This window comes from Neoarius graeffei, chromosome 2 (assembly GCF_027579695.1).
Source record: "Neoarius graeffei isolate fNeoGra1 chromosome 2, fNeoGra1.pri, whole genome shotgun sequence".
NCBI lineage: Eukaryota > Metazoa > Chordata > Actinopteri > Siluriformes > Ariidae > Neoarius > Neoarius graeffei.
In genome coordinates, this window is record NC_083570.1 from 97,024,958 (window position 1) to 97,151,006 (window position 126,049).

Sequence of the window (126,049 nt, forward strand, 5' to 3'; positions counted from 1 at the left end):
TGATTGATTGATTGATTGATTGATTGATTGATTGATTGATTGATTGGATGACTGACTGACTGGTTGATTGATTGGATGACTGACTGACTGACTGACTGACTGACTGACTGACTGACTGACTGGTTGGTTGATTGGATGACTGACTCATTGGATGACTGATTGATTGATTGATTGATTGATTGATTGATTGATTGATTGATTGATTGATTGATTGACTGGATGTCTGACTGATTGGTTGATTGGATGACTGATTGATTGGTTGGATGACTGACTGACTGACTGACTGACTGACTGACTGACTGACTGGTTGATTGATTGACTGGATGACTGACTGACTGACTGGTTGGTTGATTGGATGACTGATTGATTGGTTGGATGACTGACTGACTGACTGACTGACTGATTGATTGATTGATTGATTGATTGATTGATTGGTTGACTGACTGACTGATTGGCTGATTGGATGACTGATTGATTGGTTGGATGACTGACTGACTGACTGACTGACTGACTGACTGACTGGTTGATTGATTGATTGATTGATTGATTGATTGGATGACTGACTGATTGATTGATTGATTGATTGATTGATTGATTGATTGATTGATTGATTGATCGGTCGATTGATTGGATGACTGACTGGTTGATTGATTTGATGACTGACTGACTGACTGACTGGTTGATTGATTGATTGATTGATTGATTGATTGATTGGATGACTGACTGACTGACTGACTGACTGGATGATTGATTGATTGATTGATTGATTGATTGATTGATTGATTGATTGATTGATTGATTGATTGATTGGATGACTGATGACTGACTGACTGGTTGATTGACTGGATGACTGACTGACTGATTGGATGATTGATTGGATGACTGACCAATTTTTATTTGAGGAGTTAGAGAAGGTAGTTGACTGATGTTGACCGCAGGGCTATCACTGGTGTCAAACTGAAGAAAATGATGAAAAGGTTAGCTGAGATGGGCTACTACTTTATATATAACTACATTATAATAATGAGGAGGTGGAAGAAGAAGAAGAATGTGACCTTAGCTGGCTATATGTCTTGGAAGAAGACTGTGTATTTTATAATTTTGTTTATAGAAACTTTTATACTGTACCAAGCAATTGTTGATTAATTATTTAAATATTTTATGCCTCAATCCTTCCCTTCTTATCCTAAAATTGATACAGGTATACGTGCACACACACACACACACACACACACATATATATATATATATATATATATATATATATATATATATATATATATATATATATATATATATATATATTTATTTATTAGTAGTAGTAATCCTCTTTAATTACCTAATTTTTTGGTAATCTGAAAATGGACTTTTCACAAAGGACACCAATATTATTTTATATTTTACTGAACTGACAATGATGTTCAAACAAGAAATGGTACATACATGGTGCTTTTTTTGAAATAAATCACAGAATTTTTCCATTTCTGCCACGATCAACTCATTATTACCTGATTATGAAGTAGTGTTGCTGCTGCAAAGCAAAAGCAAGTATCACATTATAACAGTTATCAATGTGACTTACTTACTAATAGTCTTATAGTGGAATTTACTTTCAAGCATGGATGATGTTCTGTTAAACACTGAGACAGATTCTTGCTAGTGGGAGCCATACTGAACGTAGAATCACACAAACGTGAGCTGTGGTGCAGTTTAGTCAGCATGAGTCAAAGTTATTGTGCATAGCGTTCATTATTCAATGAATAACGACAGCTTGAGAAATGATTTACAAATTACAGTATCAGTATCAGAACCTCATATGCTCAGTATTCTTTACAAAAAAAAAAAACTTGAACAAAAATTGTAATATTTCCTTTTTAAGGGACAGACATTTGGATGGACAGTACATCTGACATGATCTGACATTGGAATTGTTTTCACAGTTCACATTAAAAGACTGTAGGAGACATTGTAAAGATAAAAACAGCTTAGATTTTTCAAAAAGCACCAGTTTGTGTTCTGTTTAAGAAACAAAATATTCCATTTCTAGGTCTAAAAAACATTAATGAATGTAGTCATTATTACAGTACCTGATGAGAAAAAAAGAACACATTATACATTTTAAATAATACATAGTGTAGTCATTTTTCACTTGTCATGCCAGTTGATGGTAGGCTTGTAGTACTCGAGTCTAGGACTCGAGTCCGAGTCGTGCCATAATTTTAAGGACTCGTAACTTGACTTGGACTTGAGCACTGCTGACTCGGACTTAGACTCAGACTTGTGCATTAACTGAATTCGGACTTGTAAATTGGAGACGAGGACTCGGATTTTTTCTTTTTTTTTAACATGCCATAATAATTTGGCATAAGATATTTATATCTAGGGGTGGCACAGTGGTGTAGTGGTTAGTACTGTTGCCTCACAGCAAGAAGGTCCTGGGTTTGAGCCCAGCGGCTGATGAGGGCCTTTCTGTGTGGAGTTTGTATGTTTTCCCCATGTCTGTGTGGGTTTTCTCTGGGTGCTCTGGTTTCCCCCACAGTCCAAAGACATGCAGGTTAGGCTAATTTGTGGCTCTACGTTGACTGCAAGTGTGAATGGTTGTTTGTCTCTATGTGTCAGCCCTGCGATTACCTGATGGCTTGTCCAGGGTGTACCCCGCCTCTTGCTCATAGTCAGCTGGGATAGGCTCCAGCTTGCCCGCGACCCTGTACAGGATAAGTGGCTACAGATAATGGATGGATATTTATATCTACATTTTTATACAAATTTTGTGCAAGAGAATGCACATTCACCTGTTCATATGTCATGTTCAAGAACAAACTAAAATTAATGGCACTAAAATGCCTGGAGAGGATGTGTCATGGTCCTACCTGTGGGCTTCTCTCTTCAGGTAACATCTCCACTCAGCATTACCGGCCACACCCACACTCACTTCCTCTTATTTACTTTCAGTGACTGTCATTGGCTGTTGCCGATCACCTGCTTTCCCCCTGTGTGTATTTATACTGCAGTTCTCCCAAGCTTCTGTGTCAGATCGTCTGCAACTCTCAGCGTGATAACCTGCTCTGTGTTCCTACTACTCTGACTCCTGAAGATAATCTGTTCCGTCTGACTCTGTCTGCTCTCCAGCCCTGGTAACCTGATCTGCCTTCTGTCCTGTTGACTCTGCCTCTTGCCTGCCTCTCCTGTACCTTCGCCTGATCTCCAGCTAGCCCAGCCCTGCTGCTCGCCTGCCTCTCCATCTGCCTGGTGTGAGCAGCCCTGCCTGGAGCCCTACTCTTCTGCCCTGGTAACCTGACCCTGCATTTCTGTCCCCTTTCTTGCTACCTGATTTGTGACTCTGTGTTCCAGCCTGCTCTCTATCTCCTGCCTGCTGAAGGACTGCTTGCTGGGAGACTGCCTGAAACCCAAGAGCTGTCAGCCTACAGCCACACCTCTCTAACTACGCCTGATCCTGTCTGATCTCAGAAGCTAAGCAGGGTCGGGCCTGGCCAGTACTTGGATGGGACTGTCATTACCCGCTGCTGACGTGCCAGCTCTGGGAGGTGCTCCTGCTGCACTCGATGCCCTGGAACCCAAGGTCGGCAGTCTGGAGCCTTTTGACGGTGACCCCTCCCAAGTCTGTGCTTTCCTGACCAGCTGCCGGTTGCTGTTCGACCTGCAGCCCAGAACCTTCGCGTCGGAGGCAGCGAAGGTGGCCTTCGTCATCACTCGTCTGACTGGCCGAGCCCGCCTGTGGGGGACTGCTGAGTATGAACACCGGACACTGGCATGTGCCTCCTTCTCCCTGTTTGCAGCGGAGATTACTAAGGTCTTCGACCTGGGCTCATCGTCAGTAGAGGCATCCGGAGGACTGATGAGTATTCGCCAAGGCAGACGAACAGTGGCTGACTACTCGATCGATTTCCGGACCTTGGCCCGGTGCAGCAAGTGGAACATGCAGGCACTGGTGGATGCCTTTCTGCACAGCCTGGCCGACTACATGAAGGACGAATTGGTCTCGTACGAACAACCATCGACACTCGATGAGGCCATTGCCCTAGCCATCCGCATTGATCGCCGGGTCCAGACCCATCGACGAGAGAGGGCCCGCCAGACTCAGCCAGTCACCAGCGCACGGAGTAACCCAGCCCCTTCTACGTCTCCTGCTGTTTCTCCGCTGAGCCTTCTGGACCAGTCAGAGCTCATGGAGATTGGCCGTGCTTCCCTCAGCCCGGCAGAGCGCCAGCGTCGGATCATCTCCAATCTGTGCCTGTACTGTGGGGGTGACGGTCACCATGCTGCCTCTTGCCCAGTAAAAGCCTGAGCTCACCGGACATAGGAGGGGCCTGGCTGAGCTCAATGACCATCCATTCCTCCACCAGCCAGAAACCTATGCTCCAAGTTTGTCTTCGTCTGTTGGATTCCACCCACACCCTGGCCACCCTGGTTGACTCTGGCGCCGAGGCTAACATCATGGACACCGAGCTTGCACGCCAGTTGGGTCTGCAAAGCCATCACTTATCCTCTCCTGTTCCAGCCAGGGTGCTGGATGGCTATCTCCTTGGCACAGTCACCCGCCTCACTGCCCCTGTTCCTATGACTCTGTCAGGCAACCACCATGAAACCATCCAGTTTCACCTGCTCTGTTCCCCCCGCCAACCTCTCATCCTGGGCTATCCATCGCTCTGCCAGCACAGTCCTCACCTCAACTGGGCCACTGGAGCGATAAGAGAATGGGGCAAGGACTGCCACCGGACCTGCTTACAAGCCGCCACTCTACACCCCCGTACTCCACCTGCCAGCTCAGCCCCCGACCTCACTAATGTCCCAGTGTGTTATCACAGCCTTCGGGAGGTATTCAGCAAAGCCAAGGCCACTTCCTTGCCTCCTCACCAGCCCTACGACTGCGCCATTGATCTCCTCCCAGGCACTGCACCACCCAAGAGCTGTCTCTACTCTCTGTCCGCCCCGGAAAGGAAGGCAATGGAGGACTACATCAGGGACTCTCTGGCTGCCGGCCTCATCCGTCCATCCTCCTCTCCTGCCGGCGCTGGGTTCTTCTTCGTGGGAAAGAAGGATGGATCCCTGTGCCCCTGCATCGATTACAGGGGTCTCAACGACATCATCGTAAAGAACCAATACCCTCTCCCACTGCTCACCTCCACCTTCGAGCTGCTCCAGGGAGCCATGGTCTTCACCAAACTCGATCTCTGGAATGCCTACCACCTGGTTTGGATAAGGGAGGGAGATGAGTGGAAGACCGCGTTCAACACCCCCACCGGTCATTATGAATACCGGGTGATGCCGTTTGGCCTTACCAACGCGCCAGCGGTATTCCAGGCTCTGGTGAATGATGTCCTGCAAGATATGTTGAACAAGTTCATGTTCGTTTTCCTCGACAACATCCTGATCTTCTCCCAAACCCTGTCCGAACACACCCAGCATGTCCAGCAAGTGCTCCGTCGTCTCCTTGAAAACTCCCTCTTCATCAAGGCGGAGAAGTGTGAGTTTCATGCCAAGTCTGTGGGGCTCCTGGGGTACATCGTGGCAGAGGGGAGCATCCAGATGGACCCTGCCAAAGTCTCAGCAGTGACTTCATGGCCAGTACCAGAGAGCAGGAAGAAGCTTCAGCAGTTCCTGGGCTTCGCAAATTTCTACAGGAAATTCATTCGTAATTACAGCACCATTGCGTCACCCCTCACCGCCTTGACCAGCACCAAACAGCCCTTCGCCTGGACTCTGGCTGCCAACGAAGCCTTTGCCACCCTCAAGGCTCGGTTCACCACTGCTCCCGTCCTCCGGATGCCAGATGCGGAGCGGCAATTCATTGTAGAGGTGGACGCCTCGGCTGTGGGAGTCGGGGCAGTGCTCTCACAGAAGTCAGTGGATGACAACAAACTCCACCCCTGTGCGTTCTTCTCCCGCCAGCTATCGCCAGCCGAACGCAATTACGACATAGGCAACCGGGAACTGCTGGTGGTCAAGCTCGCCCTGGAGGAATGGCATCACTGGCTGGAGGGGTGTGTAGTCCCATTCCTGGTCTGGACAGACCATAAGAATCTGGAATACATCCGCACCGCCAAACGACTCAACCCCAGACAGGCCCGCTGGGCTCACTTTTTCACCAGATTCAATTTCACCCTTTCGTACCGGCCCGGATCTCGCAACACCAAGCCTGACGCACTCTCCCGCCAGTTCCAGAAGGATGATGCCCCCTCCAAGGATCCGGCTCCCATCCTACCTGACCCCTGTATCGTTGCTGCTCTGACCTGGGACATCGAAGAACGAGTGCGGGAAGCCCTCCGTGACCAACCCAGCCCCAGTGCATGCCCCGCTAGTCGCCTCTTTGTTCCTGAAGACCTGCAATCCCAGGTTATACAATGGGGACACGACTCCCGTCTAGCCTGCCACCCTGGTTCCACTCGCACCTACCACCTGCTCGCCCAATGGTTCTGGTGGCCTACTATGAGCAGGGATGTGTGAGACTTCATCCGAGCCTGCCCTACCTGTAATCAAAATAAGTCCTCCAGCCGGCCTCCTGCCGGTTTGCTCCAGCCTCTGCCCGTGCCAATGCAACCCTGGTCCAACATTTCCCTGGATTTTGTTACGGGTCTGCCCCCTTCTAATGGGATAATGGTCATACTCACCATCGTGGACCGCTTTAGCAAGATGGCACACTTTGTTCCCCTCCCAATACTACCGTCGGCCAAAGAGACCGCCCAGATCGTCCTGCAGCATGTCTTCCGCACCCATGGGCTGCCCAAGGACATCGTTTTGGACCAGGGGCCGCAATTCACCTCCTCTTTCTGGAAGGAGTTCTGTCACCTACTTGGGGCCACCGCCAGCCTCACCTCCGGATTCCGACCCCAGTCCAACGGCCAGTCAGAGTGGACTAACCAGGAGTTGGAGAAGGCACTTTGGTGCATGGCGTCACGCAACCCTAGGGCCTGGTGCGAGCACCTGCTGTGGGTGGAATACTCTCACAACTCCCTCACCAGCTCAGCCACTGGGCTGTCCCCATTCCACTGCGTGCATGGCTACCAACCCCCCCTGTTCCCCAGCCAGGAGGGAGAGGTCACCTGCCCGGCCGCCCTCACCTATGCACGCCGATGCCGCCACACCTGGTCTCAAGGCCGCGCTGCACTCCTCAAGTCAGTCACCAGCTACTCTACTGGAGCCAACCGGCAGAGGACGCCTGCTCCCACCTACCGGGTGGGCCAGAAGGTGTGGTTATCAGCCAAGGACCTGCCCCTCCAGGTGGAGTCTCGTAAGCTGGCACCTCAGTTCGTCGGACCATTCCCGATCCAGAGGATAATCAGCCAGTCTGCTGTCCGGCTCCAACTGCCCAAGTCAATGAGAGTGCACCCCACCTTCCACGTCTCTAAGATTAAGCCAGTGCACGAAAGCCCGCTGGTCCCAGCTGCACCTTCTCCTCCTCCTCCTCGTCTCATCGATGGTGGCCTGGTCTACTCCGTCCTGTGACTGCTGAAGTCACGGCACAGGGGCAGGGGCCTCCAATACCTGGTGGATTGGGAGGGCTATGGTCCTGAGGAGAGGATGTGGGTCCCTGCTGGGAGAATCGTAGACCATACCCTCATCAGCACCTTTCATCGCCTGCATCCGGACCAGCTGGCCAACCGGAGGGGTCGACCAAAGGGTCCTTATCGGAATGACGATGCGCCAACCGCTACTGTCCCCGAGTCTGATTCTGAAACAGATCCTGAGGCCTTGGACACTGACTGGTCAGAGGAGTTCTGACCCTCCACCGGTATTCCCCCTCCTCCCGCCCGTCTTTGTGGATCTGTGGCTAGGGACTTCTGGAGTCGTCCCTTGGGGGGGGGTTCTGTCATGGTCCTACCTGTGGGCTTCTCTCTTCAGGTAACATCTCCACTCAGCATTACCGGCCACACCCGCACTCACTTCCTCTTATTTACTTTCAGTGACTGTCATTGGCTGTTGCCGATCACCTGCTTTCCCCCTGTGTGTATTTATACTGCAGTTCTCCCAAGCTTCTGTGTCAGATCGTCTGCAAATCTCAGCATGATAACCTGCTCTGTGTTCCTACTACTCTGACTCCTGAAGATATTCTGTTCCGTCTGACTCTGTCTGCTCTCCAGCCCCAGTAACCTGATCTGCCTTCTGTCCTGTCGACTCTGCCTCTTGCCTGCCTCTCCTGTACCTTCGCCTGATCTCCAGCTCGCCCAGCCCTGCTGCTCGCCTGCCTCTCCATCTGCCTGGTGTGAGCAGCCCTGCCTGGAGCCCTACTCTTCTGCCCTGGTAACCTGACCCTGCATTTCTGTCCCCTTTCTTGCTACCTGATTTGTGACTCTGTGTTCCAGCCTGCTCTCTACCTCCTGCCTGCTGAGGGACTACTTGCTGGGAGACTGCCTGAAACCCAAGAGCTGTCAGCCTACAGCCACACCTCTCTGACTATGCCTGATCCTGTCTGATTTCAGAAGCTAAGCAGGGTCTGGCCTGGTCAGTACTTGGATGGGAGACCTCAGACGTCACCACCATGTTCCCACCAGCCATCCCTGCCTCTCAGTCCTCTTGCCACTGAACTTCACACACACATTCTCCCAACTCCCTTTTCCCCTGTTATTAATAAACTGTAGTTCGAGTGCATTTGATCTCTTCTCCTGTCTGGTCTTTGACAGGATGCCCCTAGGATTATTCACTTTGCTGAAACAGACTTCTCGTGCAGTGGGAAAAAATGCATTGCTATGTGTTCCATATGTAGGAGAACTATCGATGAGACGATGGGGACAACCTCGAACTTCAATTGTCATTTGGTAAGACTCCACCCAAGAAGGAAGTGACACATGTTCATTGCTCTGTTGATAGCTGGGCTTGCTTGCTGACCAACGAACAAGCTAGTGTTAACCCTCTCTCATGTTATTTGCCCTGTTGATAGTGGGTGGGGATTGCTGAGTGATGAACAAGCTTTTTATCTGTAGCCTATTAACTAAAATGGGGCAGTCGAGCAGTAACGTTAGTCCAACACAGTAGCAGAGATGGTTTCACATAAAGGCAGCATCAGCCACCATCAAATGGTGCGGTTGGGGTCTTGTTCTCGGACTCGACTCGGATCAATAGTGGACTCAACTCGAAATCTTCTTTAATGACTCAGACTTGAACACCAGGGACTCGAGACTGGACTCGAAGTTTAGTAACTCGACTACAATTCTGGTTATTGGCATCATGAATTATGTGAATTATTCCACCTTTGCTTTCTAATAGTTAACCACTGAATTGTGTTCACTAATGACACACTGGTACAGGACAGAATGATTAATGGCAAGTCAATCCATGGACTTTGAAAGGAGCGTATTCATGATGGAAAGCATGAAATCAATCCTACATTGTGTCAGAAAATGAAGGAGTGAGAAAAAATAAAAGATTTAGAAAAAGATGCCCTTTAAAATGCTGATAACATTTGACATTTTCAGAGTGATTGTAAAATGTCTGTATTACAAATATAGAAATATCATGCAAAACAATTTAAAGTTCAGACTTCAATAAAAATCTCATGTGCTAACCCAGTGCATGGTCTTTTCAGAATAGTATGAGAAATAGTTAAAATATTGTAAAGTTTTGAAGCTCTTTTATACAAGAACTGAAACTTTTTTCTCATTTTCTCACAACAAAAAAAACTGAACAAAAGAAAGCTTCAATGTCATCTTTCAGTGCCTGTTGTTGTTGTGGTATAATTGTTGGTGTCTGATCGCTTCTCCTGTTGTGGGAACCAAAAATTGGCCTGTCAGCTGTGCAAAACTATTATCTAGGACCTTCAATCGTGTGTTTTTTTGGGTTGTTTTTTTTTGTTGTTGTTGTTTTTTTAAAACACCAAGCACATAATGCCCCAGACTGCTTCTTTGAACAGCACAGGCCTATCTTATTGATGAACAATTACTCTCACCCTGCCATTACATATAAAGCAGGACAATTCCATTGGTATTTATAAAACTAAACACACCCATATGAGAGTAGCTAGAGCAGCAAACCCTCGGTATATAATTTATTGAGCCTGTTTATCCTGTTGCAGTAGCTATATCAATATATATCAAAAGTTCTGTTTCAAGGTGTCCAGCTATTGGCTGATTGAAGTGATTGATTCCATAAAGCCACTTCAACACTACACATTTGCTAATTTGGCTGACATTTTTATCCAAAGTGGCAACTTGGCAGTGCTAGGGGTTTGAATTCATGACCTTGCAAAGAATATTCCAAAGTCAAGTATAGTGTCTTGAAAAACTATTCATCCCCCTTGGTGTTTGTCCTGTTTTGTCGCATTACAAGCTGGAATTAAAATGGATTTTGAGGGGGGTTAGCACCATTTGATTTACGCAACATGCCTACCACTTTAAAGGTGATTTTTTTTTTAATTGTGACACAAACAATAACTAAGATGGAAAAACAGAAATCTGGAGTGTAACACCCCCCCCCCCCCCAAAAAAAAAGGCAATACTCTGTAGAGCCACCTTTTGCCACAATTACAGCTGCAAGTCTCTTGGGGTATGTCTCTATTAGCTTAGCACATCTAGCCACTGGGAATTTAGCCCATTCCTCAAGGCAAAACTGCTCCAACTCCTTCAAATTAGATGGGTTGCATTGGTGTATAGCAATCTTCAATTTATGCCATAGATTCTCAGTTGGATTGAGGTCTGGGCTTTGACGAGGCCATTCCAAGATATTTAAATGTTTCCCTTTAAACCACTCCAGTGTAGCTTTAGCAGTATGTTTAGGGTCATTGTCCTGCTGGAATGTGAACCTTTATGCCAGTCTCAAACCTCTGGCCGAATCAAACAGTTTTTTTCCTCCAGATTTGCCCTGGATTTGGTGCCATCCATCTTTCCTTCAATCCTGACCAGCTTTCCTGTCCCTGCAGATGAAAAACATCCCCACAGCATGATGCTGCCACCACCATGCTTCACTGTAGGAATGGTGCTCTTAGGGTGATGGGAAGTGTTGGGTTTGCACCACACATGGCATTTCCCATGATAGCCAAAACATTCAATTTTCGTCTCACCTGACCAGAGAATCTTCTTCCATGTGTTTGTGGAGTCTGCCACATGCTGTTGGGCAAACTCCAAATGTGTTTTCTATAGCAAGTACTTTTTTTCTGGCCACTCTTCCATGAAGCCCTCCTCTATAGAGTGTAAGGCTTAAAGTGGTCCGATGGACAGATACTCCCATCTCTGCTGTGGATCTTTGCAGCTCCTTCACTGTTATCTTTAGTATCTTTGTTGCATCTCTGATTAATGCCTTCCTTGCCCAGTCTGTGAGTTTTGGTGGGCGGCCTTCTCTTATCAGGTTTGTGGTGGTGACATATCTTTACATTTTGCTATAATGGATTTAATGGTGCTCCCCAGGATATTCAAAGTTTGGGATATTCTTTTATAACCCAACCCTGATCTATACTTCTCCAAAACTTTGTCTCTGACCTGTTTGGAGGCTCCTTGGTTTTCATGTTGCTTGCTTAGTAGTGTAGCAGAGTCAGGGTCCTTCCAGAACAGGTTGATTTATACAGACATCATGTGACAGATCATGTGATACTTTGATTGCACACAGATGGATCTTAATCAATGGATTATGTGACTTATGAAGTGAATTGGTTGGACCAACTCTTATTTAGGGGTGTAATACAAAAGGGTGTGAATACTTATGCACACTCCAGATTTCTGTTTTTCATCTTGTTGTTTGTGTCACAATAAAAAAAAAATTGCACCTTTTAAAGTGGTAGGCATGTTGTGTAAATCAAATAGTGCTCAGCCCCCCAAATAAATTTAATTCCAGCTTGTAATGAGATAAAACAGGACAAATACCAAGGGAGAGGAATCTGTTGCAAAGCTGAATGAACTTGGAACTTGTGAAAACTGTGTAATATAAGAGATGCCTTATTATGCCAATCGCCTTGTTCAGAATGGTTGAGTGACTTTATGATACCTGAGAAACACACCATGACTGTAGAGTATTATTAGGTATTACATTACATTGCATTACACTACAGGCATTTAGCAGATGCTGTTATTCAGAGTGATGTACGACGAGCACACACACACACACACACACACACCCAGTGCCTGGGGAGCAGTTGGGGGTTAGGTACCTTGTTCAAGGGCACTTCAGCCATGGATTTTTCCTGCCAGTCCAAGGAATTGAACCAGCAACCCTTTGGGCCCAAGGCTCCTTCTCTAACCTTTAGGCCATGGAATATTGTTTCTACAGTGGTGTGCTATTGCACCTCTCTAGCCCCTTTAGCTTGAATACTCGTGGCTGTGGAGGCGACTCATCCTGTAATGAATGTGCAGGGTTGTCGTATGATAGTTGAGCCTTTCTCTGAGATGCCACCGATTCTGGTTTAATGCTAGCAGTATCAGGAATGGTGGCAGTTTCAGGATCAAGACTGGCAGCGCTGGATTTGGTGGACTTGCGACAGAGAACTGTGGCTTTGGTAATGAGTTTGTCCATGGGTTTGAGTGAGTGCATCCATAGAGGCAGGAAGTCCCAGTTCCGAAGGCATCGGGGAAGGTGGGTGGGGCTATGTGACTGCAGAAGGTTTACCAGGATGATGAAGGTGGCGACCCCAGCAAATGGCGCTCCCACACCTAGCATAGCATGCCAGCCAGCCAGAGAGAGACCGAAGACAAGTGCAGGGAGTAGCAGGAAGCAGAGCAGGAGGTAGAGCACAGCGAACCACCGGTACTTAGCTGTGCGCTCACCCAATGCCCTCGCCATGCGAATGGGGAGACGGCTGAAGGGCAGCGGGTACCACAGAATGATTCCAAACACATTAAAGAAGAAATGGCACAGCGCAATCTGAGGGCAAAAAAAGGAAAATAGATAAATGTGAACCTCATTCAAAATATGTACAAATTTAACTTAACAAAGGTGATTGTATTTTGTTCACAGTTTTGGTCAGGGTCCAAGCACTAACCTTAACATTAACCCAAATATGTGTACATTTTCAAATAAATACTGTATAGTCATGTAAATGGTTATAAGTTTTGAAGTATAAGACCACATTGTTTAAAAAAAAAACATGCCACATCTCCTTGAAGTCAAGCAGGTGCTTTTTTTTCTTATTATTATTATTTGTGTCAGGTACTAAGAAATGGGAGACACAGGATAATGGCTTTTGCCCTGTATTGTTTGATAAACCATAGTAATGTTAACACATGGGCTATGAAAGTACACTTTCTACCACATTGTTTTTGAGGGCAGGAAAGGGAAAAAAACCTTGATTAATCATTTTGTATGTTTTACTCTCCTCTATCTCAGCTGCACGTCAACATGCTTCAGAGATCATAAGTACACTCACTATCTTTCATTCTGCCATCTCACTGTCATATAGAACTATGCATCTTTCACCTTTATTCAGCAATTTTTTCACCTATTTCTCTAAGCAGAGGTCACTTTTTCTTTTCAGCAGACCTTGTATTTCATTACTCCAGGCTCCGAATTTCTTTTTTCCCCCCATTTATTTTTAGACTTTTCAATCTTGTTACTCCACTGTTATCTACAGTATGTAGCTATAAATGATATAACAAGAAGTCTGGCATCAGTCCAAAAGACCTCCATATGACCTTGTGAGTTCTTGAGTCTTTTTGAGACTTTTGTGATGGGAATGCATTATTGAAACTAAAAAGAAAAGAAAGAAAGAAAGAAAGAAAGAAAGAAAGAAAGAAAGAAAGAAAGAACTGGCACATACTGTATATTACAGAGATCCTTCCAAATCCAGAACACAATGTTGGTTATAATTATGACCAGTGAGGTACTTCATATCAGGGGCGTGTTTAGCCTATTTTTGGGGGTGCTCAAGCACCCCCCAAAACGAGCTCAGCACCCCCTAGCTCAGCACCCTCAAAAACACTGCTTTTGGACGTAATTTTCAGAAATAAGTGCCCTTGCGCACTGCGCAATGAATGTGTGCACGGGCGTGTGTGTGTTCTTGAATTCACCTGTTACGTGATAGTTCTATGAGCAGTAAAATACCTCTCCTCCTTGCGTCCCCTCTGATTGGGTTGCCTGTCCGTGCGAGTGCTTGCTACGACATGGTGTTTTTTTTAACTGGATTCCACGCCGATGAGGAACTCGAAGTAGCACCTGAGTATTACTGGCATAGCGAGATGTGAAGGTACGGACTGGAGTTACAATTGTTAAACACAACACAATAATATGCATAATGCAATATTGATGTTCCCTGGTCTATGAACAGAATGATAAAAACGACATTTATCATCCATATCGAGATACTTTTGTGCAGAGCTGTACAAGTGCTACAGTGCTAGACCACCGTGTGTTAGTCAATTATATTTAATGTAACATAGCGTTTACGTTTGCTTATCATTCACAAATCCAAACCCTGGTCATTGTCTGGGGGGACACTGAAACGTACATGCACGAAGCAAACAATTAAACAAATGACTATCAAAAGAACACTACCAAAATATAACAAATATAACAACAAATGTAAACTAATGTAAACTAATGTAAAATCATAATAATACACACTATTATTACACAATTCACAATAACACATTAATTAACAATTACCACTGTTCAAAATGAATAGCTCCAACATTACAAATGCAGTAGTAGGTCTTGTTTAGTTAAAAATATAACGTAAATATTTGTGTCAGTGGTTGTAAATGTGTAGATATCATAGTTTATTGGGTCAGCTTCTGTTAAAACATTGCATAAGTCTAGTCTTGTCTAGTCTAGTCTTCTTGTCTAGTTAAGTCTAGTCTAAATGTGGAATAAACGTGGAAACACTGTCGTTCAAGCCAGGTGCCTCTGTCAGCTCTGGGGGCTAAGCACCCCCAAAGATCAGATGCTAGAATCGCCCCTGCTTCATATATATGTTGTCCTAATTTTCTTCTTCTTTTTTAAAATTTCTTAAACCCTATGGACCCAGTACCAGGTCCAATAGAACACTGCTATAATTGACTTCTGGTAAGAAAGTTTTTAAAAATGCTGTTTTGGTCAGTTCTATACTTGCCAAAACTTTTGTCGCATCTGTGTATTTTGTGGTATTTCTGTGTTTTTTGTCCAGTTGTAGTCAAGGAGATGTTGAATGAAAAAAGTGGCATCTTTGTGCATAGGACCATTGCTATCATGTTGTCATTCACTGGAATAGTGTTTAGGTCCTTCAGTAAATGTTTTGGTCATAAGGTTCCCTCTTTTCACTGTTTGATCTAGAATAAACTTTAGGCGAGGATTAAAAAAGGAAAATTTCTCCTTTCACAATTTACTCAGGCATAGTAACAGTTACAATGAAAGGTAAGATGTATAAGACAGTAGTGAGACCAGCTGTGATGTATGGATTGGAGACCGTACCCTTAACGAAGAGACAGGAGGCAAAGTTGGAGGTGGCAGAGTTGAGGATGTTAAGGTTTGCGATGGGAGTGACAAGGTTGGACAGGATAAGGAACGAGTACATCAGAGGGACAGCACAGAGAGCTTGGGAATTAAGCTAAGAGAGATGAGACTGAGATGGTATGGGCACATCCTGAGAAGAGATGCCGAGCATGATGGAAGGAGAATGTTGAGGATAGAGCTGCCAGGCACACAAAAACGAGGAAGGCCAGAGAGGAGATACATGGATGTGGTGAGAGAGGACATGAAAGTGGCAGGTGTGGTAGAGAAGGATGCAGAAGACAGGGAGCAATGGAGATGAAAGATCCGCTGTGGCAACCCCTAATCGGGAGCAGCCAAAAAAAGAAAAAGAAGAAGATAGTAACAGTTACGATGTTACTGACATTGGAAATATATGTTGAGGTCTTATATATCTGTCAGTAACAATGTTGAGAGCACCAGCTCGAAACAGCCTCCAAACATGGCCACTCTAAACTTGTACAACTCCCAAGAATCTCAGCGCCCCCTGTCTCCTGCATATTAATTACACCTGTTTCTCATTTCTTCCTCAATTAGCTACGTTACTTAAACCCCTCTCTCAGTCACTCCAGTTACAAAGTATTGTTCACTGTTCATCTCCTGTTGTACCAAGCCATTTACTTTCTGCCTGTCTTCTCGTTATCTCGACTTTGTTTACATTCTCTTCTCATCTACACTGCTCTGTTTGCCAATTGACTGACCCCTGCCCATTACTCTATGATTCTCGTCCTCTGATTTGGCTTTGTTTCCAGTTTGCTTCACCCGCTCTCCCCTGCTCCTGCATCCATAATTGCCTGCATTCTGACAATATCCATATAGACCATAATTATGGATATTGAAATGATAACTGTGGAACTATTTTCGATTAATTTTGAGTATGTCTGTCATGGCAAGCCACACCTCCCAGGACTCCAGACCTTAAGAGGTGAATAGAAGAGCCCAAATCAGGATGCACTTTTAAGTCCATCTTAGACCTGGTGACACTGAAGAGCCCTTGGTGTTTTTAAAGTTCACATTAATGGACCTAAGCTGAAAGCCCTAAAGCTTTCAGTGCCTATAATCTCATACCTGACAGGCAGCAGACAGCTTGTCTCCAGGGCTTGCCAGCGCAGCAAGAATAGCAGTAGTAGTTGTGCCAATATTGGAGCCCAGAGTCAAAGGGTATGCCCTCTCCAGACTGATCACTCCAAGCCCTGGATCAGTCAAAGGTCACAGGTGAAATGGAAAATTAATGAACTAACAACAAGCAATAACATTTCAACAAGGTTGCGATAGATAGATAGATAGATAGATAGATAGATAGATAGATAGATAGATAGATAGATAGATAGATAGATAGATAGATGTAAAATTACAAGAACTACTGCTCTTACTAACAAGCAAATGAATTGCTGCTGCTAACAAGCTAAAGAACCACTGCTGCTGCTAACAAGACAGAGACCTTCTCAAAATTCAACAATGGGAAAATATGATAACGCGACAGGTTTAATGCTGATTAAAAAGTAACTTGTGAAACTCCGCTTCAGAGAATTGGAAAGGATTTGTTGCTTCAGGTAAAGTGCTGTATTTGTTTTGTATCTGCTCATTTTAATTTGCATAGATGGCTTTAAAACTTGGACTTCCTTTATGGTGAACCACAAATCAGAAGCACTTCTATAATTTTTGCAACAAGTTGGGAGAGCAGGGATATGAAAACGAAGAGATGGTTATGCGGTAAACAGAGTTGATTATGGCTTTTCAACTCTCCGCGTTTTTTGCCATTTTACTTCTTTCTGGTTGTCATCGACAAGAGTTAAAATGTGGCTCCAGTCATATAAGCACTTATGGAAATGGTCTGGAGAGCTTTTCATTTCATGCATCATGGGCTGAAAATCAGCATTTTTTGGTTTTGGTCAGTGAAATATTGGCTTGTTCATCTACATTTCTCTAATGAGTTTATTGTTCCTGCCCTATTGTTTCTAAAATGTGGGTTTGTTCACAAAATAGCCGTAAAAAGAAAGTGTCACAAGTGCCCTTGTGCGTACTATGCTAATTCTGCTGCAACATTCCATGTTTTGTTGGAAGGTGATTTAGTCTTCAAACTCAACCCTGGTCCAACAAACTTTCAAATTGACACTATTGTTACTACAAATTTTCGATTACAAAGGTCGCATTCTTTGAACACACGTAACACCACTTGTCTCATAAATGTGAACATCAAGAAGACAACTCCTCACTTCTCTTCATTCATACGATTTGGGACATGGAATGCTCATTTGTTGAGTAAAAAATCTGCTGCAATTTGTGATCTTATAATATCTAAACGCTTAGACGTCCTAACCATCACAGAGTCCTGGCTGTCTGTTGATCACCATGGCAATAACACAATTGCTGAGATTCTCAATAGTTTAAAGTTCTATGATTTTCATCATGTTCCTCGTGTCAATTGAGCTGGAGGTGGTGTAGCCATTTTTCTGCATAAGGGGTTTATAGTATTCAAGAATGTGTGCCAGTCATTTTCATCAATGGAATATATGGACATAACTCGTCCATTGAAATCCGTCCGTTAGGCTTATTACCATCTACAGACCTCCTCAATCCAAAAAGAATTGTACTACACCTACTACCTTTGCTCATGAATTCTGTACGCTTCGAGAGAGTACACTACTGTTCAAAAGTTTGGGGTCACTTTGAAATTTCCTTATTTTTGAAAGAAAAGCACTGTTCTTTTCAATGAAGATCACTTTAAACTAATCAGAAATCCACTCTATACATTGCTAATGTGGTAAATGACTATTCTAGCTGCAAATGTCTGGTTTTTGGTGCAATATCTCCATAGGTGTATAGAGGCCCATTTCCAGCAACTCTCACTCCAGTGTTCTAATGGTACAATGTGTTTGCTCATTGCCTCAGAAGGCTAATGGATGATTAGAAAACCCTTGTACAATCATGTTAGCACAGCTGAAAACAGTTTAGCTCTTTAGAGAAGCTATAAAACTGACCTTCCTTTGAGCAGATTGAGTTTCTGTAGCGTCACATTTGTGGGGTCGATTAAATGCTCAAAATGGCCAGAAAAATGTCTTGACTATATTTTCTATTCATTTTACAAATTATGGTGGTAAATAAAAGTGTGACTTTTCATGAACAACACAAAATTATTGTCTGGGTGACCCCAAACTTTTGAACGGTAGTGTATATCACTGTCAAATGAGTACCTTTTGTCGAATGGAGATTTTAATTTTCATATGGAACTGCCTGATGATCGTAACGCAGCAATGTTCAAGGACATTTTAGAATCCTTTGGTTTGAAACATGTTACAATTCCTACTCATCGCTGTGGTCACACATGAGATCTTCTTATTGACCAACAAGATGATGATGTTCTATCTAACTGTGTCTGATTTACCATCTGATCATCACACTGTCCTCTGCTCTATTGCATTTGAGAGATCAAATGTATCAAAGGTACAATTCAGGTACAGAAAGCTCAAGACTATCGATATCGAGGCCTTAAAAGAAGATATCCATAAGTCAACAATATGTTCAAATACTACCTGTACTGATGTTAATAATCTCATGGATTTGTACAACAATGATTTACAAGAGCTTATTAACATCCACGTGCCAGAAATGGTCAGATCAGTAACTTTACGTCAAAATGCACCATGGTATAACAACTCTTTGACATCTCTTAAACACCTAAAACGTCAATGCAAATGGAAATGTCATTCTTCAGGTCTTGAGGTGCATCGCCTAATGTATAGGGACACTTGTCAAGAGTATACAGCTGCACTGAACTCTGCTAAAACAGATTATTATACTACCTTGATTAAGGATGCTGATCAAAATAAGCTGGTCAATGTTATTGATAATCTGTTTGAAGTCAAAAGAAAGAAAGCACAACTTTATTCATCACACACTTGTGAAATTTCCTCTCTGCATTTAACCCATCTGAAGCAGTGAACACACACATGCACGCATACCCAGAGCAGTGGGCAGCCACGCTAACAGTGCCCGGGGAGCAGTTGGGAGTTAGGTGCCTCACTCAAGGCCATCCCATATTAACCTAACCTGCATGTCTTTGGATTGTGGGGGAAACCAGAGCACCCAGAGGAAACCCACACAGACACGGGGAGAACATGCAAACTCCATACAGAAAGGCCCTTGCTGGCCGCTGGGTTCGAACCCAGAACCTTCTTGCTGTGAGGCAACCATGCTAACCACTACACCACCGTGCCGCCCAAGTCAAGTCAATTCCTCCATTACCAACCTATGAATCTCCACTGTTACTTGCCAATGATTTTAATGACTTCTTCTTGTTCAAGGTCCAAGTACTGAGGGAGGGCCTGCGGATGTCAGGTTTGAGTTCATTAAATATTACCACTGCTATAAGTTCATTACAGTGTCATTCCTCATTATCCAAATTTAACACTGTCTCAAACAACAATGTCATAGAGCTCATAACGAAGTCAAAACCTAAATCATCCTCTCTTGATCTGGTACCAACCAGTATCGTTAAAAGACTGGCTGATGTTATAGCTGACCCAGTTGCAAGAATTATCAATGCATCACTCTCATATAGTATATTCCTGAATGCTTTGAAGAAAGGGATTATCCATCCATCTATTAAGAAGCAAAACCTGGATTGTGAGGTATTTTCAAATTACCATCCCATCACTAACCTCGCTTGGCTCTCAAAGACATTAGAATGAGTAGTGTCCTCTCAGCTTCTTGATTATCTCCAGGAGTATAGTCTCCTTCCAAAGTTTCAATCAGCCTACAGATGTTTTTATAGTACATAAACTGCTCTTCTTTGAGTGTTTAAGGATACACTGACTGCAATTAACAATCACCAGGATGTGGTTCTAGTTTTGTTAGATCTCTCATCTGCATTTGACACTATAAATCATTTGCTACTTTTGGAAAGGCTTCACCATCATTCTGGAATTGGTGGGACAGTGCTCAAATGGTTCAGTTCCTATCTATGTGATCATACACAGTCAGTGAAGATCAACAATGTGTTATCCTCTGAAAAGAAGGTCATTTATGGCATACCTCAAGGTTCTGTATTGGGCCCACTGATGTTTACGCTGTTCTTTGCACCCTTAGAAGATGTTGTGGTCTCCCATGGTTTAAAATGTATGATGTATGCTGATGACACTCAACTATATGTTGCTGTTAATTCGAAAGGAGCTCGTCCTGCCATACTTTCAAAAATTGAGTCTTGTATTATGGACATTCTAATTTGGTGTACGAAGAATGGACTTGCTTGTAACCCAGAGAAAACAGAGATCCTTCACCTGTCATCAAGTCTTGCTAGACATCATGATAAAATCCTTGGTCTTAGTTTCAATGGCATTGATGTTGCAACTTCAACTTCTGCACGAGATCTAGGAGTCATCATTGACTCACATCTTCAGTTGACAAAGCACATTATTAATGTCTGTAAACAGGGATTTTTTGCTTTGAAGAACACTGGGAAGATCAGACAGTACATCAATCAAAGTGATTGTGAACGCATGATCCATGAATTTATAACATCTAAGCTGGACATGTGCAACAGCATATTGATTGGATTGCCATACAGAGAATTGGACAAATTACAGCGTTTGCAAAACACTGCAGCAAGACTTGTTGTTAAAGCTAAAAAGAAAGATCATATAACACCAATATTAAAATGTCTACACTGGCTCCTAGTCAAAGCAAGGATTGACTTTAAAGTCTTTCTTATTGCTTACAAAGCTCTCAGTGACCAAGCACCAGACTATATTAAAGAACTACTTGAAGAACACAAGCCTGGTCACAAACTGCATTCTTCTACACAGGATCTGCTGGTAGAGCCTCCCACAAGATCAAAGACTGGAGAGAGGGGCTTTAAAAATGCTGCACCAAGACTATGGAACAGAATTCCATATAACTTACATCAACCTAAAAGCTTAAGCAGCTTCAAGACCTCAGTAAAAACACATTTATTTCAGTTATATTTCACTTAATATAGTCATTTTATAGAAATTATTGTATATATTTCTGTAATTCAACAATGGGAAAATTTAACAATAGGAATTTTATTATAGTTATCTTATTATCTTTTAATATTAGTACATTATTTATAACTGTGGGTGGTAAAAGAGAACAACTGGACTTGCTTGAAGACATTTCACCTCTCATCTGAAAGGCTTCTTCAGTTCTGTCTGACTAGTAGGGAGTATCAGGTATTTATCCTCTCATGGATGAAAAGCTCATCTAAGGTGTCGTTGAGTCATCCTGTTGGTGTGGGTCACTGGGGGCTGGATGTGAACGGCCTCGAGAGTCGTTAGGGTGATCAATAATGGATTACCCGTTAAGGTGATCAATGGAATGCTGATTCTCTCTGTCGTCCTGTGAGTCACTGAAAACAGCTGGGTTTTGGTGTGCATTCAGGCTACATCCACACGACAATGGCAACGAGATGTTATTTAAAAAAAATATCGCGTCCACATGGGCAACGATCAGTAAAATATCAGGTCCATATGGCAACGCAACGCTTGCTGAAAACGATGCAATACACATGCCACACCTCTAGGGGCGCTGTAAGATGGTCCCTTCGGAGACACCAGAACAATAGAAGAAGTACGGACACATGCGCATAAACTATTATGCGCGAGACTTCATATTAGCCACAAAGTCAGAAAAATCTGTTCGTAAAATTACATTATAATGACCAAATACAATGAAAAGTATTTTTCCAGTCTCACCTGTGAAAAGTAATCCCATGTGATCTCATTTGGACGGTAAACCTGTTGGTACAGTTAAACGCAGCACATGAATGAGGCATCTTTATTCTCCACTTTGACCCATCCAATATGGCGGCGAGGATGACGTATGATTCTACGCGGAAGGCGGCGTCTTTAATGGTCCGGAATAAATTGAATGCTACACATTGATGGATTAATTTGTTCTTCTACACCCTTTTTGAGGAATGTATTGTAGGACTTAAACCAACATCTGAAGAGGTGAGATCGCTCCTTTTTTCCCTATTTTTGCTGGCGGGATTGACTCTGCCCTAAGAGCTATTCTCTCTCTCTCTCTCACTTTGCACCATTACACAATAAATATTCACAGTGAAAATATTTTGTAAGCGCGTTTCATGAACCAAGTTATAGGATTTGTTGACAACTCGCATCGAGTTCGTTACACTTCTACCCGGCGTGAAGCACTCACAGTCATGTGGTTGTGACGTCATCGTAAACAAATCCGTTCTACTCATCCAGATGACTTCGCAACGGCGCCGTTGCCAGATCTTTCCACTCTGGAACCCGTTCTCAAAAGATTGCGTTTTGGGGCACCCAAAACGCCGGTGCTGTGTGGACGCCAGGCCTAAACGATAAACAATTGTATCGGATTCACCTGAATCCGTTGCCGTGTGGACAGGGCCTCAGTTGTCTGGGAAGTGTGCCAAGGACTGCATTGTAGGTGGCTGATAAATGATGTCTTAGACCCCCACCTCTGTTCAGTGATGGCCGTTCCGGGTTGACAAAAATGGCTTCTTTAACTCCTCGCTCATACCAACGATCCTCTCTGGCTAAAATGCGTACGTTGCAATCCTGAAATGAGTGTCCTTTGTTGTTAAGATGAAGGTAGACAGCAGAGTCCTGGCCTGAGGAACTGGCTCTCCTGTGTTGAGCCATATGCCTGTGAAGTGGTTGTTTTGTTTCCCAATATATGAGTCCGTGCATTCCTCACTGCACTGAATTGCATACACTACATTGTCCTGTTTGTGTCTGGCTATTCTGTCCTTAGGGTGGACCAGTTTCTGCTTCAGGGTGTTACTGGGTCTGAAATGTACCGGAATGTTGTGTTTGTAGAAGATCCTCCTGAGTTTCTCAGATAGACCAGAAATGTAGGGAATGACAATGTTCTTGCATTTGTTCCTGTTATCCTCCTTATCCGTTATGTTCCTTTTTCCGCTCTTGAAGAAAGACCAGTTGGGATACCCGCAGTTCTGAAGTGCTTTCTTGATGTGATTCTGCTCCTTCTCTTTTCCCTCTACCATTGTAGGGATGTTCTGAGCCCTGTGTTGCAAGGTCCTAATGACCCCCAATTTGTGTTCCAGTGGGTGGTGAGAGTCGAAGAGTAGGTACTGGTCTGTGTGTGGGGGTTTCCGGTAGACCTCGATGCTAAGGCTTCTGTCTTGTCTAATGTGTACATCACAATCCAAGAAGGCTAGATTATTCCCACTGATGTCCTCCCATTTATCCATGAGAGGATAAATACCTGATACTCCCTACTAGTCAGACAGAACTGAAGAAGCCTTTCGGATGAAAGGTGAAACATCTTCAAGAATCTTCAAGCAAGTCCAGTTGCTCTCTTTTACCACCCACAGTTACTATGACCTGGATGACTGAGAATCTTCACAGACATACATTATTTATAGGTTATATTACATTATAGGTATAAAAAGGAGATATATATATAAAGATTTTAAGGTGTTTGAGGCAGTTGTATTCGGAGACCTAGGGTGCGGCATTTTTGGTTTGTTGTGCTTTGAGTTATTGACTGCAACTGCTTTTAAACACATATATTAACTTAAATACATATGTTTACTTTTTTTATCATTTTTATTGGTGTGGTAATGTTTTAATTTCCTTCTATTTTCTTTTTCTAAGAGCATAGAGACTTTGTTTATATGCTCCAAATACTTATTATAATAATAATAATAATAATTATTATTATTATTATTATTAGAAGTAGTAGTAGTAGTAAATTACATGCAAGTAGGACAATATAAAATGTATAATTGTACTAAATACATGAAACCAAAGATAGCACAATGAGGTGTAAAACACATTACCATTGTGGTCCGAAGAAAATTTTCAGGATGACGCTATGTTGACTGTTTAATAATGTAATTAACTATATTATCAAAACTAAATTTGTACAGATAGCACCAAGTTGAATGATAATAAACTTTAACGGCAAAAAAAAGGAACCCTAAATTGTTTAGTTCTGTTTCCAGTTGAGAGTATGCTGTGCGCATTCTGGCTGCCACTTCTCACTGGAGCTTTTTCATCTCATCTCATCTTATCTCATTATCTCTAGCCACTTTATCCTGTTCTACAGGGTCGCAGGCAAGCTGGAGCCTATCCCAGCTGACTACGGGCAAAAGGCAGGGTACACCCTGGACAAGTCACCAGGTCATCACAGGGCTGACACATAGACACAGACAACCATTCACACCTACAGTCAATTTAGAGTCACCAGTTAACCTAACCTGCATGTCTTTGGAGGAAACCGGAGCACCCGGAGGAAACCCACGCAGGCAACATGCAAACTCCGCACAGAAAGGCCCTCGTCGGCCACGGGACTTGAACCCGGCCCTTCTTGCTGTGAGGCAACAGCGCTAACCACTACACCACCGTGCTGCCACTGGAGCTTTTTATTTTCATCTCATCTCATCTCATTATCTCTAGCCGCTTTATCCTTCTACAGGGTCGCAGGCAAGCTGGAGCCTATCCCAGCTGACTACGGGCAAAAGGCGGGGTACACCCTGGACAAGTCGCCAGGTCATCACAGGGCTGACACATAGACACAGACAACCATTCACACTCACATTCACACCTATGGTCAATTTAGAGTCACCAGTCAACCTAACCTGCATGTCTTTGGACTGTGGGGGAAACCAGAGCACCCGGAGGAAACCCACGCGGACACGGGGAGAACATGCAAACTCCACACAGAAAGGCCCTCGCCGGCCCCGGGGCTCGAACCCAGGACCTTCTTGCTGTGAGGAGACAGCGCTAACCACTACACCACCGTGCCGCCCAGCTTTTTATTTTATTTTCCCTTTTGTTTTTTTTCTTTTTTTTGCTTGCATAGTTTTGTTTGAGTGTTTTGTCCGCCGGTTGTGGTGTAGCTCCAGACCCAGTTTTGGGTGTCAGTTCCCCCCAGGCCTTGGTTTGCCATGGGTGATGCCTGTGCTCCTGGCTGTGGACTGCAGTGAGCTCGTTGCTCTTTTAACATCAGGGTTGTCCAGCGCTCTGTGCAACGTTGATTCTGTACTTGCTTTGTGGATCCATGGCACAATGTTCCGAGTGATGTTGCCCAGCGGCATTGAAGCGGTTGTGCAGGCAGTGTGGGATTTATCTTCATGCACCTTTTGGTGGGACTGTGGCAACTACACCATTGGAATGACATCCTGACCTTCTTTTGGTGGACTTTTTTTTTTAATTGTAAAGCGACCTTGGGTATGAGAGGCACTATATAAATTCAACTTATTATTATTATTATTATTAAATTGCTAGCTGGATATAAAAGGCAAGATACAATAGTATTATAATGCACCCAAGAGTAGCATCATGTAGTTGAGCACTACAGAAAGATCACATCAAGAACCCTATGGCAGAACATGCAAAAGGCTAACCATCCACCCATTATCTGTAGCTGCTTATCCTGTACAGGGTTGCAGGCAAGCTGAAGCCTATCCCAGCTGACTATGGACGAGAGGCGGAGTACACCCTGGACAAGTCGCCAGGTCATCACAGGGCTAACACACAGATAAACAACCATTCACACCTACAGTCAATTTAGAGCCACAAATTAGCCTAACCTAATATCTTTGGACTGTGGGGGAAACTAGAGCACCCAGAGGAAACCCACACAGACACAGGGAGCACATGCAAACTACACATAGAAAGGCCCTTGTCAGCCGCTGGGCTCGAACCCAGGACCTTCTTGCTGTGAGGCGACAGTGCTAACCATTATGCCACCATGCCGCCAAAAGGCTAACCGCAGACCAGTTAAATTAAACTGACCAAAATAATCTAAAACTGCCCACTGAAGGCAGTTAAATAAATGCCTATTTACTTTGTGCTTAAAACTAGAGAGAGACTGGATTGACCAAAAGCTGTTTGGCAGATCATTTCACGACTTAATGACATTGAATACAAAAGTTTTGTGACCATGGCTGCCAGACTTGGGTATTGCCAGAGAGTATCGACTAAACCTAGTGTAATGAGTATGGATATCTGTCACTCTAGTTCTGTCATGCTGCAAGTACGGTATGAAGGTGAAAGGTGATTCAGGGCTTTAAACAGATGAGTTACACCAGTAGCGCTAGTGTTATATACAATACAGAGGCTAGCATATGAAAGCAACTTAATTGGCTGACTCACAGAACACAAGGCTAAAGAACCCTGTTAATTAATCTGTTGCATTTGATGGAAAGCTCTTGGTAACTCGGACACTCATAAGAAGCACACTAAATATCTTTACATCTTTTCTTTGCCATACTTCATCTAATTTCCAGCCTCATTAAAGACAAAAACAATAGATTTGTTTTCATGCTAATTGTGGTTGTGCCTGGTCCAGGGCCAGTCACGTGGTTCCACATACGGTAATGATTCTGTTCTTATGAAGCTGTGAAATGTGAGGTCAGTGGGTTTGACTCATTTGGCACAGCAGATCCTCTTGTTAACAATTAGACTTTGTGCACTTTCTCTGGAAAACACCAAAGCTGAGATGCAAATTAAAGTTTAACTAAGGGTTGCTGATGGATCTGTTCATTAATTTGTGCTTTTTCATCACTTTTATTATTAAATATTCACTCTTTGCTCACGGCTTCAGGCCGACATGTTCATGGCGTTCTGATCTTCGGACTCGGGCCATGCAAATGATTCTGAAGGTTTTTGTGACTGTAAATAATAATGATGTCCTAACCAATGATCCGTACATGACTATTATTATCCCTATATTTGCAATCCTTTGTTATAATTACCGTTATAACAAGAACAACTGGAAAAAAAAGATAAATTGAGCACCATGCCAGGCTTCGGATTGTTTTAATTAATTAAGCAATGGACTGAGCAAGCAATGCACCAAGGAACACTGAGTTTGTTTTTACGGTATAGATTTAATGTCTTGATTAAAATACAAGCCTAAAGTTCATTCATTTCACTGAAGTATATTGCTAAATGAGCAGCGTAGGATCCTGTACTGATCTCCTAATCCATTTAAATTATCTTATTTATTGGTACCTTTGATTGGAGCCATTTATATTAAAATTAACAGTGAGAAGTTCATTTGTAAGAATGCTCACCAATGAGTGGTGTCATGGCGGAGGTGAAGACTGAACTACTCTGGACCAGGAAAGTCATTCCTGCCCCGACAATCATGGCCACGTATCCTGCCAGCCAGCCAAATGGGTCTGGGAAATCTGCATATTAAAAATAAAAAATAAATTAATAGGGATGGTGTGTTTGATTTACAAATAGTTAAATTTCAAGACAGTCAAGTCACTATGATTTAGCCCTTTTATTCTCTTCAGCACTGGATGTCCTATTGAGCCTCTTTGGCTTTATTATATAGTCTCATTATTATTATTATCGCCAACTCTTGTTTGTTTGTCTGTCTTGTCCCAACATAACTCAAAGTACTGAATGGATTCTGATTAAATTTTGAAGAAAGGTGGGTCATGGGTCAAGGAACAACTGATTAGTTGTTGATGCAAATCCAATTACGTATGTGGCTTGGTGGAGGTATGCGCTCAACCAAATGGCTTTCTCGTTTTAAAATGATTTAGCATATACATTTCTTAATAGTTTCACTGTAGTTCCTGAATGATTTAGAACAGTAACTGAATAATTACTGAAAACTAAAAAGTTAATAGATCACTGTACAGTACACCTGACCATCACACCCATACGTGAACCTTCCCCAAACTTTCAAAAACACAATTGTGTAGAATGACTTTGAATGCTGTAGGATTACAATTTCCTTTCACTGGAACTAAGAAGCCCAAACCTGTTCTAGCATGACAATGCTCCTGTGCACAAAGAGAGCTCAATGAAGCCATGGTTTCTCAAGGTTGGAATGTAAGAACAAGCATCCTACAGAGAGCCCTGACCTCAACCCCACTGAACACCTTTGAATTGTATAAACTGGAACACTGACTACATCCAAGGCTTCCTCACCCAACATCAGTGCCTGATCTCACAAATGCTTTTGTGGCTAAATGCGCAAATTCTCATAACCACATTCCAAAATCTTGTGGACAGCCTTCCCAGAAGAGTGGAGTTTATCATAGCAAAGGGTGGAATGGGATGTTCAAAAAGTAAATATGGGTGTGATGGTCAGGTCTCCACATATTTTTGGCCATATAGGCACATGTTGGCATGCAGATGCCTTGAACTCTAATTCACTTTTCTCATTTGTTCAATAATCATTCACTTAGATACATAGCTGTTTATATTGATGTTGCTGGATGGGTTATGATCTGGAAGGTTCTGGAAGGTATACATCTCAGATTCCACTTTTATTTTTAAGAAAGCAATAAACCATGGCATGGCCTGCTGATCAAGGAAAATAATCAACAAATGGGTGGTGTGATGTGACCCAATCCAAAACAAAGTAACTGTTACCAGCCCAAAGTTAATTATTAGCTCATCTGGCTGGCAGGCAATTAATAATTAATTATATTATGGATTAATAAATAATTAATCCATACAAATCACTTTTTGTCCCTCAATTCTTCACTGATTTTGATTCTTTCTGGCATGAAGGTAGAGGTACCTAGGGTGCATATTAATGAAGTTATGGACTAATTAAGCCTTAATGAGCAGTTCAACAAAAATTGCTTCTTCTTGGTCAATTCCTTGCCATTTTGGATTCTTTCTGGTGAATAGGCCAGAAAATTCCTAGGGTGTCAGGATTCCTAGGGTGTATATAGCATATTTATAATGCTTGTATATAGTGTACAGTATATAGCTTGCAACATTTATTGTGCAAGATGGCCCACTTTAGATCATTCCTTCTGGAATAGACTGGGCTAGAATGAGCTACACCATCGTTCACCAAGTTTCTTACAAAAAAAAAAAACAGACCTGTGTTAATGACCATTTGAATGACTCGTGCCACTTGACCATTTAGGACTGAGTTGAGGACCTTGACAATGAAGATAAGGCAGGAACAGAGCACCACGAGAGATCCAGCCAGGAGAATCAGACCCACAGAAAGATCAGACAAGTCAGTCTTGGCAAACATGTGCCAACCTACAGCCAAAAACATGCAGGATAGAAGAGTGGAGGTTAATAAAACAAAGTGCTTGGACACACTACAGTAACTTCATTAAAAACAGAGGAGGAAGCATGCCCTGGTTTGGCATGATGAATAGTGGCTCGAATTAATGGTGATAAATGTGTTTGGAAAAGAGAATTTGGAAAAGGACCAAAGCCATTAGAGAAAAAGAATGCTAGTTAATGGCAAAGGTCTCTCTGAGATTGGCCTCACATCATAAAACTTTAATCACACCCTATCAGTTGATGACCTAATTAGAAATTCAGGACATGAAAAATGTAACATAATGGAATGAATTAAATACAAGAAGCAAGCAATGATGGTGTATTGACTGAATCCTTCAAAAGAATGTATTCCCATATTGTATTCCTATTCAGCTCACAGAGATTATACGTACACCTCTCGGCATTAACCTGTGCGATGAGATCACCATCCTTCCCACAGTGCAACACTGAGGAACAATTCTGAGGAGCACTCACTGTCACATTCACTGTTGGCTAGACAAAGAGACAGAATTAATTATAAAGTGTCATTTACATTTAAAATTAGATGCCTTCTCTGCATCCAATTCTCCTATAAGCAATCATTAAGATTTAAAAAAAAAAATCAATGTATAGGATAGAATTTTGTGTGACAAGATCAAGCAGTAAAACAGAACCAACAGTACATCAAGTATAAACATAACAAGTGATTAAGAAAAGGGGTGACAGCAGAAGGGAACCGTCAGGGCCTTCTAGGCCTTCAGAGAAGCCCAAACATATCAGCATCTCATCTCATTATCTCTAGCCGCTTTATCCTTCTACAGGGTCGCAGGCAAGCTGGAGCCTATCCCAGCTGACTACGGGCGAAAGGCGGGGTACACCCTGGACAAGTCGCCAGGTCATCACAGGGCTGACACATAGACACAGACAACCATTCACACTCACACCTATGGTCAATTTAGAGTCACCAGTTAACCTAACCTGCATGTCTTTGGACTGTGGGGGAAACCGGAGCACCCGGAGGAAACCCACGCGGACACGGGGACAACATGCAAACTCCACACAGAAAGGCCCTCGCCGGCCCCGGGGCTCGAACCCAGGACCTTCTTGCTGTGAGGCGACAGCGCTAACCACTACACCACCGTGCCGCCCCATATCAGCATTTCAAATGTTATATTTCATTTCATTCATTCTTTTATAATTTCATTATAATTATTCTCTTCTAATTCGGCCTGATTTTCTATCAAATTTGCTTCAGAAATGAAAGGGTTACTGTCCTGAAAACATTAGTTATCCAATGAGATTTTTTTTATTTGTTGTCTCTAGGCTGAGAAGAGTTTAGAGCTGGCTCACTCATTGGTTAGGACTTCATTGCCGGGACAGAAGGCCATGGCAGTGTATGTTTATATAGGAAGTGACAGATGAATTAACCAATCGGATTTTGATTTATAGTGGGAGGAACCAAAAATTTATCACCCTAGACCTTCTCAAAGGCCAACACGAGCTTAAGCGTGAGTCGGCGCTATCAGCGCAGCAGTGAAGTCACCTTCCAGCTGATGTAGTGTTCATCAGTAGTGTTAGCGAATGCTAATAAAGCAGTCAAGCCAGTGCTATCGAGAGCAAGTAGCACAGGCTAACAACCGAGAAACTAAGATTTCTGTCTCCAGACTCTTCTTTCACACACACTCACGACAGTATTTTTCACTCAGAGTTAAGTATTCATTTCCCTGTGTAATTTACTTAATTACTTTTAAAATCAACATCAATAACTACACACAACGGAGCGACCTGGCAGCCTGCCACTAATCCCTTGCAAAATCCTTTGCCTTGGTGCTTTTTGGCTGAGCACAAGTTTTGGCTGAGCTCAAATCCAAGCTCTAATAGTAACAGTTCGTCACTGGGTGACAGTCCTATTCAGATTATTAATGTCTTGACTACTGAAATACAACTAATTCAGCAGACATACTTTAATGAAAGTAAATATTTATTCAGGTCCAGTGGCAACCAATGTAACTCCTAAAGTTGCATTCATATTTACTCAGGGAAAGTTGATCGTCTGGGCTTCCTATACAAATTAGTAAAATCATCTGCATGAAGGTTACATCTCTGAGGTTGCCAGATGTTTCTGAAGTAAAAGTGTGTATGATGGTTAGTGCCTAGTCCTCTGCATTTACACATAAGCACTTGCCTTTAAACTTAAAAGCAATTTCTTCTAAAATGAAGGATTCTTCTTCAATTGGGGAACTGAAAATATGTACTGATGAAAGGGTTTTGTTGTTGTTTGCCATCGAATGAACTATGATCTAATATAAAAGGAAGAGATCAAATTGGAAAAAAAACCTGAAAAATAAAAAAATGCCAAATAGATGATACTGTATATGAATCAGAAGATTGCAAGCATTGAAATAACATCTAATAGGAGTCTAGCATATTGTCAATCTGTACAGTACCAGTCAAAAGTTTGTACACTCCTGTTCATTCATAGGTTTTTCTGTATTTTCTACATTGAAGAACAATATTGAAGACATCAAAACTATGAAATAACATCTGGAACATGGATGAAATTAAGTGGTAAACAAAAAGTGTTCAAACAACATGTTTCATATTTTAGATTCTTCAGTGTATCCAGCATTTACCTTGATGATGTTTTGCACACTATTGGCATTGTCTTAACCAGCTTCATGAGGTAGTCACCTGGAATGCTTTTCATTTAACAGGTGCCTCGTCAAAATGTAATTAGTGGACTATTTTCTTGCCTTGTTAATGCATTTGAGATCAAACAGTAAAGAGTAAATAATAAACATACAGTAAATAGCCCTATTCTACACCACAACTGTAGTAATCCATATTATGTCAAGAACCGCTTGATTAAGTAAAGAGAAATCCATACATCATTACTTTAAGACATGATGTGGCTTTTAATTAATAGAAATAAATAAAAAAATTGAATTAGACCGAAGGTATGTCCAAACTTCTGACTGGTACTGTAGCTTCCCTCATCAAAAATAAGTATACTTCAAGTTCATTTTATTAAGTGTACTTAAGTAAAGTTAAAGTATATTTCTTTAACCCTTTGATGCAAAACATATGCGCACCCCTTCTAATGCACAACATGGGTCAAAAATGACCTGCATTCATTTTCCAGGTTATTTCATGCTGACTGAGTTTTTCTTTGCTCTATCTTTTGAAATCAATTTATTTTATGATTGAATATTCCAAGTATTCTTTAAATTTCTTGTTTTTAATTACCACAAATCATTAATTTATTTTTTCTTTCCTACTTTATGAACAAAAATACTTTTTATATTACTACACATGGGTCATCCAAGTGTGATTTAAAATTAAATATTATAATAATAATTTGTTTCAAGTAATTACTTTAGCAGTGAATGGGGCCAGTTATTTATTTATTAACTATGTAGTTAGCTAAGCCAAATACAATAAAATTAGCTAACTAAAGTAGAATATGTCAACAGCTAAGTAGCTAATAGTAATTACTTGTAACTTTCTGACAAGTAATCTACTCACTCTCAAGGTAACCTAAACATAATCAATTTGTTTCTAAGGTAATGTTAGAACAATTGAAAAACATTACTTCCATGTATTAGATGGGCAAAGGGCGCTGTGCTGAGCTGTGAAATGTCTGACACAAGCACAATTCACAGTTCCCACCAAACGCTGGAGTAAATGCATGCAGGTCGTTTCTGACCCATGTGTGTAAACTTGATGTAGAATTACAAAAGCTGTGCTTGTTCATAACTTAAGAAAGGAAAAATAAAAATGATGATTTGTGCTAAACAAAAACAAGATATTTACTGCATATTTGGAAAAGTAAATGACAAAATGAATTGATTTCAAAAGTATATCATAGAAACACTCAGCCATACATGAAATAACCCGGAAAATGAATGCAGGTCATTTTTTACCCATGTTGTGCATTAGAAGGGTAGTGATACAAAAAGGGTTTTTATTCAAAAAGTAAGAAAGGGAAAAATAAAATAAAGATGTATGATGATCAAAAACAAGTTAATTGAGGAATACCTTGAATACTGAATGATGGAATTAATTTATTGCAAAGATATAGAAGATAAAAACTCAGCTGGGTCACTTTTGACCCATGTTTTGCATCAAAGGGTTAAGTATACTTTTGTGTACCAAGTACACTGATATCAATGTACTTACAGTATACTTGTAAGTAAACTAATCTAATACTTCTTGGGACTAAATTGGCCCACTCTTAGTTTATAAAAAGTATACTTTAAGTCTAAGAGAAGTAAACTTTGAGTATACATCCAGTATTTTTTATTTTGTACTGCAAGTATACCACAAGTAAACATATATACTAATAGTTTACTAGTTCTATAATTGTAATCCACTCTTTAGTTTACAAAAGCGTACTTCATAGTACACTGGAAATATATGGAGTTTACTTGTTTTATACTTCTAGTCCACTTTTTAGTTTACTAAAGTATACTTTATAGCATACTGGAAATATACTATTAGTTACTGGTTATATACATCTTGTCCTCTTTTTAGTTTTGAAGTATACTGCAATTACCCTTCTAGGTATACTATTAGTTTTCTAGCCCTAACCCTTACCTCATGCACACTACCAGTAGACAATTTGAGTGTTTTGTACCTTAAGTTATAATGAAGTTATAAAGGTAAGAATTCACAAAGTTTAAAAGAAATATACTAGAAGCACACTTGAATAAACTTCTTTTTTGTAAGGGCATAAATAATCCTTGTAGTAATTACCACAACTTCTGCAAATTTGTTTTTATTTGGTTTTATATGAGTAATATGGGCTCCATAATGATTATTCAGCAGCTTATAAAATAACACTTGACTAAATTAATTGAGGTCATTAAATTGTAATGTGTGCATGGAATATTACATCACCCTTTTAATGCACTAGTCTGAGTTGTTGAAATAATATAACAACTCCAATGTTTCTGTTAAAGCTTTCAAACTGATATCATGTGTGAAAAAATGGGCTTAAGTCCAAGTTCAAGTTCAACTAGCACACGTGCATAATGATTATGGACACAGCAGCTTTGTATCAAAGGGCATTGTGTTATAGGACAGCTCAGCACGTCCACATGCCCAGGACAGCAAATACCGAGCATACCATGAAGAAAGGCAAGTGGAGAGAGATAAATACAGCATACTGTATTTATATTGTATTCTGTAGTATCAGTATGGCATGACTCATAACAGGAAATAACCAGCCTGTATAAATGAATCTTTTCCAGGATTTCTACATGATGAACAAGAGCAGCCATGATTGACAGAGCTTCACTTTCACCTTAGTATTGACTTGTGAAACTACTCTGTGTGTAGACAACACTCCACACAAAGTAATTTCATAAGTCAATACTCGACGGATATTTGCATAGCACACTTCGAGGAATTTTCATGCTTATTGGAAGAAATCTTTAAACGGTGGTGCTGAACTCAGCACAAAGTAGTTAGGTGATGTTCCTGCTCTAATACACCTCATAAACCTGGTCACTGCCTGAAGAGTTCAGTCAGATATGTTAAAGCAGGATGATCACTAAACTATACTGGACATCACATGTACGTACACAACTTCCTTGGGGTATTTTTAATGGACCGATGTTTATAAAATGTGCCAGGTGGGACTATATTCATTAAGCACCAAAGCTTTCATTTGTGAGTACAGATCACGTCTTCAACCAAATGACATGAAGATTTATTGTGAAACTGTCAAAAAGTAAGGAGAACTTGTGCCAGACACACAGACATGCCACTAAAGACTCTAGGTAGGAGCTACTGAATAGCGGGGAAGAGATGGTGGGAGCTGAAGCTTTGTTACTAGTCGAGAAAGTGAGTGATGTGAAAAACTAGGAAGAAGGTGAAGTTTCAGGCAGGCTTTATATTTCCCCCAAATTTCAGTTATTTAAAAACCCTGTGTTTGACATTATTAGATAAATCAGAATGCTTAGTATATGTAATAGCAGGGCTAGGAATGAGAACCACTAAAGGTTTTTTTTTTTTTGCACTTTATTTTAATCTGTTTCAGGTGGAGAAAAGGAGTATAATACTATTTATTCTATCCACATTCACTGGATATGAGCAATTGCATGCTCTGATTGGCTACTCTACTACTACGATATCAGCTTATACCATGAGTAGGGAAAAACAAAATGGCAGAGTGTGTTGCTGAACCAACCGAGGACGAAATAAAAATTCTACTCGAAAACAAAACTCAAAAAAAATTTTTTTGAGTATTTAAAAGAAACAGAAATAGCAAAAAGAATTACCCCCCTCCAAAAAAATAAAAATAAAAAATAACGATAATAATAATAATAATAATAATAATAATCTCCTGTTCCCCACTCCATCCCAGTGACAGTAATGCACCTTTAAGTTGTTTTGCCAACCGCCAAAAAATTCTAAAGAAGAAGAAAAAACCCCAAAATACAAAAGAAAAGGCAAAAAATATATGCAATATAAGTATTTAATGGTAAGAACGTATCTTTTCTTATTTTTCAAGAATTATTATCACATTAATGGCTACTGCCTCACATAGAGGTGCTAGCCACTATGTCATCGTGCTGTAAGAGTGTAACAATCGTGCACTGCGCATACACATATACGTGTTCCGATTAAAATGGCCGGTGAGTGTATATAATTCGGTTCACCATTCGAAATAAATGGACTAGACTAAAGAAATCACTTTCAACCATGTTTATGCTTATTACCAAGGGAAAGTGCGTCCCTATTTTAAAATATACTCCAGGTTGTCCCCCTTTCCTCGCCTTCTTCGGCCAGTGGTCCCATGTGTGATGGAGATGTGACGCACTTCTGAGTTGTTTCAGGACGTTTTTGAAAAGAGTATTGAGACCACTGAGCTCTAGCGCCGGGCCTTTTCCGGGAAATAAGAGTTTGGGTCATGGAGACAACGTGTGTATGTCAGCCTCGGTTCGGAGGTTTCAGTTTCGAAAACTGTAAGAGGTAAGAGTAGAATAATATAAAGTACAGACACTTGGTATATTTTACTTCTGTGATTTTTAAATTGGTCATTTTTGGATTATGCTTCATTTTTGTGGCTACTGCCTCATAGAGTAAATATATATGCTATATTTACTGTATGGACATGGGATCAGAAAACAATTTTATTCATAAGCAGTAGCCACATGGACCCAGAGGGTACCTATTTTTCACAAATTGCTACTGTCATTTCGCCGATTTGTTTACGTTCTAAGCGGAAATGATTTTGTCAAACGTTTTGCATAAAGTTTTTGTTTATTTTGTTTCTCAAAATCCAGTGAATGTGGATAGAATTAAACAGTTATTCCACTCGGTCCCGTCATACATGGCTTATAGCCGACTTGGTGTGACGCGTCTTGTCGGCTATCAGTTCATGTACGACTCGATTTCATGGAATAACTGTTAAATATAGGCTTAGTAGATAGCTGAGAAATAAGGATAGGTGAGGAAGAAATTGTGAAATATATGGAGTAACAGAACATATAAATGATAACTAGATCAAATAAATCAAGAATACATTCACGGGCCACTTTATTAGGAACATCCATACACCTGCTATTTGATGCAGTTCTCTAATCAGCCAATTCCTTGACAGCAGCACAATGCATAAAACCATGCAGATACAAATCAAGAGCTTTAGTTAATGTTCACTTCAAACATCAGAATGGGAAAAATTGTGATCTCAAAGTGTGACTTTCTTTCACTGTGGCATGGGTGTTGGTTTGAGCCAGATGGACTGGTTTGAGTATTTCAGAAACTGCTGATCTCCTGGAGTTTTCACACACAGCAGTCTCTCAAGTTTACACAGAATGGTGCAAACAACAAAAAACATTGAGTGAGTGACAGTTCTGTGGGTGGAAATGCCTTGTTGATAAGAGAGGTCAAAGGAAAAATGTCCAGATTGGTTCAAGCTGCCAGGAAGGATATAGTAACTCATAGCAGCTCTTTACAACCGTGGTGAGCAGAAAAGTATCTCAGCATGCAACAGCAGAAGACCATATTGGGTTCCACTCCTGCAGCCAAGAACACGTTCCTATTAAAGTGGCTGGTGAGTGTAGATGCCATAAGTAAAGAAATATATCTAGGCAATAGTAATGATAGATGGAGTAAATGAGGAATAATTTGAATACATGAGGAGTACAGTATGCTGAGATATGCTAAGAAGCATGTGGAGAAAAGAAGCAGCTGATGGAGTAAACAGGTAAATGAGGAATACATTGAGGGCAAACAGAATAGACAATATTAATATGTAAATGAGGAATGGATGCAGTGAATGAGGAATTGATTGAGTAAATTAATATATCAGGTGGTGTCAATGGTAAATGAGGAGAGGACGGAGTAAATAATTCCATTTAGCATGATTCTGACATAGGTAGAAATGTGTAGGTGGAGTAAAAGTAAAAATGAGACATTACCATGCTGCTGCACCACACTTTGACCAGACTGCGGTTCCTCATGCTCTCATCTCCCATTGCGATGCCAGTTATTACAGATTTATCCAACTAGATAGAACAGGAGTTACTTTCAAACTTGAACAGAGGTATGATTTCAAATGAAGCAGTAGGAGTGTGTATCTGAACTATACATTTTTTTTCTCTCTCTTTGTATGTTTTTGATTCACAAATGCAGTTGGTTATGTTCCTCAGAAACCATAAAACCCTCTGTCCTGAAAGTTTTCCCATGATGGAACACGTAAAGGAATAAATTTACCTTTAACAAACCACTAGCACTGGAGACTCCTTCCATAAGTGTTAAATAAGCATTTAATTATGATTATTCTATCCACATTCACTGGATATGAGCAATCACATGCTCTGATTGGCTACTCTACTACTAGGCTATCAGCTCAGATACAGTGAGTAGAGAAAAACAAAATGGTGGAACATTTTGCTGAACCAACCAAGAACAAAATAAACTACTCGAAAACAAAACCCCAACAAAATATAGAATAAAAGTATTTGACAGTAAGAATGTATCTTTTTTTTTAGTTTTCAAGAATTATCACATTTTTCACAAATTGTTATCATTTTGCTGGTTTGTTTACGTTCTAAGTGCAAATGATTTTGTCAGACATTTTCTGTAAAGTTTTTATTTATCAAATTTTGCAAAAAATAAAAATGCTCTGTTTCTCAAAATCCAGTGAATGTGGATATCAACTACAATGCTCAATCATTGATATGGTGAAGCTATTTAAGTTATTTCCAGGCTTGTAGTACTCGAGTCCAACTCATGCCCTAATTTTAAGGACTCGTGATTTGATTTGGACTTGAGCACTGATGACTCGGACTTGGACTCGTGCATTAAGTGCATTCAGACGTGTAAATTGGAGATGAGGACTCTGATTTTTTTAATTTATTTTTTGTAAAATGGCATAATAATTTGGCATAAGATCTCATCTCATCTCATCTCATTATCTCTAGCCGCTTTATCCTTCTACAGGGTCGCAGGCAAGCTGGAGCCTATCCCAGCTGACTACGGGCGAAAGGCGGGGTACACCCTGGACAAGTCGCCAGGTCATCACAGGGCTGACACATAGACACAGACAACCATTCACACTCACATTCACACCTACGGTCAATTTAGAGTCACCAGTTAACCTAACCTGCATGTCTTTGGACTGTGGGGGAAACCGGAGCACCCGGAGGAAACCCACGCGGACACGGGGACAACATGCAAACTCCGCACAGAAAGGCCCTCGTCGGCCACGGGGCTCGAACCTGGACCTTCTTGCTGTGAGGCGACAGCGCTAACCACTACACCACCGTGCCGCCCGCATAAGATCTTTATATCGATATTAATTTTGTACTAATTTCATGTAAGACTCTCACACCTGCGCACCTTAGCGCATGCATCAGATAGACTCTCAGGTGCACTCCGGACAGCATGCGCTCCAAGCGGACTCTCGCACACGTGCCGTAAACGACTCGCACCTGCACAGTCAAGTCAAGTCATTTTATTTATATAGCACATTTAAATACAACAAAGTTGGCCCCAAAGTGCTTCACAACACAACACAAGATTTGGAACAACATTTACAGGGAAACAGAATAAATAAAGACATTGAACTAGATTAAAACCCAAGCTAACAAAAAAGTGTAAAAAAAAATAATAATAACATAAATATATAAAATATAAAAATAAACAAAACAATTTATAAAAGTAATTTAAATAATTAAAAGGGGTAGACTTGACACCACTAATTAAAATTGAAAATAAAATCAAAATTTAAAAAAATGAAAATAGAAATTACTACCTCAGATTGTGCCAAAAGCAAGGGAGAAAAAATGCATCTTTAAATTGGATTTAAAACAATCAATGGTGGGAGAGGATCTAGGAAGACTGTTCCAGAGCTTAGGGGCAGCAACAGAGAAGGCTCTGTCACCTTTGTTTTTTAGGCGTGTGCGGGGCACTGAAAAAAGAAGTTGTGATGAAGACCTGAAGGATATGGGAGCAGAACAAGGTATGAGGAGATCAGAAATGTACTGAGGGGCCAGACCATTTAGGGCTTTAAAAACAAACAATACTTTAAAATCAATTCTGTATCTCACAGGTAACCAGTGTAGCTGTGCTAGGATGGGAGTGATGTGTTGCCTTTTCTTTGTACCAGTAAGGAGCCTAGCTGCAGTGTTTTGGACCATCTGTAAGCATGTGAGGGTGGAATGAGGCAAGCCCAGATAAAGCGCATTGCAGTAGTCTAACCTAGAAGTAATAAAAGCATGAATAGCTATTTCTAGGTCTTTTGGAGCTAATATTGGTTTTAGCTTTCCAATATTTCTCAAATGATAAAAACTACCTCTCACCACATTTGCCACCTGCTTGTTAAAACTCAAAGTATTATCCATAAAAACACCAAGGTTTTTAACCTCACTATGCAAATATGCAGACAAGGGACCAAGGGTGGGGGTGATACTGGCAGCTGAATTAGAGGGGCCAAAGATGACCACCTCAGTCTTGCTGTCATTCAGCTGAAGGAAGTTTCCTGCCATCCAACATTTAATGTCGTTCAGGCAGCTCATGAGGCTGTTTGTGGAGTGGGGATCAGGCGAAGCTGGCAGATAAAACTGAGTATCATCTGCATAGCAGTGATAGGAAATATTGTGTCTTTTAAAAATTGACCCAAGCGGAAGCATGTATAAAGAAAACAGAAGGGGACCCAGGATGGATCCTTGAGGGATTCCACATTTGATAGGGGTGGAGGAGGATGAGCAGTTTCCAATCCTGACAGAGAAGTGTCTGTTTGTTAGGTAGGAGTGGAACCATTTTAGTACCTGCCCTTTCAAACCAACATCTTCCTCTAATCTTTTAAAAAGAATGTCATGGTCAATTGTGTCAAAAACTGCACTTAGATCAAGCAATACTAAAATAGCACAAGACCCAGAGTCAATAGTGAGAAGGATGTCATTGTGTACTTTTAAAAGAGCAGAGTCTATGCTGTGCACAGATCTTAAACCAGACTGAAATTTATCATAAATATTGAATGTTTTCAAATAAGAGGAAATCTGGTTAAAAACAAGTTTTTCTAGAATCTTTGACATGAAAGGCAGCTTAGAGATGTGTCTATAATTTTTGAGGTTATTAGAGTCAAGTGAGGGTTTCTTGAGGAGTGGCTGTACAATGGCATGTTTAAAGCTCAAAGGGACACTGCCACTCATTAGGGAGCTGTTGATGAGGGCCAAAACAATGGGACAAAGGATAGAGAAAACCTCCTTAAAGAGACGTGATGGCAGGATGTCCAGAGGGCAGTACGGTAAGTAGGTTTCATGTTTTGAACCACTTCTGTTAGCTGTGAGCATGATACTGGCTGAAAGTGTTGGAAATGGGTGGTGATGGCATGAGAATCTGAGGGGTCTGTTAGTGGGGGAATGATACTGGCTCTTATCAGATCAATTTTGTTGGTGAAGAAGTTTGAGAAGCACTCACGAGATTCATTAGATGGGGTAACAGGATTTAAAATTGAATTTATGGTGTTGAACAGCACTTTAGGCCGGTGGGCATTTGTAGAAATTAAGTCTGAGTAATACTGTTCTTTGGCCTTCCTAACAGTACATTGATACATTTTTAAATTATCCCTGAACCACTCATAAGACACTTGTAACTTGTCTTTTTTCCACTTTCGCTCCACCCTCCTACAGGCTTGTCTTGAGGAACGGGTGGAGTCATTTAGCCAAGGGGTGCGTACAAAAGTAAGGTTGGGCCGTCTAGGTTTTAAGGGCGCTACAGAATCTAGAGTGACAGAGCAGGAGGCATTAAACAGGGAGAGTAGCTCCTCTGTATCATTACAGGAAGAGAGGACAGAAGAAATGTGCTGAGCTTGTGAGACCATGGAAGTGTTAGAGAAATGTAAGGCTGTGGCACCTGGTCAGCGAGGGGGGCAGTGGAGGGCTTGGACTGAGGTGGGGTAAAGAGGAATCAAACATGATCAAGGAGTGGTCAGAGACTCCCATGTCAACCATTTCAAGACCAGACACAGAGAGGCCGGAGGATAAGACAAGATCTAAAGTGTGGCCCTTATAATGTGTTGGACCAGAGACAGATTGACAAAGACTGAAAGAGTCAATTAAGTTTACAAATTCTTTAACCATGGGTTTGGTTGGGCAACAAACATGTATATTAAAATCACCTAATATTAAAAGTTTATCAGATTGGGAGGCTAGAGTCAATAAGAGGTCAGAAAACTCTTGAATAAACAGGCTGTTGGTTTTAGGAGGTCTGTAGACAAGAGCACATAATATAGGAACTGAGACATGGATTTTGAGAACTTGAACTTCAAAAGAGGAGTAAGTATCAGTGGGCACAGATTTACAATTAAGGCAAGTTTTAAAAACGGTGGCTATACCACCCCCACAGCTAGTCAGTCTAGGTGAGTTCAGGAAGCTGCAGTGGGAGGGGCAGAGGTCTCCAAAAGGAGAGATGTCACCAGCGGCTAGCCAAGTCTCTGTAAAAATAAAAAGTCCAGCAAATGAGACGACATAATGTCATTTAAAATAAATGTCTTATTTGATAGAGACCTACAGTAGCATTGAACAGAGCGAATTTGGCGTTAAATGAGTTTGATGGTTGTGTAGTTACTGCCGGTAAAATCCTGTGGAACGTCAGGGAATGCAGGTTTTTAACGTCGGCTCCACCATGGGAAGTTCTGTTTACAGGGAGGGAGCGTGGCAACCAGTGGACAGGGATATAGTTAATGGGAGGCAGAGGAGCAGGGAAGTGGCTTGATGGTAATGTCGTAAGGTTTCCACAATTGCACAGGATTAAGGCGCAGTCAGCGCGTCGATATAAAAACTGAAAACACACTTTGCGAAGTATTGAGTTGTGTTGCTGACACATTACCGAGCCTAATTTCCTGGTTTGGGCGGCACGGTGGTGTAGTGGTTAGCGCTGTCGCCTCACAGCAAGAAGGTCCTGGGTTCGAGCCCCGGGGCCGGCGAGGGCCTTTCTGTGTGGAGTTTGCATGTTGTCCCCGTGTCCGCGTGGGTTTCCTCCGGGTGCTCCGGTTTCCCCCACAGTCCAAAGACATGCAGGTTAGGTTAACTGGTGACTCTAAATTGACAGTAGGTGTGAATGTGAGTGTGAATGGTTTTCTGTGTCTATGTGTCAGCCCTGTGATGACCTGGCGACTTGTCCAGGGTGTACCCCGCCTTTCACCCGTAGTCAGCTGGGATAGGCTCCAGCTTGCCTGCGACCCTGTAGAAGGATAAAGCGGCTAGAGATAATGAGATGAGATGAGAATTTCCTGGTTTGGTTTCCTGATCCCTGATTTCCTTTTTCTCATCTTTGATTCTGCTGAGTCCACGATAGTCTGTTTGTGCCTCGCTCGACCTATTGGTTGTTTCACTGTTTTATGATTTTGCCTGCCATTCTGGATTTTTTTACCTGTCTTCACTTGTATTAATAAACACACCTTCTGTACTTCCATCCGTCTCCCAACCATCTCTGACAGAATACTTCACACTCCCTGACAAAGAGAAGCATATTTGCCTGTTCATACATCATGTTCAGGAACAAACTAATGTTAATGGCGTTAAAACAGCCATCGTCAAATGGTGCGGTTGGAGTCTTGTTCTTGGACTCGACTCGGATTAATAGTGGACTCGACATTTTTTTTTTGATGACTTGGACTTGACTCAGACTTGAACACTGGACTCCAGACTGGACTCGGACTCAAGGTTTAGTGACTCGACTACAACACTGGTTATTCCAGTCAATCTCAGTCAGTGCTATGCGCCTCGTCGGCTATCAGCTCATGTCCGACTCGATTTCGTGGAATAACTGTTGAATAGCTTCACCATATGATTGCACATTCTTATTTGTTAAACAACTAAAGATTTTATTCATTAATTTATCACTAGGCTTGGATTTTGCTCAGTGTCCACCATACGTCCCTGTGAGAATACAAAAGTTAAAGTTAATTCCACTCCACTAATTTGATTACACAAGCAACATTCCAAGCATGAACAGCACTGGGATGCTTCCCAGTGTGTATCACTTCCCTTTTCCATGTTCACTACATAAAATTTCAATCCTAGCAGTAGTTCATTAGACTGAAACCATTACTACAGTTATTACAATCTGTCAGTCAGTCTGTGTGTTGCATGGCAACAAGCAACGATCTATCCAGCTGTGGCTTCTGAAATATTGTGCCTGCATATTGCATCTGAAATGTGATTTATTCCATGCATATTAAATTCTTGTTGGTAAAGCTGTTGTATAAAAGCAATATCACACTTACAGTCATGCTGCTGTACTGAATATCAGCACACCTATCATTATCTGTTCTCTTTCCCACCCACCTGTATGATGAGTTTAGTGACAGGATCAGTGATGACCTTGAGGAGCTCCGGGGCTTCCTCTCCACTCTGCATGTGGAAGCTGGAAACAGTGGCTTGGGCCAGATAGCTGAGTAAACCTGTAGCTACCTCTAGGGGCAACAACACCAGCACCGAGAGCCAGTTAAAGCAGTCGTGGATTGTTGCTCCTGCAAACGCCCTGCACATACACCAGGGGCGGGGGGGGGGGGGAGTGAATAGAGAGAAAGTAGTAGGTATAGTAGGTTGTAACTGATACTCTGTTTTGAAACTCAAAATTCAGAATAAAGCCACATCCTTCAAAACGAATTCACAAACACCATTTCAGCTATTCTAGAATGTGCGTATTGATTTGTATTTGATATTTCTAGAACCTCAGTATTATTTTGGAGTTGACAGTCCTGACACTAGAGTAGATCTCTGAACATGACATTTCTAGAACCTACATATTGCTGCTTTAAGTACAAAAAACCTCGTGTTGTTCCACAGCTGATAATTCTAACATTATCAGGTAAGATAATAACAGCTATGAATTATAGAACCTGAGTACAGTTTTATAGCTGAGAATTCTAGAATCCAAATATTAGCATGTCCCAAAAATTCTACAACCTCAGTCTTGTTCTGGAGTTGAGAGTCTTTTTAACAAGGGTATATGTCTAAACCTGAAAAATTCTAGAACATGAGAATTGTTTTGTAGCTTTAAGTTCTCCAACTCTAGTGTTGTTCCACAGCTGATAATTCTAACATTATCAGCTAAGATAATAACAGCCAAGAATTCTAGAACCTTAGTATAGTTCTACAACCCTAATGTTGTTCCACAGCTGATAATTATAACATTATCAGGTAAGATAATAGCAGCAACAAATTATAGAACCTTAGTATAATTTTATAGCTGAGAATTCTAGAACCCAAATATTAGCATGCCCCCAAAATTCTAGAACCTCAGTATTGTTCTGGAGTTGAGAGTCTTTTTAACAAGGGTATATGTCTAAACCTGAAAATTCTAGAACCTGAGAATTGTTTTGTAACTTCAAGTTCTACAACTCTAGTGTTGTTCCACAGCTGATAATCATCAACTAAGATTATTACAACTAAGTAATCTAGAACAGCAGCCCTGTTTCATGGTTAAGAATTCTAAAACTTGAGTATTAGATCATACTTCAAAATTGTAGAATCCATTTATTGTTGTGTACAAAGTTCTATCTGCAAGTTTTAAATGTTGAGACATAGCTGATCATTATAGAACCTGCATATTGTTCTGTCAATAAGAACTCTATAAACTATGTATCAGTCTGTAGGTGAGAAATCTAGAACTTAAGTAATAGTTTGTAACTGAAAACAAACCAAAACTGAACTTGCATATTATCCTGTACTTATATAAGAGTTCTCTAACCCCAGTGTGGATCCAAAGCTGACAATTCTAATATTTGCCTGCTAGTCTGTAGCTAAGAATTCTCGAGCCTGTGTATTGGCCTATAGCTCAGAATTCTAGAGTTTGAGTGTTGGTCTGTACAAGAACATTTCTCAACCCACATATTGTTTATACCCGCATAAGAGTTCCCGAACTGCAATGTTGCTTCCTAGCTGGGAATTCTAGAACTACAATACATTTATGTATCTGAGAATTCTAGAACCTGTATATTGGTATTATTATGAAATTCGAGAAGCTTGTTGATGGTGTTATTCTAGAATGCAATATTCTTTAACACAACTATTGTATTGTGTAGCTTAAGAGCTCTGGATCTCTAGTGTTGTTTCCTCTCTCACAATTCAAGTTGGTTTCTAGCAGGACGTTCTAGAGCCTCTAGATCATAGCAAATATTTGTAGAACATGAATATTGGTCTGTAGTGAAGAATTCTAGAGTTTGAGTGTTGGTCTGTACAAGAATTTTCCAACCCACACATTGTTTATACCTGCATAAGAGTTCCCTAACCCCAGTGTTTCCTAGCTGGGAATTCTAAAACTACAATACATTTCTGGATCTGAGAATTCTAGAACTGGTATATTGGTATTATCATGGAATTCGAGAAGCTTGTTAATGGTGTTATTCTAGAATGCAACATTCTTTAATACAACTATTGTATTGTAGCTTAAGAGCTCTGGATCCCTAGTGTTTCCTCTCTCACAATTCAGGTTGGTTTCTAGCAGAATGTTCTAGAACCTCTAGATCATAGCAGATAATTGTACAACATGAATATTGGTCTCTAGCAGAGAATTCTAGTACCCATGTACTCTCTTGTTGCTATTATTATATTACATGACTATTATTCTGTCTAGGCAGGTATCATAACTATGAGAGACAAGATGATTAGAGAGTCTGCTTGTCCTGATTGGTTGGATGGTTTGATGTTGGTGGGGCATGTACTTTTTTTTTTCTTACAGAACTTTGGGTTCCACAATAACCAGAGTTTCTCCTCTGAGCAGATATTTTTACAGAGAGTAGATATAACTTGTATATGTGAAATATACAAGCTTTATTAAAAATCATAGACACCACCTTTAAACGACAGTATGTCCGTGTCGTGCTCTCAAGGGCAAAATGTATGGGTTCTTGCTTACTGAAGAGGTGGAAAGTCAGGAATAGATCACAGCTGAGTCATGTTCAGAACTGCGCAATTGTAATTTGAGCTATTTCTTCCTCCACCAGTGTAAACATGGTGATGTAGATAGTGATGACGGTGGTGCTGATCATGATGACAATAATGAAATTAAAGACCAGTGAATCATGTTATATTGAGTTGGAGATCTTTGCTTCATGTCCATACCGTTTAAATTCACTCCTCTCCCCAGCCTGCATCAGAGCAACAATGGTGTTTGTGACGGATGTGCCAATGTTCGAGCCCATTATTATAGGGACGGCAGACTTCACTTCCAACACTACAACACACACAATACACACACAGAGACAGACAAATAAGTCTATTCAAGAGCTGAGTGCATTTACTCAATTGAAAAAAATGAACATAATTGAATGCTCCATGATCGACAGAGTGATTATAGTTTCTGAAATAGTCGAAATAATGACGGAACAAAAACAGGGCAATGCAAGAACCTCAGCATTTTGAGTATAAATTTCATTCTTGCTCTTTCTTCTCATTACTAGAGGCTGATGATTTTCCTAGACAATCTGTTTGTACTGCTGCTCTGGAGCTGTAACACCACTGGGATCCTACCTGCCCCAGAACTCACCAACAGCAGCTTCAGCATCAGTAATTGCCTGTAATTACTTTTTCTGCTACTCAATTGGGGCGGCATTAGCATTTTAACCAAGCACAGAGTCAAAATGTTAAGGGTCAATAATGCTACCTATTAGCTACAGTTCACATCCGTGGAAAAGAACAAACCCCGGATAATGCATGTTAAACCAATCACCTTCACCTGTCCTCTTCGTGCCTCGTGGCACATAGGGCCACTGCTAAAGCAATGTATCACGTTAAACTATTCCTAATGTGTATTCAAATTTCTATCCTCTGAATTTGTCTTTGAAAACTTTTGCTGTCACTCAGTAGACTTAATCCCATGCCAGTTCCTCCAATAAAATCTGAAATTATTATGGCTTTTTATTTTGACAGCTCTTAATGCTCAAATGTTTGTGACAACCAGTGCATTAAAATGTAGCTTCCTGTCAAGCACGACTAGCAAGTATTTAATTTGAGAGAAAATGGAAAAACTATTAGTATTGAACTTCTATCCCCTGTTGTACTCCAGCCTCCTTGTGGATTTTCATTGCCAGGAAACCATCTGCTTTGTGCTCATCAGAGAATCATGGTTATTTTATATTTACTTTTTAAAGGCAAAAAAGGCAGGTCATGCAACAATTGAATGCTAAAAGAATTGCTGTTTTGAATATAATTCAATGAGAGATATTTCAATAATGCTGAGCATTGACATTCCCTTAAATAATATCAAATGTATAGCAGTCAGTTTTGCTTTAAAAAGACATAACCACTTACTTAATTCAGAAGATGACGTTACTGTTACCACGTCGAAGCTTATTGTTTTCCAATAACAAGATTCCCTGAAAAATGTTACCCCTTTATCTTTTGCCACACCTTCCTTTATTTAATCTATTAAAGAATGACACGTCAGAGTGTATTAATTTATGGTGATGTCTAATGTTGTGGACCGTGAGTTGGTCTAGTGGTTAGCGTGTCTGCCTCTCGATCACGAGTTCCACTCGCTGTTGGGTCATACCAAAGACCATCATAAAAATGATACCTATTGCTATCTGGCGAGGCACACCGCAATACAGATTTGAGTAGGGAGTCATACTCTTGTGGTTACCAGAGGACCACCCCCCCACTGTAACCCTAGCTATGCAATCCTTGACTTGCAAGTGACATCAAAGCAAAATAGAAACCTGGATGTCGGCCATGTTGGTGGATATACAAATGTGGGGTTAAGCAATATTCCATACAAAACATAGTCACATGTGCACAACTCTTTGTTTTTCCACTGCTTTAAGCTTTCTTTTAGCTTTGCCATATCTTTGTGCTGTATATGGTTGTGGTCACAACAGTACTCGTAACCGTGGCACGTCCCTATTTTTTAGAATTCCATCCGCGATTCAGAAAGAGGGCGAGGAAACTCTGAGGCTTAGTACGGAGAGGAGACGAGCATGGCTGAACAACATTGGCAGGGCTGATTTAACAGAGACTAAAACCAAAACAGCTCGTGTTTGAAGTAATCATTTTATCTCAGTTGAGATTCAAAAGCTTTCTCAATAAGATCATGGAAGGGGTGCACGCTATGGTGTAGACACACTTTTTCAGAGCTCCCATCCGATACATTAATATTCAAGCAATATAACATTTCTCAACTGCTTGTACCCGCTAGAAGGTTGGGCATTATGCTCATTTTTCGTTTGTGCACTTATGGCTACCAGAAGGGAACAGAAACAGCAGACTAATGGCAAGAAAGGACCCTCTGCAAACCCAGTGCAAGAGGCTAACACTTGCGCAAGTATTGAGGGTAAGGATGATGCTCCAGAGCTAACTCCGCCGGTGGCTAAGGCAAACGCTGAGACATCCATCATCCTTGTGGCTATAAACGACATGAGTAAAAAGATGGATGACCAATTCAACAGCCTGGAGGTGTCCCTGCAAGCTATGCAGACCACCTTGATCGAACACGATGCTCGGATTTCTACTATGGAGGCGGCAAGCAGTGACCATAATGTCAGGCTGACTCAGCTAAAACAACAATGGCTACAGTTAGAGGAGAGTCACAAATTATTCCAACACAAGATCATTGACCTCAAAGCACGCTCCCAGTGCCAGAATATAAAAGTGGTGGGCTTGCCAGAAAGAGCTGAGGGTAACAACCCTGTGGACTTTTTTGCCAACTTCTTGTGCTATCTGCTGGGTCGTGCTCACTTCCCCACCCCGATAGAGGTTGATAGAGCGCACAGACTGGGACAGCCACCTGACGCCGGAGCTCGTCTCCGTGTCATCATAGCCCGGATTCATAGCTTTCGGGTGAAGGAGAAAATACTGTGGCTGGCGCGGGAGAACACCCCTCTGACCTACGGCGGGAGATAGAGCCACATATACCCCGATTTTCCGGCGGAGATAATGAAGTGGCACCAGCCATTTGAGGAGGTGAGGAAAAAATTCAACAATGCCGGGATGCGCACTGGATTCCTCTATCCTTCACGGCTCCGAGTCACCAAAGGTACCGACATTAACAAGATCTTCAACACCCCAGAAGATGCTGATTGCTTTCTGCTCAACTACCAGGCTACTGAGGAGGGGTGATGGCTCTGCACTGGTCTGTTTGATTTACGCTGGCCAACGCTGGCAGCAGGACAGATTGACTGACTAATATTACTTCACCTAGCGGTGACCTGCTGTGGCACAGACCTGCTGTTGTAGGGTAATGTTAAGCACTGGACTACTGTTAAATTATTTGTTCCTTACCAGCGCACCCTATTCTCTCAAGATTATTTTACTTAAGTGCCTGACTCTTTACTATTGAGTAACACTAAGTGCCAGATATGTTCTGTTTTGGTTAATCAATGTGCCCAATTTGCTTTACATCTTCTTATATCAACATCTGGGTTCTCTCTAATTTTTGTTACTGAAATGTTATGATGTTTATGGCCTGTTATCAGAGGGGATGCTATTTTTTAAGTTAGTTAACTAGCGATATTACTGGTTAGGTATTGACTAGTATAGGACCCCTGAGGACAGAATGTTAGGATATTTTCTCTCGCTTTGTTTGGGAAAGTGGGAGTTTGGGGTAGGTAAATGTAAGTTCACTTTATGTGTTCTCTTTTTTTTTCTTTTTAATTTTTTTTACACATATTTGGGGCAATTGATCATGTCACTGTCCATATAACCTAATTTTCACTTCTTTATGACACCTAGAGGTAAGGATGAGGGTATCAGCTTGGTCAGCTGGAATGTTCGAGGCCTAGGTCATTCAATTAAATGTGCTAAAGTTTTTGCACACCTTAACTCTTTGGCCGCTGACGTGCTGTTACTTCAAGAGACTCATATTAGACTATCTGAACAGAAGCGTTTGCATTGCAGTTGGGCAGACAAAATATATCAGTCCACATTTTCAAGCAAAGCTCGTGGTGTTGCTATCATTATCCGGAGAAACATGCCTTTTAAACACATTTCAACACTATGTGACCTGGACGGTTGATACATCATTGTAATGGGTCATCTTTATTCTACTCATGTAACACTGTTGAACATTTACGGGCCAAACATTGATGACCCAGCATTTTTTAGAAAAACCTTTGAGAAGTTACCTGACCTTTCAAACACAAATTTAATAGTTGCTGGGGACCACAACGTAATACTTGACTTCCATCTGGACAGGTGAGCTAGCAAAATATGTAACCCCTCTAATGCTTCCATGGTCCTGAATAATCTTATCACCTCCACTAATTTAGTCAACATATGGCGGCTCCAACAATCAACAGATAGAGAATATTCTTTTTTTCTAATAAACACAAATCATATTCCCATATTGATTTCTTCTTATTGGATGCTAAACTTGTACCAAACATTACAAACACCAAATACCACAACATTTTGATCTTGGACCACGCCCCAACCTCCATGACTCTCAGTTTCAATAAACCCAGACAGTGCTCCTCATGACGTTTCCGCCTATCTCTGTTAGCAGACGAAAACTTTTGTAAACATATGTTTGTAAAAATTACAGAATATCTTGAGAATAATGACACCTCAGATGTCTCAGATTCAACCTTGTGGGAAACGTTCAAAGCTGTTATGAGAGGCCATGTTATTGCATACGAGGTGGCTTTGAAAAAGTCAAATAAGACTCAGATGAAATTGACTCTGAGATCTCACAATTAGAATCATTATATAGAAGCACAGGCAATTCTCAAACATTGCAAAATATTCTCAACCTTAAATATTAATATAATACAATCTTATCATGACAGGTTTGCGACCAGCTCCTGCGACTTAGGAGGCAATATTTTAAACTCGGGGGCAAACCTCACACACTTTTAGTTCGCCAGCTCAGGGGGCAACAGGCCAGCAGAGCTATCCACAAAATAAAATCTTGCTCTGGAGTAATCTTAACAGACCCTAAGTTGATAAACTCTCGCTTCAAAGAATATTATGAGGAGCTTTACAGATCTAAAGCCACAGGTGATGTGGATAATTGGCTAAAAAACCTAAACATACCAAGACTAGACGACACCTCATGTGAAGCCCTAAATGTGGAATTATCCCCAGCAGAAATACTGAACTCTATCAGATCAATGCAAAATGGAAAAAACCTGGGACCAGATGGTTTTGGCACTGAATTTTATAAGAAATTTGCAAATCAGATAACTCCAATTCTACACAGGAAGTTTTCCCACTCAATGGAATCTGAAAGACTTCCTCCAACCTTATATGATGCTAATATCTTGCTCTTGCTGAAGCCGGACAGGGACAAAACTGAGCCTTCATTATATCGCCCAATTTCCATGCTCAACCTACATTTTAAGATATTCACTAAAATACTTGCAAAAAGGTTAAACAAGTGTATAGAATCCATTATTCACACTGATCAGATGGGTTTCATCCCAAATCGATTCTCTTTCTTTAATGTTAGACGTGTTATGGACATTATGTATTATTCTTTTGACAAAACTTCTAAGCAAACCATCCTGTGTCTAGATACGGAGAAGGCTTTCGACCAGGTGGAATGGCAGTATCTCTTGAGGGTTCTGAAGAAGTTTGGTTTGGGTCCGTCTTTTATTTCTTGGGTGTGCATGGTGTATGCCCAACCTACTGCATTTGTTCTTACTAACTTGGATAGGTCACCGTCTTTTTCTTTGCAGAGGGGGATGCGGCAGGGATGCCCCCTCTCGCCGCTCCTCTTTGCATTAGCCATTGAACCCCTGGCAATTAGTGTGAGGGAGCATGTCCTCATTAAACCTATAATGTTAGGCAGAGTTGATCATAAAATTTCTTTATATGCAGACGACATGGCCCTTTTTGTATCTGACCCTGAACAATCAATACCACACTTACTCCAGCTTATCAAATCCTTTGGAGAGGTCTCCAGTTATACTATTAACTGGCAGAAGAGTGAGCTCATATCAATGGCTAATGTCTTGGACCCACTATTCCTGACAACTACACCTTTTAAAATAACCTCTGACTATGTGAAATACCTGGGCATTAAAATTTCAAAAAACCCAAGCAGCCTTTTCAAACTGAATTTCACAGAAAAATTGAACAAACTTGGAGAACATAGAAAAATGGAGAACACTGCCTTTATCCTTGATTGGACATGTAAATGCTGTCAAGATGGTCTCGCTGCCGAGATTTTTGTATTTATTTCAGAACGTTCCTTTTTTTCATTCCTAAATCTTTTTTAAGCTTCTCGAGTCCATTGTCATGCAGTTTATTTGGGGATACAAGACATATAGGATTGCTAAAAGCCATCTTCAAAAATCAAGAGACTGTGGAGGCCTGGGTCTGCCGTGTTTTTATGCACTACTACTGGGCTGCCAATGTCAGAGTTATGATGTACTGGCAATATGGCTTTGAGAAAGGGGACGGGTTCATCCCGCCTCCTTGGCTGGCCATTGAAAAAAGCCTAACCCACAAGACTTCTCTCCCTGCTCTCCTCTTCTCGTCCCCAAGGCCCCCCGTGGTCTATGGGAAGGACCATTTTGTTCTGTTAAATACTCAGAGGATCTGGAATCAAATTAGAAGGCGTCTTGTGCTCCCAAACACCTCGGTACATGCTCCAATCTGGCAGAACCATGCCTCTTTGCCATCTCTTACAGACACTGCCTTTAGAGAGTGGAGCTGTATGGGTATTGTTTGTTTAAAGGACCTTTATGTTGATGGACACTTAGGTTCATTTGAACAATTACAGTCCAAATTTTCTCTTTCAAAATCTGTTTTTTACATATTTACAATTGAGACACTATGTCCGGCAGACTACCAAGTCATATAAATTACCGTCTGAAAATAATGCATTGTTCAAATCCTTCCTGGGACCCCCTGAGGCAAAAACACCTGATCTCAGAGTTGATCTGCTACTTCTCAAACACTCTAGATTCATCTACTATTAAAATAAAACAAGCCTGGGAAGGTGAGCTTGATATTGAGATTGAGGATGAAACATGGGATGAAGTATTAACGAACATTAAGTCTTGCTCGATTAACGCTAGGCTCCAACTGATTCAGTACAAGGTAGTTCATAGATTACATTATTCTAAGACTAGATTAAATGCAATTTTTGCTAATCTCTCTCCACTGTGTAATAGATGTAATATAGCAGAAGGTACTCTTACACATCTCTTCTGGTCTTGCCTGAAATTAAATAACTTTTGGTCTCTCATCTTCCAATGATTTTCATTGGTCTTTATCATTATTGTAACACCTGACCCTGAAACTGCTCTGTTAGGATACTCCAACACTCTGAAAAACCTGGATTGTAACATACGTACTGCTCTGATTCTTAGCATGATGATTGCTAAGAGATGCATCCAAAAACTGTGGAAGTCTGATTTAGCCCCCAAGTTTGAGACTTGGCTGAGGGAACTCATAAGCATTCTACATGTGGAAAGACTGAGATATAAACTTTCCAGTAACACTCTGCAGTTATATGAACAACCAATGATACTCTCTTTACCCACCTACCTTACTAATGTACCTTTCTGGTAAGATGGACAGCTGTATAGTGGAGCAGGTGACACTGCCATGACTTTTGCCCCCCCCCCCACATTTATTTACTTATTTTAATTTTTAAAAATGTATTTTACATGTCTTTGTCATTGTTGCAGTTTTTCTCATCTCATCTCATCTCATTATCTCTAGCCACTTTATCCTGTTCTACAGGGTCGCAGGCAAGCTGGAGCCTATCCCAGCTGACTACGGGCGAAAGGCGGGGTACACCCTGGACAAGTCGCCAGGTCATCACAGGGCTGACATATAGACACAGACAACCATTCACATCTACGGTCAATTTAGAGTCACCAGTTAACCTAACCTGCATGTCTTTGGACTGTGGGGGAAACCAAAGCACCTGGAGGAAACCCACACGGACATGGGGAGAACATGCAAACTCCACACAGAAAGGCCCTCGCCGGCCACGGGGCTCGAACCCGGACCTTCTTGCTGTGAGGCGACAGCGCTAACCACTACACCACCATGCCACCCATTTTATTTTGTGTTGCTAGAATTTTGCTATAAAATGAGCGTTCTCTGGTTGTGGTTCACTCGGTCGTTATTATAATTTTAACACATGTATTACCATTTTGCTTCTAGGAGTGCCAGCAAAATTATATGATAGAAACAATCCAGACTGGGCACCCACTCAGAAAATGGGCTATGTTTTGTCCAAGGTTGGACTTGATTCTTCAACAGCTAAACCAGGTAGAACGTGATATCTGGGTACTTGATGGTTGGTAGAAGTGTCTTATTTTCAGAAAAGTCTGACTTTTATGGGTCAAAACCACACATCTATCTACTCTTTGTATTGAATCTTCGTTTGACCGTTCAAATTGTGGTAATACTGCGAAAATACAGCATTGTTTATAGACGCACTTTCAACGGCTGCTGTCCTAGTTGCTTTGTATATCCACCATCATGGCGGACGCTTATGACTTAGCACATTTTGATCACGTGGTTGCAAGTCATCTATAGGCGAGAGGCCAAGGGCTACTGAAATGGATATCGGCGCCGCCCAATGCACCTTAAGGGCCTGGTTAGTATTTGGGTGGGAAACTGCTTGGGAAGACCAAGTCCTGGCACAGGAAGGACTTTGACATTTTCTTTTTTACTAATGTTGTAGAACATCCATGAAACAAATTAGTTCCTGTTATCATCCATATCACTCTTTCATGAGTCTTGAAGATAATGAAAAAAATCTGCAGCTTCTCATGTTACTGTGAAATCATAAAGTTCTCTGTCCTAAAGCCTTTCCTGTGCTGGAAAACTTAATGTTAGAGCTTTACCTCTGACCGTTACAAGGCACTGACACTGGAGACTCCTTCCAAAACATCTCAGTAAACAAACTACTGACAGAGCTGCTGTAGAAAATTAACCAACATCTTCTGACCCATCAGTAAATATGAACTCTGTAAGTTAACATAATGTTATTAATCAGTGTATTAATTAATATTTGCTGAAATGTTAGTACATGAGTAAAAACTCCATGTAAATTAGCATGAATTATTTAAAGCATGGTTTTAAATGTTGATCTAATAAATGGAGATAATGACAATGTAAATATTCAACCTCAGTTATGAAAGTTTACAGTTAACCAACATAAAATATTAATTAACCCTCCAGAACTGATTGATGCATCCCTGCATCCAAACGATCACGTCATGTTCTCATGAATAACTCCAAGACCATGGTATGTAGAAACATAAAAATATAAACCATGCAAAAGAGCTTTGTTACACTAGCTAGTTTATGTCCATATACCAAAAGAAAGTATGTTTTGGAAAATTATACTAAGTTATAAGTCAAATTATTTTTTATGCCATTTTGATTGGCTGAACAAACTGTAAATAACTGCATACAAATAATGGTCTGCTCATGTGCAGTTACTTTGCACTTTTGTTAACATGACTAAATGTTTTTGTTATTGTTTGACTCATCACGCAAACTTTATAATCAGTATTTCAAAAAATAATTTGAATGATAAAACAATTATTGAACTCGGTTTTCACAAAATATTGTGACTTGGTAGTGTCTCACAAGCAATTATATGCCTCTGCCTTCAGCATCGGCAAATAATTAATTGCTTGCTCACCACTAACAAATAACAATATTTTGTTCAACCTCATCCAATAATTGCTTATTATTTGCTTGCTGTGTGCCTGTTACTTTAGTAAGTAACAATGTTTCTATGCATATCTTCACCAAATTTTCCCAAAGAAAAAATCTCTCTTAAATCTGCTGGATATGGGCTATCAATGGATTTACTAACATGATTGTGGGTTACAGTGTCTTCCCTGGGCACTCTGGTGTGGCTGCCCACTGCTCTGGGTGTGTGCGTGTGTTCACTGCTTCAGATAGGTTAAATGCAGAGGATGAATTTCGCTGTGCTTGAAGTGTGCATGTGACGAATAAAGGTTTCTTCTTCTTCTTGCAAAAATGCTCATCCCCCTTGCTGTTTGTTGCAATACAAGCTGCAGTTAAAATTGATTTTTGGGGGTTAGCAAAAAGGGAAACATGTCTTGAAATGGCCTAATCAAAGCCCAGACCTCAATCCAGTTGAGAATCTGTGGCATAACTTGAAGATTGCTGTACACCAATGCAACCCATCTAACTTGAAGGTGTTGGAGCAGTTTTGCATTGAGGAATGGGCAAAAATCCCAGTGGCTGGATGTGCTAAACTAATAGAGACATACCCCAAGAGACTTGCAGCTGTAATTGCAGCAAAAAGGTGGCTCTACAAAGTATCAGGGATGGGTTGTAGATAGATGTAACTGCAGAAGAAGTTTTATTAAGAAAAGAGACAGGTAAACAATCCAAAACAGTGAGCTGGAATCATAAACGTGAAAACAAGCAAATGGTCGGGCGAGTATCATGGGCACAGAATAAAAACAGAAACAAGGAACAAGAACAGGAATCAGGAAACCAGGAAATTGACACAGGAAAATAACACTCGGTAATGTGTACTAACATAACGCAATGAAACGCAATACTTCGCACTGAGTGCGTGTTGACAGTCCTTTTATAGGCACGCTGATGTGTCCTAATACTGTGCAGGTGTGCCTTGTTAATGGTATGCGTGTGAGAGTCTGCTCGGCGCATGCGTGCAGTCCGGAGTGCGCCCAAGAGTCCTTCTGGTGTGCAGGGCTGACACAAAGTATTGACTTTGGGGAGTGAGTACCTATCCACACTCCAGATTTCTGTTTTTTATTTTCATCTTATTGTTTGTGGCCCAACAAAAACAAACAAAAAAACCAAACAAAAAAACAATTTGCACCTTTAAAGCGGTCAGCATGTTGTGTAAATCAAATGGTGCTAACCCCCCGAAGATCCATTTTAATTCCAGATTATAATGTGACAAAATGGGACAAACACCAAGGGGGATGAATACTTCTCATCTCATTATCTCTAGCCGCTGTATCCTGTTCTACAAGGTCGCAGGCAAGCTGGAGCCTATCCCAGCTGACTACGGGCGAAAGGCGGGGTACACCCTGGACAAGTCGCCAGGTCATCACAGGGCTGATACATAGACACAGACAACCATTCACACTCACACCTACGATCAATTTAGAGTCACCAGTTAACCTAACCTGCATGTCTTTGGACTGTGGAGGAAACCCATGCAGACAACATGCAAACTCCGCATAGAAAGGCCCTTGTCAGCCACGGGGCTCGAACCCAGACCTTCTTGCTGTGAGGCAACAGTGCTAACCACTACACCACCGTGCTGCCCCTTGGTTTGGACTATTTGGTTAATTCAATAAATTTTTAAAAAATCATAAGCCTAATAACTACTTATGACTTATACATTCTGAACATCATGGTTTGTAAATATTGGTATATAACTAAAAGTTCTTATGTAACATTTTGTATACTATTCCATCCCTAAGTACAGATTTTGTTTTAAAGTTTAAAATGGGGGCGGCACGGTGGTGTAGTGGTTAGCGCTGTCGCCTCACAGCAAGAAGGTCCGGGTTCGAGCCCCGTGGCCGGCGAGGGCCTTTCTGTGTGGAGTTTGCATGTTCTCCCCATGTCCGCGTGGGTTTCCTCCGGGTGCTCCGGTTTCCCCCACAGTCCAAAGACATGCAGGTTAGGTTAACTGGTGACTCTAAATTGACTGTAGGTGTGAATGTGAGTGTGAATGGTTGTCTGTGTCTATGTGTCAGCCCTGTGATGACCTGGCGACTTGTCCAGGGTGTACCCCGCCTTTCGCCCATAGTCAGCTGGGATAGGCTCCAGCTTGCCTGCGACCCTGTAGAAGGATAAAGCGGCTAGAGATAATGAGATGAGTTTAAAATGGCTCTTTCCATGATTGTTCTGCTTTCTAATAATACTTTAGCATTAACACAACATAAGTGAAGCCAAAATATCAGCTCCTGGAGACCTGAATTAGTGGAAAATGCAAAGACGTATCCAAATACACTTCTATTTACTGAATAATTTGATGTTGTGTTAAATAAATAGCATCCATGATGTATTATGAAAAAATAATAGCTCTTCATTCCTGTCCAGGATTGGGACACAACCTAGAGAACACAGTGACTAGAATCATTGAATAAAACGATTAAGAATTTATTGATTCTGGTCAGAGTGTTCTCAAGTTTTGCATCAGAAAACCAGACAGGAATGAAGAGCTCTTATCTTTCAGAGCAGAGCATGGATGTCATTTGCAGAAGGACTTTAAAAAAAAATTATTCTGTCCTGCTTGTAATACTCACAGCCGGATGAGACGAGGCTGACGATGATGGAAGTGGAGGTGCTCGAGCTCTGCACCAGTACTGTGACCAGAATGCCGACCACCAAGCCGGCCACTGGGTTCGACAGGATCGCGTTGTCCTGGAAGATATTCCCAGCCACCTTACCTTAACAGATTTACAGGAGATTGAATTACAGGTTCAGACTAAGTTCAGCACAGAATTGTTTAATAATGTGGAACTAAGTTAATGTTTAAAACCTTCTTTTTTTTTCATTTTTCCAATTCCCACCACCACTTGGCTCTCCCCTGTCAAACTACCAATGAGGAAAGGTGAAGGCTAACACAAGCCCAGATGCATGAAACCAGCCACTGCATCTTCTCAAATGCAGAGCAACACATTCTACCCTCTTCTGCATACATGACCTCACAGATGTCCATGATTGACTTGTGTCATTGTGATTGACAGAAAAAAGAGTAACACCATCGCTTCCACTCAATTTTGCTCTTTGGCTCCTGGTCACAGATTGCTGTGGCATCACTGGGATTCAAGCTTGCAACTTCTCGACTATTTCAGAGCCTAAAACCATTCTTCAATGAGCAAAATTATTCCACAGCCCTTTGTGTAGAGGTATCTTTAACCCTTTGATGCAAAACATGGGTCAAAAGTGACCCGCCTGAGTTTTTATCTCCTATATCTTTGCAATAAATTAATTCCATCATTCAGTATTCAAGGTATTCCTCAATTAACTTGTTTTTGATCATCAAACATCCTTATTTTATTTTTTCCTTTCTTACTTTTTGAATAAAAACCCTTTTTGTATCACTACCCTTCTAATGCACAACATGGGTCAAAAATACCTGCATTCATTTTCCAGGTTATTTCATGTATGGCTGAGTGTTTCTATGATATACTTTTGAAATAAATTCATTTTGTCATTTACTTTTCCAAATATGCAGTAAATATCTTGTTTTTGTTTAGCACAAATCATCATTTTTATTTTTCCTTTCTTAAGTTATGAACAAGCACAGCTTTTGTAATTCTACATCAAGTTTACACGCATGGGTCAGAAACAACCCGCATGCATTTACTACAGCGTTTGGTGGGAACTGTGAATTGTGCTTGTGTCAGACATTTCACAGCTCAGCACAGCGCCCTTTGCCCATCTAATACATGTAAGTCATGTTTTTCAATTCTTCTAACATTACCTTAGAAAAAAATGGATTATGTTTAGGTTACCTTGAGAGTGAGTAGATTACTTGTCAGAAAGTTACAAGTAATTACTATTAGCTACCGAGCTGTTGACATATTCTACTTTAGTTAGCTAATTTTATTGTAGTTGGCTTAGCTAACTACATAGTTAATAAATAAATAACTGGCCCCATTCACTGCTAAAGTAATTACTTGAAACAAATTATTATTATAGTATTAAGACATTTAATTTTAAATCACACTTGGATGACCCATGTGTAGTAATATAAAAAGTATTTTTGTTCATAAAGTAGGAAAGAAAAAATTAAATTAATGATTTGTGGTAATTAAAAACAAGATATTTAAAGAATACTTGGAATATTCAATCATAAAATAAATTGATTTCAAAAGATAGAGCAAAGAAAAACTCAGTCTGCATGAAATAACCTGGAAAATGAATGCGGGTCATTTATGACCCATGTTGTGCATTAGAAGGGGTGTGCATGTTTTGCATCAAAGGGTTAAAGGAGTACTGCTGTGTTCTTCAGACTTATCGCTACCGTCAACATTTCTTGTGTATGTCTGATTACCACAGAGAAGAAATTTAACGTTTGATACAAAAACACAAAACTTGTTTTCACTAAACTCACTTGTAAGTCTGATGACAGTTGTTAAATTACATTACTAAACATGAATACATAATGTAAATTTAAAGCCTCACCATGGTAACAATAAAATGTAATGAGAAAGATGTGAAGGGCAATTTATATAAAGTATATTGTATAAACATATATAGTGTTATATTATATGGATACGAGTGTTTTAAAAGGAAATACGCCACTCGTATTTTTCATACGAGCTACATCTGGGACATGGAGATCCAAAATTGTGACATAAATCTCTATATGTCACTTGTGAGGAAATCGATGAACTGTTTTGATAAATTTGGGTACTTTTTGTTTGTGAAGGTGTCTATATAATATATAGAAAATCACACGTTGGCTTGAAGATATGAAGTTTATCTACTCCTGTTGAAAAACTCGCATTTTTCCTCTGAAATACATCACGGATCCAAGTTACATATTTAAATAATATTGGCTGGCTTTGAGTGGTCTATCAGATATATTCCATTCAGCTAGCATGATATTGACTGAGTCGAAGACGTGTAGCTGAATGGAATATATCTGATATTCCATGAAAAAAAGCCATTATTATTATTATTATTATTATTATTATTATTATTATGCATACACATTCAATGGAACAATTATAGATTTTACAAAAAGTTAAGAACAGGGCGGTAATTTACCAATACTGAATGCTGATCGAATGTAATTCAATGTTCTGTCAATCTAATGTACTGTACAAAGTCAAAGTTCTAAGAATAAAAATGGTACAAGTCCAGAAAGCCTGAACAACAACCCAACTTATATACAAGCTATATACAGGTAGACAGTTCAAGTTCAAAGTTACTTTTGGTCATAGTTAATTGCTACATTGCAGTTGTTCAAAACAAAAGGCTTTGCTGAGTGAAGTCCATGAGTGAAGTCCTCTTGTAAAAGTCTCCATCACTTTTTTTCACCTCCAAGTAGAACTTTGACAATATTTCCACTATTGCTCTCTTTTCCAGTTTTCGATGTCCATTGATACAACCCCGATTCCAAAAAAGTTGGGACAAAGTACAAATTGTAAATAAAAACGGAATGCAATGATGTGGAAGTTTCAAAATTCCACATTTTATTCAGAATAGAACATAGATGACATATCAAATGTTTAAACTGAGAAAATGTATCATTTAAAGAGAAAAATTAGGTGATTTTAAATTTCATGACAACAACACATCTCAAAAAAGTTGGGACAAGGCCATGTTTACCACTGTGAGACATCCCCTTTTCTCTTTACAACAGTCTGTAAACGTCTGGGGACTGAGGAGACAAGTTGCTCAAGTTTAGGGATAGGAACGTTAACCCATTCTTGTCTAATGTAGGATTCTAGTTGCTCAACTGTCTTAGGTCTTTTTTGTCATATCTTCCGTTTTATGATGCGCCAAATGTTTTCTATGGGTGAAAGACCTGGACTGTAGGCTGGCCAGTTCAGTACCCGGACCCTTCTTCTACGCAGCCATGATGCTGTAATTGATGCAGTATGTGGTTTGGCGGGCGGCACGGTGGTGTAGTGGTTAGTGCTGTTGCCTCACAACAAGAAGGTCTGGGTTCGAGCCCCGTGGCCGGCGAGGGTCTTTCTGTGCGGAGTTTGCATGTTCTCCCTGTGTCCACGTGGGTTTCCTCCGGGTGCTCCGGTTTCCCCCACAGTCCAAAGACATGCAGGTTAGGTTAACTGGTGACTCTAAATTGACCGTAGGTGTGAATGTGAGTGTGAATGGTTGTCTGTGTCTATGTGTCAGCCCTGTGATGACCTGACAACTTGTCCAGGGTGTACCCCGCCTTTCGCCCGTAGTCAGCTGGGATAGACTCCAGCTTGCCTGCGACCGTGTAGAACAGGATAAAGCGGCTAGAGATGATGAGATGTGGTTTGGCATTGTCATGTTGGAAAATGCAAGGTCTTCCTTGAAAGAGACGTCATCTGGATAGGAGCATATGTTGCTCTAGAACCTGGATAGGTGTCTTTCCAGATGTGTAAGCTGCCCATGCCACACGCACTAATGCAACCCCATACCATCAGAGATGCAGGCTTCTGAACTGAGCGCTGATAACAACTTGGGTCGTCCTTCTCCTCTTTAGTCTGAATGACACAGTGTCCCTGATTTCCATAAAGAACTTCAAATTTTGATTCGTCTGACCACAGAACAGTTTTCCACTTTGCCACGGTCCATTTTAAATGAGCCTTGGCCCAGAGAAGACGTCTGCGCTTCTGGATCATGTTTAGATACAGCTTTTTCTTTGAACTATAGAGTTTTAGCTGGCATCGGCGGATGGCACGGTGAATTGTGTTCACAGATAATGTTCTCTGAAAATATTCCTGAGCCCATTTTGTGATTTCCAATACAGAAGCATGTCTGTATGTGATGCAGTGCCATCTAAGGCCCTGAAGATCACGGGCACCCAGTATGGTTTTCCGGCCTTGACCCTTACACACAGAGATTCTTCCAGATTCTCTGAATCTTTTGATGATATTATGCACTGTAGATGATGATATGTTCAAACTCTTTGCAATTTTACACTGTCGAACTCCTTTCTGATATTGCGCCACTATTTGTCGGCGCAGAATTAGGGGGATTGGTGATCCTCTTCCCATCTTTACTTCTGAGAGCCGCTGCCACTCCAAGATGCTCTTTTTATACCCAGTCATGTTAATGACCTATTGCCAATTGACCTAATGAGTTGCAATTTGGTCCTCCAGCTGTTCCTTTTTTGTACCTTTAACTTTTCCAGCCTCTTATTGCCCCTGTCCCAACTTTTTTGAGATGTGTTGCTGTCATGAAATTTCAAATGAGCCAATATTTGGCATGAAATTTCAAAATGTCTCACTTTTGACATTTGATATGTTGTCTATGTTCTATTGTGAATACAATATCAGTTTTTGAGATTTGGAAATTATGTTTTTCTCTTGTAAATATATGTGAAGACTATCCAGTGAAGTTTTCAAGTGTTCAACGGATCTTTCTCTTTTTTTGAAAATTCTCTTCAAATCTTCCGCTTTTAATGAAGCAAACCTTGCGGCCATGTTTGCATACAAACTGTCAGTCACTTGCTAGCATGGAAGTTTTGTGTCTCCGACATGTATCTTTTCCAGTTTTTCCATGTCTGTTGGTATGTTTTTCTCTTGTAAATATGTGTGAAGAATATCTAATGAAGTTTTGGAAGCCTTTCAGGTGTTCAGTGCATCTTTAGTTTCAGTTTTCAGTTCATTTATTTCGTGCTTAAACCTAGCACTGGATCTTTTCTCTTTCCCAGCCGACAAAGAAATGATTGTGCGCATGCACAGCAAAAAAGTTTTATCATTAGATCTTCGCATAAGCTCTGATGTGTGACATCATGTTGTCTTGACAATGTTCAATATTATAACAATATTCCATGCTCATTCTCCACTGGGGAGAGTGGCATAATACATGGAGGATAAGCGATGTGATAACAATATTGCATGCCATCAGTAAACCCACTAGAAGGGAATAGAACACGTTTTTATTCAATGGAAAAACTGTCCTGTATGTATTTCACTCTGATGATGTCACTCCCAGTGTTTTCCTACTGACTAGACATGCATTGTCAAAATGGCAAACTGGTTCAAAATTTAAATTATTTTGATTAACTTGCGTATTTTCTTGTGGATATGTCCATATAATATAGAGAACATTACCCAGTTGTGCGAAGATATGAAGTTTATCTTCTCATCTTGAAAATATTTTCACTTGTTTGCTTCGTTCACTGGTGAATATGTTCACCACTCGAAGATAAACTTCATATTTTCATGCAACTGGGTAATATTCTCTATGTATTGATTGGTTGTATACAATGTTTCAAAAGGCAGAGTTATACAGTAAAGAAAAATGGTGATTCAACAATTGGGGTGCCAATTATCCCTTGCAACTCAAAAAAATTACAGGATGAATGTGGGTGCAGGTTTTCACTTTCATGGAGTGATGGCCTAATCAAATCAAATCAAATCAAATCAAGTTTATTTGTACAGCGCTTTTAACAATAAACATTGTCGCAAAGCAGCTTTACAGAATTTGAACGACTTAAAACATGAGCTAATTTTATCCCTAATCTATCCCCAACCTAATGGTTAGAGAAGCAGCTTTGGGACCAAAAGTTTGCTGGTTTAATTCCCTGGACCAACAGGAATGGCTGAAGTGCCCTTACGCAAGGCACCTAACCTCTAACTGCTCCCCAGGCTGCTCTACATCGCTCTGGATAAGAGCGTCTGCTCAATGCCTGTAATGTAATTTTGCTCAAGCAAGACACTTGATTCCACCTGTTTAATCAGTTGGTCTTGGTTTTCAGTACACTATCAGGTGTGGCTTCTGCTTGGTTGGAATGAAAACCTGCACCCACACTAGTCCTTTCTGGATAAGATTGGACATCCCTGCACAGCAAACACAGTCCCAAAGCAGTAAATAGAGACTGAGTTGAAAAACATTAGCTTATTCTTTGAAGTAGACTAAAGAAAGACTCTAACAGACATTTAGGTCTAAAATCTGCTCTTCCAGGTGATGATTAGAGGGACATTCTTACCCCCAGCTAGCTGAAAAGCAGAGCTCAAGGTGTCCAAGGAACAAACGAAGCAGTAGAGGAGGAACAAGAGGAGTGGGATCTTCAACACACTGATGAAGACTGATTTCGTTCTCTCTCTCCCTTCTCTGGGATCCTCAGTCAGTACTGCCCAAGAGGAAAGCACAATTTTCTAAATAAGTTCATATTACTAGAAGAGTCAAAGACTTTGTACAGCTAAAGGATGGAACACACACACACGCATGCGCGCACACACATGCACACACCTTGGACTTTCGGGAGCCAGGTTTTGCAGGCAGGACAACGGTTTCCACTACATTGTGTCTGAGAACAGCTGCTGATAAGATCCACAGTGGAGCCAAGGCCAGACTCTCCAAACAGAGCTGAGTCAGAATCCGTACACTCAGACACTCTGCGGTTGTGGAGGTTCATGCCTGAAAAAAAAAAAAAAAACATGGATGGAAGAAATAGGGCTGTGAAATAAACAATGAACACCATTTTCATTGTTATCTTCTATTCCAGGTATCCAGCTGACAGAGTCAGATATGACACACAATTTGTTGCGTTTTTGTTTTTTCCCCCCTGAATCACATCACTTATCTGTCAGCAAGTATGTGGCCTGAATTATAACCAGAGATGGTTAGTAGCGCATTACATGCAGTCTGTTACAGTCCCTTAAATTTATAATAAATGTTTACATTTTTAATGCATTTTTTTAAACAAATTTGGCAGGCCTGGCCTGTATGTTAACTCGGTCTGCTAATATTAACTTAATTTCTAGATGACTGGGTTTTGTCTAATCATCAATATCACTATCATTCTCAGTAGTCGTCTCTGTTGTTGAAATTTCAGCCCATATTTTCTCTGTGCTTTCAGCGTTCGGTTATTTTGTGGATATTACCTAAAAGTAGCATTGAACTGAACTGAAGTTTGTTTTCTGCAGTATTTAAAAAAAAACATAACATTACTCTTTTGCTGTTTGTTGGTAAACAAACATTTTGATATAAAATTGTGTATTGTAGAAATATCTTGAGGGGTGGCACGGTGGTGTAGTGGTTAGCGCTGTCGCCTCACAGCAAGAAGGTCCGGGTTCAAGCCCCGTGGCCGGCGAGGGCCTTTCTGTGCAGAGTTTGCATGTTCTCCCCGTGTCCGCGTGGGTTTCCTCCGGGTGCTCCGGTTTCCCCCACAGTCCAAAGACATGCAGGTTAGGTTAACTGGTGACTCTAAATTGATCGTAGATGTGAGTGTGAATGGTTGTCTGTGTCTATGTGTCAGCCCTGTGATGACCTGGCGACTTGTCCAGGGTGTACCCCGCCTTTCGCCCATAGTCAGCTGGGATAGGCTCCAGCTTGCCTGCGACCCTGTAGAACAGGATAAAGCAGCTACAGATAATGAGATGAGATGAGAAATATCTTGAGGTTTCTTTCTTTCTTGCCAATTGGCAAACACTTATTTTATTTTATTACTACTTTTTCAATGTTAACTGAAATTTCCTCCCCAATCTTTGTGTGCCCAGTTTCCATGCACCTACTGTAACCTCAGGAGTGGAACCCAATGCTGTTGTAGCTCATCCATGGCAAGGGTCTATGTATTGTGCATTCTGAGATGCTTTTCTGCTCACTGTGGTTGTAAAGAGTGGTTATTTGGGAACAACTTTTTTAAACACTGCTTTTGAATTCTTAATTCTGATTGGTTAGAAGGTGTTGATTATTTTTTATAACAGCATTTTTGACAATAGTGCTAGCTGTAATTTTAAAAAATTATATTAATGCACTCACTGTTATATTATGATTTCTATAGTAACAGCTAATGCACATGCAGATGCGCCACATAATCTAAAGCTGCTTTTATATGGGCACTTGCACCGGAACAAGTTGTTCCCAGAACAAGTAGCCCCGGTGCAACTGCCTGTCTAAACACAATTTGTTCTGGAACAATTTGACACTGGTGGAGGCAACTTCCTCCACTTTACGAGGTGGTGGAACTTGTTCCAGAACATCTTGTTCCAAAGCTTATGTTAGAAAGTAATTATAAATGGTCATTCTTTAATAAATTAAACATTAGTAATCACAGATAAATTGCTCTGGTATAAGCAATGTTGGGAGGGTTACTTTTAAAATTTATCCCACTACAGATTACATGTCCTAAAATGCAATTTGTAGCGTGTTCCCTTAGACCAGGGGTCTTCAATCCTATCCACAAAGGGCCAGTGTGGCTGCAGGCTTTCATTCCAACCAAGCAGGAGCTACACCTGATTTCACTTGTTTAATCATTTCACCCTCGTCTCCAGTCAACAATCAAGTGAGCCTCCAATTTGGCTGTAATGAAAGCCTGCAGCTACACCGGCCCTTTGCGGATAGGATTGAAGACCCCTGCCTTAGACCACTGGATTGCTCAAAGTGAGTAACATATTTGAAATAGTTTGGATTACTTTCAAATTGTCTTACATTTCATATGAAAATATGTGGCATTCACAAGGTAATGCCTGCTCGACGATTCTGTTGACATTTGAGTAACCCTGAATGTACACTCACCAGCCACTTTATTAGGAACACCTATCCACCTGCTGTTTTATGCAGTTCTCAAATCAGCTAATCCCTTGACAGCAGCACAATGCATCAAATCATGCAGATACAAATCAAGAGCTTCAGTTAATGTTCACTTCTTCAAACATCAGAATGGGAAAAATTGTGATCTCAAAGTGTGACTTTCTTTCACTGTGGCATGGGTGTTGGTTTGAGCCAGATGGACTAGTTTAAGTTTTTCAGAAACTGCTGATCTCCTGGGTTTTTCACACAAAAAAACAACAGTCTCGAAAGTTTACGCAGAATGGTGCGAAAAACAAAACATTGAATGAGCGACAGTTCTCTGGGTGGAAATAAACACCTTGTTGATAAGAGAGGTCAGAGGAAAATGGCCAGGATTGGGTTTTCCAAAAGCATAGTAGCACAAAGATCATCGTTAAGTGGTAGAGCGAGCATCACAATGAACACACTCTCTCTCCTAGTTAAGATGCTCTTAGCATTAAGGCCAAGTTTACATTAGACCGTATCTGTCTCGTTTTCTTCACAGATGCACTGTCCATTTACATTAAAACGCCTGGAAATGCCGGGAAACGGGAATCCGCCAGGGTCCACGTATTCAATCCAGATCGTGTCTGGTCCGGTGCTGTGTAAACATTGAGAATACGCGGAAACGCGGATACGCTGTGCTGAGCTCTAGCTGGCGTCGTCATTGGACAACGTCACTGTGACATCCACCTTCCTGATTCGCTGGCGTTGGTCATGTGACACGACTGCTGAAAAACGGCGCGGACTTGTATCACCTTTCATTAAAGAGTATAAAAGTATGAAAATACTGCAAATACTGATGCAAATACTGCCCATTGTGTAGTTATGATTGTCTTTAGGCTTGCCATCCTTCCACTTGCAAGTGGTAAGTGACGCGCATGCCCGACATGCACTGAGATCACACACAGCGGCTCAGTCCCAAATCACTGCTCGTGCACTCCACTCGCGCGCTCTGTGAGCTGCGCAGGGCCGGAGTGCGCACCCTCCAGAGGGCACTCGCTGTTCAGGGTGGAGTGATTTGGAGCGCAGGATGCCTGCGGAGCCGAGCGTATCCGTGTATTGGCGTTGCTGTGTGCACGCGAATCGTGTATTGGCGTTGCTGTGTGCACACTAATCGTTTTAAAAACGTTAATCTGATGATCCACTGATACGGTCTAATGTAAACCCCACCTAAGAGGCTTTTGGGAAACTCACCCCAGATTGGTTCGAGCTGCCAGGAAGGATATAGTAACTCATAGCAACTCTTTATAACCGTGGTGAGCATAAAAGCATCTCAGCAAGCAACAGCAGAAGACCACATTGGGTTCCACTTCTGCAGCCAAGAACAGGAATTTTAGAATCAAGAACAAGTTCCTATTAAAGTGGCTGGCGTGTGTGTATTAACACTTGCTGTAGAGGAGCAAATGCTATGAGTAGGTTCACAAAAGCTATTTGATATTTTGTCTGAGAGAGAGAGAGGGAGAGAGACCAATTTTTCCTTGACCTTTTCTTTATTTCCAGAACTGCAAGAGTGAAAAAAAAACCATTATAAACATGGTAATATACTGTTTTTGTACTGAATCTACTGTCAAATTAATATTTAGTTCTCACTCAGTTTTCTGAAGTATATTTTGTGTTGCAATGAATTTTAAAAATGGCACAAGAGAAAGAAAAATACCTTTTCTTGATTTAAAATTATGAAAACAAAATATAAGTCAGCCTATTACACAGACGTGTCCTGTTCAACGCTCAGTGGAACCCCTGCCTCATCAACCATAACCTGAAATCCTTTTGCTCACCAACGTAAACAGTTTTTGGAGCAGCACTGCACATGAATAGGCTCCCCATAGAGATACCTGTAACGTTAGTTTTGAAGCTGCAATGCTGTACCAAGTGGCATAGCTAATACTACCGGTAGCTAGGATAGATAACACAATAAGTGGTTTGCAAATGCAAATTTCCAGATATCAGTTGTCAATTCTGTTAATTAGGTAGCTATCTAATCGCTAGCTAGTTAGGATAGCCAAGCTAACCAGTAAGTCAGCAGACAACTTTAGCCAGAAAAAAAAAAAAAACCTTGCTTTGAGATGCTTCTTTAGGTTAGAAGTGGAGTCTTTTCAAGTCAAGTCAAGGGTTTTTTTTTTTTTATGTAGCACTTTTAATAATAGACATTGTCGCAAAGCAGCTTTACAGAAAATTAAAGACTTTAAACACGAGCTAATTTTATCCCCAATTTATCCCCAGTGAGCAAGCTTGTGGTGATGGTGGCAAGGAAAAACTCCCTCATATCATGAGGAAGAAACCTCAAGAGGAACCAGATTCAAAAGGGAACCCATCCTCATCTGGGTGATAACCGATAACGTGATTATAAATAACTTACTTCTATAACAGTGTCCTGTATAGTCACAAAGTATAACTGTGAAACCAGGAAATTCATTATAGTTTTAACATGAAGTCTGTTTTGTTGAAGTTATAAACTGTTCATTGATGGAAACTTGAGTGCAAAACTTCATGACAACTGCAGTCCTAAAGTTAGCAAGTTAACTGTAGTCCTCAGCCATGGATGCATTACTGTAATGGCCCTTTTCCACTACCCTTTTTCAGCTCACTTCAGCTCGCTTCAGCTCACTTCAGCCCGACACGGCTCGCGTTTCGACTACCAAAAACCAGCACGACTCAGCTCGTTTCAGCCCTGCTTAGCCCCTAAAACTCGCACCGTTTTGGAGTGGGGCTGAAGCGAGCCAAGCCGTGCCGAGTGAGTCTGGAGGCGTGAGCAGACACTCCCCTGTGCACTGATTGGTGAGGAGGAGTGTCCTCACATGCCCACACACGCCCCGCGAGCGCGCTGGGATCTGTAAACACCGCAAACCCGGAAGAAAGAGAATTACGAATTATGAGAATTTCTGAAGGCTTATGCGCCTCGCCTCATCTATACGCTCTTGCCAGTCAGTATCTGTTGGCGTTGTCGGTGACAACAAGCCACAGCACCAAGACCAGCAACATTAACGACTCCATGTCCTCCATGTTTATTGTTTACTATTCGGGTCGTGAGACTACTGCTTAAAAGCTCACTGAATCAGTGACATACAGAGCATCGTGGACGAGTTCGCGGAGCGCAAGGCTCGTCGTATGCCCTTCAAATAATGCGCGCAGTAGGCTATTGATGTTTTATTATGACCAGTGTTGGGTACGTTACTTTCAAAAAGTAATTAGTTATAGTTACTAGTTACTTTTCCCAAAAAGTAACTGAGTTAGTAACGGAGTTACTTTGTCATAAAAGTAACTAATTACCAGGGAAAGTAATTATTCCGTTACATTTTGTTCCCCCTCAAAAAAAATCAAATTCAATTAGTGTAATCATAATAAAAGTGAATGTTAAATGTGTTTAATGACTGAAATGGACACTTAACAGAACCAATTAGTAATGTTATCTACACTATATTAATATTTTTGTGGGACAATGTGAGAAGACATATATCAAATGTAATATATTTTTGCAGTTATTAAAATTATGTTACTAATTACTGGCCACTGACGAGGACAAACGCTTTGTTCCTCGACATAATGTGCATTGCATGTAAACACTCTTGCCTTTTATTTCAAGTAATGAAAAGTAATGTCTGTATTTCCAGTGTGAAAGCGCAGTGCTGGGCTGACCGCTCGCCATCGCTGGGTCTTCCGATTGAAAGCGTGCGCAGTAGTGCAGTAGGCGTGGCCTACCTACATATGTTGTCCAAATCTACTCTGATTGGCTTACTGTGCCGTTGTCTCGTGTCTCCCCGCCCCACACTAAAGCAGAGTAAAGAAAGGCTGAATGAGCAGCGTGCCAGATGAGAACAGCTTTAATAAAGTAACGCATAGTATTTTATTGTAAGTAACGGGAACGGCGTTATAACGATGTAAAAAGTAATTAGTTAGATTACTCGTTACTAAAAAAAGTAACGCCGTTAGTAACGCCGTTTATTCTAACGCCGTTATTCCCATCACTGATTATGAGCCATGTACAGTATGTCACCTAATGTTTTTTTGTTTCTGAGTTACATGTTCGTTTGAAGGACTTAATGTACAAAATAACATAGTTGCACCCCGTAGTGTTGAAATTGGTAAACACAGTGCATTCAGTGAGGTTTGCACCGCCCTCCTTTTATTTCTGACTCTTCCTGTCACCGTTGCAACCTCTGAGCGCTCATTCGTATGCCCTTCAAATAATGTGCGCAGTATAGGCTATTGATGTTTTATTATGAGCCATGTACAGTATCCTAATGTTTTTTGTTTCTGAGTTACATGTTCGTTTGAAGGACTTGATGTACTAAATAACATAGTTGCACCCGGTAGTGTTGAAATTGGTAAACACCGCAGTTGCGGACATTTTGTAGCCTAAAATGATGTTATGATAAGCTTTAATAAAGGGCCCGGTCATTTGCCCCGCCCCCGGCCCGGCTCTGACTTGTTCCGCCACTGTCACTGATGTCACTGTTTGCGCTGCTTAACGACATCACGTGACGTCCACCCACTTTCGCTAACTCCACCCAATGTGTCCACCCACTTCCAGCCAGCACGGTTCAGCGCGGTTGTAGTCGAAATGCAACTCCAACAGCCCCACTCAGCTCGACTCAGCTCGACTCGGCACGGCACGGCACGGCTCAGCCGCGTTTGTAGTGGAAAAGCGGCATAAGTGTCCAGAGACATCTTCCAAGTGCGACTTTTAACTGTCCATATGGGGCCATCCTCCACAAGAGTAATGCGATGAGACTGCAGCCAAACGTAGGGCATCAGGATGGATCAGGCAGGTCCGAGGAGCAGAAGAGGTCAGGATCTTACTGGTGTCCCAAGATCAACATGTAAAATTTAAACATGTAAATCTTTTGCTTTGGATCAGGCAGGTCCGAGGAGCAGAAGAGGTCAGGATCTTACTGGTGTCCCAAGATCAACATGTAAAATTTAAACATGTAAATCTTTTGACTCTAAAAGCAACTTGGTTGCACTGCACAGTGACGTTGTGATCTCCTTTTCCTTCTTTAAAAGTGAAAGTGTTTGAATTTCCATGATAGAAAATCATTTCTGTCCTGGCTGTGCACCAACTCCATTAGCTCATTTCGGGGTGTGTGGGCAGATGTAATATGAAAGCATAATGCAATTTTTTTTCAGTCAAGGGCTTCTGGGAAATGCACTGAATTTCCATAATTTAATTTGAGAGTGAATGAATATGTGAACTAAGAAATCAGTTCTTTGAAATAATTTCAAGAATGTAACCGTATTCTGATTACCATCGATTTGTATTTGAATACAGTTACTCAAGCCCTGTGATGATCTGGCGACTTGTCCAGGGTGTACCCCGCCTCTCACCCATAGTCAGCTGGGATAGGCTCAAGCTTGCCCGCAACCCTGCACAGGATAAGCAGTTATGGATAATGGATGGATACAGTTACTCATATTTTGTATTCGAAATATGTAACACTGTTGCATATATTCCATTACTCCTCAATGCTGGGTATAAGAGGAAGAAAGCATATGCTGTTATTGAAAATAATCAATTTCAGGGTGATAACAGTAACTCCACTTCAGATTAAGCTACATCACACTGCACTGTCATTGATTATTTTCTTATGACAATTTTATGGCAGTGTTATTTCTTCCTTCAAGACTTCCAATGAATGCATCGAAAATTAAAATATCAAAATTCTCATTCTTATATCATATCAAATATATGCATACTGAAAAAAAACTTTAAAAATCAAATTGTAAATGCATTTTAATGTAAAAAAACATTGGGTTAAAAATAAGAGATTTATTTCCTTACCATAGTAGTTTCCCCCTTGTTCTGTTTTACTCGATATGATTGTGATTGGCCGGCTGGACATGGCTTCCTGGAAAACAGCAGCAGGGAGTCATAGTTAAGAAGAAAATCTATGCAGCCTGATACTGAGAAGATTCGTGGTGTTCCTTGAAACACTGTAGCCTGCTGTCGTTCACAAGAGATCAATTATCCAACATTTAATACGTCTCTTTCCTGTGCGACCTTTTATGAAAAACAGCTTGTGTAAAATGTTGTACACAACAAAGACGGCACTTGCGATCTCAGATGGCCACCGAAGATGCAGAGTCTCAGCTAATTGCTTGAACTACCTTCCGCTGTCATTACCTTCAATTCAGAAGCAGCATATCCAAGAATAAATGGATTTTCATGTCAAGGTTGTGGAAATTCAGTCTCGTAGGAGGTTTTACTAATGCACTTTTTAAAGGCAGTAGCTCTGAATGCCATTCAAATTATTGCGACAGTCTCACACTCATTTGCAACTCCTGAGGTATTATAATCTCGAAAGCAGCACATCAGTGGACTGAATACATACTGAGAGGTTTTTCAAATAAAAAAATATATAGGATTCATCTTTTTTTCTGTCTCTTTAAAGGTTAAACAAGTTTGGTATACAGATGGGTTTAAGTGATTGGCCAAGTTCATCGATGTTGATGATGATTTATGATTATTATTAGCTCAACCGGCCGGTAGGCAATGAGCTTATGCCATCATGTTGTCCGTCGTCCATATTTCACGAAAATCGCTTCTTCTCTCTCAATTCTTCACCAATTTTTATTCTTTTTGACAGGAAGGTCGGTCTGTCTGGGCTGCATATAGCTTCTACCCAAATTTGCATAATTGCAATTAATAATGAAGATATGCAGTAATTAAGCCCTAATGAGCAGCTTCCATACAAATCACTTCTCCCTCAGTTCTTCACCGATTTTGATTCTTTCTGGCATGAAGGTAGAGGTACCTTGGATGCATATAACTTCTATCCAGATTAGCTTAATTACAATTATTAATGAAGTTATGGACTAATTAAGCCTTAATGAGCAGTTCAACAAAAATCACTTCTTTTCGGTCAATTCCTCACCGTTTTGGGTTCTTTCTGGCAAATAGGTCAGTATTCCTAGGGTGTATATTGCTTCTATATATAGCTTGTACCAGTATATAGTGTATATAGCTTGCAACATTTATTGCGCAAGGTGACCCACTTTAGATCGTTCCTTCTGGACTAGCTGGAGTGAGCTACGCCGTCACTGACGGTCTTGTTTTATTATTATTCCTGTAGGAATCATTAAGGGTAATATTGTTTAGCCTATAATACACTTCAAATATTTTAATATTCTGACAGTTGGGCCATGGGCAGCGCAGCAGTGCATTCATTATCACTGTCACCTTACAGCAAGAAGGTTCCAGGTTTGAACTTTGCAGACAATTTGCACACAATTCTGTGAGAAGCTTGCACGTTCTCCTTATGCTTGTATGAGTTTCCTCTGGGTGCTCTGGTTTCCTCCCACAGTCCAAAGACAGGTAGATGAGGTCAACTGGCTACTCAAATTGTCCATATGTGTGAACGCGAGTGTGAATGCTTGTTCGTCTCAGTTTTTGGATTGGCGACCTGTCCAGGATGTACCCCACCTCTCACCCAAAGTCTGATGCGATTGGCTCCAGCTTCCGCCACAACCCTGACAGATAAATGGCATAGATAATGGATGGATCAATGGATTGATTGATGTACAGTCGGGCCACACAGCTTCTGATACAACCTTGACCTTGACACTGCTTATTATGGCATATTTTGGAAAGAAAACTATGTCAAACCTAAACCAAACTGTTAAGTATCTCAAGTATTCAAGACGAACGTGGAGCCTAGAATTTAAAAAAAAATCTTCAATATGTTATAGTCAGTTTATCCTGGCCATGAACTGGAAGCAAGTTTATGACAGCTGACACAGCTGTCTCGCACTTCTAAATTCACAAATGCATATTTAACAGCCTTTTGACACCAGTGTAGATTTACTCTGCTAAAGGAAAATGCACATATTGAAGGAATGGCAATATGAATCTTCTGAAGATCTGTAGAAATTTAAGCATGTACAATAATTGCACAAAATTGCCCCTTATAAATGGTGTGTGTGTGTGTGTGTGTGTGTGTGTGTGTGTGTGTGGTGCCCTGTGATGCCAACCAGTGTGCATTCCACTCAGTGTTCCTGGGACTGACTCCAGATCCACATCCATGACTCTTACCAAGATAAAGCACTTACTGAAGTTAAAGATAAAACCTGGTATATTGAGCTACTTGCTCTTCTTTTTGTCTGTACGAAGACCTCATTCTGCACAAAAAAAAGGCATACAAGCCTCATCATGCATTTTAACCACCTTCTAAAAGGCAACACGCTAAGTGAGCTTCTCCCATTCATACATATCCAAATGATTCTGAATTGCAGTAAAAGGGTGATTTCAGCACAATAAAGGATTTGGAAGTAGCCCATTAGCAGCAGGTAGCTTTGCACATGATTTTGTCTGCCTCACATTATGCCACATCCTTGTCAAGTGGGAGAATTTGAAAGGATGTACAGTTTAATTAAACTTTTTATTAAGGGAACTGGAAATGTACTGACAGTCATATTAATGCCTTCCATTAGCACGTCCTTGTTCTGACATGAGAGCCTTTGTTTCATAAGAACTTCATTTATTCACACGTTTATCGCTTCGATACTGAACTCACTTGCTTTTTATTCCCAACCTTTTTAATAGCACTTAAACCACAATTTGTGCCTCATTCTCTACAATTATTAATTAATTATGATAATCAAAACTTATACATGTAGATATACTGTACGTGTCGACTGAATTCTACTAGAGCAAGGTCTGGCTTACTTACTGCCTGGGAAATAACATTTAAATAATATTAGCTGGTGTTGAGTGGTATATCAGATATATTCCATTTAGCTAGCATGATACTGAATGAGTTGAAGACGAGTAGCTGAATGGAATATATCTGACAAACCATGAAATAAAGTCAGCCAATATTATTATTATTATTATTATTATTATTATTATTATTATTATTATTATTATTATAATACATTCCTTTCAGGTGTTCAACACGTCTTTCGCTTTCAAAATTCTCTCAAAACCTTCCGTATTTAACAAAGCAAACCTGGTGGCCATGTTTGTTTACAAATTGACAGTCGCTTGCTAGTGCAGAAGTTTTACGTCTCCGACGTGTGACGTCATGTTCTCTTGACAACCATGCAATATCATAAACCATATTCAACGCTCATTCCCCATTGGGTAAAGTGACGTAATACACGTAAGATAAGTGATATGCTAACAATATTGCATGATACTGTATCAAACCAAATGAATGAAACCCACGAGAAGGGAATAGAACATGCTTTTATATGCTTTTATTCCATCGAGAAAGTGTCCTGTATGTATAATAATCACTAATATTGAATGAACGAGTCCTCTTGATAGAATGTGGGGTGTTAAATATTAAGTCAACATAATGAATTATTAAGTGAAAATAACATGATATTTGAAATAACAAGCTATTTATTTTAAAAATAGCAAATGACATAGAACTTGTGGTTCCATAATACATGAACTACTTCTATACTGTACATTGGAGTAAATTGGAGCAAATCATAGGCTATACTTGTTGAGTTTACTTTAAAGAGTACTTTAAAGATTGTATTAGCTTTACTTGAATGTGAACTACATATTAATCTAAATGTGCAAAAAACAAACAAATCTAATATGTTCTCTACTGGTGTTGTTGTACTCAAGACCGGTCTCAAGACCACTTTTCTTGGTCTTGTCTTGGAATCAACCACATTTTTACTTGGTCTTATCTCGGTCTCAGACATAGAGGACTCTGGATTTTATTTCCAAGACCAGTCAAGACCATAATTGTGGAGATTTCACTAAATTGCTTGTGCATTGTCTGATTTATTTGTTCACATCAGTGGTTCCCAAACTGGGGGGCGCGGACACTCGGCGAGTGGGGCGTGTGGTCACACGCAAGGGGCTGGTTTACAGTTCCACCAACAAATAACAAACGTCTTCCTCTTCAGTCCAGCCAATGAAAACAGAGATTTATTTGAAATCTCAGCAAGGAACTTTTATAGACACAGCTCAAGTACATAAGAGATCACAGACATCAGAAACACGCCACTGTGCAATCGAGTCTAGCTCGTACCACTGCAGCTTTCATATAGCCTACTATTAGCTTTTCAATTACCTTTTTCCAACAACCTTTTTAAAGGCTATATCCTTGCATATATAGCTAGCCTTCCAGCACTGCTATTGCAGTAATAATTTAAACAGTCTTTTTAAAGACTATTTCAGCCCTCTTTTATCGCTTTAAAACTCCATTTAAATCTGATCTTACCATCTCTCTTTCCTACTTGTCAACTTACTTTCTCCTTTGTCTCCTTTGCCTATTTGTCAACTTTCTCCTTTCTTTCATCTTTCTCCTACTTTTTTCTCTCTTTCCTCCACCTTTTTTCTTCAGTGAAAACTTGTAAGGTCCAACACCATCACAGTTAATTATATTTTAACTTAATTACATTAAGCACGGTTTGTAGATTGCTCATTTTAGCGGAGCCAAGTCTGGTGCTTGGTGGTAAGGTGCTAGCATTCTTAGCTGAGCAAGTCCCTTTGCTACGTTCACACTTACAGCATAACGATCTTTTATTGGGTTAAAAAACAATATGGACAAATGTCTAATTCATGAAAAAAGAGCTGGTCCCACTGATGCACCAGTTCTCAAAAAACCAAAACTCCGCAAATATGACGGAAGTTATTTACAATATGTTTTTTCTGTTACTAGCACACTGGAACCACATCCGCAATGTGTCATTTGTGTGGAGGTGCTTGCCAATGACAGCATGAAACCATGCAAATTAAAGAGGCGTTTGGACACCAAGCACCCTGACATGAAAAATAAATTGGTGGATTATTTCAAAAGAAAACGTGATGCCCTTCATCTACAAAAGTCCACCATAACCAAACATACCACCATATCTAGTCAGTGTCTCGAAGCTTCATACGTGGTCTCCCAAAGGATAGCTAAATTTGGGAAGCCACATACTATTGCCGAGACACTGGTTTTGCCTGCAGCACAGGATATTTGCAGAATAATGCTGGGGGAAGCGCCACCACTAAACTTGGTGACATTCCACTATCCAATGACATTGTAGCTCGCAGGATCTCTGATTTGGCCAGTGATGTTAAGGAGCAGTTGCTACAACTAGTGAGACAGAGTCCTTACCATGCATTGCAGTTAGATGAGTTGACTGATATTGCTGGACAGGCTCAGGTGCTTACATAGGTAAGGTTTGTGAAAGACCAGGGAATTGAAGAGGATGTTCTGTTTTGTCTTCCTCTTCAAACCCGTACAACTGAGGAAGCAATCTTACATCTTATTGGCTTGTTTGTCAAAAATGCAGACTTGGTCTGGAAGAAGTGTGTTGGTATTTGTACCGATGGGGCACAATCAATGACAGGACGTGAGAGTGGCCTAGTGACATGCCTTCAACAGGTAGCTCCATTAGCAAGATGGACTCATTGCATGATCCATTCCGAGGCACTTGCAGCTAAAAAAATGCCGACACTCTTTCAGTCTGTGCTTCAACAGGCAGTTCAGATGATAAATTACATTAAGTCGCATCCATTGAACTCACGGTTATTCGGGGTCCTCCGTCAGGAAATAGGTTCTGGGCATGGACAGCTGCTCTTGCACACAGAGGTTTGCTGGCTTTCCAGAGGGAGAGTGTTACAGCGCTTGTATGAGCTGTGAGAAAAGGTGAAGTTGTTTTTGACCGAAAGCAATTCAGAACTGGCCAAGCACCTCCATGATTCCCTGTGGCTAGTTTCCTTGTCGTATTTGGTCAACATATTTGACAGACTGAATAGTTTGAATCTGTCTTTGCAAGGCCGAGATTCCAATGTGTTGGTCCTTGCTGACAGAGTGGATGCTTTCACCCAAAAACGTGTCATCTGGCATGACCGCATAATTGTCAGAAATTGTGACGTGTTCCCCAGCCTCGCGGACTTCATCACTGAGGCACACGGCAGTGATTTCTCCTCTATTTTTCAATGAGCTGGAGATCACCTGTCCGGGCTTAAGCAGCAGTTAGTTTCTTATTTCAAGGAGGACTACTGGTCATTTTCATGGGTTCGGGACCCATTTGTTTGCACCACAAATGATTTGTCACTGCAAATGCAAGAGCAGCTTATTGAGCCGAAGAGTGACAGCAGGCTGAAGCACCTTTTTAGCACCTGTTCTCTTACATCCTTCTGGGTAACAGTGATGCAGGAGGACCCCCAGCTCTGAGACGTTGCCTTAAAAATTCTCCTACCTTTCGTGTCAACATACTTGTGTGAGGCAGGCTTTTCAAAACTGACCACGCTCAAAATTAAGTACCGCAATTGTGCACAGATTGAGGATGACCTGAGTCTGTGTTTAACTAAAATTGAGCCAAGAATTTGAGAACTCTGGCAAACAAAGCAGGCTCGTGTGTCACACTGAGACATTCATTAACACTAACTCTGGTACTCCGGTAGAGGTTGTTTGTTTGTTCATGTGTTTGTTTGTTAGCAACTTTGCAGAAAAAAATGTACAGACGGATTTTCATGAAAATTTTACTAGATGCGTGTCTTGGCCCAATGAAGAACTTAAATTTTGTGTCTGTGTCTGGATCCAGAAATTTTTTAAAGGATCTAGGGCAAAATTGAACATTTTCAGTCTTGGACTGTGTTGTCTAACATTGTAATAATACAATAATACACAACAATAAAAAACAGCCTAATAATAATAATAATAATAATAATAATAATAATGGCGGCACGGTGGTGTAGTGGTTAGTGCTGTCGCCTCACAGCAAGAAGGTCCTGGGTTCGAGCCCCGGGGCTGGCGAGGGCCTTTCTGTGCAGAGTTTGCATGTTCTCCCCGTGTCCGTGTGGGTTTCCTCCGGGTGCTCCGGTTTCCCCCACAGTCCAAAGACATGCAGGTTAGGTTAACTGGTGACTCTAAATTGACCGTAGGTGTGAATGTGAGTGTGAATGGTTGTCTGTGTCTATGTGTCAGCCCTGTGATGACCTGGCGACTTGTCCAGGGTGTACCCCGCCTTTCGCCCGTAGTCAGCTGGGATAGGCTCCAGCTTGCCTGCGACCCTGTAGAAGGATAAAGCGGCTAGAGATAATGAGATGAGATGAGATAATAATAATAGCTTATCTATCTTTTTTCAGGGGGGCTCAAAGTACACTTGCTACAGTTGGGGGGGCCCAGATCGCAAATGTTTGAGAACCCCTGTTTCACATCATTACTGTGATTGGATGTAATCAATCAAATGCAGCCAATAATGTGACTCATTGCGAATTTGAAATTTTCATTACTGTTAACAGCTGTCACCCCTCCCCCACCCTTTCACACACACTGGTCTGATCCTGGTCTTGACTCAGTCTTACCCTGCCTTGGTCTTGGTCTTGACTTGATCTTAACCCCTCAAAGTCTTGGTCACGATACACTCTGGTCTTGGTCCTGACTTGGTTTTGGTGGTCTTTAGGTGGTCTTGACTACAACACTACTCTCGACATATCATATATAAGTTACCAGTCTGAGAGATTTTCCTCTGAGCCTTGAGATGCTTCCATGACTTTTAAAGATGCTGCTCACTTGGCTTCGTAGAAAACTCTCTGATTTTCATGCTTTGGTACTATCAGGGGCAGCATGGTGGTGTAGTGGTTAGCACTGTCACCTCACAGCAAGAAGGCTCTGGGTTCAAGGTGACGAGGGCCTTTCTGTGTGGAGTTTGCATGTTCTCCCTGTGTCTGAGTGAGTTTTCTCTGGGTGCTCTGCACTGTAAAAAAAAATTAGTCAAGCCAACTTAAAAATGTAATGCAACCTGCTGCCAAAGGATTTTGAGTAAACTCAACTCCGGGCCAAATAGTTGTGCTGACTTGCTCTTTTAAGTCAACACAGATGAGTATTTTATGTTGATCTTACTTTATTTAGAAAGTTCAGTGCATTCAAATTGTGATGTTGAAATAAATTGAAATAATAATGCCAATTAACTTAGAAGAGCAAGTTGGCACATCATGGTTCTAAGTTGAGTTTACTCAAAATCCTTTGGCAGCCGGTTGCGTTACATTTTTAAGTTGGCTTGACTATTTTTTTTTACAATGATTTAGTGTGCATTACATTTTTTAGTTAACACAAACCTCTCAACACTTAAGTTCTACTTCACTTTGCCTATTATTACACAAACAGAAACAAATACCGACATACAAGGAGGGAATTCCCTGGCCTCTGTTGAGGAAAGCTTAGTCTATACTTCTATACAACGTCTCGTGTCAGTTTCCACGGACTTCTCACTCCACCCGACCGTTGAAACTTTCGAACTTGTGAAGTGTGCATGCGCAGTGGCATTGGTTAAGGGGCGTCAATCAGCACTTGAATATATAAGTTCACTTAACTTAATTTTCCAATTCTTATGACCTTGTGGCGAAGGAAAGGCGTCTCAAGTATTTTTTTTTTAGTTACTTGAACAATTAGAAGGGAAATTTGTTCATTCAACTTAGAATCCTTTTTTCACTCAACAATTTTGCAAGTTACATTTTTTACAGTGCCCCCACAGTCCAAAGACATGCAGGTTAGACTAATTGGTGGCTCTAAATTGACTGTGAGTGTGAATGGTTGTTTGTCTCTGTGCGTCAGCCCTGAGATGATCTGGTGACTTGTCCCGGGTGTACCCCGCCTCTTACCCATAGTCAGCTGGGATAGGCTCCAGCTTGCCCGTGACCTTGCACAGGATAAACGGTTACAGATAATGGATGGATGGATGGATGGATGGTACTATTGGGATTGAAACATACACATTTCCCAACACAAAGCTTAACCAAAGGCCATTTTGAATTCATTATGACATTTGTGGTCATTTTTTATGTTAGTTTCATTTAAATTAAGGCAGCTTTATTTCTATAGCACTTTTTCCCCAGTAAAATCTGAGATCTAAAATCTTTTCTCCAACCTAAATTTAACACACTTGATATTCTGAGCATTAAAACTTGCAAATAAACTTGTAAACTTAGAGACTAGTGTCTTTTTCTTCATCCTCGTATCGTATCAAATCAAAATTGTAAACATATATATATTACTTCACTTAGTATACTTTACACTTAGTATACTTCCCTTTAATCTCTACAGTATATATTAATATAATTGTGAATGTATTATAAACTTGCATACTTGAATACAATATGATCATCAAAACACACACACACACACACACACACACACACACACACACACACACAAAAAAAAATGCCTGACAGAAATGTAATGACATCTTACCTTATTAAATGGACAGCGATTTAATTTTCTCCTCAGCAGGCGAGAAGTCTTTAAAGCTGAAGATAATTAGTCTAAAGGGATCCCCAGGCTTATAAAAGAAGCTCCAACCACATGAACGGAGTATAATTTAATTCACTCATTAACCAAAATGCACCATCACTGCCCACTCAGCAACTAAGTAATCAACTGCCCACATGTGTACCAAGGCATGAAAATGAAAGCTTGAAAGTTTCTTCAACTAATGACAAACCTTTAAATAACTGAAGGATAATAATATTTAACCATACTGAAATTGTATTCAAACATTTGGCGTCTTGTAAAAATGTGACATCTTGTGGTGAAATGGTGCCAAAATCAGCTGTTTATGAAGAACTCCTTGATTTTATGCCAACTTTTGTTGTTACCATCTCTCTTGCATAGTAAATAGGTTCAAAAATAATTTGTGTAAAATTCAGATCAGAGCTATAAAGTTTACTGGCAACAGTAAACAGAGCTTCCTGACCTCCTGAAAGTCGAACACACTTCACTGCTTTGCTTTTCAACACCTTCTCATACTTTTGGATACAACTTGCCCTCCAAAACTACTGACCTCCAAAGGCCTTTGGTTTCTGCCAGCTGGCATCCGAGTCTGCATGCCATGCAAACAAAACCAGGGATTTTCTTCAATTAAAACAGATGGAAAAAGTCATTAGGAATTTACTTTAAATATACTTGTACTTCCTGATCCTGAGTGTTTCATTGTGCCTGTATTTTTTTAAATAAGAAATGCAACAATAAAGCTTATGTAATACCCAGTAAAGCAACCTTATTTAGCTCAGCTTGTTCTTTATTTGAGATCCAAGGGTCAAATTATCAAAACTGGGCAGCTTGATAAATCTTCATTAAAGTATAATGTTATACATTTTGTGCTCTGAACAAAAAGATTATTTTTGGATGGTGATAGTCATTGGAAAATGATATTGGCCTGGGTCCAGGGTTGGTCAGATGTACACACTCAGAGGGTTCAGTGGAGTTAATGACTGCTGATGGACCTGTGGAGTCAGCATCTGCACACACCATGATGGACCTATTAACCTTACACAAACTATAACCTGAAGTAGAAAAGCATGCATGCATGAGATCGCCTTAGAACCAGATCTTGTTGGCTTTTATTTTTCCTCAATATATAACATAGGTATACATAGTCTGTTCACCCATAGCCCTGTACTGGAACAAGTCCAATTTATCAAGTATTGTATATATCAAGTATCCTGACGAATCATTGACAATGGTGCATTATAACCATCAACCCTTCAATACATTTTAATAACTTATATTTATGTTTAATTACTTGGCAAATGTTATCTATAGTAACTTATACAAAGTGCAAACAGCTGAAGGTGAAACAACGCAAAGTATTTTGAGAAAGTTGGAAGAAATCACAAGCTGAAGGATTTGAAATGATTGCAGATTTGTGCAAGTGTTTGACCAATTCCAAGGGTTATCAATTGTTATTCTATCCACATTCACTGGATATGAGCAATTGTGCACTCTGATTGGCTACTCTACTACTAGGTTATCAGCTCATATACAATGAGTAGAGAAAAACAAAATGGTGGTGCGTGTTGCTGAACCAACCGAGGACAAAATAAAAACTCAAGTATTTAAAGGAGAACTGCAGTCATTTTTAAACTTGCTTTATTTCTTAATTAACGTGTTATTCAATTACATTTTCGGTTTTAGTAACCTTATACCGTGACTCGTATTGGCAACTAATTGCAATTAAATATTATACTTATCGGCCTCCCTGTGATGACCTGACGACTTGTCCAGGGTGTACTCCGCCTTTCGCCCGTAGTCAGCTGGGATAGGCTCCAGCTTGCCTGCGACCCTGTAGAACAGGATAAAGCGGCTAGAGATAATGAGATGAGATGAGACTTATCTGCCTATTTGGTTTTTAGCCATGTTGAATTTAGTTCGTTTGGTCCATGGCAGGCGTCACTTATCCATGCGATCTTCACGAGACTTGTGCGAGACTTCAAAACGTGAAGTGTCAGCCAGGTGTCAGTGCCGCCATTTTTGCAAACTGTTTTCCAAATGAAATATTGCACAAAAACAATTTTAAATGACGATTACTACCTACTTCTTTCAAACTTTCCTGATTGCTACCAAAACAAACAACTTCCGGCTTGATTACATCAGCATTTGAAAGAGGGCGCGGGCGTCTTTTGACAACGTTGGCAGATGTTGGTCACTTTTATTTCCACTGTATGTTTTACTTCCATCCTACAATGTCTCGCACAGGTCTCAACAAATCTTGTTTACGGCAATTGCTTTGACATATGGACTGATATATTACATAGCATACTGTATTTCAAACACTCATAACTTGCTATAGCAGTGACAAAATAGCTATCAAAAATGCATTCCTATATTTAATAAAATGGGAGAAATAGAATTTTGATGATAAACAATTGCCTTCAGTTCTCCTTTAAAAGAAACAGAAATAGCTAAAATAATATAGTTGGGTCCCGTACCCCCAACAATATCTCCTGTTCCACACTCCAGCCCAGTCGGTGGTGGTAATACACCTTTACTGTAAGTTTGCTTGCCAACTGACGAAAAAATCCTGAAGAAGAAGAAGAAAACCCCCCAAAATACAAAAAAGCAAGAAAATATGGAATAAAAGTATTTGATAGTAAGAACATATCTCTTTTATTTTTCAAGAATTATTATTATAGCGTTTTTTTCACATTGTGCCAGTCATTTCACCAGTTTGTTTACATTCTAAGCAGAAATGATTTTGTCAGACATTTTGTATAAAGTTTTTATTTATCGAATTTGCTAAAAATAAAAATGCTCTGTTTCTCAAAATCCAGTGAATGTGGATAGAAAAAAAGTTATTCCACTCAGTCTCTTCATGCATGGCTTATAGCCAACTCAGTGCCACGTGCCTCATCGGCTATCAGCTCATGTATAACTCGATTTCATGGAATAACTGTTAAATAGACTGCAGTCCAGATGTCGACCCAGCAAAGTATTATAGATATATAGACACTGCCTAAAAGCAGAGCTCCTGATGAGTGTATGAGCAAAATATTTGCAAGGGCACAAAATCAACCTGAATAGAATAATAATATTAGCACCATGAATGAACCATCAACTTGTGTAGTGTCGTGTATTTCACATCAATAAATTGCTGCATTGTGTTGTGACAGTGAGACCAATAACGAGATACATATCCCAGTTATGAATACATATTCCTTTCTTTGACACCCCATACCATGCACCAGAAACAACACCATAGCATTTATTATGGTGTGACTCTGCTGGGTGCCTGGTGGACAACAGTGAACCAGCGCTTTCACTTTAAATCATTACTATATAGTTACCATCCAATATCAAAGTTGACAGGTCAAACAGTTGTCTGGTTACATCTTTCACATCCATGCATTTGAGCTCAGAATGTGCAGCCACAGCACGCACACCATTAGAACTAATTGCCATGTACCTGTTCCTGACGAGGGCTCAATCACAGCACATACATATAAGGAGTCTCAGGAACACAGACTTTGCAAAAGCCTTGTATTTTGTATCACTTTTCTGGTTTTGACCCTGTTTGTGTTTTGGACTGTGAGTATTGTATTACCTCTGATATCCTGTCTGTGCCTCACTTGACCACTGCCTGTTTTTCAACTCTGCCTTTGTCTACATTTTGGATCTGTTTGCTAACGTGTTTTCAATAAAACTCTTCCTGCACTTACATCGATCTACTACCCTTACATGACAGAAACTGTCAAGTGTCCAATAAGCTAGTGGACTAATAAAACTGTTTTAACTAGTTTTATATGAAACTGTTGTAAATATTTTCCATACAATGTGTTAGTAAATAATCCCACATTATTTTTAAAAAGTTAATTAAAAATAAGTGCTGGATAAAAACCCATCTATCTTATGTAAATAAAGATATACAGTGGTGCTTGAAAGTTTGTGAACCCTTTAGAATTTTCGATATTTCTGCTTAAATATGAACTAAAACAGCATCAGATTTTCACACAAGTCCTAAAAGTAGACAAAGAGAACCCAGTTAAACAAATGAGACAAAAATATTATACTTGGTCATTTATTTATTGAGGAAAATGATCCAATATTACATATCTGTGAGTGGCAAAAGTATGTGAACCTCTAGGATTAGCAGTTAATTTGAAGGTGAAATTAGAGTCCGGTGTTTTCAATCAATTGGCATGACAATCAGGTATGAGTGGGCACCATGTTTTATTTAAAGAACAGGGATCGATCAAAGTCTGATCTTCACAACACATGTTTGTGGAAGTGTATCATGGCACAAACAAAGGAGGTTTCTGAGGACCTCAGAAAAAGCGTTGTTGATGCTCATCAGGCTGGAAAGGTTACAAAACTATCTCTAAAGAGTTTGGACTCCACCAATCCACAGTCAGACAGATTGTGTACAAATGGAAGAAATTCAAGACCATTGTTACCCTCCCCAGGAGTGGCCGACCAACAAAGATCACTCCAAGAGCAAGGCATGTAATAGTCGGCGAGGTGACAAAGGACTCCAGGGTAACTTCTAAGCAACTGAAGGCCTCTCTCACATTGTCTAATATTAATATTTATGAGTCCACCATCAGGAGAACACTGAACAACAATGGTGTGCATGGCAGGGTTGCAAGGAGAAAGCCACTGCTCTCCAAAAAGAACATTGCTGCTTGTCTGCAGTTTGCTAAAGATCACATGGACAAGCCAGAAGGCTATTGGAAAAATGTTTTGTGGATGGATGAGACCAAAATAGAACTTTTTGGTTTAAATGAGAAGTGTTATGTTTGGAGAAAGGAAAACACTGTATTCCAGCATAAGAACCTTATCCCACCTGTGAAACATGGTGGTGGTAGTATCATGGTTTGGGCCTGTTTGGCTGCATCTGGGCCAGGACGGCTTGCCATCATTGATGGAACAATGAATTCTGAATTATACCAGCGAATTCTAAAGGAAAATGTCAGGACATCTGTCTATGAACTGAATCTCAAGAGACATTGGGTCATGCAGCAAGACAACGACCCTAAACACACAAGTCGTTCTACCAAAGAATGGTTAAAGAAGAATAAAGTTAATGTTTTGGAATGGCCAAGTCAAAGTCCTGACCTTAATCCAATTGAAATGTTGTGGAAGGACCTGAAGCGAGCAGTTCATGTGAAGAAACCCACCAACATCCCAGGGTTGAAGCTGTTCTGTAGAGAGGAATGGGCTAAAATTCCTCCAAGCTGGTGTGCAGGACTGATCAACAGTTACCGCAAACGTTTAGTTGCAGTTATTGCTGCACAAGGGGGTCACACCAGATACTGAAAGCAAAGGTTCACATACATTTGCCACTCACATATATGTAATATTGGATCATTTTCCTCAATAAATAAATGACCAAGTATAATATTTTTGTCTCATTTGTTTAACTGGGTTCTCTTTATCTACTTTTAGGACTTGTGTGAAAATCTGATGATGTTTTAGCTCATATTTATGCAGAAATATTGACAATTCTAAAGGGTTCACAAACTTTCAAGCACCACTGTACATTTTGTTGTCTGGTGGTCAAGTGTTGATGAGATATGTTGTCTTGCACTTATGATGGGGTTCTCTGTGGTGGTACATGTACAAACGGATGTCAGCTCTAAAAATCAGGTTGATGCATTTGTAAATATGGGGCTCTACTCCATGCGCAAGGAGCTCTGGTATGACAGCAAATCAAACCACATACTTGAAAAAATGTATATACTATAGTTGATAAATGGGGCGGCATGGTGGTGTAGTGGTTAGCGCTGTCGCCTCACAGCAAGAAGGTCCGGGTTCGAGCCCCGTGGCCGGCGAGGGCCTTTCTGTGTGGAGTTTGCATGTTCTCCCCGTGTCCGCATGGGTTTCCTCTGGGTGCTCCGGTTTCCCCCACAGTCCAAAGACATGCAGGTTAGGTTAACTGGTGACTCTAAATTGACCGTAGGTGTGAGTGTGAATGGTTGTCTGTGTCTATGTGTCAGCCCTGTGATGACCTGGTGACTTGTCCAGGGTGTACCCCGCCTTTTGCCCGTAGTCAGCTGGGATAGGCTCCAGCTTGCCTGCGACCCTGTAGAACAGGATAAAGCGGCTAGAGATAATGAGATGAGATAGTTGATAAATGCATAACTACTGCTACAAAAGCATGGCTTCTGTAGCTGGTCTTCTGTTGTGAGTGACCAATCAAATTGGTTTATGTAAATTATTTAGCTGAAGGCAGCCCATTGGACCAGAGACTAGCCATCAGGCTAGAGATGTTAGCTTAGAAGGAGGAAAATTTTCAGGCCTTAATAGATTTTTCATTTTATTTACACTATCATCTGAGGTAAGTCAAAAAGAGGCTGGTATCTTTGGACAGTAATTGTGGCCAAGACCAGCTTAATTTCACTGAAAAAGGCAAATTGACTGGAATGAAAAATGACCAACCAGAGACCTTTTCCTGTACATGGTCATTAGATTTGCAAGATTCTCATTTGTTCACCAACAATTGCTTCAAACAAAGCACTTTATTTCCTTTTAAAGACAAGACTGTGTCAACATTTTTCAATCCAATTACTATACCTTACTCTGAAAAGCTCATTCAAAAGTAGGAAGTGTGTATATACATAGAAATGCCAAATCCAAATGCACCCATTAAGATTCTGAAACTTGTAGTCTGAAAAGTGTGCAAAGTATAATCATACACTCTGTGAGCATCCTGATTGAATGTATAAATCCATCCATCCATTATCTGTAGCCACTTATCCTGTGCAGGGTCGCAGGCAAGCTGGAGCCTATCCCAGTTGACTATGGGCGAGAAGTGGGGTACACCCTGGATAAGTCACCAGGTCATCGCAGGGCTGACACATTGAGACAAACAACCATTCACACTCCCATTGACACCTACGGTCAATTTAGAGCCACCAATTAGCCTAACCTGCATGTCTTTGGACTGTAGGGGAAACGGGAGCACCTGGAGAACATGCAAACTCCACTTAGAAAGGCCCTCGTCAGCCGCTGGGCTTGAACCCAGGCCCTTCTTGCTGTGAGGCAACAATGCTAACCACTACACCACCGTGCCGCCTAATATATAAATCCAAGAAATCCAAATGAAGAGGAAGGTCTTCAGACCTTTGCTGAAGGAATGGAGACATTTTGGCCTGTAGTGGGAAGTTCATTCCACTACTCAGGAGCCTGAAGAAGCAGCAAGACCTCACATTTTGAGCAGTAAATCTCAGATATCAGGAACCCTGGATGTTTTAAAGAATTCAATCAAATAGAATGTGAGGGATCTCATCTCATCTCATCTCATTATCTCTAGCCGCTTTATCCTTCTACAGGGTCGCAGGCAAGCTGGAGCCTATCCCAGCTGACTACGGGCGAAAGGCGGGGTACACCCTGGACAAGTCGCCAGGTCATCACAGGGCTGACACATAGACACAGACAACCATTCACACTCACATTCACACCTACGGTCAATTTAGAGTCACCAGTTAACCTAACCTGCATGTCTTTGGACTGTGGGGGAAACCGGAGCACCCGGAGGAAACCCACGCGGACACAGGGAGAACATGCAAACTCCACACAGAAAGGCCCTCGTCGGCCCCGGGGCTCGAACCCAGGACCTTCTTGCTGTGAGGCGACAGCGCTAACCACTACACCACCGTGCCGCCCAATGTGAGGGATAGTTGAAGAAAATTAAATCACTTGAAGCTAATGTTTGTTGAAAGTGAATTTGAAGCCAATATTCTGTAAGGATCTAAAATAGGGCTTTGCTAGACACTGCCAGTGCTGAAACACCGAGAACAAATTGGCAGTCAGAATCAGTGCACGAATGACGCATGATGAATAAAAAGTGGTTTCCAAAGTTTCTGGAGGAATTTTTCAGGCTTTATATATAATATGCAGCAAATGAATCAAGAGTATTCCGAGGTACTTATCCTCTGAAGCTAAGCCTTAGAAAACACGTCTTGAAATAGCTTCTTAAAAATCCCATTTCATTTTGCAGTCTGTATTTTATTCAGGGGAGCTTTTAGAAGCTTTCTATTAACCTTAGGTATGTAAACTCCATTAAAAGAGATGGGGAAATGAAGTTACTGCCTGTAAATAAAATGCCAACATCAACTGACTGCAACTTTGGTCATAGAAATCATCAGGACCTCCAGAGGAGACACATCACCATTTGGAAGTTGTTAAAGAAATTTTAACTAAAGTCACTTTTGTCCTCCTTTGAGTCTGTCTGTGTGGTGAAATATTCTGGATGTGTTATTGGGAAATCATCAATTCACATTCAAGTATGTGACTGAAGCAGTCAAAAGTCAGGGGTCAATAGCCGGGTTTCCATTAACCTTCTTAATGCACAACTTCAAATTGCAAGCTAGAAAACAGGTAATGGAAATGTGAATTTTGAAAAGAAACTGAAATGTTGCAAAAAAGTTTATACACCCTCATAAGGTGGTTTTTCAGACAAGCAGTATTTCGCCAAATTGAATTGGAAACACATTTTTCACATTTGATGAGACACTGCCAGAGCTACAGTAGTGAATGCAAATGAAATTCCATCTCAAATATCAGGTCGTGGAGATCCGAATCGCTATTGCTGGGTTTCAGTCACGTGAATTTTCTTAGCGGTTTTAACGGAAGTGAAGTAGCTGGTGGTCTAAACAGCTGCCGTAGTACAAACAACTAGTGATAACTTATCAGAGTATGTTCATAATCTAGAAGCCACTGCTTGTTTTAGATATATTTAGAAGATTGCTATGTGCAATGGAATTTACCCCTATAGTCTGGGAAAGAAGGATTTGTCATACGATCTCGAAAACTACCCTTCAGTCGAGTTCCCCGATATCTCAAACTATCTGGTGTTACAGATGTCCTTCTACACCACAAAACAGATGAAAGCGTGGAAGAGTATGGAGGCTTATAACTTTTTTGTATGTGGCTGAGTAAAGGACCTTGCTATCAAGTTGCTGCTGAATGAATCCTGTATTGATTTTGCCAGTGTAAGTATGTTTTTTTTAAGCTTTTCATTTGCATCTTTACGATGAAGCGCTGCAAGTTGAAGTGTAAACAAACAACAATTCACTTGATTCTCACTTGTGTTGGCTCTTATCTCTCAGGTAAATCATTCACACAGATCATCAGAAACCCCTTCAAATACCTGGATCTTAGTTAAACAAGACAGAGAAGTGATCACAGCGCATTGTACTGTAACTGTATGGCTGGGTAAGAATTTTGTCGCGACCTTCATGCATATGGACTTTGTAAGGAGTGAGGCGTAAACAAAGAAACAGCTGGGGACTTTAGCGCTTCGTGATGAAAAAAGTACTATAAAATAACGACACATAGCAAAAAAAGTACTCGGAAAACACTAAGGACATAGCTGAGAGGGAGATACAAACCTTTCACCAAGTGATCACTGCAAACTCGAGCATGCTTGCTCCCTTCGATTTCAGCGAGAAGTTCAAAAGCCACCTTTCTCGATGTTTTTTTGGGAAATCCTGTGTCCATTCATTCTTTTTTATTAGTTTACTGGGAACCCTGAAGAAACTTTTATCAGTTTCACAGTTTGATCGATTCGAACAACCTAAAACAATGCAAGCATAAGGCATTTTTCATGTGAGCTATGCACCTTCTCCGTACAAACGCTTTGTCAACTGAGCTTTGAATAACTAATGCAGCCGATGTGACGTCACATGAAACCCAGCAATTGTGAGAGGAGAAAAATCAGCTTTAATCACATAACCTCACTCGAGAAACACAGACCCTTCACAGCTGTGTTTTGTTGACGACTTTTTAAAAAAATCTCTTCTATTTTGCATAACACTGCAATGGAAACCAGCCTAATGACTTGAAGGACTTCTTGTTTTAAATATACTGAATACTTTAAATAAACTGCAAGCACATTGTGTTTAACAGATTTATTTTGAACACTAGACTACAGAAAATCTTTGAAAAGTAACACCACCTCCTCAAACCCACAAATACAATACACTCAACATTTCAACAGTTCAACAACGACATTGGCCATACCTAAATGTGGGTTTTGATGGCAAAGCATTTAATGTCAGTCAACTCCAGAATTACTGGCACTCTTTATTAAAAGGGGTAAAAATTAATTCATTCATTTATTCATCTTCAGTAAGCACTTTATCCTGGTTAGGACTGCAGTAGCTCCAGAGCGTATTAGAGGTAACATTGCACTGTGTAAAAAACCCAACATCCAAAGATGGTTTTGTCTAGATAATAATAATAATAATGAGAAGAAGAAGAAGAAGAAGAAGAAGAAGAAGAAGAAGAAGATTCTATAGTGCCTTTCAGTATCCCAAGGTTGCTTTACGGGGGGGCACTAAGCTGTAAGAGAGGGGGCAAAATGTTTATAGAAGAGAAAAATCTTCATTAGAGGCTTTGCACTGTCACGTCACCCCATAGCAATGGTACCTAGGGTGCCATGACAGGGGGCATGCTTGTAGTGCTTCATTAAGCTGAGTTAGTTGTTTGTTATTGATCAGTATGGGAAGGTTTTGCTGCGTTTTTTGATGTGCAAATCATTCTGAACGAAACAAAGACATCAGATTTTTTAATTTGCCAAAAGTAATTCATCATCGGGGGAAAAAATGGAGATTTCTAAACATAGAAGGGGGAAAAGAAAACATTCAGCGGGACTCGGTGTCGAATGGAGAGGTCAAAAACCCTATGGTATACCCACTTCATTTCCATGAAGGTAAGAATTAAAAAAAAATTAATTTCACAACTTCAGCGCGGTGCTCATTCTTATACAGTGAAGTGAACATGAGCAACAACACAGCGGCTCTGCAGAGCTGCTTTCACTGAGGTGCATTTACATTCGAAGATCCTTCAGAGCACGTTGTGCATGCGCTTGGGACAGTCATTATGGAAAACACCTGATGCTGATTTGAGCACAATCGGCACACTGTTTTCACAGAGACTTTGCAAGTATTCTGTCAGGTATGTGGTGGTAGACAGGTCTAAATGCAGGAAGAGTGTTTATTAGCAGGCGTGATATTTACAAAAACAAAACACAAGCAAAACTGAAAGCAGAGTCATAAACATGGCTAGAAACAAGCATGACAGTGATAATGATAATACTTCACAAAGTCTCTGTGTCCTTATATGTGCATGCTGATTGCACTCAAATCACTATTAGGTGTTTCCCATAATGACTGGGTCCCAAGCGTGTGCACAACGTGCTCTGAAGGATCCCCAAATGTACATGCACCTTGGTGAAAGCAACTCTACAGAGCTGCTGTGTTGTTGCTCATGTTCACTTCACTGGATAAGAATGAGCACCTTGCGGTAGTTGTGATTTTTTGGGGGGGAATTCTTCCCTTTGTGGAAATGAAGTGAGCATACCATTGGGTTTTTGACCTCTCCGTTCAACACCGAGTCCCACTGAATGTTTTTTCCCTATTTTTCCCACCTACGTTTAGAAATCTCTCTAATTTTCCCCCCAATGATCAATTACTTTTGGTAAATTAAAAAATCTGATGTCTTTGTTTCATTCAAAATGATTTGCACATCCAAAAATGCAGCAAAACCTTCCCATACTGATCAATAACAACTAACTCAGCTGAATGGAACACTAAAAGTGTGCCCCCTGTCATGGTGGCATAGTTACCATTGCTATGGGGTCACGTGATGGTGCAAAGCCTTTACTGAGAATTGAAAGTAGAGAAAGAAGAGCAGTCATGGAGAGATTGAGGAAGAGAATTCCAGAGTTTGGGGGCAATGGCACTGAAGGACGTGCAACCCATGTTGGACAGTCTGGTGCATGGAACAGTAAGTAGGTTGTTGCTAGAAGACCTTAGTGACCGAGAAGGGGTGTACAGGGTCAGTAATTCCCTAAGGTAGATCAGAGCAAGATTATGCAGGGCTTTAAAAGTGACAAACAAGATTTTAAATTTGATCCTGGACAGAACCATAGCCAGCGTAGCTGAGAGAGGATGGGGGTGATGTGAGCAGAGCTTTTAGTATGAGTTAGAACTCTAGCTGCAGAGTCCTGAATATACTATAGCTTTTGTAAAGACTTTGCAGGAAGGCCTATGAAAAGTGAATTACAGTAATCTAAATTAGACATAATGAATGCATGAACCAGAGTTTCTGCATCATTACTAGTCAGAAGCAGACGAAAACGAGCAATGTTACAAAGGTGAAAGAATGCAAGTTTGGTGACTGACTTGATATGAAGATCAAAATTGAGTGATGGATCAAATAGTACTCCAAGATTCTTGACAATAGGAGCAGGCTTAACAAGCACACCATCAATACTAATAGAAAAGATTCAGATAGTAGGGATTTGGGGCCAACCAGTAGGTCTTCGGTTTTCTCAGTGTTTAACTTAAGAAAGTTTTCTTGCAATGAAAGCTTTAAATCTGAGATACAGTCAGTAGTGTACTGAAAGGGGAGTCTGAGGGTGAGTCTGTACTGAGATAGAGCTGAATATCATCTGCATAGCAGTGCAATTTAAGTCCATGGCTACAAATAACATAACCAAGGGGTAAACCATAGGTGCTAAAGAAGGCAACTGGACTTGCTTGAAATCCTTGAAGACGTTTCACCTCTCATCTGAAAGCTTCAGTTCTGTCTGACTAGTTGGGAGTTCCAAGTATTTATCCTCTAGTGGACCAAAAGCAAACCTAAGGGGAGTTGTTGAGGTCACATGGGTCATTGACACTCTCAGTCATCCTGTAGGTGTTAGGGTCACTGGAGGCCAGGTGTGAACAGTGTTAGCAGCCTAGAGGGTCATTAGGATGATCTATGGGTCATTGGATCTCTCTGCCATCATGTGAGTCACTGAAGTCAGCTGAGTCTTGATGTGGATGTATGTTCAGTTTTCTGGGAAGTGTGCCAAGGACTGCATTGTACAGTAGGTGGCTGATAAGTGGTGTCTCAGACTACCTCCTCTGTTCAGTGATGGTCGTTCCAGGATTGACAGATGGCTTATTTTACTCCTCTTTCAAACCACTAGTCTTCATACCTGGAATACCTGGAACTCCCCACTAGTCAGACAGAACTGAAGAAGCCTTTCGGATGAGAGGTGAAATGCCTTCAAGAATTTCAAGCAAGTCCAGTTGCCTTCTTTAGCACCTACAATTTACAATGACCTGGATGACTGAGAACCTTCACAGATATATAACCAAGGGGTAGGATGTAATTTAAAAAGAGAAAAAGAGAAGAGGCCCAAGAACTGATCCCTGATGGACCCCACACTTAACAGGAGAGGTGGCGGACTTGTGTGAACTTTGTCTGATAAACTGTTGTCTGTTTGAAAAAACTGTTATGATCTGTATATTATGAATCCATGTTGGTTACTGTCCAATCATTGCATTGTCAAAAAAAAAAATCTCCAGGTATGCTTCAGATATGAAAAACTTGTCTTTGACCCTTTCCTTTTTCCATGTTGTACACATTTGCCCTTGTACTGTACCGATTTATTATAATTCCATAGAAAGATTGGTTGCTGAGTTGCACAAGATGGGTAATGGATATAGAAAATACACAAACAGTTAAATGCACTATTAAGCACAATCAGGGACATTTATTTATAATGAAAAATGTTGCAAATTTCTGAAGCATGTTAGATGTGCGAGTATACTGGGTTCAAGGTCATGAAGGGCACCAATAATTTTGGAGTTGATTATATATGAGCACCAAATGATGACATGGACATTACTGAAACACATTCATTTGATATGTGACGCAGTCATAGTTTGCGTTAACACAGACATGGAGAAGTGTGTCTGAGATATATATGTGTATACTGTGTGTGTGTGTGTGTGTGTGTGTGTGTGTGTGTGTGTGTGTGTGTTGGGCCAGGCTCTTGTATATTACTTCAACTCTTCTGAGGCTGATGTAGGGGTTTCAGATTCTTCCTGACTCTCCTAAAATGAGAGGAACACACAAGGTTTCACAATACCATATATTTACCATACATGACCTCCATATAGGATTCACAAAGGCTTAAATCATCTTAATTTTATTCTCATGTTACACTACCCTGATGACAAACGCACTATTCATTTACTAATAATGATGATGTGGTACATTATGGTAAATATACTACAGTATGATTATTAAAGGGATCCTCCAGCGGATTTATTCTCAAACTTATTTTAAGTAAAAGTAATCGCAGGTTTCAAAAATCAAACTTTCATTTTTGGAGACCAAATAGTGTTTGAGAAAAATGAATTTTCTTTAAAATGTCAGATCAGCTTCCTGCGGTGGTGACATATGCGATGACATCAGGTAGTGGTCACTTGAGGCAACTTAGCTGTTTATATTCTCCGTTTACATCATAGTTATGCTAGTTTTACAAGTATTTTAACCAAATTTATCAGTTTTTAAATAAGTATGCCTCATTGTGTAGCATATAAATGCCACAATTATGCTAAAAAGAAGGGCGGCACGGTGGTGTAGTGGTTAGCGCTGTCGCCTCACAGCAAGAAGGTCCTGGGTTCGAGCCCCGGGGCCGGCGAGGGCCCTTCTGTGTGGAGTTTGCATGTTCTCCCCGTGTCCGCGTGGGTTTCCTCCGGGTGCTCCAGTTTCCCCCACAGTCCAAAGACATGCAGGTTAGGTTAACTGGTGACTCTAAATTGACCGTAGGTGTGAATATGAGTATGAATGGTTGTCTGTGTCTATGTGTCAGCCCTGTGATGACCTGGTGACTTGTCCAGGGTGTACCCCGCCTTTCGCCCGTAGTCAGCTGGGATAGGCTCCAGCTTGCCTGCGACCCTGTAGAAGGATAAAGCGGCTAGAGATAATGGATGGATGGATGGATGTCAGATCAGCTTCCTGCGGTGGTGACATATGCGATGACATCAGGTAGTGGTCACTTGAGGCAACTTAGCTGTTTATATTCTCTGTTTACATCATAGTTATGCTAGTTTTACAAGTATTTTAACCAAATTTATCAGTTTTTAAATAAGTATGCCTCATTGTGTAGCATATAAATGCCACAATTATGCTAAAAAGAAGGGCGGCACAGTGGTGTAGTGGTTAGCGCTGTCGCCTCACAGCAAGAAGGTCCTGGGTTCGAGCCCCGGGGCCGGCGAGGGCCCTTCTGTGTGGAGTTTGCATGTTCTCCCCGTGTCCGCGTGGGTTTCCTCCGGGTGCTCCAGTTTCCCCCACAGTCCAAAGACATGCAGGTTAGGTTAACTGGTGACTCTAAATTGACCATAGGTGTGAATATGAGTATGAATGGTTGTCTGTGTCTATGTGTCAGCCCTGTGATGACCTGGTGACTTGTCCAGGGTGTACCCCGCCTTTCGCCCGTAGTCAGCTGGGATAGGCTCCAGCTTGCCTGCGACCCTGTAGAAGGATAAAGCGGCTAGAGATAATGAGATGCTAAAAAGAAAGCACAAGCTGGAACTAGACTGCATTTCTGCAGAGAAAATGCAACGTGTGCTTGATCAGCTGTAGCAGAGGGTCACTGACAGAAACTGGATCAGACATGAGACCTCACACTGCAAAATCATTTTTTCACATGATCTACAGAAAGTGCGTGTGTGTGTGTGTGTGTGTGTGTGTGTGGTTGCGTGCTCTAAAATCTGGGTTTAAAATGGCTCAACTCGCAGTGTGACATGACACTTTGCGGTCTAAAATCTTTTTTTTTTTACATGATCTACAGAGGGTGCTGGTAGATTAACAGAAAGAGTGTGTGGCATTGTTTAAAACAGAGATTTTAGAGCGTGAAGTGTTATGTGCTGTGAGTTGAACCATTTTAAACCGAGATTTTAGACCATGCAGCCACACACACTACACACACTTTCTGTAGGTTGTGTAAAAACAGATTGTGCAGTGCGAGGTCTCATGTTTGAGCTAGTTTCTGTCGGTGACACTCAGTGTTATAATCAAGTCACTAAACCTCAAGTGAGAGTCCAGTCTCCACTGTTCAAGTCTGAGTCAAGTCCAAGTCATTAAAGAAAATTTTGAGTCAAGTCCGAGTCATGTCCACTATTAATCCTAGTTGAGTCCGACACAAGCCCCCCTCAACAGGGCAAATAACATGAGAAAGGGTTAACACTAGCTAGTTCATAGGTTAGCAAGCCCCGCTATCAAAAGAGCAATGAACTTTGCGTGTCACTTACTTCTCTGGGTGGAGTTTTGTCAAATGACGAAGTTCGAGGTTGTCCCCATCGTCTCCTCGATAGTTCTTCTACAGATGGAACACATAGCAGTGCATTTTTTCCCACTGTACGAGAAGTTTGTAGACGCAAAGGAGACAATCCTAGGGGCTTCTCTCCAGGTATTTTAGTGCCATTAATGTTAGTTTGTTCCTGAACACGACGTATGAACAGGTGAATGTACATTCTCTCGCATAAAATTAGTATAAAAATTAATGTAGATATAAATATCTTATGCCAAATTATTATGGCATGCTACAAAAAATAAAGAAAAAATCCAAGTCCTCGTCTCCAATTTACGAGTCTGAATGCAGTTAATGCACGAGTCCAAGTCCAAGTCATCAGTGTTCAAGTCCAAGTCAAGTTACAAGTCCTTAAAATTAGGGCACGAGTCTGACTCAAGTCCAAGTCCTGAGTACTACAAGCCTGGTGACATTTTCCCACAGCTGAGCAAGCACACTTTGCGTTTTCTCTATGGAAATGCAGTCTAGTTCCAGCTTGTGCTTTCTTTTTAGCATCATTGTGGCATTTATATGCTACACAACGAGGCATACTTATTTAAAAACTCATAAATTCAGTAAAAAAAAAACACTTGTAAAACTAGCAAAACTATGATGTAAACAGAGAATATAAATAGCTGAGTTGCTCTAAGTGACCCCTATCTGACGTCATTGCATATGTCACCATCACAGGAACCCCATCTGACATTTTAAAGAAAATTCATTTTTCTCAAACACTATTTTCCCTGTGTCTGAAATCACTCACTACTCACTATATAATGGACTATATAGTGAGTTCGCCATTTTGTAGTGCTGTCCGAATGTATAGTAAGAATTATTACATCCTATATAGTGCACTCATAGTATCCCACAATACACCGTGAAAAGTAAAGATGATCACTAACCAAGCAATATATACACCTTTATTTACCATCATGCATCGTGGTGGCACATTTTCACAGAGCTGTAAAAGCTGTTTCATAAGGACTGTTAAGTATTTTAGATGTATACTGTTAAGTATTTTAGATGTATACTGTTAAGTATTTTAGATGAGTATAAGTAGTTTGTTTTTCCTCATGACAACAGGCACGAGACAAATTTATAAGTTGTGGCAGGAAAATGGATGGAGGAAGAAACACATTATAAAAGGACATTCAAGTACAATTAAAAATAGTAAGAAAATAGAAACTAAGTTAAAATAGAATAAGACATACAATACAAGAATAAAAGTTACAGTACAGAGTGAGGAATTAATCAAAAGTCTCAAATTTGATTTAATAAAAGGCAGCAGCAAAGAAGAAGGTATTCAGCCTTGATTTAAAAGAACTGAAAGATGCAGCAGACACAAAGTACTTTTTATTTATTAATTTGGGAAATATCCATCCATCCATTATCTACAGCCGCTTATCCTGTTCTACAGGGTTGCAGGCAAGCTGGAGCCTATCCCAGCTGACTATGGGTGAGAGGCGGGGTACACCCTGGACAAGTCACCAGATCATCACAGGGCTGACACATAGAGACAAACAACCATTCACACTCACATTCACACCTATGGTCAATTTACAGCCACCAATTATCCTAACCTGCATGTCTTTGGACTGTGGGGGAAACCGGCGCACCCGGAGGAAACCCACACAGACACGGGGAGAACATGCAAACTCCACACAGAAAAGCCCCCATCAGCCACTGGGCTTGAACCCAGAACTTTCTTGCTGTGAGGCGACAGTGCTAACCACTACACCACCATGCCGCAATGTGGGAAATGCGCTCAGTATAATATGGATATATCACAAAAATACATGCATGTATTTATTATTATGAAAACACACCAGCCAACTGATCTGGCACGTTTTAATTGTGCGACAGTAATGATGTAAATAACAGTGCGGCGGACTAGTGTCCAAAAGTGTTTGGGGTTTTTTGTTTGTTTGTTTTTTCATTTTACCAATGAGCTCACTATACAGTCCTCTATATAGAATTCCCGAGATAGTCAGTAGGGAGTAGTGAATGAGTGAGTGATTTCGGACACAGCTTTGGTCTCCAAAAATGAAAGTTTGAGCTTTGAAATCTGTGACTACTTTTACTTAAAATAAGTTTGAGAATAAATCTCATCTCATTATCTCTAGCCGCTTTATCCTGTTCTACAGGGTCGCAGGCAAGCTGGAGCCTATCCCAGCTGACTACGGGCGAAAGGCGGGGTACACCCTGGACAAGTCGCCAGGTCATCACAGGGCTGACACATAGACACAGACAACCATTCACACTCACATTCACACCTACGCTCAATTTAGAGTCACCAGTTAACCTAACCTGCATGTCTTTGGACTGTGGGGGAAACCGGAGCACCCAGAGGAAACCCACGCGGACAACATGCAAACTCCGCACAGAAAGGCCCTCGCCAGCCACGGGGCTCGAACCCGGACCTTCTTGCTGTGAGGCGACAGCGCTAACCACTACACCACCGTGCCACCCAGTTTGAGAATAAATCCGCTGGAGAATCCCTTTAAACTCTAAACATTACATGTGTACATGCACACCAACATTCCATGAATATTCTGAATATGACAATTCTATTTTAGCATGTTGTTTTTTCTATATTTTGCAGTACATTCACATGAACCTGACGGATTTGTTGTTTGGCATGGCATCTCTGATTTATGTTACAACTCTTGCTTCTCACTTGTACAACAAGCTGACTAAACTTGTTTTTGGAGAAACTTTAATATATAACATAGTAAATTAAAGAAAAGAAAAACAATTCTGCAATTCGACTGGTATGGTTTTCCTTCATAGTTTAAGAAGTTTTTAGAATTTGTTTGCTCGAGTGATAACAGAGATAATATTAGTGGTATGATAGTTACAGTATACTACAGTGAATATTTTCTCTTGACCTCTCAAACCATGGTTAACTTTTATAAAGAGGCAATGACCTCACTGAATGGCAACAGTAATTATTGACATATTAGCTGGTCTGTAAAGAATAATAACTCAAACGCGGAAGAGTATTTGGGGATTTTTTTTGGGTTGACTCTTGCTGACTTGTCCTTAGTTGAACTGGAGTTCACCTCACCTTCACTTTGTCTAAATCTGATCCACCAGGAAGGGATTTCTGCGGTATGTGGAAGGCCTGAAAAATTAAAAGATCATGAGAGAAATATGAGATCAACAAATATTGAATTTTGATTTGATATAGACTGTATATGAAACAAAAGTATGCTTATAATCTGGACTTAAAATTAACCATGAAGCTCAACCCACTATGACCTTTTGACGTTTATTTTGTATCTGAAAATGTTATTTTTATTGTTTATTTTTGAGTTCTCTCCAGTTTGTCAAAATCTTCCTAATCCAAGTAATGAATAAAACATGACAGAACATGCATCTATAGCAAAATGACCAGTCCAATGTTGATTATTGTCCAATAAAGCATTGTCTTATAGCACAATAGTCTGCCAACTAGTTGTGTTTTTTTTTTATTAAATAAAGACACGTCATTTTTATTAATTTATAGTTACAGTTAATATTGTGGAATGCCCGGAAACTAATGTTATTAGTAATTATTTATTATTAATTATAATTAGTTCTTCTAGTTGTATCACTTGCTTTATTACAGCTATAAACAGTCAGTCATTCTCTCACCATGCAGCCAATGTTTCTTTCTAACTCTTGAAGTTAATAATGGCAAAAAAGAAAAAAAATGTTGCTTGTCTTGTTACTGAGGATCTAGAAAGTACAAAAACCCTCATTCCTGAAGACTAAACCTCACAGAGCTGACACTGGAGATTCCTTTCATAAATGCGAAAGAACCAGCTCCTTATTGAAAGCTTTCCCATACTAAATGTTGATTATACAACTTTTATTTTCATCTGTCTTAGATTATATGGACAAGATCCTGTGAATTATTGGTTACTAGAGAAATAACAACAGAATAAGTACAGTAATATACACCTGGGATATTAATTACAGCTGTACTATTATCAGAGCTACTACTATTTGAACTTTACCTCCATCCACTATTCATATCCATATCCACTGGCGATTGATTTCTGTTCATTTTTCCTCTTTACAGTTAACAGTTATTCCACGAAATCAAGTCGTACATGAGCTGATAGCTGATGAGGCACGTAGCACCGAGTTGGCTATAAGTCATGTATGACGGGATTGAGTGGAATAATTGTTTTGTTTTTTATCATATCTACATTCACTGGATTTTGAGAAACAGAACATTTTTATTTTTTGCAAATTTAATAAATAAAAACTTTATACAAAAAGTCTGACAAAATCATTTCTGCTTAGAATGAAACCAACCGGCGAAATGACAGTAGCAATTTGTGAAAAATGCCATAATAAAAATAATTCCTGAATCTTTATATAATAAGCAGCAAAATTTGTTTGTTTGTTTGTTTGTTTGTTTGTTTGTTTGTTTGTCTTGAGCTAACATCACCATTTCTTGACTGATTTTCACCAAATTTGGCAAGTAGGTCCGGGGATGACTCGGAATTTTGCAGATATAAACAAAATTCATGTATGTGCCCCAGGGAGGTCCCTGGGGGGCACAACATCCGCCCACCCCCTCCCTCAATGCCCCTGGGTGGTGGATGTTTAGATTTTTGTTTGTCTTGGGTTAACATCACCATTTCTCGACATATCTTCACCAAATTTGACATGGAAGTCTGGGGGCAGCCCAGAATTTTGCAAAACCCAGGCAATGCCTGGGTAACCTGCTAGTTATTAATAATTGATTAATCATTACCATCAAATACTTTCATTCCATATTTTGTTGCTTTGTTTTTGTATTTGGGGGGGGGGGGGTTATTTTCAAGTAGTTTTTATTTCGTCCTCGGTTAGTTCAGAAACATGCTCTGCCATTTTGTTTTTCTCTACTCATAGTATATGAGCTGATAGCCTAGTAGTAGAGTAGCCAATCAGAGTGCATGATTGCTCATATCCAGTGAATGTGGATAGAATAATGCGGTATATCCCTGTTCATTTTATTGCTGCATGCAATGTTTACACTGTTGACAAAGTTTACACTGCACTGCCATTTTAATTCCACTCAAGTCTGCAGGTTATATCTACAACATTTACACCCCACTACACTACCACATTACACTCTTACACTATATCCTTTCTTTTATATGTACACATACAATACCAGTCAAAAGTTTGTACACCCCGACTCATTCATAGGTTTTTCTGTATTTTGTATTTTCTACATTGTAAAACAATACTGAAGACATCAAAATGATGAAATAACATTTGGAACATAGGGAATTATGTGGTAACCAAAAAAAGTGTTCAAACAAAAAATTATAAACCTTATAAAACTGTACTAACTGTACCTGAGACTACTTTTTTTAAAAACAAAGGGTCATCTCATACCAAATATGGACTTTGTTTCATTTATTATGCCTTACTTATATGGTTTATAGTATTTTTTTTTAATGTTAAAACATTTAATTTAATTATTTTTAAGCTATTTTGGTCAACAGCATTTCTTTACATGTGCCTAAGACTTTTGCACGGGACCGTATATTGTGGGAGTCCTTGAGCATACTGGACACTGTTGACTATACTTTCAGGCATGGCTGGAAAATGTCCAAATTCCCCCAAATAGTGCACTATAGAGTGAACAGGTGCAGTTTTAGACAAAACATGAAAGGTACAGACAAAACAAGGTGCTAAATGACAGCAGACGAAACAAAAAGACACAAACTGTCAGTTAAATGGATAAATATATTACACATGCTCTACCAAAGACCTAAATGTTCCAGTCACTCTTTATTTAACACTACAGTAAGTATGTGTGTTTATTGGGTAAATATGGAGTTATTAAAAAAATAACTGCATGCTGAATATTGAGGTTTATATTTAGTAAGTTCATGTACCTTTTGTACTTTGTTCCATCACATGCACATGTATTTTCTGATGTCTGGCAGGACTTAACACTACTTTTTTACATTACATGCTGAAGTATATCTAATTTTTACTGTCTGTTAGTACTAATAAAGCAATTACTGCACTGAAGCACCCACTTCTGCTGTACAGACTGGATAGTTTTCACATAATTGTATCTGAGAATACCATTTTTTTTTTCTACAGTGTCTTGCAAAAATATTCATAGGCTTTTGTGTTTGTCTGGTTTTGTCGCATTACACACATGAATTAAAATGGATTTTTTTTTTTTTTTTTTTTTTGGGGGGGGGGGGGGGGGGGGGTTAGCACCATTTGATTTACACAACATGCCTACCACTTTAAAGGTGAAAATTGTTGTTTTATTGTGACACAAACAATAATTAAGATGAAAAAACAGAAATCTGGAGTGTGTATAGATATTCACCCCCCAAAGTCAATACTTTGTAGAGCCACTTTTTGCTGCATTTACAACTACAAGTCTCTTGGGGTATGTCTCTATTAGCTTAGCACATCTAGCCACTGGGATTTTTGCCCATTCCTCAAGGCAAAACTGCTCCAACTCCTTCAAGTTAGATGGGTTGCGTTGGTGTACAGCAATCTTCAAGTTATGCCACAGATTCTCAATTGGATTGAGGTCTGGGCTTTGATTAGGCCATTCCAAGACATTTAAATGCTTCCCTTTAAACCACTCCACTGTAGTTTTAGCAGTATGTTTAGGGTCATTGTCCTGCTGGAACATGAACCTTCATCCCAGTCTCAAACCTCTGGCTGACTCAAACAGGTTTCCCTCCAGAATTGCCCTGTATTTAGTGTCATCAATCTTTCCTTCAGTCCTGACCAGCTTTCCTGTCCCTGCAGATGAAAAATATCCCCACAGCATGATGCTGCCACCATCATGCTTCACTGCAGGAATGGTGTTTTCAGGGTGCTGGGTTTGCGCCATACATGGCATTTCCCATGATGGCCAAAAAGTTTGATTTTAGTCTCATTTGACCAGAGAATCTTGTTCCATGTGTTTGGGGAGTCTGCCACATGCTGCTGGGCAAACTCCAAATGTGTTTTCTTAAGCAATGGCTTTTATCTGGCCATTCTTCCACAAAGCCCCGCTCTGTGGAGTGTATGGCTTAAAGTGGTCCTGTGGACAGATACTCTCATCTCCACTGTGGATCTTTGCAGCTCCTTCAGTGTTATCTTTGGTGCCTTTGTTGCATCTCTGATTAATGCCCTCCTTGCCCAGTCTGTGAGTTTTGGTGGGTGGCCTTCTCTTGTCAGGTTTGTGGTGGTGACATATTCTTTACATTTTGCTATAATGGATTTAATGGTGCTCCCTGGGATATTCAAAGTTTGGGATATTTTTTATAACACAACCCTGATCTATACTTCTCCACAACTTTGTCTCTGACCTGTTTGGAGGCTCCTTGGTTTTCATGTTGCTTGCAAGGGGGTGAATACCTATGCACACTCGAGATTTCTGTTTTGTTTTTTTTTTGGGGGGGGGGGGGTTCATCTTAATTATTGTTTGTGTCACAATAAAACAACAATTTGCACCTTGAAAGTGGTATGTTGTATAACTCAAATGATGCTAGCCCCCAAAAAATCCATTTTACAGTGGTGCTTGAAAGTTTGTGAACCCTTTAGAATTTTCTATATTTCTGCATAAATATAACTTAAAACATCATCAGATTCTCACACAAGTCCTAAAAGTAGAAAGAGAGAACCCAGTTAAACAAATGAGACAAAAATTATACTTGGTCATTTATTTATTGAGGAAAATGATCCAGTATTACATATCTGTGAATGGCAAAAGTATGTGAACCTCTAGGATTAGCAGTTAATTTGAAGGTGAAATTAGAGTCAGGTGTTTTCAGTCAATGGGATGACAATCAGGTGTGAGTGGGCACCCTGTTTTATTTAAAGAACAGGGATCTATCAAAGTCTGATCTTCACAACACATGTTTGTGGAAGTGTATCATGGCACGAACAAAGGAGATTTCTGAGGACCTCGGAAAAAGCGTTGTTGATGCTCATCAGGCTGTGAAAGGTTACAAAACCATCTCTAAAGAGTTTGGACTCCACCAATCCACAGTCAGACAGACTGTGTACAAATGGAGGAAATTCAAGACCATTGTTACCCTCCCCAGGAGTGGTCGACCAACAAAGATCACTCCAAGAGCAAGGCGTGTAATAGTCAGCGAGGTCACAAAGGACCCAAGGGTAACTTCTAAGCAACTGAAGGCCTCTCTCACATTGGCTAATGTGAATGTTCATGAGTCCACCATCAGGAGAACACTGAACAACAATGGTGTGCATGGCAGGGTTGCAAGGAGAAAGCCACTGCTCTCCAAAAAGAACATTGCTGCTCATCTGCAGTTTGCTAAAGATCATGTGGACAAGCCAGAAGGTTATTGGAAATATGTTTTGTGGATGGATGAGACCAAAATATAACTTTTTGGTTTAAATGAGAAGTGATATGCTTGGAGAAAGGAAAACACTGCATTCCAGCATAAGAACCTTATCCCGTCTTTGAAACATGGTGGTGATAGTATCATGGTTTGGGCCTGTTTTGCTGCATCTGGGCCAGGACGGCTTGCCATCACTGATGGAACAATGAATTCTGAATTATACCAGCGAATTCTAAAGGAAAATATCAGGATATCTGTCTGTGAACTTAATCTCAAGAGAAGGTGGGTCATGCAGCAAGACAATGACCCTAAACACACAAGCTGTTTTACCAAAGAATGATTAAAGAAGAATAAAATTCATGTTTTGGAATGGTCAAGTCAAAGTCCTGACCTTAATCCAATCGAAATATTGTGGAAGGACCTGAAGCGAGCAGTTCATGTAAGGAAACCCACAAGCATCCCAGAGTTGAAGCTGTTCTGTACTGAGGAATGGGCTAAAATTCCTCCAAGCCGGTGTGCAGGACTGATCAACAGTTACCAGAAAAGTTTAGTTGCAGTTATTGCTGCACAAGGGGATCACACCAGATACTGAAAGCAAAGGTTCACATACTTTTGCCACTCACAGATATGTACAGTGGTGCTTGAAAGTTTGTGAACCCTTTAGAATTCTCTATATTTCTGCATATGACCTAAAACATCATCAGATTTTCACACAAGTCCTGAAAGTAGATAAAGAGAACCTAGTTAAACAAATGAGACAAAAGCAGTTAATTTGAAGATGAAATTAGAGTCAGGTGTTTTCCATCAATGGGATGACAATCAGGTGTAAGTGGGCACCCTGTTTTATTTAAAGAACAGGGATCTATCAAAGTCTGATCTTCACAACACATGTTTGTGGAAGTGTATCATGGCACGAACAAAGGAGATTTCTGAGGACCACAGAAAAAGCATTGCTGATGCTCATCAGGCTGGAAAAGGTTACACAACCATCTCTAAAGAGTTTGGACTCCACCAATCCACAGTCAGACAGATTGTGTACAAATGGAGGAAATTCAAAACTATTGTTACCCTCCCCAGGAGTGGTCAACCAACAAAGGTCACTCCAAGAGCAAGGCGTGTAATAGTTGGCGAGGTCACAAAGGACCTCAGGGTAACTTCTAAGCAACTGAAGACCTCTCTCACATTGGCTAATGTTCATGAGTCCACCATCAGGAGAACACTGAACAACAACGGTGTGCATGGCAGGGTTGCAAGGATAAAGCCACTGCTCTCCAAAAAGAACATTGCTGCTCGTCTGCAGTTTGCTAAAGATAACGTGGACAAGCCAGAAGGCTATTGGAAAATGTTTTATGGATGGATGAGACCAAAATAGAACTTTTTGGTTTAAATGAGAAGCATTATGTTTGGAGAAAGGAAAACACTGCATTCCAGCATAAGAACCTTATCCCATCTGTGAAACATGATGGTGGTAGTATCATGGTTTGGGTATGTTTTGCTGCATCTGGGACAGGATGGCTTGCTATCACTGTTGGAACAATGAATTCTGAATTATACCAGCAAATTCTAAAGGAAAATATCAGGGCATCTGTCCATGAACTGAATTTCAAGATAAGGTGGGTCATGCACCAAGACAACAACCCTAAGCACACAAGTTGTTCACAAAGAATGGTTAAAGAAGAATGACGTTCATGTTTTGGAATGGCCATATCAAAGTCCTGACCTTCATCCAATCGAAATGTTGTGGAAGGACCTGAAGCGAGCAGTTCATGTGAGAAAACCCACCAACATCCCAGAGTTGAAGCTGTTCTGTATGGAGCAATGGGCTAAAATTCCTCCAAGCCGGTATGCAGGACTGATCAACAGTTACCGGAAACGTTTAGTTGCAGTTATTGCTGCACAAAGGGGTCACACCAGATACTGAAAGCAAAGGTTCACATACTTTTGCCACTCACAGATATGTAATATTGGATCATTTTCCTCAATAAATAAATGACCAAGTATAATATTTTTGTCTCATTTGTTTAACTGGGTTCTCTTTATCTACTTTTAGGACTTGCATGAATGATGATGTTTTAGGTCATATTTATACAGAAATAAAGAAAATTCTAAAGGTTTCACAAATTTTCAAGCACCACTGTTATTCCAGCTTGTAATGCAACAAAACAGGACAAACACCAAGGGGGGTGAACACTTTTGCAAGCGACTGTAAAGCAAAGGGTTGTCTCACACCAAATATTGACTTTGTTTAATTTATTATGGCTTACTGCTGTTCATAGTATATTTTTAATGTTGAAACATTTCATTTCATTATTTTTAAGCCATTTTTGGTCAACAACATTTCTTTACACATGCCTAAGACTTTTCTTCAGTACTGTACATCACCACACTTGGCTGAGCTTACATTAAAAGAATTTTAAAAAAAATTGTATAGAAAGCACAAATTACACCACTGGCTTCGGAATAAAATGGCATGTCAAGCTGAGTGACAAGAATGTGCATGCACAAAGCGCAAAAGTATGCACAAACATTTTTTTTCCCTTAAATAAAGAGTTAGATTATCCATCAATGTCACTGTTTAAATTGATGTTCTCTGCTGGCACCTTGAATTTACCAGTGAGTGTCCAACTAGTCAAGATTCAGTCAAAAAAGCAAATCAGAACTGACTGAGTGCTGTAACAGAGTCACCTCACCTTTTTGGCTTGCTGGATTTCTTCTGTAGACTTGGACCTGCTCTTCACCATATGCTTCTGAGGTGATGTCTGAGGAAACAAAAGACTATTTATCAACTGCTTGTGAACGGAATAAAAGTTTTTTAATGATTGAATTATTTGTAATAATTTTTCCACCAATTTCAGACAAACATGGTACCACCATCATAAGTTTTCTACATGAGCTAAACAACCTCATCTCCTCATCATCATATCTCAAATCACATACTATGACCTAATACATACAGTGGTGTGCACAGACATTTTGGGGGGCAAGTGCTCTGGGGGGAAAAAGGGCACTTTTTTGCGCATGTGGAACACCTTATTATAAAAGTCTGAGATTTAACCCTCCTCTTGTGTTCATAATCATATCAAAGTTTGGGGTATTTTTCTGTAGTTTCATCTTTAAAAAGTCTGATAAAGTCTGAAAGTCTGATCTTCCCGTCACTGACTTGAGTCTCAAGACTGTGTTTATTCACAGATTTCCGTGAGATCATCTTAAAATTTGTAACGAAATATACACACTCAATGGGCTCAACGGAGCTCTCCTTTATTTGCATAACGGCGTGCATACTAGCATAACGTGATATTCTTAATCATGTTATAAAAACAGGTCGGAATTGATGGAGAGTGGGGTTGCCTCAATGGTTTAGGCTACATTTAAAATGTTGTTCAGTTTGTTTCTCCATATGGAAAGGGAGCAAATAAGCTGGCAAAGGCTGCCATGTGCAGCTGTTTCTGTATGCGACGGGCTGCTTCACGACAAAATAATTACAGCTTGGGCTTAGAGGGCAAGCAATACATTTTCACTCGATTCATGTGTTACCTGGCTGGTGGGGCAGGGGAAGAGCTGACTGACTGCCCGATGTGTTGTCTGCGCTACGACAAGGCCGTGGCTTCCAGGACGCTATGCTGCTGCAACCTCACATTGAATGCACTGCACGCTTGTTCACGTGACAGAGCAAGAGAGACAGAGGTCCGGTGTGTGTGCGGAGGAGGCACACATCGGGACATTATTTTCACACAAGCTTTTAATGCCGCGGCTTTTCTAAAAGATCATGTCGACATTGGCCTCAGTAAACTGTAAAAAAAAACATTCAAAAGGGCACTTTTTTGGACAGAGGGCAGAGGGGCAGGCGCTTGAGCACCACCTCGTGTCTATCTGTGCACGCCACTGAATACATATAAAATATTCACAGTGTACACTTGTGTGCTTAACAGTGGCGTGCACAGATAGACACGAGGTGGTGCTCAAGCACCTGCCCCTCTGCCCTCTGTCCAAAAAAGTGCCCTTTTACATATCTGTGAGTTAATTTGAAGGTGAAATTAGAGTCAGGTGTTTTCAATCAATGGGATGACAATCAGGTGTGAGTGGGCACCCTGTTTTATTTAAAGAACAGGGATCTATCAAAGTCTGATCTTCACAACACATGTTTGTGGAAGCGCATCATGGCACGAACAAAGGAGATTTCTGAGGACCTCAGAAAAATTATTGTTGATGCTCATTAGGCTGGAAAAGCTTACAAAACCATCTCTAAAGAGTTTGGACTCCACCAATCCACAGTCAGACAGATTGTGTACAAATGGAGGAAATTCAAGACCATTGTTACCCTCCCCAGGAGTGGTCAACCAGCAAAGATCACTCCAAGAGCAAGGCATGTAATAGTCAGTGAGGTCACAAAGGACCCAAGGGTAACTTCTAAGCAACTGAAGGCCTTTCTCCCACTGGCTAATGCTAATGTTCATGAGTCCACCATCAGAAGAACACTGAACAACAATGGTGTGCATGGCAGGGTTGCAAGGAGAAAGCCACTGCTCTCCAAAAAGAACATTGCTGTTCGTCTGCAGTTGGCTAAAGGTCATGTGGACAAGCCAGAAGGCTATTGGAAAGATGTTTTGTGGACAGATGAGACCAACATGGAAATTGGTTTAAATGAGAAGCATTATGTTTGGAGGAAGGAAAACACTGCATTCCAGCATAAGAACCTTATCCTATCTGTGAAACATGGTGGTGGTAGTGTCATGGTTTGGGCCTGTTTTGCTGCATCTGGGCCAGAACGGCTTGCCATCATTGATGGAACAATGAAGTCTGAATGATACCAGCGAATTCTAAAGGAAAATGTCAGGACATCTGTCCATGAACTGAATCTCAAGAGAAGGTGGGTCATGCAGCAAGACAACGACCCTAAGCACACAAGTCGTTCTACCAAAGAATGGTTAAAGAAGAATAAAGTTTATGTTTTGGAATGGCCAAGTCAAAGTCCTGACCTTAATCCAATCAAAATGTTGTGGAAGGACCTGAAGCGAGCAGTTCATGTGAGGAAACCCACCAACATCCCAGAGTTGAAGCTGTTCTGTACAGAGGAATGGGCTAAAATTCCTCCAAGCCGGTGTGCAGGACTGATCAACAGTTACCGGAAACGTTTAGTTGCAGTTATTGCTGCACAGGGGGATCACATCAGATACTGAAAGCAAAGGTTCACATACTTTTGCCACTCACAGATATGTAATATTGGATCATTTTCCTCAGTAAATAAATGAACAAGTATAATATTTTTGTCTCATTTGTTTAACTGGGTTCTCTTTATCTACTTTTAGGACTTGTGTGAAAATCTGATGATGTTTTAGGTCATATTTATGCAGAAATATAGAAAATTCTAAAGGGTTCACAAACTTTCAAGCACCACTGTAGGTATTCTCAAACATCAACAACAAAAGTATGATGTGTGATTTGAGATATAGGTACTACTTATGCTTATATGTGGGGTGGGTGGGTGGGGGGTTGTCTGTTTGGTTGTTATGTGTTATTTATATTGAGTTGTCTGTCTTGTAAGGTTTTTTTTTTTTTATTGTTGAGCATTGTTTGCAGTACATGAGTCCAAGACAAATTTCCCTTTGGGATAATAAAGTATATATCAATATCAATATATGTTTCAGCCCAGGCCCCCTTTAACTGTAAAATTTGTACAACTTTTCCCACATAGAACACATATTAGGGTTGTTTTACAATCAGGGTACACAAGCTAAAAATCACATTTAACACTTATTATCTTCAATATCAAAAGGCTTGACTAAATAAACTTGGTTGTTTATTGTAGCCCTGTGATAGCTCTATTTACCATGCAAAAAAAAAAAATTGGTGATAACGTTATTTTTGGTGACTGTATGGCAATATATGTCATATTTAGCAAAATTAGTCGTGTCATTTAGAAAAAGTGCTTTTTTGACCACAGGTAGCTCCAAAAGGGATGCACTTAAATCATTCTTTATACCATAAAACATATTTGGTTCCATATCACTGGAAACATAGTTAAGTTTTAATGTTTTCAGACTATTTTGATCAAATTAGTATGTAATTGTGTCAAAAAAAGTCCTCTCCGAGACAGCTAATTTTTCAATATAAAATAACATATCTAAAATGATTATTTTCATCCTAAAATGTGGTCAAGATATTGGGACATAAATATTAGAGACAACTAACACAAAGCTTACAGCCTTATATTTAAAAGCACTATGGAAGTAGTGGATTCTGAATTGTCAAAAAAAATGTCCTCTCCGAGAATCACTTCATTTGTTTCTCCCATCTTATAGCAGATTACACAAAACTACCATACACATATGTCAAAAAATTACCTGAAATCTGTTCTTTAACTTGTCCTTCACTTAAAAACTGGTACAAGAACCAGTTTGAATCAATTTGAATTTTGGACCCCTGTGACACAAACTTTGTACCCTGATTGTAAAACAACCCATTACACAATCACCATAAGAGTCATATTGATATTTTTTATACACATACTAGCTTGGATAATGGTATAGGTTCTGACTTTCACTTGATTTTGAGAACCATGGCTTAATCCAACATATTATATGTGTATTCCAAATGAACTTGGATGTATTTTTACCACGCTTACTATAATCCACTGCAGGTCATACCTTACAGCACACAAATGCTCATATGTAGGGGGGGAAAAAGACAGTTATATGTTTCTGAGTGGTAAATATTGCATACAACCCCCAATCGGCGGCACGGTGGTGTAGTGGTTAGCGCTGTCACCTCACAGCAAGAAGGTCAGGGTTCGAGCCCCATGGCCAGCGAGGGCCTTTCTGTGTGGAGTTTGCATGTTCTCCCCATGTCCGCATGGGTTTCCTCCGGGTGCTCCGGTTTCCCCCACAGTCCAAAGACATGCAGGTTAGGTTAACTGGCGACTCTAAATTGACCATAGGTGTGAATGTGAGTGTGAATGGTTGTCTGTGTCTATGTGTCAGCCCTGTGATGACCTGGCGACTTGTCCAGGGTGTACCCCGCCTTTCGCCCGTAGTCAGCTGGGATAGGCTCCAGCTTGCCTGCAACCCTGTAGAACAGGATAAAGCGGCTAGAGATAATGAGATGAAACAACCCCGAATCAGAAAAAAAAAAGTTGGGACGGTATGTTGAAATTGAAATTAAAACCGAAAACAATGATTTATAAATAATATTTGACCTGTGTTTCACTCAAAACAATACAACAGCACATTATTTGATGTTCTACCTCATGAATTTTATTGTTTATTCAAAATAAACACATTTCAAATTTTGATGAAATAAAGTAAAGATTTAACTGGCATCTGTGGATGTAACTCTGTATTGTAGTGCTTCACAAAGGTTTGCCAAAGTACAGTAATCCCAAGCCCATGTGGTTTTATCAGCTAGAGATGAATGACAGTTCTTGATGCAGTGCCATCTGAAGGATCGGAGATCACGGGTGTTCAGCTTAGGCTTGGACTCTTGCCTTTTACATACTGAAATTCCTCCAGATTCCTTGAATTGTTTAATGATATTATGCACCATAGAGGGTGAAATATCCAAATCCCTTCATATCTTTCTTTGAGGAACAATGTTTTTATACATTTCAGCTATTTTCTCATGCATTTGTTGACAAACCAGAGATCCTCGGCCCATCTTTGCTCCTTAAAGACTAGACCTTTCCTGGATACTGATTTTTTTTAACCAAATCATGATTACAATCACCTGTTGACATCACCTGTTTCAAATCACATCATTATTTTATTGTTTTACCTCATTACTAGCCCTAAATTTCCTAAATTTTGGAATGCGTTGCAGGCCTGAAATGCAGGAATGGATTTATATTAATAAATGAACTGAATTTGACCAGACAAAACATGAAATGTCTTGGGTTCATACTATCTGCAATGAAATACAAGTCAAAGTAAATTTAGAAATCACTGCTTTCCCTCATGCCTACGTATGTTACCTTTTGGCTCTCCCCTTTTAGTTATGCTGTCATAGTTAGTTTTGCTGGAGACCCTGCTTGCACTCAGCGCAAAATGTATACTGTTCCTACTCATCAGGTGACACTGGGCATACCTAACATCCTGTGCCCCCCCCCCGAGTTGCATGTCAATCCTGAGATCGAAATGCTGACCTCTTCTGTTCCTCAGACCTGTCTGATCCATCCTGATGCCCTATGTCTTGCTGGAGTCTCATCACCTCGCTCCTGTGGAGGGCCGCCCCATATGGACAGTTGAAAGTCACACTTGGAGGACGCTCTGGACTCTTACAGTAATGCATTTATGTCTGAGGACTACAGTTGTCTTGCTAACTTTAGGACTGCAGTTGTCATGAACAGTTTTGCACTCAAGTTTCCATCAATGAAGAGTTATAACATCAACGAAACAGACTTCATGTTAAAACTGTTAAAATGTTATTATCACGTTATCACCTAAATGAGGATGGGTTCCATTTTGAGTCTGGTTCCTCTCAAGGTTTCTTCCTCATGTCATCTGAGGGAGTTTTTCCTTGCCACTGTCGCCACAGGTTTGCTCATTGGGGATAGATTAGGGATAAAATTAGCTCATGTTTAAAGTCATTAAAATTCTGTAAAGCTGCTTTGCGACAATGTTTATTGTTAAAAGCGCTATACAAATGAACTTGACTTGACTTTATTTTTTTTATTTGCATTTTCCATATTGTCCCAACTTTTTTATAATTTAGGGTTGTATTTTTTGTTGAAAGCACCAGTGCATTTTTTTAATCATTTTATTGTATAATTTACTGCACAAGTTGTACATTACCCTGTGATGACCTGGCGACTTGTCCAGGGTGTACCCCGCCTTTCGCCCGTAGTCAGCTGGGATAGGCTCCAGCTTGCCTGCGACCCTGTAGAACAGGATAAAGCGGCTAGAGATAATGAGATGAGATGAGAAGTTGTACAGTACATTATAAATATTTATTCATATGTTGCCTTGTTGACTTGTCCAGGGTGTACCCCGCCTTTCGCCCGTAGTCAGCTGGGATCGGCTCCAGCTTGCCTGTGACCCTGTAGAACAGGATAAAGCGGCTAGAGATAATGAGATGAGATGAGATGTTGCCTTGTCGACTTGTCCAGGGTGTACCCCGCCTTTCGCCCGTAGTCAGCTGGGATAGGCTCCAGCTTGCCTGTGACCCTGTAGAACAGGATAAAGCGGCTAGAGATAATGAGATGAGATGTTGCCTTGTCGACTTGTCCAGGGTGTACCCCACCTTTCGCCCGTAGTCAGCTGGGATAGGCTCCAGCTTGCCTGCGACCCTGTAGAACAGGATAAAGTGGCTAGAGATAATGAGATGAGATGAGATGTTGCCTTGTATGTTGTATGATTGTATGTATATATGTTCATATAGGGAAAGGGTGGAAATGAAAATTAACTCTGCCAGAATCCTAATATCATAACTTATAATCTCAAAGAGATAATAATGAGATGTAAAGAAAATTGTATATGTCCATGATTTTGGTTAATTAATTGAAAATCAAATACCAGTCCATGACAATAACATTAATGAAGCATTAAGGTTTTGTTTGTTTGTTTGTTTGTTTTTATTTCAGATCTCTTTGGTTACCTTCTGCTCCATGTTGGATAAGTGTAGGAGGGTGCAGCTGGGTGCTGGAGGGTTCAGGATGGAGCAGACACACTATCTTTATCACTCACTCAGGGCCTGTCAGTGTGACAAACCAAAAGTGCATTAGCAAGCATTTGATGCAATAAGAACACACATGTCACAATGTCAGGGCAAGGGATATACAATCCATCACCACTAGAGGTCACTTGCTCTTTTGATTTGTTCTTATTCATTCAGACGTTTAGCAGCATTAAGACGTTTAGCTAATATAGGATGGATGTACACTAATGATGAACTATACAGTACCAGTCAAAAGTTTGGACACACCTTCTAATTCATAGAATAGAACAGTTTTTCTTTATTTTTATTAATTAAAAGTCACTTCATGCCTTAAAGTCATGATAGATGTCGTTTCTCTTTACTTAGTTGAACGATTCTTGATATAATATGGATTACTACAGTTTTGGTGTTAAATTGGGCTATTTACTGTCTTATTATTATTATTTACTATTTACTGTTTGATCTCAAACGCATTAAGGAGAGAAGAAACTCGTCAACTAATTAACATTTGATGAGGCACACTTGTTAATTGAAAAGCATTCCAGGTGACTCCCTCATGAAGCTGGTTAAGATACTGACAATGGTGTGCAAAGCGTCATCAAGGTAAACGCTGGCTACTTTGAAAAATCTAAAATATGAAACATATCTTGGGTTTTAACACTTTTTTTTTGTTTACCACATAATTCCAGATATGAGCCATGTGCTATTTCGTAGTTTTGATGTCTTCAGTATTGTTCTACAATGTAGAAAATACAAAATACAGAAAAAAAAACTATGAATGAGTAGGGGTGCACAAACTTTCAACTGGTACTGTAGATGTACATAACCATGAATGAAAACCTGCTATTTAAGTAATAAGTTGTAAAAGACAAAGACATCACGTAATATATAAAGGCAGCATAGGTGTCAATGTATACATAATTACGGGTATAAGCATTGATCTGCCAAAGCCAGAGGGGACACATGGTAATAATCAGAGGCCAAGTCACCATGGAAACACAAGAGAGTGACTAAAAATTAAATTATCTCGCGCGCTCTCACTCACACACACACACACACACAGTCACAAAATGATAAATGGAAACTCACAAGTCCTAGTGTTCACTAGAGGGCAAGTAATTATGGGGAAAATATTGTATAAATTAACTAAAATTCACCCTTGAGGATGATGCTCAAAAAATTATGAATCTCAGATTGCATTCAGGCAATCTAAATGCCTTATTTTATCATTTTATGTTTGCTCTAATAGGTTCTCTATAATCTGAGTGAACACAGGAAGTCTCATCTCATCTCATCTCATTATCTCTAGCCGCTTTATCCTTCTACAGGGTCGCAGGCAAGCTGGAGCCTATCCCAGCTGACTATGGGCGAAAGGCGGGGTACACCCTGGACAAGTCGCCAGGTCATCACAGGGCTGACACATAGACATAGACAACCATTCACACTCACATTCACACCTATGGTCAATTTAGAGTCACCAGTTAACCTAACCTGCATGTCTTTGGACTGTGGGGGAAACCGGAGCACCCGGAGGAAACCCACGCGGACACGGGGAGAACATGCAAACTCCACACAGAAAGGCCCTCGCCGGCCCCGGGGCTCGAACCCAGGACCTTCTTGCTGTGAGGCGACAGCGCTAACCACTACACCACCGTGCCGCCACACAGGAAGTCGAAATATTTCAATTACACTCCTACTGTGCCAGTGTTGTTTGGCCTTGTATGTGCTTTATTTCTTATTATTTTTTACTATTATTTTAGACCTTAAGAAACCTAAATGCTGATCTCAGAACCATGATGCAGGAATAGAGAACATAAAGCCTAAGTGATTGAATACGGACGCAGCCCTGACCTAATTGGTGCCCTAGTTTTACTTGCCGCCATTGCATCCACACCCCTGCCAACTTTCTTCACCCTCAGGCTCGTTAGTCATATGAGTAATCTATTTGTTGTTGCGTGTAGTGTCCGTCCATCCATTCATCCATTTTCTATATCTCTTATCCATTGCAGGTCGTGAGAGAGCTGGAGCTAATCCCAGCTGGTACACCCTGGATAGGTCTGCAGTCCATCATGGGGCTAACACACAGAGACAAACAGCCATTCACACTCACATTCACACCTATGGGTAATTTAGAGTAACCAGTTGACCTCATCCATATGTCTTTGGAATGTAACCCTGCGCCACCATGCTGTATGTTTATAGTGTCTTTCTTTCCCATTTTTCTAAATGTTTTAAGATTTTGCTTTGGTTTCTGTGCATGCATACAGCAAAATGGAGAAGACATCATATGGTATTTTATATACAGTGCCTTGAAAAAGTATTCATACCCCTTGAACTTTTTCACATTTTTCCACCTTACAACCACGAACTTAAAAGTTTTTTATTGAGATTTTATGTGATAGACCAACACAGAGTAGCACATAATTGTGAAGTGAAACGAAAATGATAAATGGTCTTCAAAATTTTAAACAAATAAAAATCTGAAAAATGTGGTGTGCATTAGTATTCAGCCCCCTGTACTCTGATACCTCTAAATACAATCCAGTGCAATCAATTGCCTTCAGAAGTCATCTAATTAGTTAATAGAGTCCTACTGTGTGTAATTTACTCTCAGCATAAATACACTTGTTCTGTGAAGGCCTCAGTGGTTTGTTAGAGAACACTGAAGAACAAACAGCATCATGAAGACCAAAGAACTCACCAGACAGGTCAGGGATAAAGTTCTGGAGAAGTTTAAAGCAGGGTTAGGTTATAAAAAATAATCCCAAGCTCTGAACATCTCAAGAAGCACTGTTCAATCCATCATTCAAAAATGGAAAAAGTATGGCACAACTGCAAACCTACCAAGACATGGCCGTCCACCTAAACTGACAGAGTGAGCAAGGACAGCACTGGTCAGAGAAGCAGCCAAGAGGCCCATGATCACTCTGGAGGAGCTGCAGAAATCCACAGCTCAGGTGGGAGAATCTGTGCACAGGACAACTATAAGTCGTACACTCGACAAATCTGACCTTTTTGGAAGAGTGGCAAGAAGAAAGCCATTGTTGAAAGACAGGCGTAAGAAGCCATGTAGGGGACACACCAAACAAACATGTGGAAGAAGGTGCTTTGGTCAGATGAGACCACAGTTGAACTTTTTGGCCCAAGTGCAAAGCGCTATGTGTGGCGGAAAACTAACACTGCTCATCACCCTGCACACACCATCCTCACTGTGAAACATGGTGGTGGCAGCATCATGCTATGGGGATGCTTTTCTTCAGCAGGGACAGGGAAGCTGGTCAGAGTTGATGGGAAGATGGATGGAGCTAAATACAGGGCAATCCTGGAAGAAAACCTGTTGGAGGCTGCAAAAGACTTGAGACTGGGAAGGAGATTCACCTTCCAGCAAGACAATGACCCTAAACATACAGCCAGAGCTACAATGGAATGGTTTAGATCAAAGAATATTCATGTGTTACAATGGCCCAGTCAAAGTCTAGACCTACGTAAATCCCATTGAGCATCTGTGGCAAGACTTGAAAATTGCTATTCACAGACGCTCTCCATCCAATCTGGCTGAGCTTGAGCTATTTTGCGAAGAAGAATGGGCAAAAATTTCAGTGTCTAGATGTGCAAAGCTGGTAGAGACATACCACAAAAGACTTGCAGCTGTAATTGCAGCAAAAGGTGGTTCTACAAAGTATTGACGCAGGGGGGCTGAATACTAATGCACATCACATTTTTCAGATTTTTATTTGTTTAAAATTTTGAAGACCATTTATCATTTTCGTTTCACTTAACAATTATGTGCTACTCTGTTTTGGTCTATCACATAAAATCTCAATAAAAAAAAACTTTTAAGTTCGTGGTTGTAAGGTGGAAAAATGTGAAAAAGTTCAAGGGGTATGAATACTTTTGCAAGGCACTGTAGACACTTCAATAAGTGCTCCTGATTGCTGTATATACAGTGTGTATGCACACACACACACACACACACCAAAAAAAAAAACAATGCACCATGTCAGGCCTTGGTATACTTATGGTTAGTTTATGGATCCAAGTACTGGATGGAGCTACACTCAACACTGACTCAGATAACACTAACTCACACATCCACATCATACACTCATCCTCGAGTTTTAAATGTCATTTCACATTTGTTAACGTATTCGTGAAGATGAATGAATGAACGAATGAATGAATGAATGAATGAATGAATGAATGAATGAATGTCACTCATTGGGAGTGACAAAATTGGGTAGGATTAGAAATGAGTACTGTATATTAGAGAGACAGGACATGTAGGACAGCTTGGAGACAAAGTGAGAGAGGCGAGATTGAGACAGTTTGGACACGCACAGAGGAGAGAACCAGGGTGTATTGGGAAAAGGATGCTGGAGATGGAGTTGCCAGGTAGAAGAAAAAGAGGAAAAGCAAAGATGAGATTTATGGATGTGGTGAAGGAGGACAAGAGGACGGTTGGTGTAGTGTAGGAGATGGAGGGACATTATCCAATGTGATGATCCCTAATGGGAACAGCCAGAAGAAGAAGAAGGGTATGGAAGTGTGTTCAGAGTCCACATTCTCTCTCTCTCTCTCTCTCTCTCTCTCTCTCTCTCTCTCTCTCTCACACACACACACACACACACACTATGCATATAAACCTAATATCATTCAAAAAGACACATTCAAGCAATGATCAGTCCACAGAAAAAGAGCACGTGCATATAAAATCTGATAATTTTGTGGTTTTAGGATATAAAGCCATAAAGTGACTTTAACCCTCCGTAAAGGCACATCGTTTATATTTTTAAATAATATTTTAATGCAAAATCCCTTTATAGTTTATGATATTTTCAGTGGCATGTAAGTAATATATAATTAAATAACTCTCTATACGTATAATTCAGAGGTGTTTTAAGAGAGTGTACATATACACAGTAGTGATCTACGTATACCTGGAATCTATCCAAAAAAAAATTGAAAATTGCAGACCCTTGTTTTTCATCCTACCCATGCCTTTTCTTCCACGGAGAACACACACCTTGGAAAACGTTTTTTCAGTGTTATAGAAATTTTAAAATGCCTGCTGAGGATGAATGGACTCAATCTGACTGCACTGGGGAACAGTGAAATCTGAAAGACATCAACACCACACGAGCACACCAAGTCACAGCAAAGCGTGCATCGCCTTCTATATGTCTGTGTCTCGTTCTCCACCCACACACACAAACAGATACACATGCATAATTTCTGCCTGTCTGCTTGCCCTTCATTGATCTTGAAACCAGTGATGCATACAAATCCTCAGATCAACGCATATGATTGTAATTTTTTTCCAGTGTGTAATTGCAATCGAGTCAATTTGTACTTTTAAAGCATTCTCTGTTGCACAAATCCACAACTATTCAAAGAATGAAGGAATATAATAGAGGAAAACAGAATGAATCTTACCGTCTCCTTCCCCACCTTTGACAGAGAAGCTGTGCTGCCAAATGATAATTCTACGTCTCTCCTGATATGCCTTTCCTCTCTTCATCCCTCCCTTCCTCTGCGTCTCTCTCACACCACACCACGCTCTCTGTCCATTCATAATTTCGCAGACACGCATGACAACTGCATACACCCACCAGTCGAGACACATAGTGACGTTGATGGTGGCTGTTAGTGTCAATGTGCATGTTATATGTGCAACCTGGGTTTGAAAAAATGTCTTTTTTTCCCCTTATGAAAAAGAAAAGATAGATCTTTATAATAGGGTGGCACTGTGATATAATGGTTAGTACTGTCACCTCACAGCAAGAACGTTCTGGGTTCGAGCCCAGCAGCCAACAGGGACCTTTCTGTGTGGAGTTTGCATGTTCTCCCCGTATCTGAGTGGGTTTCCTCCAGGTGCTCCGGTTTCCCCCACAGTCCAAAGACATGCAGGTTAGGTTCATTGGTGGCTCTAAATTGACTGTATGTGTGAATGTGAGTGTGAATGGTTGTTTGTCTCTATGTGTCAGCCCTGTGATGATCTGGTGACTTGTCCAGGGTGTACCCTACCTCTCGCCCATAGTCAGCTGGGATAGGCTCCAGCTTGTCTGCGACCCTGCACAGGATAAGAGGTTACGGATAATGGATGGATGGATGGATGGATGGATGGAGATCCTTATAATTGCAAAGTGTTTAAGTGTGTGTTTATATGGAACAGATACATTCACCAGATAGCTGAATAAGAACACATTCATACAGGCCAAAGGGTTCCGTTAATCAAACAGATCACAAACAGTTTGAGACACAGGCTCACCAAAATTGGATGGTCGAAGATTTTGAACATCCACCACAAGATTGAATGCCTTGTGCATTCGGAGATGCTTTTCTGTTCACCATGGTTGTAAAGAGTGATTGTTTGTGTTACCTGCCTGTCAAGTCAAACTAGTCTGGCCATTCTCCTCTGACCTCTCATTAACGAGACCGTCAGTGATGGTGTAGCTCACTCTGGCCCCGTCTAGTCCAGAAGAAATGATCTAAAGTGGGCCACCTTGTGCAATAAATGTTCCAAGCTATATACATTATCCCTGTATCCGAAATTGCCCCCTACTCACTATGTAGGGCGCTATATAGTGAGGTCGCCATTTTGTAGTGCTGTCCGAAATGATAGTGAGGATTATTACACCCTATATAGTGCACTCAAAGTATCCCACAATGCATCACGAAAAGTAGTGTACAACCGATGGTTATTAACCAAGCAATATATCCCATCATGCATTGCGGTCGCGCTGAAAGAAATCAAATCAAAAGCCTCAAATTTGATTTAATAAAATGCAGCAGCAAAAAAGAATGTATTCAGCCTTGATTTAAAAGAACTGAAAGATGCAGCAGACACAAAGTATTTTGTATTTATTAATGTGGGAAATATGCTCAGTCTCATATGTATTTATCACAAAAATACATGCATGTATTTATTATTTTGAAAACCCACCAGCTGACTGATCTGGCACGTTTAATTGTGTGACAGTAATGATGTAAATAACAGCGTGACTGATTAGTGTTTGAAAGCAATTTTTTTTCATTTTATCAATGAGCTCACTATGTAGTCCTCTATATAGTAATTCCCTAGATAGTGAGTAGGGAGCAGTGAACGAGTGAGCGATTTCAGACACAGGGTATATACAAGCTATATATAGAAACTATATCCATCCTAGGAATGCCGACCTATTTGCCAGAAAGAATCCAAAACGGTGAGGAATTGACCGAGAAGAAGCGATTTTGGTTGAGCTGCTCATAAAGGCTTAATTAGTCCATAACTTCATTAATAATTTTAAATAAGCAAATCTGAGTAGAAGTTATATGCACCCTAGGTAGCCCTACCTTCATGCCAGAAAGAATCAAAATCGGTGAAGATTTGAGAGAGAAGAAGCAGTTTGTGTGGAAACTGCTCATTAGGGCTTAATTACTCCATATCTGTATTATTAAGTGCAATTATGCAAATTTGGGTAGAAGTTATATACACCCCAGGCAGACCTACCTCTCTGCCAAAAAGAACAAAAATCGGTGAAGAAATAAGAGAGAAGAAGTGATGTTCGTGAAATGTGGACGGCACTGGACGGACGACGTGATGGCATAAACTCATCGCCTGTCAGCCAGATGAGCGAACAATCCATTACTGCCTGCAGAACTGCTGTTCACTGGATTTTGTTCTTATTAGTGTTAATGGTTTTCTTGGTGTAGTGATTAGCACTGTCACCTCACAGCAAGAAGGTTCTGGGTTCGAGCCTCATGGCGGACAGGGGCCTTTCTGTGTGGAGTTTGCATGTTCTCCCCATGTCTGTGTGGGCTTCCTTTGGGTGCTCTGGTTTCCCCCACAGTCCAAAGACATACAGATTTGGTAAAAATACTCAGCTGCTGGGGTTGCAGAAGCTAGTGCATACTTAGTCCCTATTCACTAATGGACCGTCTTTCACCATCAACATAACATGCACATGCTGCAGTTTTGCTGGTAGGGTTTTTTTTCCCCTTACCATTTTGACGTGTGTGTGCAAAAATCCCACAAGATCAACAGTTTCTGAAATGACAACCACATCTCCAAAATTAAATTTTTTCCATATGAAGCTTTTTGTGTGTGTGTTATGCATTGCACTACCGCCACATGATTGGCTGACTGGATATCTATCTAGCATATCACTGCAGTGACATGGCCACTCCAGCCATCAAAATCTCTAGGGAAGAATTACAGTAGTGATTTCCTGTTGCCTTCTACTGGATTATTATAGAGATTTTCTCTTCTCAATCATTCACACACACACACACACACACAATTTAGAGTAGCCGGTTAACCTAACCATATGTCTTTGGACTGTGGAAGAAACCCACACAGGCATGGGGAGAACATACAAACTCCACACAGAAAGGTCCTCGTCATCCACTGGGCTTGAACCCAGAACCTTCTTGCTGTAAGTCAACAGTGCTAACCACCTGCACCACCATGCCACCCTGACTGGATAACTGTGTTATTAAACAGAGGTGCTGGTATTCCTATTAAAGTGGCCAATGAGTATGTCCATCGGTATATACGAGGGTAAGTCAAAAAGTTCTAAGACAGATGTTATAATGTGAAAAGGAATTCAAAAGAATTCAAAAAAGGAATACAAAGAAGGACTTCTCCGATGGAAACATCGCTTGCAGAAGTGTTTAGACTTAAATGGAGGATATGTAGAGAAGTAGCTTTATTATTTTCATAAATAAAGATTTGTTTTCATTTGTCTTAAAACTTTTTGATTTACCCTCGTACACAAAATTACAATTC

General features: G+C 40.6%; 1 protein-coding gene across 1 annotated transcript; it reads right to left on the reverse strand.

Annotated features, from left to right (window-relative positions):
• Window positions 1-12,204: 12,204 nt before the first annotated feature.
• Window positions 12,205-73,857, reverse strand: LOC132874501 (sodium-dependent phosphate transport protein 2A-like). Its single transcript, XM_060910734.1, has 12 exons — window positions 73,797-73,857; window positions 65,714-65,881; window positions 65,451-65,594; window positions 59,089-59,232; window positions 46,976-47,087; window positions 44,195-44,390; window positions 37,820-37,906; window positions 29,804-29,903; window positions 29,214-29,381; window positions 27,431-27,547; window positions 16,447-16,571; window positions 12,205-12,801 (listed from the first exon to the last, which is right to left on the reverse strand). Exons 1-12 carry the CDS (start codon window positions 73,855-73,857, stop codon window positions 12,205-12,207), a joined length of 2,019 nt encoding a protein of 672 aa, XP_060766717.1.
• Window positions 73,858-126,049: the final 52,192 nt, after the last annotated feature.

What these genes read in the sequence shown, in the direction of transcription:
- LOC132874501 (XM_060910734.1), bottom strand. Translation starts at nt 73,857, where the DNA reads ATGTCCAGCCGGCCAATCACAATCATATCGAGTAAAACAGAACAAGGG. An exon ending in TGCTTTTCAGCTAGCTGGGG is followed by an intron (nt 59,233 to 65,450) that starts GTAAGAATGTCC and finishes AAATCTGTTAAG; the next exon opens with GTAAGGTGGCTGGGAATATC. An exon ending in AAGTGTGGTGCAGCAGCATG is followed by an intron (nt 29,904 to 37,819) that starts GTAATGTCTCAT and finishes CTCTTTGTCTAG; the next exon opens with CCAACAGTGAATGTGACAGT.